The sequence below is a fragment of the Vidua macroura genome, chromosome 2 (genome assembly GCF_024509145.1).
Source record: "Vidua macroura isolate BioBank_ID:100142 chromosome 2, ASM2450914v1, whole genome shotgun sequence".
NCBI lineage: Eukaryota > Metazoa > Chordata > Aves > Passeriformes > Viduidae > Vidua > Vidua macroura.
In genome coordinates, this window is record NC_071572.1 from 19759618 (window position 1) to 19881513 (window position 121896).

Sequence of the window (121896 nt, forward strand, 5' to 3'; positions counted from 1 at the left end):
AACTTCGAAGAACTGGGCTATTATTTAGAAGAACGGTGTCCATCCAATTCTGATTTTTAACTGAGTATTTTGGAGATGAGTGGGAGAGAACTTTGATTCAGGAAGGAGATGGTAGTATACTAAGCACTGGAAATGTCATGGCACGCATGGGCATTTGCAAATGTCAACTTTTGGCTATGTGACTGTAGCTTCATTTTTCCTCACTCAAGATGATGGGCAAAAAGAACACCCTTGTATTTTCAAGGTCACTAGAAACATATTAAATGGATCTGGTTTTTAAAGGCTACTGAGAACTTACTTCTCAAAAAAATTGGACACAATCTGGTTATATAAAACACATATATTGTCATATGCCTTTTTTGAAAGTAAAACTATAACAGTAAGAAAGGGAAAAATTAATTTGCCTTCAATTTTCCCATCCATGTTATAAACCAATATCATAACCAAAACCATTCCAAGACACATCCTGTCTACTCAGTCAGAAAAAAACCCTAAAGATCCTGATTTGAGAGCTCTGATAGGTCTATGCATCTATATTTTGTTCCCCAAGATAAACTGTGACTTGTGTCAGGAAATTTATCTACCACTTCCCCCTTGGAAATCCAACCTTATTATTAGTTTAACTGTCAGACATGGTCCCAACTTAAAATACACCAGAGAATACCCACCAATAAGCCTTATGTCAAAATTTCTGTTTGTAGTGGTGCATGCAGCTTGACAGATAGAGAAATATCCTCAAAGAGGGTGAGAGAATAGTGTTGCCAGACAACAGATTGGCAAAAGTGTGATTTTATTGATTATTGGAGCCATTCTCCCCAGCAGCACTCTGGTAACCTATTCACTAACCAGTTGTCCTGGAAGAGTTGGCCTGTTCCAGATGCTGTACCATCACAGAACTCCTTTCCACTCCCCAGGCACCTGAGAAACGCAGATCGGAAACCCAAGGGAGGTTTGATAACACTGACCATAAAAAGACACCCTTTTCCCTATATCTTAACTACATATTTTTACAATGTCATTTTTCTGATATAGACAAATACTTCTGAAATATTTAAGTTGAAAGCAGGCCCTCATTCTTTAATATATGAGGTAGTAGAATAAAAAATATATATGAGAGAATGCTTTAAAAGATTGTGTGTTCAAAATGTTTTGTCCTAAGAACAAGCACCATTCAATGTACTGGGCATCTGTATGAAAAAAGAAACTGATCCTGAGAACTAATTTAATCTGCTACAATAGGGTGATATTTATCTTCAAACTAGACAGAAGGAAACTTCTCAAGCCCTTGTGTACAGGTCTAACTCAAAGTAATGAAAGATATTTATCATAGAATCTCAAGTGGATGGTGAAGTATTATGCTTTGAATTGTTTATATTCTCCTCTCTCTCCTTCATATTATTTAAAAATTTGTTATGCTTGGCATCTGAAATAGGATTTCCATGTTCCTGATGCAACATGGACATATGTGACATGGAGTTTTGCTTGTCTGACAATTTAGGGGAGGGGTGCTAAAAAAATGTAGCTGGAAAATGTACGTCACTCACTGATTGAAGGCTCAGGTTTCACATGTCTGATTTGCACTGTTCAGACCTTTAGTGGTGGTATAGACATGAATAATTATGTTCATAATACTGTCAGAAACTTTTCCCTGTTACTTGTGTATAAGACCTGAATAATATAATTTACTTTATTTGTTTTGGTAAGTGAAAATCATTCTGGGTGTTGTGGTCAGTCACTTATTCTGAAATTTTTCACTATAGCTCACATTTCAAGGCTCTCTCACACAGTAAGTGTTTGGGGATTTTGTTGTTTTTTCCTCGTATGCACAGAATCTGAATTTTTCACAGACGTGAAAGCGATAACATCTAAAGATAGGCTGAAAATACTATGTAGTTATTTATTTGATTCATAATTATAAACCACTTTGATCACATTCTGATTATGTACAAATGGTCCAGGCCACTTTCTGCCTAGAGACTGTTGTGAAGCCCAGTTTGATTTCATAATAAAGCACTCAGGAAGACAAGGACTGTGGTTTTCACAATCACGTTTTTGTGCTTTCATTTCCAGGAAATGCTAATTCTTATTACTTCATCACCCAAATACAAATATAATACAAAGCCATAGATCTGAAAAATATATTGAGTTTTTTGAGTATTAGCCCTTCAAAATAATATACAATAATATAAGTGCTGAAAGGAATAGAGTTTCTTTGCTAAAGATATTCTGTACTTTGGGTGTGTGATAAAATTCCAGCATGAATGCACAGCAAAATGAAATATTAACTTCCTTTACTTCCTAAGGAGTTCAAAATGTTTTGCTCCTGTGGAATTTAATGTAAATGATGCTGGATATTTAGTCTACAGCATTCTATTCTCCTTTGAAAAGCCTAGGTTATAATCTGATTCAGATGACAATTGAAAGAGCTCAGTGGTCTCAGTGTAGTCCCTTTTTATTAAATCACCATTAGACACTTAACACAGTGCTGATCTTGGCAATAAGACTCATTTTGAGGCATACTGGCACTAATGGAGTAAAAGAGGCATGGAGTATAAACTTGGCTTTTAAAATAATTAAATCCAGCAAATTCCTTTGTTTTAAAAAGCACAAACATTTATGGAAATTTTGCAAAGATGAACCATACCTACTGCATGGGATGCCTTTATTCTCAGAGGTGATAGACTATTCTGCATTACAAATGGCAAAGATATTCATACTGCTGGGAAAAAAATCCTCAGTAGGAGGAACTGCATTATGGTAACAGTGATTTGCACTGGCTTATTAAAGATATCAGTGTAGCAGAATCTGGCCAGATGGTATATTGTTAGGTCTGGCCATCAACTCAGAAACTATGCTAAATTAAGAAGGTGCCTTGATCAACATCTTCATCTATTTACATCTGATCCCTTCCAAAGCTGTAATGGAGATGGTAGGGTAGTATAAAGATCTGCAGCAATAAAATAAATAATTACTATCAGTTGATCTAGGAATAAGCCAAAACGTCATCTTAAGTAATAAAGGAAACAGCAAAGGCTTTCTTTATTCAAAGGTAGTTTCTCATTCTGCATTATTGCATTCTGAACAGATGGGTCAGTTGTAGTTTTTAAAAATGATGTGCCAGTTAATTCCATTCCTGTAATAATCTGCAGATCAAAAACTATGCATTGCACCCATCAGTACAGATTTTTGCAAGATACAGGCTAGACATAGCAAAAGAAAAAGTTTTAAGAGTTTAGCACTTCAGGAGGCTAAAGTGTTTTAAAGCTACTAATCAAATGGACCATGGCTGGACCATAATCCCTGTGCTGCCACTCAAGATAGTGATTAAAAATCACCCATTCAGGCAATTGCTTCTGTGTATTGATGTGGCAGGTTGTGGGCGGGGAGTTAAGCAAGTGGAGAAGAGGAGGGTTTGTGAATGCATGGCTGATGTTTGACAAGCTGAATTTCAAAAAGAAGGAGGGGAAAGCAGGGGAGAAGAGGGAAAAACTCAGCTTGCCCCAGGAGGAAGGAAAAGGAGAGAACAAAGCTTCCTTCAGTAAGCTCAGCCAGTCTTACAATCACAATTTCTGAGTTCCTCACAAGAGAGCTCCCCCCTATCACTACTCTAAAGAGAAAACAAGATTGTGAAATCAAAAGTCAGCCCTGGGGGAGGAGAAGGGGAAGGAAGTTTGTAAATGAGACAGGATTTATCCTGAAATAATAACCTTAGCAGTGATAGCAGGGCTCCTGGTGAACCACTTGGTAGACTTTAATCTGTCTCCTTAGATGCTGAGTGTCATTTTTAAAGCAGGTTCTTTATGTCAAAGGAGATTAGCACTAGTGACAAAATAACTTATTCTTGAATATGAATATGGAGAAAAAAAGTACTTTTTCCCATCTTCTCTGCTGGTAATTCTGATATATTTTGGTAATTCTGATATATATTGCTATATTATTTCCTTGTTAATTGTGTAGATTTGTTACTATACAATTACTCCTAAATTACTTAAAAAAAATAAATGTGGAGAAAAAACACTTGTTCTCTTGTTACCTAAAAAAAGTCACTGAGGATAGCATTAAAATTTCTTTCAACATAAAACATTTAAGTAACTGATGGCTGTGCTGCTACCTTTTGAATCCATGCATGATTGCTAAAATATTTAATCTCTCAGGGTTTCTTACACATCTCATCCATGTTAATGTGAGGAAAATATTTTGGTTTCTCATCTTTTACAGAAAGTATCTCATTGAATGTCTAGTACACTAGGCTTCCTGAGCAAAGAGGGCAATGCCAGTGTGACCTTGGTGCCAGTGAAGCACCAAGTGGAGCAGATCATCTCGAGTGCCATCATGTGGCATGTACAGGACAGCTGGGGGATCTGGCCCAGCCAGCGTGGGTTTAGGAAAGGCAGGTCCTGCTTGACCAACCTGATCTCCTTCTATGACAAGGTGACCTGCCTTGTGGGTGAGGGAAAGGCTGTGGATGTTGTTTACCTAGACTTCAGTGCCAAAGCTTTGACACTGTTTCCCACAGTATCCTCCTGGAGAACTTGGCTGCCCATGGCATGGACAGGTACACTCTCCTCTGGGTGAAAAAAATGTCTACATGACCGACCCAGAGAGTGGTGGTGAATGGAGTTCATCCAGCTGGGGGACAATCACCAGTGACATTTCCTATGGCTCAGTATTGGGGACAGTTTTGATAGATGTACCAGTGACCTGGATGAGGGGATTGAGGCTACCCTCAGTCAATTTGCAGATGACACCTTGTTGGGCAAAGTGTTGATCTGCTGGAGGATGGAAAAGCTCTACAGAGAGATCTGGACAGGCTCCTGGATTGGTGGGCTGAGGCCAATGGTATGAGGTTCCACAAGACGAAGAGCTGGGTCCTGCACTTGAGTCACAACAGTCTTTAGCCACACTAGGAGAGGTTTAGGTGGGACATTAGGAAGAAAGTTTTCACAGAAAGGGTAATTGGGCATTGGAATAGGCTGCCCAGGGAGGGGTGGAGTCATTCTCCCAGGAGATGTGTAAGGAAACCCTCAGGGCCTGGGTCTACTGGACAAGGTGGTCTTGGGTCATGGGTTGGACTCAATGATCTCAGAGGTCTTTTCCAACCAATTCTGTGATTCTGTATCCTACATATCTAGGACTGCAAAAGTTGCTTTTTACACAGTCTTCCTCAGAATAATACTTCTGAATCTGGCCTTCCCCCTGCTTTAGAAATCATGTTGTTTCACTGAATTATAGACACACCAATATGAGCTGGAAGATTGACAGGCTCTGTTGCTACCACCTCATTTTCCACATCTTGTTTATGTCTTTTATACAGGAGCTCTGCCATGCTTCTTGTCAGGGATTTATGCTCATCTTTATTTTCTAGAGGTGTATATAGTTTAGGGAAAGAAAACAGTCCAGAAAATACTATAAATGAGGTGCACATATATGACCCTTTCACATATGCAATGTTGCTGACTTGAGTTGAAAGACTAGCAAAAAAAATAGTAGTGGTTTCTATAAGGGTTTTTCTAAAGCTTGGTTCTGATGAGCTGGAAATGAGAGCAGCTTTAACTGGTATTTTAGATGTTGTTGAAAATTGGGTAAAGAAAGACAGTGAAAACAGACTTAATTTCTTGCTCTGGCTTGTGGGGGTATTTTTATGTCATTGAGATGGAATTTCCCATCACCACTGCACTGGAAGTCTTCCAAGTGCATTTGCAAGAGTAGCAGAAAGAGGAAATGTATGTTGAAACAAGTTCTGTGCTTTTCTGCTTGGCTTCAGTAGGTCTGGCCTTTGTGAAAGTCTTGAAGAAATGCTGGATTATCCTTTCCTGATGGTAATCCAGGAACCCGGAGCAGGGTTTGAAGGAAGTGATATAAACTGGATATGAGCTATATGTTCACTGCCTTTACATATTCCCAGCTCTTCCAGAGAGGGCTGGTTTAGCTGTCTGATGGTCAAGAACCCAGAGCATCCTGGCTGTACTGCTTTTCTCTGAGTTATTAGTGGAGGAGATGGTTACCAATAAAGACACCAATCAAGACACATTCATGCTACCTATTTTGGCGACCTATCCCCCAAGGAAGATTTGTCCCATCCCAGACTGTAGTGCCTGTTTCGCTCAATTTTCTAGACAGAACCTTAAAGAGGTGGCTAAAATTTTGTCTACTTTTTTAATGGCTAAAAATAAGATTTTGTTCTGTCATGTCTAGAGGAACTTAGCCATCTGTTCTTTGACACAGGCCACCAGCCTGCCCCATTTAGCCAGCCCCTTGTCCCATTTGGCCTTTCTCTGACTGCTTTCTTGACAATATAGTCATCCCATGCTAATCTGGCTCATCCTGTCCGTGGCATTAGAGATGACTGAAGTTGTATTTTCCTAACTGAAAGTAGAAAAAGAATCTTCAAGAAATCTAATCATGGAGTGAATGGATCAAATAATGGATTTCTATTCCAGGTGTGACTCCCTGGCAGATGATGATTCTGACACCACTTTGGGTGTGGATCTCTGTGCTGACAAAGAAATTGGAAGGGGTAGAAAACAACTGCAAAACTCAGTGCAGGAGAAGAGCCCTTAATACATCAGTCTCATAGGATATAACTGATCTACTTTAACTCCCAGTGGCAGCAAACGGTTCTTTCTGGCGTATTGTAGCTACTTCTTTTCTCCAGCATCTCAAGTAATACAACACCTTTATCATTTCCTGTTGCTGAAAGGGAGGTGATGAGTGTTCATGTTCTGTTAAGGAATTTTTTCATCTAGGACAAATGCAGATAGAAGATACCATTAGACTGATCCAGCAGGAGACAAAGGTAGTTAGAAAATGTAACGTTTATGTCCTTACATCCACCTACAAGAGTATGTGGTTTTAAGACTAATACAGTGTGTCTCCTGTCAGGGAGAGTTAGCTGCCAGCCAGATTGGTTTCCTAGAAAAGAAGTCTCTGTAGGCTGGCTGCTGTTTAATAAGTGCACTGTGTCCATTATTTAAGCTTTTGAGTAGATTCCTTTTGCTTTTTTATAGAAAAAAATCTGAATTACTTTTTGTTAAACAAAAATCATCATATTCTTGAATTTGTAACAGATTCATAGACATTAGTGCAAAGTAATCCAAAGGTGAGTTGTTTTGCCTACCTTGTCTGTCTTTTTTCCCCCTCCTCTCTTTCCCCCCAAGTCATGCTCAGATGTCAGATGTTGCTGAACCTGTTTTGTTGCTTTGTAAAATCTGGAGGGGCACAAACTGCCACCTGGAGCTGCTACCCAGAACAGCCACTACTACATCTGACCAGTTCACAAAGACACATTTATTCTGGTTGGCATTAATTAGATGAAGAAGGTAGGAAAGGAAAAGAGAAGAAAAGAAGTTATTGCATTCCTGAGCTGATAATATATACAGGATTGACAACTGGAGAGGAAAATTGCAGAGCATAGCAGCCGTCTCTACTGGTAACTGAAAACAGCCCAGTAACTTTGTTTTCAAGGGACTTGTGCTTTGTCCACTTGCTCTAAAAAGAACTAGGTAGGATAAATTGATGATAGTTGTGGCAAATAAATGTTACTTGGAACAGAAAATAGAATTTGCAATAAATATGAAAAGCATAGAATCAAGATCCCAATTCTTTGAATCTTCACTATGTAAAGCACTAATAACAATGGGGTTTTTGGGGGCAAGGTTTTTGGGTAGTTTTTGTTTGGTGGGGGGGGTGAAATTATTGCGCAGCAAGTCTAAAACTTAAAATTGACGGTGGCTCTCACTGCAATGGCATGTTATAAAGGGCTAAAGTGTAAAAAGGTTTTCAAAGGAGTAACTAAGGGAAGATGGGCACGTGGATGGCTGTTCCACTGCATCAGAGTGGGTATTCCTGGAAGAGGATCAGTCTTGTTCCTCAGTTTTCTTTTACCTCACCCATCTTCTAGGGACATAGCCTTTCCACGGCAACTGTGGAGAGAACATTTTGTTAATCTGGTGCGACTGCTCCCTATGAAATTATGTATCTGTATTAAAAATATCAGGTTGAAGGAGATTAAAATTAATGCCTACAGTATGTATTATTCTCAACTGGTATCCTGTGGTATGTTAATACCAGTCCTGTAGGAACTTTAGCATCTAAAACATATTGCCTGTGTGATGACCTGTTCATTAACAGCAACTTGAAGTATAACACCCCTACCAGTTAAAGGACTTTGCCATTCCTTGTAGGCTGAAAAATGTCATGCTCAAGACCTGGAAGTTTCATAAAAATTCCTCCCTCAAGATATTGCTACTGCTTAATAGCCATCTGGTTTGGGTTTTTTCTTGAGTCAATACGGGGGCCTTTGTTCTTTGGTTTACCTGCTAGACTTTGTTTTTATTTAAGCTTTTTCCTTTCCTCTTGCTTGAGTACAAAAGCACAGTTTCTTATCGTGCTTTTAGTTGTAATTTACATTGTACTTTATGATAGGTTACGGTAGCACAAGATTCTTTTGAAGAACAGAAAGATATCAAATAGTATATTAAAAAATATATCCTAACAAAAAATATATCCTTTCTTCATCTACTTGTCAGCATTACTTTTGGGGGAAACTCCGTGACATGGACTATAGTGATAGTGGTACTGAGAACTGCAGGAGCTCTGGAGAGCCCACAGCTTGAGTGACAGACTCTTCTTTCAGGGTGATGGGAAAGAATACTTGCATGAGTCCTTAATCTGAAATTCAACAGTCAGTTGTGCTTATTTTTTGCTAGATGTAGGTGCACCACCCTGAAGAAGACACTGACAAGAAAATGAGTAGAGTATGATGCAAAAGGAAAGGTGACAGATAATTAGAGATTTAATAATAAACAGGAACAAAGTGATTGCTGTGTTGTCCAGGACTTGGTGCTTATTTAATTTCTTGCAGATCATGAGTACTTAGAGGGAGAGTAATTGATGGTATTAATTAGAGATATTTGTTTAACAAGTGTTCCTGGCTCTTGTGGCTCATTAATTAAAACTTGAACTTTGTAAGAACGCTCTTTGCAATCCATATTGGTTTACAAATTCAGACCATTTTGGTTTGAATGGAAGAGAAATCAGATGAACAGGTAATTAGTGCAACAAAAATAGTACGTAATGAGTTACAGTGATTTATATTTCGTTGGAGAATCAAAAAAAAACTGAATCAACCCATAAATCAAGCATAATTGGCAAGGCCTTTGTGGAGATGTTTTCTTTAGCAGTCTCTGACGGTCTGCATTTAAATTCATCTTATGTGATGTTGCAAGAATTAGTCTTTGAACTATCTGTAGACTAAGTATATAATTTTTATGCTTTAAGCAATTTGTTTTCCATTGAGAACATTGAATATCCAGAATATTTTTCTTTTGCACACTTACATTTCTAAATAGTTATATCTCTTCACTTAACAAACTATTAGAAAAATAACAAAAGGGTCTATATGTTTCTCTGCATATCAAGGGTCTCTATCCTGAGGTTTTTGAAAATCTAAGAGGCAATTAATTCACTTAACAGGCCCTGTGCTGGTAAGTAAGGATTTGAGTTCTCAATGCTTTGCTTTGTTTTTCATAAGTTAGTGTTCTTTATTAAAAGGCACAGCTTTCTTTTACTAAGACTTTTCAAGGCTATTCATTTTAATTTGTTAATGATCCTCATTTCTTTTAAAATATCCTGGTAGATTAATATATGAATATCGCTAGAAGACAATAGGCAATACCCTCAGGACCAGAGATTATTTCATTAGCATCAATTTTTTTGGTTCTAATCCTCTAAGTATTTGTCTATGTACTTAACTTTATTTAGCATTCCCAAGGAATTCTTGTATCTGATGCTATCTCTTAGTGTCTGCAGAGCAATTGCCACTACTGTTTGCAGTAAGATGTCCCCTTCAGAAGAAAGCTGTTGAACTATGGTTCTGGTTGGAAACAGAACTGAAGTTTCAGCAGAAGTGGGAGCTGAATGTGAGGCTAAAATACACATGTAATTACTGAAACTGTGGATTCATACTACTACTCATGAATACCACATAATCTTCCCATAATACTAAGGGCTATATTTCAATGCTTAAGAAAACAAATTTAAATTTCTTCTCTAATGCAGTTTCCTGTGGCCATGGTATAAAAACATGAACAGATTCAGGCAGTGTTTGTCAAGTTGATTAAAGTGAAGTCCTTATCCCAATTTTCAGAATCGGATCACATAGAGGGAAATCATAATCAGACATCCTCTTTGTAAAGCATCTCCACCAAAGACACTAATCTACCTGTTATGCTAAAAACACCATAATTTTTAAAGTATAAAATAGTGGAGGATTTAGATGTAGCCAAGAGCCTTAAAATTAAAACTGATCTCTAAACCTTCCAAAGTTTTAAGGCTGTCTAGATTTTAGATCCCAATATCCTCTCCACAATTTAGGGTTAATTGCCTTTTCAAATACTGTAGAAAAGACTTAGACTTCAGAAGATGTGTTTAAAAACTTTAGGCTTCACATTTAGTAAGTGTCAGCTCAAGTTTGTTTTGCCATCATACTGCTAAAAAACAGTTAACAACAAAGGAAAATAAAACCATTTTCTTATTTTTTCGATACAAAACCTTTTCCATGTGATGAGATCGAAAGGGTAAACAATCCTTTTGGATATGCTGCAGGAGAAAACATAAAAATAATCAAGTTCTTGTGTTTTCGACTGGGTTAGTTCCCCCCCCCCCCCACTCTGTTTTTAAACATGTCCTTGCTCACTGATATTCTTCAAATCTTATTTTGATAGTCAGATTCAATTGATGTGTTCATACTCCTGCTCTGATCATTCTCTCAGTGATTCAGGGGTTCAGACTAGAATTCAAATGCACAAATTAGATGCTGCGTTGTTAATCTAACAATTTAGAACAGAGCAGTTCCAAAATCCAAAATGCAGCACTGAGTAAAAGGCTTCATTGATCATAAGGAATTGCTAAAAGCAAGTTCTGTGTAGCAGTGGGAGTAACTTTTCTTTTTTCCTTTCTCTGCCTCACCTACCCCCAGATTTACAAGCAGCTGCTGTACATTCTAAGCAAGGGGATTTTTTGTTTGTGGCTTACTTTGAAGTTTTGAAAGATAGGCTTTTGTTTAAATTGGGGAAATATGATATTTGATAGAGCAATTTATAATCTATTCAAATATGAATCAAATACTAAATATTTTGCCTTCAGCAAGGCATAAAGTATTTTAGAATCCCATGGTGCTGTTGAAATTATAGTTTTGCCTTTCTCTAAAGAGCTTTAATGGTGGGTCATTTATAGTATGGCTTATTGGTTCAAATTGAAATGATATTTAGATACAAATGAAGCACTAGGGGAAAATGGCATACCTGCATACAGTGACCCATCAATGTCTTAAGAGTTCCATCAATGAGACCAGAGGAGATTTAAAGCTCAAAGAGCAATTAATATTAAACAACTATTGGAGGGAGAATTAGCACTTAGCATTCATATGAAACAATTTCATACTAAGAAATTGCTCAAATTGTATCACATGAATCACTCTTGGTGATATAATATTTCTTAATTTTTTCCAAAAAGCCAGACTGCCTTTTTTTCCCTTTTACATTCTTAGTGTGCAAAGAGAATTGCAAGGTGCAGATACAGACTTGAAGGGAGGGGCATCTGCATTTTCTTCACTTCCTTCACTTGGGTTGAGCAGAGGATGTGCTAGTCAGAAATGTACTGATGATATTTGCCTGGAGCGGGAAAACCCTGCATCTCAGATATGCTGTTAAGAACAGCAATGAGGCTGCTCTTCCTCTGGCCCTGTTTAGAAAAACATGAGTTTCTAATGTCATTTGAATCAGCACCTCTGTGCTGACTGACCATATGGCAAGGGAGGAAAGACAGGGGAGACACTATTTTTAACCAATCCACTGTTGTTGATTTTCTTCATCATAGAATGATTAACTGTATAGAACAAGTAATTTATGTGATTGTTCTTGCCTGTGGAAAAGTTACAAACTGCAGACATTAGTATATTTTTTCCATTTGTTAATATTATAGTTTCAATATGATCCATTATATTACACTATGGTATCTGCTTTATGAAGACAGTGGACTGATTGTTTGGAATAAGTGCCCAGCATCAGCATCTACCAATCTAAAAATTTATGTTCCCTGTCCATCAAAATAAAATAAAATTGTACAGAAAATGACCTATAAAAGAAAGATTGTATTTCTGTTCTGCACATTGAAGGAGTGGCATAGAGAATTCTCTTTTGAGGGCAGAAGGCAAGGCAGTAAAATGATGTTTGGTAACTGCAAACTAGCAAGAGAAAAATTTTACTTTTTAGCTTTCTTAAGAACCACATGGACCAGTTTTCAAGTCAAACTGTTTTTATGAAAATATCTATGCCTGACTTACAAGTGACACAAAGGAGCCCAGCAAAAAGCTGTCCTGGATGCTTGTGGGTTGGTGAATTTCAGGATTAATGTTGGATTATAATTTTGTGCCCCATCTAAATTGCTTCTCCCAGTCAGTCCTGGTATTGTCTTTTTCTAGCACTTTGAATATTTTCTGGAAATAGGATTTCTTGTAACCTAACTGGGTACTTGCTTGTTTCTATCCTATTGTTGATCTGCTTCAGCTCCTAAGGTGCTCTGTCTCTTGATTGCCAGGAGCATTGTAACCAGAATACCACTGTAACTGTAAAGCTGTGAGGCGTGCAGAATGCAAAGTATGATACTCGATGCTTCCCTAAACAACAGGATCGCACCAATCAAACTTCTGCCATGAAGAGCTGACTGAATTTGGCAGAAACAGTGGCTGCAAAACAAACAGACACAGTTTGGAGACTCTGGCATCAGAAATACATGTTTTTAGAACCCATACATGATGAAAGAATAATTTTACAGAGGGTCAGTAGACAGATTTTCATTAACTCTCTGAGCCTTAAGCTATATTTAATTTAGATACAGTAACTTATCTCTCTAATAATGTAGCAGCTCAGTCTTAGACTGAATTTCTTCACATCCCGTTTGAGCTAGGGACATTGCCAGTTGATATCTAGTGAATATTTTGACATAGTGTAAGAAATTACTCTCACAAGCTACCCACTTCTTTTCACTGCTGTAACTTACTGCAACCATACACACCTTAAGCAATCATTTTTTGTAGTTTATACCATGCAAAGAAACACACGAGCTGTGGTTCAGCACTTAATCTGATTTTGTGGTGAAGGTGGTAAGTTTCAGCAGAAAGCAGCTATTGGTACTGAAATAAGTTTTGTTTCCAAAGCTCTTGGTGGATATCATAAGAATGCAAGTGCACAGCTGTGCTGGGTCTGAGAACTAGAGATGTTATCTTGTTAAACTGTGGTAATTTGATTATATTCAGTCATGTATCTCAGCCATTCTGCTATATGAGAATCCAGCTCCATGTCTAAAGGCACTTCTACTGAGGTTTTTGTGAATTTCAATAGGTATTGAAGAGGAGAAAGGCTAGAAGACATCTATTTTATTGCTCACACTTGAGTTCAAAAGTGGAAGAAGGGAGATTAGTGTGGCAGAGGATATTTGTTAGATGACTTCCTTATTATTAAGGTAAGGTTTTTGAACTCAAACAAGCTGGCATCACGAGTGACACAAGTACAACTTTGACCCCATGGTTTGAACTCAAAATTATTCACTTGTATACATGTGTATATGTGCATACAAATGCATAAGCAGTGAAAGTATTCTGTAGCCTTTGCTAACAAACCATCACACAGAGATACTCAGCTGTAATTATGAAATATCTCTCAGTGTTGTCTATTGTAACAGATGCAGTGTTACCCTCAAAATGAAGTAAAACTCATGCACTGTATCAGCAAGATACAACAAGGCAGATGTATCAGCAAAATTGAGATTATTTGAATTGCTATCACTTTTATGATTGGTGTCACTTTTATGACTGATTAAGAAGATTTAAATATAAAAAAAAGTTTGTTCATTGAAACTTCTTCAGACTGTGGCTGGTTGTTTGCAAGCAAAGGGCATGAAAAGGCAGACTAACTATAATGTGGACAAAGAGAGCAGCAGGACAGCATCTGATAATCACAGAATCAAGAATCATTTGAGCTAGTTGATCACAAATGCATCTGGATGAGTATAAACCAGCATGGCTGGGCAGACAGTCCAAAGAAACTACGTGATGCTGTTTAATGAAAGATCAATGACAAGATATGTGTTGAGGAATCTAAAATTCTTCTGTCTAGGACTTGTGCTGTGGCTCCTACTGGGCTGCTTATGACTTGACTGTAGGTTATCCATGGACATTTAATATCATGGAAAAGGGTTCTAATAATCGTAATCCCTCTGTACATCTGTCTTGCTTTCTGCATGCTCAGTTTGCCTGTTAGAAGCTGCTATTCCACACACAAGTTAACAGATGTTGCCAGCAAAAAGCTTTAAAAACCTTATGAAGAACGTGGATTTGTATGAGGTCTCTGGTCCATTGTTTCAAGGAAATGAAATGAATAGGAAATTAAATAATCATAACAGTTGTTTATTGCTTCAAAAGAACAAAGTGCAGGCTCTTCCATGGAAGAAAACCTAAGACAAGTGTGGGTTTGCAACCTTATGCTCAGATGTCTGAGGTATGTTTTGTTTCACTTTGTTGTGTTACCATTGTATAAAAGAGGGCATTGCAACATGAAAAACGGAGAACACAAGGAAGCAATTCTTTCCTGCTGTTTCCACTTTGTGTGATTTTTTAACACCTTTGTTGGAGACCAAATGTCTGGTGTGACTCAGTGAGGATTCCTCCCGGGCACATTGGTAAAGCATTTCCAGTTTCCTGTTGCAGTTTGTTACTTACATACAAGTTAAGGTAAAATTTAAAAAAATAAAATGAGGCAACTGCTATCATCTTGTGTTTCACCTGGTGAATCTCAAAACAGTAGGGTCTCTGTGGTGTTTGTAGGAAAAGAAGACTTTCACACGGGTGCTGTAGTCTCTCAAATTGTCCCCACTTTTAGCAAACTCCTGCTAGATTTTGCACTGTTATAATTTTGAATAATATTTGGAGAAAGCAGTATAAAAGAAGTTATTATTTGCCACAAGTCTGTCATGCAGAGTTCTGCCATTCTGGAGAAGAGCAAATGTGGAAGTGTTCCTTTTGAGTGTGGCAGGTTTGGCCAGTCCAAGGCAGCCTCCCATTACAGGGCTGGGTGCTGCCAGCCCCCAAGCCATGGGTCAACACTGTCCCACCACAGCCCTTAGTGGCTTGCTGGGATGCTCTGCAAGAAGATCCATTTTTTCCTGCCTTCACCCCACCAGGGCTTGGGAGGGAGAGAAGGTGTTTTGCTGTGGGCGCAGCACGAAGGGCTGGCCTCAGGAGCACGGATCCTGGCGGAGGCAGTTAGGTGGAGCGGGTTTTCCTGCAATTGTAGGGGAGATTTTCCTGTTGTGTTTCAGCCACAACTGTCTTGCAGTTGCAGACGCAGTCAGTGCTGCCACAGGATTGCTGGGACAGTGGTGGGGTCTACTGCCTGTCCCAGCTGCGCTGCTGGTGGTTTCTGAAGGGTCAGCGTGGTCCCTGTCTCGGCAGCAATGTTTCCCACAGAAGATGTAGGGCGGGATCCAGCGGTGGGTATGCGGCTGGGTGGCTTTGTGGGAGTGGAGCAGATGCATATGTGTACGCTTGCCATTGCAAGTAATTTAGGAAGTATTTTATAATGTGTTTAGCAGTCTAGGGAGGAGTTGAGGTTTGCTCTGTTGCTGTGATTAATTATGTTTTTGGTACTGGAAAGTCTGGAAAAAATGGAACATTTTTCATCTTGTGTTTTCAAACAAGGACTTATTGTCTTGTTAGTTGTCATAAAACCAGTTAGAGAGATAAAGGGGCATTAGCATCTGCATAGTATTAACAACATCTGGAACATTATAATTCTGCTTTTCAAATAACAGATGAAGGCTGAGATACATGTTTACATCAGAAAAAAATTAAAAATACAATTATTCCCTGATGCCTTCTTCATCCTTGCTCAAAGTCTTTAAAATTCCATTTATTCATTTGTAAATGATGAAGTTGCATAACCTAAAGCAGTGACATGTTTCAAGTATGATGGCTGAGAGGTGATGTTTTTTTCAAAGAATGTGCGTTTGGTACCAGTATTTTCAGACTGATGGTCTGGTCACTACGGTTATTTGTATGCAAATTCTATATCCACAAAAGCCCACAAAATGCAGCATACATTTGGGAGAATCAGCAGCATGTATAGCATGTACAGAATCATAGTGCGATTTTCCCAGTAAAGTATTTCAAGAAAAGCAGTTGTCCGAGGATAAGATGACATTCAGCGATGTTTGAAAGAAGGTATTTATGAAGCTGCTGGAAGAAAAAGCTGGAAGCTGTGCAGATGCATATCAGTAACCCTTTCTGAGGTGCTACTCTAGTTATTACAGTAACATTGACCTGCTTGCCAGCTGACAGGAAATGTATAATTTTGTTCTATTTTTTTTTTTGAGATAAACTGTGAGGCTTTTTTTATGAAGAACATCTAAAAGGATATAATTATTAAGTTACTGTTTTCTCTTTCCATTCTCTCTTAAAAGCTACTAGGCTATTTTGTGAGTGATATTAAGAGCCTTTTATTTGAGAGGCTTATTGGTATCAATACACTAATTCAGAAGAACTATCCAAATCCAGAAAAATCCCTGCTCAGTGGTGTCAGATGGAAAGACACTCTGGGATCATTCTTCTGCAACTCATCTCAGTTTTCTGTGTTTCCTCTTGGATTTTTAACTAGAGATCGATAGAAATTAAGCATATTTGAAGATATTTATTGGAAGCAAATTTGGCGAAACAAGTGATCGTTGAGCACACACATCTTGCAGGTAGTTTAAGTTCAGGGCCCTATGTGGTGGGTTGAGGCCACATCTTTATATCTGGGAATCATTGCTGTTGTTTTATATGCTCTCTCTGATAAGAAAGCAGACCCAGATAAGAAAGATATGTCTCAGATAAGAAAGCATAAGAATAGCAGGCTATCCTTCTGTGAGAAATTAAAATGTGATTATCTAGGTGAAGACAGTGATTGTGAACTTTAGTACCCATGATTCCCTTTACTCATCTGTGGGGAAGGAATTCATAGAACAACTTGGTGGGAAGAGAATACAATCATTTCTTTCTGCCACCTCTGAAAATTCGGAGTAGCTTAACAGCTACAGAGTTTCCAGGCTGCACTAACATCTGTGTGTGACCCATCGTGACTAGAAGCAATGTGTTGGAACACATAATTTCTGAGTATTTCTGTTGCTATATAGTCTATGCTAAAAATCAGGGTGTACTGTGCCACCTAAGGCATTACACATGCTGGGGAAATGTAGGAGATTTCCAGCTCTACCCTGCAACCAAAGCCTTATGAAAACTGGTGGGTTTGGGTGGGTAAAATTATTTTACCTTCCTTTTGTTGTGGAGTGGCATTTATATTGAGGGAGCTGTTAGCTTGAAATGAGTGAAGAAAAAAGAATGGTGTGGTACATAGCAATTTGTCCCCTTTGGTAAGTTTTTGAGGTTGCTCCAGTTGTTGTTTTCCATGTTGCCAGTATCAGATCAAGACATGAACTTGGTATTTATTTCTATACAGCAATGATATACCCCTGAATAAATACAATTTTCTCAAATGAAGAGTGTGAATTTAGTTAAGGAGATTTTTCGAACAGACCCTCAACCATAAATTTAATTGGAGGTCAGTGCTGATTCACATGTGCTAAAGATTAAACAATTCATTGCTTTCCTTCCCCTGAAGAAATTTGAGGAAATATTAAATCTTGTTTCTAAAGAATGTAAAGATACAGGAGTCGCAAGAAAATAAAAAATGAAGACCAAAAAGCATTCCAAGTGTATAGCAGTATAGGTTTATGTGCACATATAATATTGTATCTAATATATTTCTATATATAATATTAAATCAGCAGTTTATTGATTGCTCTGGGATTTACAGGACAAGACTTTTTTTTGTAGTCTGTTAGTTTTTGAGCCTTAGTTATTGTTTTATCTCACATGAGCAGGAACATATGATCTCATGCCAAAAACCTTAATTCTGTGAGATGTTCTTGTCTCACTGAATAACATAACAGGATTCATCTTTTCAAAAATATAATCTCCTACTAGCATATGCTTCAACCAGAAAGGGATGTTGTCAAAGCTTTATAACACTGCAAACAGCATAGCAGGTGTGCTTTTCCTGTATTGATATAATTTAAATGTTGCAAACAACTATCTCAACATTAAGGAAACACTGCATGTAACTTCTAGACAAGGCATGATGATCATTCTTCTGTCAATGAAAATATATTAATAGGATGAACTAGTAATTTTCTTTCATGCTGATCATTTGTTTTTGCATATCAGGAGCTGTTGAACAGATGCTATCCTTTGAATATTTATTAATTCTCACTGCTTTGATAAAAGCCAGTGGGGAAAACAAGTATTTGCTTGCTTCAGGGTGTGTGCTTTCTTTACTGCTACAGAGGTTTCCATTAAACATTTCTAAAAAAAAAATCTGATGTTGGATTATTAGTTCTTTTTGCACTACTGACACAAAGCACTATTTACATGAATATCTCACCAGTTGTGCTGTTGGCAATTGCTAACATCATGGGTACCCACAAGCTTCAGTATCTGTGCTGCAGAAGGTAAAAATCTGTAATGGACTAGGGACTACCTAGGCTATGCAGGAGTTCATTGGTTTGATTGCATTTGAAATGTTGATTGAATGGGCTGTGGAGCAATCACATTCACTTGTTGGAACAAAAAGTTGTTCCCCAGACTATTTTGTGTATATACTAGAAAATGATAGAAAATGGAATTTTTTTTCCACTGTTAACAGAAGAAGTTGAAAGCTGGGGTTTTTTTTAATAGCCTGTAGCAGGTTTATCACAAGAACAAAAGATAATAATTTTACTTGTTGTGACTTTGAAAACTACAGCTCTGTATTATGGTAGTAACCTGCTTAAGCATTCCATAGATTACTCAGGAATAGTGTGGGTGCTGACTGCAATTCCCCTTGTACTATAACCCTAGGATACATACATGTATGGACATACACATGTAAGCATAACTCATTGCATTTCATACTTACATAATTATATTTTGTATTACGTTTCTTTTCATATTCGTATAATGACATTTTAATAAATTTCATTTTCTATCTGAAAAAGTTGCCAAGTGTTTTCAACAAAAATACTTAGTCTTCAGGTGTTCAATCTTTAAATTAGCCAGTGGTCTTGTGTCCATCATGTATATGAGTTTGAAGGACCAGGACTGAAATGGCCTTACTGTAGCAGCCATTCTATAGTAGTCTTAACACAGTAAATTGTTAGAAATCATGACTAGGAAAAATGCTATTCAAGCCTGCTTAGGCATATTTTGGCTATAATTCACCAAAACACTGCAAACTGTGATTCTACCAGAGAGAATTTTCAAGGAATTTTGGAACAGGTCACAATTTCAAGTCTTTTGCCCAGTGCTACTTGTTAGTAAGATGCTTAAAATTTCTAGAATGTCCTATAGCTTCTTCCTTCTACAACAGGACTGAATTTACTACAACTGAAACAAAACAGCTTTATTCATGCCATGAGCTCCACCTTTACAAAAGTAGATAGTGAAGTTTTGTAGGACATGGTTTCCTCTGCTTTTCCACTCCTGGTAGATTCTGTTCTCACCTGTCCTGAAGGTTGTAGGACCAACTGGAATAGAAGAAAAGCAGGAGACACTGCATGGCATGCTAAAACATTGCCTGCTAACTTTATTGTAGTTTCTAGGGATTTATTCAGTGTGGGGAGAATTTTGTAGTGTTTTACTGACCAAAAGTGATCTCAATATACTAGAATTTTTGACACGTTCATTTATAAGTGTAGTTTAACACTTGTGGTGAGTTGACCCTGGCTGGATGCCAAGTGCTGACCAAAGCTGCTCTGTTACTCCCCTCCTCAGCTGAGCAAGGGAGAATAAATACAATGAAAGGCAGATGGGTCAAGGCAAGGACATGGAGAGATCACTCACCAGTTACTGTCATAGGCAAAACCGAATCAACTTGGGAAAATTAATTTAACTTTTTACCAATGAAATCAGAATCAGATAATGAGAAATAAAATACCTTCTCCTCCACCCCTTCTTCCCAGGCTTAATTTCACTTCTGGCTTTTCTGCCTTGTTCTCCCTAGCAGCAGTGGAAGATGGGGAATGGGGGTTGCAGTCAGTACATCACACATTGGTTTTGCCGCTCCTTCCTCCTCGGATGGAGGACTCTTCACACTCTTCACCTGCTCTGGTGTGAAGTCCATCCCATAGGAGACAGCAGTTCCTACAAGAACTTTTGCAACAAGAGTCTTTTCCACAGAGTGCAGTTCTTCATAAACTCTCCTGTGTGGGTCCCTTCCACAATGTGCAGTCCTTCAGGAACAGGCTTTTCCAACACGAGTCCCTCACAGGGTCACAAATCCTGCCAGGAATCTACTCCAGCATAGGTTTCCCACAGGGTCACAGATTCCTTCTGGCATTCACCTGTTCTGGTGTGAAGTCCTGCAAGGGCTGCAGGTGGATCCCAGCTCCACCATGAATGATTGCAGAAGGACAGCTTACCTCGTCATGGTTTTCACCATGGGTTTGTGTGGAAAAATTCACGTTGCCAGAGATTTAAGTCCAGAAACGAGAGAGACGTGTCCTGTAACTTTATTCATGAACAAAGGGAATTTCTCCATGGGGTCTCTCAAATTGTTGGAGGACACAGCCTCCTTTTCAGCCCAGTTTTCCTGGCCACATCACCTTTCCTCATTGGCTAAGGCACTTGGAAGGTTCCCAATTCCCCTATTATATGTTCCCCTTAACGTGCATACACAAACACTCACACCCCCTTTGAATAACGTAGCTCTATTGAATCTTTGTTCTTCTTCTCAAAGTTCAGAAATTTAGCACGACCTTGGCTGAGCAGCTTTCCGTATCAATTAGTAGCATTTTCTGAAACTCATGATTTCTCCTGTTACTTCCCTACCTACAAGTCCCTGGGCCCTATCTACAAGCAGATTCACAACATCTGTTTGTAAAGACACATTCATCTTATTCCTTTCTGGTTGCAGGGATATCTGCACCTGGAGCACCTCCTCCCTCTCCTTATTCACTCTCTCTGTTGTCTGCAGAGCTGTTTCTCTCACATACTCTCTTCTTCTCTGGTTGCTATTGCTTCTCTGCAGTAACTTTTTTTCCCTTCCGAAATCTGTTATCCCAGTTGCTGCTGGGCTATGTCTTGGCAAATGAAGGTGTTAATGCCACCTACAAAATATGTCATGTTTGTAAGCAGAGGTTCAGAGATGCTAATTCCACTAATGTCAGTAGAATCTTGCAATGAACTAGATTGATGTTGGGATTTTATTTAGTGCATGTTTACAATATACTGCCTATCTAATCATTATGTGCCTGGGGAGATATCAAAAATTCAAAGTTACTTAAGTATATTTTTGTTGTTTAAATGACATTTGTTCTGACAATCTCTTTTATTTTGATATCTGCTCTTAAAATTACCTCCTGTGGGTAGAAAAATAACTCTTGTCATTTCAATGATATTTTGGTAATATAATTTTCTGCCAGTAATTCCATATTTTTGCAAATAGGAAATTGTGTACTTGAAATTCCTTTATTCCTTTCTGCATCTGGAGGCTATGTGCATCTCAGTAGTTGAGCTAGATTGAATATGGAATACAACTATATGCATCCATAAATAATGCATATTGTGTTTCTGCCTAATCTTCCAGTTTTCTGTAGCTATGGGTTCTCTACGATTCTCAAGGAAGAAAGAAAAACCCAAACTCAATATGAAACCTTAAGGCAAGGGCCAGTGAGTTTGAAAGATTTTGTAGGTGGATCATCAGCACACTGATCTGTACTTTAGGCACCTACTTAAAAGTGAAAGCAGAAATTCAATGGAATAGAGTAATCATTTGATTGTCCAGAAAATGCAGCCTGTCTTTGGTGAAAGGCTGTCAAAGGACTCATTATTCAGTCCTAGATGTGCTGTGTTTTGACTTATTTGCAACTGCAAAAGAAAATGGGGAAATGTAATTTTTTTTGGTTTCTATCAGTGTGCTCAGCTTTGTTTACCTTGGAAGATCAGTTCTTATTCCAAGACGTTTACAGTCTGAGATCAGATTTTGGCACCCTTGCTCATACTGAATAGCATTAGTTAGGGCTCAGCTGCTGCTCATTCAGGTCAGATAGATTAGAGTTAGTCATCAGTTGAGATGGTGGTATTTGTGTAGAGCCCTGATGGTGATTCAAGCATCTTTCTATGAGGCAATGATGCAAATGTTTTTCTGCTGCTTCTAGCTGTTTATCTATACATCTCATTTATATGAGTACCATAAAAAAGCCTTTGCTTATAAAAAAGATGCTTTAGGAAGGAAACTGAATGAATGAAAGTGTTTGGCACGTGGAGGAGGAGAAGGAATTTTGTACAGAAAGATTAGAGAAGAAAGCCCTGTATTCTGAATGTGGTCCTGAGAAGCAAACCTTAAAGGCTGACAGGTTTTCACAGGGCTGCCAATAGATGAGAAATGATTAGTTCGTCTTTTTAAACATAGTCTCCTGCCAAACCCAAATCCCCTTCTCCCTTTTCCAGTGCAGTATTCAGCCTGCAGGATAAGAGGATGATGAGGTAGACAGTTGTGGTGTGGAAGGGATTCAAACAATGTGAATGAGATTTTGATCTTCTGGGATTTCTGTAAGACAGAGAGTGAAGAGGAGGAAAGACAAACTGGTCTTCATTTGCAGAAAAGGCTTTAATCTCTTCTGTGCTGTATGGCTATGGCTGAGAGGGGAGTTGTCTTCCTGCTTATATTAAATTTCCAGACATTTAATTTTGACCAGATGCACCGTGCAATTATGGCAGCTGATGGATAACTATAAACGAATTAGTCTTTGGCAAACTGAACTTTATTTCAAAAAAGATCAGCATCAGGGAAGATACAGGAAAGCAAATTTTGTGATGGGGTCAGTGCATTTTTTAAATGCTCAGATTTCTTGGCAGAATAAAAGGACGTATTAGTGCAAAGAGGCAAAGTATCCTCATTTCTAGGTATACCTCTGGAAAAGACGCCTTGCTGCTCTTCCCACACAGCAAGGAGGACTAAATACCGATGGTGAAGTCTGAACCTTGCCTCTGTTAGCTGAACTTTCCTTTTTGCTTTGGTTCATGTTGGGGTTATAGGTACCATTCCTGTCACGGCCACCATGCTCCCAACACTAATTGTCAGAAGATTCAAGTCTGCTTGGTTCCCAAGGCTGCTAATGAGCCCTAAGCTTTTCTCACCCTTAATGAATCAAGGTTTGTTTGTAGGGGATTCTTGTCCTTCTGTCTTTTTCCCTGGTCATGGGAGGAGTCAAGAGTTCACACAACTGAACAATGACTTTACAGTGTAAAGATGATGCAGCTGTGCCATCTGAAGCCATCCTCAGTTATGAGCAACAAAGCTTAAATAGATTGTACTGTGAGGAGGTACAGCTCTGTGAGTGTGAAGCATAGCTTTTGCTTCTGCTTCACTGACCTGTCTGCTTGCAGTAGTGACGGGCCCTTGACGGGAGCTTAAGCAGGGAGAGTCGCGTAGGGCGACTCTTTCAAAACCATTCTCTGTAACACTGAGCACAGGAAAAGAAGCAAAATTAAGTTTCAGTTGATCTCTGATGGGGGTGTACCGCTGCCTTCTCCAGAAAATCCCATGCCCTCCATTCAAAAAATGTTGATTCTAGTCCAAATCCACTTCAGGGGTTTAATAAGGTCACTAAAGCAAGCCATAGCTTGTATGTTTTAGTGGTAGAGAGTACTCATACAAAAGTGGATACTTAACACGAACTCCTCCTAAACAAATTACACATTTCACTATCATACTGTCTAGAAGCTTTTCTTGTATTAGAGGTTGGGATTATCACTAATTTGGGCTAAGCTACTGTTTGGCATGTACCTAATTAATCTTCATTTAGGCATTTCAGTTACAATACTGTGTGCTCCTGTGGCTATATTAATCTTACTACAAACATGTATAGGATATACTTTTTGGCATATGTATACAGATATATATGCCTAAAATAAAAAATATAGGTGCACATAAATACAGCTGCATGTGTTACTGAAATACATGGGAGTATATATGATATATATCATACATATATGTCAGATATCACGTGCTAGAAACACTATTCCATGCGTTTAAGTCCATATATATATATATATTTGCATAGTTGCACAAATAAACACAGACATGTAGTCTAAATGCTGTGCTATTACTATAGTAGAAGGTGAAAATTTCAATCTGATAAAATAACTCAATGCTAATAGAGGTTTTAAATTTATCAGTTATAATACTCTGGACTAATCCTTGCACAATGCCATACAAAACTGAAGGATTTTTTTTTAAGTTTTACTATTAGATGAGTGAAGCCAAAATCAGCATCTGCAAAAGAAATCTAATTTTGCTGTAATAGACTTTTGAAGTTCATAATTTTGGGTTTTAATAATGCACAGAAGCATCTGCTGTTTTCCTTGGTTGCATGAAAGAGAAAGGGAAAGAGAAAATAATGAAGAACATTTGGGTTTTTTCATTCTTAAGTGAACGGAAGGTGGGGGAGGGGGGGAAATAAAACAGTTTAAATACCTTGATATGTGTATGTGCAGGTTCAAAACTTTTGATTGCTCTCCCACCCGGCATGGTGGGTTGATAGACCAGGGAGCAGTGGCGAAAGTTGACAACCCCCCATGGCTGACCCCTCATGTTTTCTCTTGCCTAATCGAATTTTACATGTGTTTCCAGATAGCTGATCAGCTTCCCTGGATTTCGCTGACGCCACAGGAAAGCTTTGCCTGAAGATGGAAACACTGGAGTCAGAACTGACCTGCCCTATCTGTCTGGAGCTGTTTGAAGACCCGCTGCTGCTGCCTTGCGCTCACAGCCTCTGCTTCAACTGCGCACACCGCATCCTGGTCTCCCACTGCGCCACCAACGAGCCGGTGGAGTCTATCACCGCCTTCCAGTGCCCGACCTGCCGCTATGTCATCACCCTCAGCCAGCGCGGTCTAGACGGGCTCAAGCGCAACGTCACCCTGCAGAACATCATCGACAGGTTTCAGAAAGCCTCGGTCAGTGGGCCCAATTCCCCCAGCGAGACCCGCCGGGAGCGGGCGTTTGATAACAACAGCATGTCATCCTGCGAGAAGGTCCTCTGCCAGTTCTGCGACCAGGACCCTGCCCAGGAGGCAGTGAAAACCTGCGTTACCTGCGAAGTGTCCTACTGCGAGGAGTGCCTGAAAGCCACTCACCCCAATAAGAAGCCATTCACCGGCCACCGTCTCATCGAGCCTATCCCAGACTCTCACATCAGGGGATTAATGTGCTTGGAGCATGAGGACGAGAAAGTTAACATGTACTGTGTGACTGATGACCAGTTAATTTGTGCCTTGTGTAAACTGGTCGGGCGACACCGTGACCATCAGGTGGCAGCTTTAAGCGACCGCTATGACAAGCTAAAGGTCAGTGTTACCTATCAGATTTTTTAGCCAAGCAGTGTGTGATGGGGAAGGAAAATACCCTTTGGTTGCATGCTAAAGTCCTCATTCCGGCAGTGGTTGGGAAAGGCAGGTGTGCGATCTCTAATCATATGAGATACACATACAGATCTGTATGTGCATTTGCTTACCATGTAAAAGGTGACAGATTTTACTTAAGAAAAAGTTTTGTCACTTGTGTTTGGGTTTCTTTAAAGCTATCATAAGGAATATGCAGTGTAAAGTACTGTTCAGGTGAATTTTCTTACCTACCTGCAGCTGGCAAGGTTTCGCGCTGACTACACATCCGCAGACTGAAATGTCATGCATTCTTTGCACACGCTTTGCTGTTGATCATTTTTCATTAGGTTGCTTTCATTGTGAAAAGCCCTTCACATTACCACGAACAGGAGATGCATTTATCTGTGCTGGCTTCAGGGATGCCAGCTGCCCATCCAGCCAGGGAAGCCGAACGCCGGCTCTGCTCCTCCCACGCTGCCTCCCACCAGGCTCGCAGGCAGCGCAATCCTAGAAACAAAGCCAAAATTGTTTCTGATCTTGCAGCATTCCCACGGTTCTGCAAGCTTCTTGAACATCTCCTACGAGGTAGATGGGAGGCTTCCACAGCCTGACCCTCTGCAGGACACTCTGGGCAAGGTGGCAGTGAGCAGCCAGGTCTCAGGGTGCTCTGGAGGCTCTCCAGGCTGCCAGCAGAGGTAGAGCTCCTGCTGAACATTGAGGCCAAGGCAGATGACCTCACACCCACCTGGGTGTACACATCTCTCGTGCTGATTCCTGTGCTGCTGTAAAGCCAAGGCAGGAATTAGGTATCCCCCACTTTCCTCCACCCACTCCCTCTGGATGGTCTGCATGTGCCTGTGTGCAGCTGTGGGTGAAATTTTGAAACATGGACTGCAATCCAGAAACCACAAGCATGGAGAGCAAGGTTTATATGCCAGCCTTCCCAAACAGAATTTTGAACATGGAAAAGACACTGAATTATAAGTTTACCTACCTTAAATACTTTCAGATTAAAGTATGTGGCTGCACTCATGTCTATGATAACTTTAGGTGCTCGCTGGTGAAATCTGCACACACATTCTGTGCAGGTTTTGCTCTATGCTATGCAAACATGCACATCATATTCATATTAACATAATGAAAGACACTTTACCTGGACCTGGTAACTTCCTTTCATCTCTTAAAGACTTTTTTATTTACCAAATAGTTGTCATTTTTGCTTTCTTTTTTTCTGAACTAATTTGTTATTTTAATAGTTTTGTTGTTGATAACATTAGCATGGGCCATGAAGGTGAATAGCAGCCTGGATTTACTGTGCTTTTTTATTAATCCAGAGAGTTTACATCCTTAACAGGTGCTACTATTTAGTGGCATAACAATGTATTGATTACCAACTTTATACCAGAAGGAATACACAACTTAACATGAAAGACCTTCAAAATTGCATACTGGATAAGCATACTTTTGATGATGTGAAAAAAAAAAGGAGTAAACTTTTCTTTGTCTTGTTGTACATAGATAATGCAACTCTTGAAAGAAGACTTTAAAAGGCCTGTCTTCTCCCTTGTGATCTTTGACTCAATACTGTCAATAGGAAGAAAATTAATGTATTTTTTGCATGATCTGTGTCTTTTCTGTGCAAAGATGACTAAGCAAGCTCTGAAGCACAAAGACAAATAACATTCACATTGTCACCCAGCTTAGCTAACCTAAAAGTAAGGCAACTGAAGTTCTAAGCACACTAAAGTTGTTTACATCAGCCACCTTGAAGACTAATTAAAATACTAATTTAATGGTTAGTGTAGACTTGAACCAAATAACTCTTGTCTCAGAATGACAACTCCTAGCATTATTTATATTATTTGTATGATTTTTTTGAGATGAAGAATTTCTTTGTATCCAAACTGTTTAAAAGACCTTTATACACACAATTGTTAGTCCATGTGAAATCCTGTTCCTATCATCTTAGTCATGAAGCAGCCTATTTCATGTTGCTAACACCAGTGATGACATCGGTCATGCCAATTACGCCACATATACGACACATTTACGCTCTGGCCCAGGAACATTAGTCCAAGTGGTTTCCATGCAGATCCAGCACCCATTCTCTGTTCTCAAGGAGGTAATCTGAAAGTAATGTCTTTCTTTTTCTTGTTACCTCTCCGATCACAGGAATTAGTTCTGGTTTACAAAGCAATCTTAAAAAATGATATTTTCAGTTCTGTAGATTGGCATTTATCCTTCAGAAGTAGGAGCGATACCAGTTCCACCAGCATTTGGTAGCTGATGGTCAAAAATTTCATGTCCATTTTCACATTCAGGCCTCTTCCTCCTCTTCCTTAAGCGTGATATGACCTCCTGAATCACTGGTCTTTCTGTAACATAATATTAGGCATGAAATTGCAGATGATCTTTATTAACTTACAGGTAATGTGCACCTACCCCGTGCAAATTAAATATTAAAATGGATTAAAAAATCCCCACTTAAGAAAATGGGTTGTTGCTTGCTATTTTGCTGCTGTGATTTTTTAGTATATGTGGGGTTTGATATACAGGCTACACCAATCTTAAAAAAAAAACCTGAAAGAATGAGATAGCCAATAGTATAGTGGATCAGTTAAAAAATGTGTGGTTAATTTTACCTTTCAAAAAGAAAAGCTAATTCACTTAAGGTGACTCTTTCTTTTGATTTTTCTTTTTAAATAGACACACTTTTTAAATAGACACACTACTGGTACTAACAACAGCAACTAACAACAACAACTGGTGCTGTTCTGGGTGTTGAGCTATGCTAATTACTTACATTTTCTTGCAGTGGTGTTGCTAGTGGTTTATACATTATCTCACCCCTCATCAAGCATAGGACAAAAGATTCCATTACAATCTAGCTCCTTTTGTGGCAAAAATGAAACTCCTTAATTAGGAGTCCTGTCCAGCAGAGGTGTCTACACTGAAGTGTGTTTAACAGCGAGTGTAAGAATAGTGGACATCTCAAAATGAGAAATTGCTTTCCTTTGGCAACTATGTCTCCAGCCCTGAGAGGTGCTTCTATTTCTCAACCTGTACTGGGGCAGGGGGAATTGAGGGCATTTTTGTTCCTTCAGGAGCAATCCTTTCTTGCCTAGCTGCACAGCGACAATACCACCTTCATGCTCACTGTTGGTCTAGTGCTTATGGATGTGCTTTGGTTTTTCTTTTTCTTTTTAAAGTTGATAATGAACAGATGCATATTAGTAATGGGAAAAGCAATAAACCATGACCAAAACTGAGAACAGGAAATATACTGGTAATACACAAGATTTATGATGTGGTGATCAAAATTGTGATCAAAATAATTTTGAGCAGCAAAAACAACCAAGGTTTTAAATATAGAAAGAATAAATGCCTGTGCTTACCATACTATATTATCTCAAAGAAAATATTTATGGCTAATTTGGATATTGATTCTTCACTTTTTTGTCTTGTTGCAATAAAAAGAAAATGACAATTTAAACATACATACATACTTTTTTTTTTTCAGAAAAAAAAGTAGGAGACTCTGTCATGTCCACAGCTACTACAAATAGAATCCCAAAATATATCTGCTTCCCTACTATATGCACAATATAGATTGAAAGACTTCTCATATTTAAGTAACTTTGCAAAGATTCTGGAAAAATATGTGTTGAAAGTTTCCAACTATTTTTATATGGCATTATTTTGTCTCAGCTTGATAATTAATTGATATATTGTGATATTATAAGAATCCAGAATTTTAAAATATGTATTCCTACAACAGTGGGCTTGACAATCCAGGAACATTGTTTTCTGGACTTTCATATAAATATATTATGCACATATATATGTAAATATATATCTATATATGTCCTATGCCTGTATTTGCAGTGCTTGTGTCAGTATATAAAACCAATACTAATATTTCATAATACAATATGTTGGCATTTATGTCCATGTAGAATTGTCTAGCATAGAAATATGGATAATTTTCAGTATTGTTTAACTTAAGGAATATCCAGAATCTTGAATTTAAAGAAACACACATATGCCTATGTTTTAAATAAAAATGTAGTTTCATATATATGTGTAGGTCAGTAAAAGTATCATCAAAGTCAAAAGTCATATATATATATAAAAATTATATATCAATAGATTAACTTGTTTTCTATTTTTACAATTCTATGCATATATCCTTTTTAGTAGTTGAATATTTTCATGTCTAAATTTATAGTTTCTCTGCATACTCTTAATTTTAATAACTTTCTATTTACTGCAAGCTATTTTCATAAAATCCAACTGATACTGATGCCTTTTTCCTTGTCCTAAAAGTACAAGCCAGACCCAGTTAGGTGATAAAAAAGGAGTTACCTTTTTAAGGCTCTGTAGATCTATAGGTGCACAACTCGCCAGACTGAAAGCATTAAAGATACACATGTAACATAGAATGCATACAATTTTTATGTGTTTAGCAAATCAGCATAACTGACAAGAATCCCCAGTTAGAGACATAAGTGATGAGGTAATTCTTCCCTGGTTCTACCCTTTTCTGAATTCCTCCCCACCTTAGATAGGAACTAAACTTTCTTTATAAAAATGAGTCTCAGAGAGCCGTTTTCAGCGGTGGCTTCCCAGAGAATCTTAACTTAGACCCCCAGGGCTTGGAACCATTGGGGAATTTATTCTGTCTTTCTCTCTAATAGAGTACCTAAAGTGCTAGCTATGAATACGATAATTGGCTACAGAGCTACAAAAATATATGTAAAGAATATAGAGAGTATATAAAAGCAAAAAGACAAAAATCAATTCAGCATCAATATATAAAGACGTAGTATGTCAGTGCAATGGTGACACGTGTTATTAAACATTTAGATAAATGGCACCTTCCTTTACATTGTTCGTAACAGATTGAGAGTAGTGCCAGTTCTGTAAGTTTAATATAGAATTAGAACATCATATCCAACCTGGCAAAGTGTAGAGCTCATGGACTTTCATTATTATTAGATTAGATGGAGCTTCATATTATTATTGTATTATTATTATTAGATTAGATACTGCTTGATAGATATTTCAGTGTACAAATTTTTTATGAAATTAAAATGATGAATGGTCACAGTGATTATTATGGAATATTATTTGATATTACTTAATTATTTAACCCAGAAATAGATGCAAAAATATAACTAACTGGCTATGCTTCAATATTTGCAAAGATCCAAAAATATGAAGATTTTGCATGGAAGAGTATTAATGTAGGAATAAGCTCTTTTACCACAACAGTTTTCCATCCACACTTATTTTATTACATTGAAATATAATTACTAAGGCAGACTTTAGAAAATTCTCTCTTTAGCTCGGTGTTATCTGCTTTGTCTTTTTCCTCCATTTGGTATTTCTTTTCAGAGTTTAGAAGGATAACCAAAAATATTAATACAGAATACCAAAATTAGTCTTTTATTAGGGGAGAGTGTGTGTATGTGTTTATTTTAGACACATTTTGAAGTTCTTCATGTATATGACTCTGGATAATGAACTCTGATTTTACAATAGTTCTAAGTACTATGAGATTAGGGGGCTTTATCTTCCCATGTTCCTTAAATAAGTCATTTTTTAAAAGCTTAATTTCAAAAATTTAATAGTTGGCAAGTCTTTCACATACTACTTATTTCCTTCAATTTTGGTGGAAATGATGGTGTTGAAGGTTTAATCTGTTCAGGAAAAATGAAAGAATTAAACAAAATTGTGAATAGTACAGCATTATTATCTTTGTTCTCGTGACCCTGGTTTCCAGGGAAGCCAGACTAGAAGTTAAATAAAATATACTGTCACACTTTTCCATGGTTTGGGTCCAAACTGTTCAGATAACATGTTCAAGCTCTAAACTGGTGTATTGTAATGACCTTTCATTTCTTATGTGTTTTTAGATAGTACAATGCTTGAATGCTGTTGGTGGTCTATAACTCATGACAGATACTCCCTTGGAATGAGGATTTGTGTAGAAACAGTAAATAATAAAGTGATAAATGTGGATATTGAACAAGTAGATGAGTATAAAGGCAAACCAAAAAACTGTTTTAGAACATTGGGCATGGGTTTAGGAAATGCAGTCTGCATACAAGAGTAACAAAGATAGTGTTGGTAACAGGAAAAGTAACAAACAAGTTGTCTTCAAAAGCAGAATATTTAAGGGTTTTAGGTTAACAGTGCATTTTGTTATAACTGATAAATAGAACGAGTCAGTAAATTGTTTTAGTGCTTTACCAGGGAATGATAACAGCTGTTGGGGGCTAAAGGCTAAAAACCACTCAGCATGGACAGTAGGCTAAAGCACACAGTCTTCTGGCATTGGGAGGTGTGTATGTCTCTGGGTATGTATATTCTGAACTTACTATAAAGCATAAGCTCATTTGAATGAAAATATTTTTAAAAATAATATGGCAGCAAATATATTTTCAGACAAATATGAAGGTTGTTAATAATAGACTTTAAACAGGAAAAAACCCCACCCCAAAATCTGGATGTAAATATCTCCCAAAGAAACACTGCAGAACACTCATCATTCAGGTTTTTTTCAAGATTTAATTTATATCATTAAATTGCTCCATGAAGAGAAACCCAAATTATTTTAACTCTGACCAGTAATGACACACAATTATAGGAGTATGAGATGGATATGGAGAATTAAAGCATTTTAGTTTTCCATCTTATGTTCAATAATTTTCATTGTCTCTTTTTTTTTTTTAACTTTTTCTGATCTTTAAACACACACAAATTTAACAATGATACCAGTATATTCCTCCCTATTTTGGGCTGTTATGTTTTATTTTCACCCTCTTTCTTGAGTAAAATGTACACTTCCTATCAAAACAACAATACTTGTATGTGTCATTAGCACTGGGAACCTTACATAGGGTTTATAACAAACAGAAATGGTGCCTAATATGAAAAGCCTGAATAGTCTTTGGCAAGGGAAACTCCTGCAGGTCATGGACTGGAAAGCCATGTTAGGTTGCTAAAGCACACTTTGGACTCAAAGCCTGATATGGGTGATAAGACTGTGCTCCCTTTTTCTCCCATCTGTATTTACTTCTTCCCCAAACCAGTCATCCACACTTCCATCTCTGTGGGCGTCCCTTGACTGTCCAAGCAAGAAGTGTTTTCTTTTGCTGGGAGGATATTTTTGCCCGTGAGAGAAAACGCCCACACCAGGAACCTGAGGCAAGGGGATTCCTGTCCTTCACAGCTTTCACATCTCATTTATAATGTTCCCAGTTGCCAAGATGTGATTCTTTGTAGTAGCTAGGACTGCACTTTCAAAATTTAGAAAATTCTGTGCCCTCTACTAGCACCTGTGTTTTGCACATGCACTGTGACTTCTCTGTAAGAGCTCCCTGAGATTTGGACCACTGAAAATCAGAGAGGGTCAGAAAAAGTCAAAAGCAATGAGTCCGTAGGCAGTCATATGGTTATGTAGAAATGTTTTCCTCTGTGCATCTCAATTATTACTATCACACTTCCAGAATTTTTGGGCTATTTATATTTTTATGTTTATTACATGAACAAAGTTCTGTCAGTTCAACTGAAACCAAGAGGGTGTAGTGGTTTGGGATTTTTTCCATGCTCACAAACTCAAAATTTCCTGTCTAAATGTAGTCTCAGTCTTATTTTTTGAAAATTTGCAATTTTAGACTCCTTAAAGTATGTTGACCATATTGACTTAAAGTAGCAGTATGATCCTATAATTATATTTTACATTGTGAGAGAAATCAAATTCAGCACAGATGAGAAAAGTAGCTAAAGTGCATATGGCTAACTTTTTCCTTTGTTGTTTATCTGTTCAATTAGTTGTGATGTTCAGACTGGTCTTCTAAATTACCCCAGACCCCTTCTTCATAGCCTTTTAGTGGCCCAGAGAAGAGTGGCTGCAGAAATTAAATGCTGAAAGTTTGAGAGTCAAGGATAATTTGATGGAATAATATACTATATAGAGTTTCAGATTTACATGACAGTTGAGGGTTTTTTACTCTGTGGGTATTTGTGACTTTTAGACAGCTCCCCTATACTATCATCTCTGCCAACTACATCTATCAAATATAGAAATTAATTCTCTTATTTTTACTACAGTAATCTCCAAAGGCTCAATTAAAACAGAAAGTCCTATAATATAAGGTCTTGTACAAGTACTTGAGATGTAATCACAGCTGCAAGAAATATTCATTCAGCCATCCTCAGAATAAAAAACAACAGCAAACATGACAGGTACATAGACATTTTTTATGGTCACAGTAATATTCAAGTGAGCTGTTTGCATCATTTAATGGCCAAGATTAAAAGAATGTTTGAAATTAATATTGGCTAGTTTCACTAGTCAGTGGAAGCACTACTATTTGATTTCATATAATTATTTTGTTTTGAAATACAATAGCCCCACCTCCCCTTGTCCTTATGTTGAAAAGCCTGGATTCTTCTGCTCTTCATCCAAGAGAAGAGGTGCCACTTTAGTTTCTGGCTCTATATGTGTCCTTCCTTATATGCCAGTCTAATAAATTACTTCTGATGTTGAAACTGATGTTAGTTACTGCTATAACAGTACTCTCAATGGACTGAAATCTACACACCCTAAATTTGAAAAAAAAAAAAATCCAAAATATGAGAGAATCTCTTATATCCTCTGAGATAAAGATTCTCTTCTGTCTTATAAGTGTTTCAGCTTTAATTTATTAATTAAATTTTGGTTTTACTATCAAATTATTTTTGAAGGTTTCTTCAAAATGAAAGGAAAATAAAATCATGGTACAATGAGAAGAGATCTTTAATGTAAATTATGTATCAGCTTCTTACAATAAATAGCAAAATGTGTAGCCTTTTTGATGCAATTACTTCCTAGTGCCATACTGCATTAATCATTTCTTTCACCATTGTTTACTTGTAGGCTCACCAGTTATGGGTGATAAATCATTGCTAATACCAGGACAGATGAAGATGGGAGCATCAATCTGCTCTTAGGCTGAGTGAAGGGATGGGAATGAGGGGCTGGGGGGGTAGAGCTCTTGCAGCCCAAGACTTATATCAGGATGGGATTGTTCAGATACCTCTTGTTCAGGGGTATGCCTAAAACACTAAGCACTACAGCATTTTTAAAAATGTTGTTTACTGTAATTCTACCAGTAATTCATGCATATTTTGAAGTACTTAATTTATAGGTATTAAACTTCTATTTCTGCCTTAGAAAATAAACACAAACGTGTTTGACTATAAGTTAGCTGGAACATCTCTGATAGCAGATATACTGAAAAATTTCTTAACGTACTCAGAGTATCAGAGTTGGGTAAGACAATGGCTAATTTGAAGCAGATGAACAAAAAATAAGTGCTTCCCCAGTTAAAACAATCCAGCTTTTCTCTTTTCTTTTGAACTATCCACACAGATACAGCACAAGGTCTTTCTAACTCCCCTGTTTACCCCATGCAGGTCATGCTGATTGAGATGTCATGCTGTTCATGAATAATAGTGTCCATTCAAGCTTATAATGTGTTTTAATGTCAGAGAAATTTTCTAAATGTAGATCTGGTTGATAGTTAAAATTAGCAAAAGTAAAATAGAAAACACATTATCTTTTATTTACTACCGGATAAACAAAAATTTCCTGTGAGGAAGTAAAAAAGAAGAAGCTGTGTTGCTGTATTGGACCTGTATTATACAGGTTAATATTGCCTTGGTAAACGCCCAGTGCTTTGCTCTGAGACCAGTTGGAACTTCCATAGGTTCCCATGCTTCAGTAGCCTTCCCCCGAAATGCATCTACATTTTTGGAGATGTCCTGACTATTCTGCAATGAGAGACTATAAACCCGGGTTTTGTTATTTGTTAGGATACTGTCAAACTTTGAAAGAAATTAAAGATGAGCAACTGTTCAAACATGTGTGTCTTGTGGCAGAAACATTAAGCAGATTCATTAAGCTATAGCTAATGACAGCATGTGCAAAACTTATTTCCAAATTAAGCCAACAGCATATGGAGATTATAACTCATTCAAACTGAATTTGAGCAATATCTATCCTAATAATAAGTTACTAAAGAGAAGAGAAAATTCTGATCACTGTATGAATGAAGGTTCATCTGAATAGGTATTTAAAATATTTTATTTCTTGTCCAAAGACTTGGAACACATGCATGCAAGAAATCCCTTCACAGTAATAATTCAAGTAACTGTTAAAGTACTGCAAATAATATCTGAATGTAGTTAAAAAAAAAAAAAAAACAAAAAAACCTTTAAAATTCTTAATCCAAAATAGATTTTTTCAATACCTTTCCCAATGTAACAAACTGGGCTATAGTCTGGAAACTATAAAAGGGGGGAAATATATGTACAGATAAGGAAGAGAAGGATAGAAGTGAATGCTTGGTAGTGAAAGCTCCTGTGTTTTTGCAGCAGCCATGGATCTCCTGGTGACCATGTGATCATAAAGCCCAAGGGTCAATAAGGTGCCCACTTACCAAAAGGACCCATGAGATGCCTGCTGAGGTCATGCAAAATGTGGGTGAATTTATATGATTATTCAGTCTTTTCTTGCCTGTGCCCCTTAAGTATGGGCAAACATTGTTCTTTTCCCTGCCTTTGATTACAGCCTTCAACTTCAAAAATATGCTGAAGCTTGTGGGGGAAAGGGTAATAGCCATACAAAAATGTTTTCACCTCCTTTTGAGCATTGCTTATGATCATTCTTGGGGAAAAACTGACCTTTCCAGTCAAATCCACCAAATAGAGCAGCACCATGAAGCCTTTTTGTGGTTTTTGAACTTTTTTTTTTGCTTCTGCTGAATTAGCTTTCTTTTCAGACTTGGTAGACACACACCTCTGAAATTTTGATGCACTGAAATTCTTATGCAGGCAGAATGCAATTAATTTCTGCAGTTCTTTTGGGGTAAGAATATTATCAGAGGAACGTTTTTTTACCCCGTTAATTTCCTTGATTACTTCCAGCTTTGTTCATATTTATACTAGTTGAAAACCTTTATTATAAACATATAGTGAATTACTCTGAGTAAAACTACCTTTTTAGGTTAATAATTTTCTGGTAATGTCTTTTGCTAGAAGAGGTTTGGTACAGAGAATGAAAAGCTACTGAAATATTTTTCTGAAAAAATGAAAAGCATTTAAATGAATTCTGAATTTTGAGTAGTTTTAAATGGGTTCTTCCTCTGCCTAAATAATTTAGTATACTCTCACTTGAAGCAATGTAATTTTTCTATCAAATAAGTCATTACTACACTTTAGAAAAAATTAAAAAAAAATAAAACCCAGCAAATAAAATTAATTTGGAGTTCTACTATTAAATCTCATAATACTTCATTTCAACAGTGAAGGCTTCAGATTTTAATGTGCACAATATTAAAATAATTTTGAATAAATTAGGAATTTATTTTAGTCTAGTTTTTGCATCTATTGTGTGCAGAGTTGAGTGTTTACAGTATAGGGGTACAAGTAAATTGTTGTGTTACGGGTAAATGATTGTCACAAGTTACAAATTCAGATGTTGGAGAGCTTATTTTGTAATGACTCTGATTATATTTTGCAATGAAACTGTCATGTTAAGGAAGAAAGCAACAGAAGGTAAAGAGGGGAATTTGTTTGTTTATGTACTTTGGTTTGGGTTTTTTTTCTGACATGTTGTAGACATGGTAGGAACCCTGGTTCACCCTGAGGTTCCAGTCATTGAATGACTCCTGCTTGCAGAACAGGCTGAATCTGCTGTCACGTGTTTTCCTTGGAGGAACCCATTTCCTTCCCGAGGAGGTCTGCAAGGTCAGGCAAATAAATATCCGATCTTGGAAGCTGTGTGTCTCAGAGGGCTGCTCCCTCTGAGTCACTATTTCTACAGAAAAATTCATAGGGAAAGTCTGTCATAAACCCCAAAGAAGCAAACTAACTGCTTCCATAACAGGAAGCTGTTTTAAACTGGGCATGCCAGTTACAAGAGAAGAGTTTTGAAGCTTTAGTGTTTTGTTTTCTAATACTTTACATACCTAATTTCATTATTCTTGTTTAAGATTCAGAAGTCAGGTAATTATTTTCTAGTCCTGTGAAGCAGTATCACCTTGGTAGTGGAAGTAAAAGGTGTCCTGTTCAGTCTTAAAAATTTGGCTCTATTACTATTTTTGCTTTATATTATGTTTATAGTATGTATCAAATTCTGGCCTCAGGCAGACCATCAAAATCCCACATTGCTTCAACAAATGTTATGGGATTTTTAAATTATTATTTCTTTTTTGTTTGTTTATTACTTGTAATTGGCAATTTAGGATTTTTTTTAATTATATTCTTAGCACTGAAGGTATATTATGGGATAACTGAACTAATTTAACAAGCCTGCTTCAACCAAAAATTATTCTTTCTGATTATGTTGTTCTCCCTGTCTTCTGTGCATGCTGCTGTCGTCCCACTGGAGCAGCTTCAGTGGCTGTGCAACCCTTTGGTGAACTGATTCCCTGCATTTTCTGCTGGCCATGAGCAGCCCCAACAGTGCAGGGGAGCTGGCACACCTGAGGTGGGAGCACTGAGGCTGGTCCATTTTCTCCCTCTTCAGGCACCCAGTAGTCTCCATGGAATGCACAAGTGTACTCCAGGGAGACTGCTGCCCTAGATGCTGATAGTAGATGCATAAATTAGTTGCCTTAAATACAATTTCCCAGCAGCTATAACAATTTAATGGCTGGTTTCTGTGCATCCACCATTTTCCCCTTCCTGTAGCAGTTCATCCCTACTTCCTTCCATGTCCTGCCTGCTCAATCCCACCCTGGCTATGCCAGCTCTCAAGAGAAAAAAAAAAAAAAAAAAAAAACCCACAACTCTGCATAAGTGAATAATTTCCTGGGTGTCTAGCAAGTTGAAATTATGCAATGATGGGTCAGATTTAGTCTGATTGTGGTACAAAGTAAAGACAAGGATATGACAGATTAGGACAGGAAGGAAAGTGATTGAATGAACTTTAAATATTATCCTAATAAAGGAGAAGCAATTCCACCTACAGCCCTTAACAGAGTATAACAAGAGGGGATACAGCAACTTTTCTATGTCCAGCTCTGTTAAGGGTTGTTCCCTTTATCAGCACAGACTGGTTAAGATTTACAAATGTGACAGAATTTTAAGAAAGCTGAAAAGGCAGAATTTCTTTTTCCTTGTGTTCTTAAATGGCCAAAAATTATTTTTACCATTAAAATTATCAGTATCGATAAATCAAAATAAACCGGAGGTACAAAAGTGGTACTGTAACTATATCTATAGAAAGACTTCTTTCAGTACAAAAATTTCCTGCAGAAGTTATACTCCTCACATGAGGTTGGCATTCTGGCAAAAGCTTCTAGTGTGAAGCTGTGGCTTTCATTTAGAATAGTGGTAGGAGAACAAATTTGATCTTAGGAGGTTTTTACACCGTAGCTGTGTATTTTGCCCTATGATTAGGCTTCATGTCACTCCCTAACTTATAAATCCTCCAGAGAGTTTAAAAAAACGTTAAACAAATACTTCACAAAAATGGCTTAAGTCTGAGCTTGGAAGTAGTTGTAGAAGTCATTTGGTTTCTATTTCCTTGAGAACCCATACTAGACTTCTGGTAGGGATATAATACTTTTCTGCAGAACAGATTCATCAATGAAAAATATGGGCAAAACTGAAGATTTTTTTATTTATGTATTTATTTTGATTTATACACATGACTGGAAATAGTCCTGTAATATTCTTTGAAACATAGTCGAATGGATCTGTCTGGTAATTCCCTTTTAACCACAAACCAGAAGGAGTTCAAGAGCTGAGCTGCAACAGGTGTAGATATATCTGATTTTTAAAATCTTTTGTCAGAGCTTTACCACTTTCTCACAGACTGCAGGATCAAATGGGCTTGGGAATCATGCTCACTAAAACAGGGTTATTCTAAACTAAATAAAGAGCAAATTCCAAAACACACCAGAGCTAATTTGCCATTGTTTTCACCATAAACCATAATGAATTCTCATCAAATGAATGCAGCTGCTATGGTGCTGTATCCAAAATAATGTAATTAAATTGCTGCTTGGGGAATTTTAGAGTATAAATTTGGCAGAGACTCATTACTGGCAATTTGACAGCGAAGCATTTATAATCTTATCCAAAGAGGTGATCCTGTGCTCTGTCATTCTAAGAACAGAGAGAGGAGAAACAGAACCAGGGTGACAAATGGCCAGACCAAAATCTGAAACAAGAAACCACAAGAACTTAAGGCTAATCCAAGCCATGCTGGAAAGCCTGTTGGGATGACAAGGGGAGGACAGGATGAGAAAACTTGAATATATTACATCAGAAAAAATTCCCCACCACTCTCTACAGTGACAAGGTCAACAAGGAAAGCAGGCCCACCACAGGGAGCCTGCAGGAGCCACAGCTTTGCTACCATCAGGGTCAGGAGAGTCACAACCCCTGAGCAGGCAGGGGTAGCTCTGGGGCCTCATGCCCAGAGCTGATTCGTCCTCCCTGCCTGCTCCCTTACGAAAACATTGGAACATTGCCCCTCCTCTTCTGTCAGGGGTGTGTGGATGCTTGACTGTAACTGCAGCCACCTCCTCCATCTGGGGGAAAGCAGCAATGTTGGCCTCTTGCATGATGAGTTTCCCAGAGCTGTCAGGACCTGGGCTGGCACAGGGCGATTCAACACAACTCAAACGACTGTAAAAACTTCTGTGATGAGCACACCATTGTCCTTGCTAAGGCTGTTCAAGATCAAAGAAACTGCCATTCAAGTGCTGAGAGTTGCAATGAAGTGACTACTACAACCATTTTTTGTGATTACAAAATGAAAACTAAAACCGGGGTCACCCAGTCTCATAAAAAAGATTATGTTTCTAATTTGTTTTAAAAGTGAAAGTAAATTATATTCTAATTTCAGGAGAAAGAAATTTGCATTTTGGCCAAATCTGAGCCTTTAAAACTTTATGCTTAATAAGCCTTAGTATGCCTATTCTAATCAAGCTTACATAAAATATTGCAGCTTAGAGCATACTTTAGTTTAACAACAATGTTTCTGCTCCTTTATAGGCTAAGCAAATCTCATGGGATTGTGTTTCCAATTCAGTATTATGGCTTCATAATTGGATATCCATCAATATTTAACATTACATGTCCCTAAAGGAGTTAGCTAACACTTCAGCTCAGGGATGGCTGATCAGATGAAGCCAACAGAGTCCTTCACATTAACTTCTTTTTCTTTTTTTTTTCTTTGTTCTTTTTCTTCTTTTTTGGTTGTTTTTTTTTTTTTTTTTTTTTTTTTTGAGGGGGGGGGTGTTTTATTTTTTCTTTTTTTTTCTTCTTTTATGTTCCTTAGTGCATAGCAGTCACTGGCAAATTTGCAGAAGCAACAGCTGCCAGAAGAACTAATTGGAAAAGGGGCTTGGGGAAAGGGACAAACAGAGACATTTCAGAGTTTTGATGAAAACCAAAATAAATAATTCGCTAAAGATAGAAATGTTGAGATTAAAGATCAACATGTTCAATAGTAAAGTTCCCAGAACAACTTAACAACTTTGATGTGGAAACAACATTAAAAATACAAGAGGAAATAGTTCAAAGTTAGGTGGGAATTCTTATTATATGTATCTACTTAGAGAAGAGCTGTGGTTTTGGACTTGAAGAAAAAATGAGCCTGCTGTATCCTTCTATTGCTCAGTATTGATCAGTAAACATTCTTTTGTATGGAAATAGAAAATAGTTATTAGAGGTAACATTTGACCTCAGGTCAGTGTTCCAGAAACATAAATCTACTTTAGCAACAGACTGATGTTTCCTGAGTTTGAGCTGCTACAAAAGGAGGTTAAAGAGAAATAGGCAAGGTAGGATTTTGTAGATTTGTCGTAGATTTCATGAGTTTCATTTGTTTATGAAGCTTTGCAAACCCAAAGCTATATCAGATCTAAAAAAACAAATATACAAGTCTTCTTAGAGGTTTGTCAAATGACAGAGTGCTGGCAATCTCAGTGAGGGGCTGAAATAATTTGTTGCCAAGTTTTCTCAGCTCACAATAAGCTTTACAGTTATTCTGGATTTCATACGCAATACCTTCATCATTGCTGGAGACAATTAAGTGCCTCTATCCTGTGCCATACCCCCCAAAAATGTTGTAGCAGTTGCTTAACAACTTCACCGTGATTTTTTTCAAATTACTTGTTGATGACTTCAGCTTTGGTCAGATTATTTGGCTGGTGTAAAGCTTAATGGAAGGATCAGACTGGCCTTATCCTGCAATTTAGTCAATAGAGTTGGGTAACATTTTTTGTGACTGCAAATTCATCACAAATGGAGTTTTGATCCTAAAGCTGTTTCCACTTTTTAGTAAAATGGCAGAATTTGTTTGAGGTAAGGAAAAAGTAGCCTGGAGATAAACTCTAATCACATTATCCCTCTTTTACCCAGTAACTCAGGGATTATGGAATTTGGTTTTTAATCTCATCATGAGGGTCTTGGAAACAACACCTCCCTGTACAAAAGGACAATGTCTATGAGGAGAAAGTTGGAGGAAATTTGAAGCGAGCTCTTCTTGTTTCTGGCCTCATCTCTTGAGCCCAGCCAGCCAGAGGTGGTGGGCTCTGGGGTTCTCAGCTGCTGTCCGAGTTGCTTTGGCTCATGAAGTCCCTGGCAGCACACGGCCTTGGCGCTCACACTGCTGCTGACACAGCTTTGACAGGAGGTGCATCATTGTCCATCTTTCCCTCCTGGCTTGGTTGTCCATAGAGCCTGGATTTTCTCCCAGAGAAATGGGAACCCCAGGTCAAGTTTGCTCTTTTCTAAGTCTAGAGCAGGAACCAAAGAAACAGCCATGTTTTGTTTCTAGTATTTCATTTTGGCTGCTGACCCAGAAAATCAATTATAGTCACAGCCTTACGTAGTGCAGAATCAGGTAATATCCAGTATGACAGTGACTGTGTTTGGCCCATGTGGAGCTTAGATGCCTGCAGAGGCTGCTTTCTCTGTACTGCCTTATTTAGCTCTTTATAGTCCTTTATATTCTCCAAATAAATCTCATTTTCTGTCCAGGCTTATTTAAAACAGAGATGTAGTGAATTAAGAGAATACAGTTGGTTTTTTTTTTTTTTTTTCCTTTTTGGCACAGTAGTTCTACAGACTGGTCTTAGATGAAGTTCAACTAATTTATATAGTAACAATAGTGAGCTGATATTTCCTCTGATACTGAGATTTGGCAGAGAGGACCAGAAGGAAGTGTTTCAATCCAATATATAAGACAACAGTAAAAGGGAAAAAAGACATTTCCTCTTTATTATGTGAGGAGAATAATATATTACAAATTTCCACCCATTAAAATGCTCTTTTGTTCTTGCAACCTGGTTAGGGATTTGCAGTCAGTCCAGTTTTGATCACTGTAATATCTTTGCAACATTCCATCTTTGTCTCCTCATATCCATAGCTTGCTTTTGCTTGTGTTCCATCTGATCCCAGCTGTTGACATTCAAAGATCATTAATCAGGACACTTATTACTAAAGAGCAATGGTCAAAGTTTGGCCCATTCAGGCCCAGCTGCTGTGGCTGGATTTTTGTGGTCCCCAAATCTAGTCTTTTCTGGATAACTCTGTCTTTAATCAACTGACCAACTGTAATTTAGTCACAACACTAGTGGGTCAACTTCCTTAAACAGAGCTATTTAAATCATTTTTGTATAATTTTGCAAATCCTAAGGTTAAATCTCAGGTTTAGAAGCTTCCCACAGAGTGCAGAAAATAACTTTGTGCTGTTATCTCAGCTTTTTTAGTGTTTGCTTGAGTTATCACTCTGATCTTTGTATTCTACATTTTGGCACTACAAATTAATAGTAACTGGAGGAAGAAGAAGGAAATATTTCATTGCTATTTTTTTGAGCACTACCAGCAACACAGCAATGTTACATAAGTTCACATAAGGCAGGTTTTCTTTACAGAAGCGCACGGCTGCTCTTGCCTGCTTTGTAATACAGGCATTAGGAAACTCTATTAGCAACTCATCCCTGTGAGCATTATTTCAGCCTCAGAGCTCTGAAGGGCTTCTGTTGTTTGTGAACCACACACTAAAGAAGATCTGAATTGCTCAAAGGCTTCTCCACTGGAAGTATGCCATGAAGTCTGATGTGTGTCTGATTCAGACACCACAGGGCAGCATGCAGTTAAACAGCAGAAGGGACAAGGAGAGATGCTGCCAAGTCCTGTGGAACACAATACCAGGTCCCTCAACATGGTAGAGGAGAGAGAGATTTTTGGATGCCAAGGTTTTCAGAACAATCAAGAAATGGCAGTAAGTATAGTGATGCCTCGGGAAAGGGCTGGTTCCCAACCACTGATTTTTGATAGCTTAAGAACATGCCAAACGCCTAAAGAGTGCTCCTCTCCTCTGTGTTTTCATATTTGTTGTAGCTAAAATCAAGAAGCCTAGAGGTCTGAACACCAGACCATAAAGTCCTGGAAATTAAAATTATCCAAATAATAAGCAGTATGAAAAAAGTTGTGTTTCTAATTAGTTCAAAGTTTTGGTCAATTTATCTTCATTTAAACTAACTGCTTTCATAATAAGCATCTCTTTCTGAGAAGAAATGAAGTCAAATTTCTACAAGGACTCCTGTCTAAAATGTTATTTGCTGGGTATTTTTCTTATTTAAGTAGAAATTTATAGTGGCAAAATTTCAATTTTGAAATAAAGAATAAAGTTAGAATGGGCAATATGAAATCTTGTATTCAATAGTTATTGCATGTGAGTCAAAGGGCCATTCCCAATGAGGGATTTCTGTTGTAAGTTAACACTTTTCATGAGATACTGGTATTCTAGTAGATAGTGGATGGCATTTACCCATTTCTGCAAAACATCACCTTACTAGTGTAAATAGAATTTCTTACTGCTGAGCAAGCTACAGTATTAATTTTTACTCAGCTTTTCATCTGAATCTAGCTTGTATACTACCAATGCACTTTTTCTGCGTCAACTCTGCATCAGATCATAAGAATGTTTTCTATTAGCTTTGTCCATTTGGCTCAAGTGCATTTCGTGGGTGAGAAGGGCTCAGGGAACCTACTGTGGTTCTCTGATTCTGGCTAACTGAAGTTCATCAGATGTCATGATTATGACATCTTTTTCACATTCTAAGCCCTGACAAACTTATAATAAACTTGTATACTCAGATTTTCTGAGGTGAATCCTCTCCTAGATTGTGCAAATTTTTAAAGCCAGAATTTCCAGATGGTAACTCTAATGGCTCAAGTGCTTTATGTAGACACTAGCTATATTATGTCTCTTATAACTCAGTGACCAGATATAATAAGTCATTCTAGAAATTCAAGTTCCTACTGAAATAGTATTACATGAACTGGAAAATCTGAGCATTGCATGAATTTGGCTGTTCTTCATCTGGAACCCTGAACATCTTTGGGATTTCCAACAATAACTACCCAGGCATGTGCATGCTGCTCTTCACCTGTGCATGGGAATTCTGATGCTGTCAGGACATCTTAGCCTTCCTGAGCATGAACTGTATTATATATTCCATTTCAACTGTGTAATAAGCCTTCAGAAGGTCCCTGGCAAGGGTCACACAGTGCCCCACATGGCCTTTGCAGCCCCAGAAATTCTCTGTACCTTCAATTTTTCAGATTTATTGAATATACAGCCAGTGTTCAGAGCTTTTACACCAGGAAATTTTGCCTAGCAACAACTCTTCTACTTAACCCAAACTCCTGACCCCCCTGGATTGTCCACATTAGATAGACATAGGTGAAAACAAAACCACCAGCAACTTTGTAACTGCACTGAGGTTTTTTGCATAGTAAAAATGGTCCATTTTACTTCTGCTAACCGACTTAACACTGTGTTCTTGCAGGGCTAGAAACACTAGTCCTGTTGAGGAAATAATTCTAGTAGGAAATAATTTATAGTAGGAAATAATTTAATAAAGGCCCTGCAAGCATATCAGTGTGTGGTGCAAGGAATTCTGTCACTAGCATAATGTGCATTTGATCTTTATTTCATTCGCTATTTCTCCATTTCATTATTTTTGTTTTATTCATAAACTAGTAGCCTACCAAGCTATATGAAAAGAGTTGGAAAATATATCCTGTCTTCCTGCGAATGTATCCAATTCATGCAACACTATTTCAGTAGGAATTTGAATTTCTGGAATGACTTATTATATCTGGTCACTGAGTTATAAGAGACACAATACAGTTAGTGTCTACTTTAAAGAACAAGGATTGATGTCTCTTTAAAACTATTTTTTTTCCTTCTGAGACAGTATTCTTTCCTCCTGAGTTAAGATAAAGATACTCAAGTACTTCAACTCTTACAGTATATGTTTATACATTTCTTTTGAGCATCCTAATGCATTTTTTTACTTTCATTTTCATGTGAAAGGACAGTAATTGCTTCAGAAATTCCTGGTTCTAATATAGATGCTTAATAATAAGATATAATAAAGTATAATAATAAGATGCTTCTGAGGCAGATATTTGGTGGGCGTATTAGTTATTGGCCTTTTATCTGGAAAACACCAGGTTTCATGGTCCTGCTGATCTCTCTGAGCATTGTAACTTGCTATTTGTCTGAAGTGAAGGATTGTTTATTTTTAAGACCTATATATTAGTTAGTGAAAGGTCTTTTTTACTGTAATTTAAAAGTATTTCCGGACTTATGTTTTGCTCAGTTAATTTGTAAAAAAACATAGAAGAGAGAAAGAGAGGAGAGAATGAAAATCAGACTACAAAAGTCATATGAAAAGAAAAGGTAAATAAAAGCTGTGTAAAGGCCCCAGTCTTGCTCATGGAAATTGTGCTGTTCACTTAAATGGGAGTAGGAACTTGCCCTTTAGCAGAATGCCCTTTTGCTTACAAGATATGGAACTGTCATTATGTAAAATGGTTTTGTGTATTTGCAATATTTTTTTCGTGGCACTCAAGAGCTAAAGATCCCCAGGCTAGCATTAATGTCTAATAGAAGTTTTGTAAACCTTTTACTTTCAGTAACAATCTGCAGTCTGTCCTGCTGTCAAAAAAAGGGTCTTTAGTGAAGTTAAACATGAGCTGTTCATGTCTGGGAACTTGGCAGAGGATGAAAACTGGAGTCTCAGTTCGGTGTCTGATGTACAATAGGTTATTTCACAAAGCACCTTTGCAATTTGACAGTTTTGTTTGCAAGAGACCTCAGGATTCAATGAGCCTATAGTGAATTGCTTAACATTACCCCATAGAAACCTGCCTCTGTAGGTCAAATCTAAAGTTAATTCACTGACAGTACCACATTTTCTGCGCTGTTTTGGCCCTAAGAGAACAGCAGGAGACATCTAGCTCAACTCAGTACACATTTCAGTCTGTAAGGTACCTCTGGGTGTAAAACGTGTTTAGATCTCTGAAATCCATTGAAGAACTCAGGGTATATAGGCACGAAATGTAATGAGAAACTTTCAAATTACTTTTGTTAACCTAAAAAAAAATATCCAAAATCACCAAATTAAATCTTACTGTAAATGCTGTGGGTTATGTTTAGGGAATCAGAGCTAATACCACCCTGGATTTTTGTACTTTGGCCATAACCTCCATCCAGTACCATTCAGTACCATCCAGTTTTTATCATCAATTTTTAGTGGAGATTACAGTATCTGTACCCTATGCTTTTGAGGTTGGTGAGTGAGCTGCAGAAAATGGAGAAGAAATTAGGCAGCTGGTTCCAAGCGCAGTCTGCAGGGGACCCACAGCCAAACTCCCCTACCAGCACACAGGGAGAGGAGGGTAGTAATGAAGAAGAATGGAAGTTTGGACAGGCAAGGTCCTGCAGGAGGATGGCACTTCCCCTGAAGGCTGAGGTGCCATCACAGAACCACTTCACTACTCTGGAGAATGAAGAGGAAAGACTTGTCAGATCAGGATTGCTGCTGGAACTGAGTAAGGCAGCTCCATCTGCTCCCTGTGTAACAACCTGTGCAGCTGAGAAAAGGGGACTGGTGAGAGCAGTGGGTGACTCTTCTGCCAGGTACACAGGGAGGCACCCATGTGCTCAAGAGAGAGGTGCTGCTCACCAGGATTTGTCTCACAGGTGTCACTGACAGACTGCCAGCCCTCATACAGCCTACTGACTAATACCTGTTGCTGTTGTTTCACATTGGTACCAGCCAGGAGCAGCTGGAGTGGGTCCAGAGGGGATCACAAAAATGATCAGAGGGCTGGAGCACCTCAACTATGCAGACAGGCTGAGAGAACTGGGGCTGTTCAGCCTGGAGAAGAGAAAGCTCTGGGTAGACCTTACAGCAGCCTTCCAGTACCTAATGGAGAGGGACTTTTTACCAGGGTGTGTAGTGAGAAGACAAAGGGAAATGGCTTTAAACTAAGAGTAGGTTTAGCTTAGATATTAGCAAAAAGTTCTTCTGTATGAGGTTGATGAGACACTGGAAGTTGTTGCCCACAGAAATCATGGATGCTGCATTGCTGGAAGTGTTCAAAGTCAGGCTGGGCTTTGAGCAGCATAGTCTAGTGGAAGACATCCATGCCCATGGCAGGGAGGATGGAACAAGGTCCCTTCAAACCACTCTGTGATTCTGTGAACATCATTCTGTAATGTAGAAGATATCTGCTTTGAGACTCCTAAAGATGTTGTTGCAGTATTTATTTGATAAGTTCATAATTAATTCACATATAATTTTATTTTGCACTTGTACAGTGTGAAAACTATCAGGATTAAAGTTAATTCAAAAAAAATGAAAAAAAAGTATATGTTAGGAAAATAAACTTCTTTCATACATGCATTGGATAATTTGTGATATTTATCTGTTTGTTGCCCTGGGATAGGGATAATGGGAAGCTGTTTTTTCAGCACTTTTTTCAACGTGACCCTTCAGTATGATTAGGTTCCATGAGGTGGGATAACTGTGATGGGAGCCCTACCTGGGAGAGATCACTGCAGCTCAATGCATGTTGCTTGCAAATAAAAGTTATCTTGTGTTTTGTGGTACCATTTAGAAAGGAACTTTTAAAGACTGAACATGTTATGTCAAAGCTTTTAAGAAGGAAGAGGCATGAATTGTTAAAAACAATATAGTTTATCAGCACCATGTAATGGAAATATATGGTAAATAGTGGTCTGTTTCTCTGTCCAGCTGTACTACTTGCAGGAGTAAGGATCACTCATATGAAGATTTATGGGTTAAAGTCCAGGGCTACCATTGCAAAGCAATAAACAGAAGCGTTAAAAAATAATATTTTCCAGGAACGTCTCCAACCAGCACTTTTTACCACTGTAAAAGAAACAATAAAGTGAAAGCATGTCTTTCTCTTTGGCATATTTTCTTCCACATGACAAACCTACTTATGCATGTTAGGAAGAAAAGAACATGCACTTTTAAGTGGAGGGCTGCTTTAAGGAGGACAGATTTATGTGAAAAATCAAAAAGACAAGAGTCTATTTTTTCATTGTTTAAATTTCTTGGTATACTTAGTTTAAATAAGAAAAAAAAATTAAGACTCACCTAGTGAGTCTTAATAATTGTCTGGACCAGGTTCCCTTTACAGTATTACAGGTAGCACTTTCGTGTCTTGTAAGTCAACCTTGCAAAGTAGGAGTGTAGCATGTGTCAAATTTATAAACAACCTGAAAAACAGAGATGCAGCCTGTTACTTCTAGCTGTGACTATTTATTCCTGTAAGTCACCATCAAAACTTTCAGCAGAGATCACAGGGATGATACAGGATTTGTACTGCTTCCTGGATTGTAGTTGAAAATGAGCACTTTCACTCACTGGGTTAGCATTACTCTTGGAGAATTTTGGAGAGTGAAAATTACTTTGAACATTATGATAGCTACAGCCATGATTTCTTGACTTTTTTTTCTGAACTTTTTAAGCTAGATTCTCTCTAAACTTTTGAATTAAGGTGCTGGCAGAACTTAGGCAGCATGAGAGAAGAGCTTTGTTGGAACTTGAAAGAAAACCAGTGTGAAGCGAAAGCAATGTGACACTGCAGAACCACCACAAATGTTCTTTCATTGCTTCTATTGTGCTCTCTTCTTGAAGCACTTCAAAACCATATCTACTCCCACAGTTTTTGTGATTGTATCCTTAGTTTAAAGCAAGAACAGAAAGCATTGTGTTTGTCTCATCCACAGTGGTTGCCAAATCTTGAGATGGAACCCAGGGTTTTTTCTTCTGATAAGTACAAGTATTGTGCTGATATTCTAGCTAGTAAACAATGCTGCCTCAAGTAAATGAAAAAAGATTTCTGGATTCCTGTCTAGGTTTCAGATTTGGATCACTGTTTTATTCTAAAGAGTTCACTGTTTATTTCAAACAGAGAAGCTGAACAAATGCTTTATTTTTCATTATGTTAGATAGAAATATCTTAGAAGTTTGACAAAGCATTATGCCTTACTAGAACAAAAAGAGCAACCTGAAACTTTACAAACGATGAATACTGCACTGCAACTCCCAGTAGAAAATCTCAGGATAGGGCACAGGCAGATCAGATTAGGTTCATCTTTGATCAAGAGCCAAAAACATCAGGAGATAATGATAGTAATTTTGTATTCTTTTATTTTCACAAAGAACATGAGATAAGCATTGGAAACAATTATTATTTATATTATATTGGGAATTCATAATTAAATTACTTTATTTAAAACAAAGCTAAGACTGAGTGAAATAAAATTGGATATCCAAAATGCCATCCTTACTGTTAATATTCAATTAATTATCTTCTACTATTCCATTTTTCAACCTAAAAAAAACTCCAGAAAAACCCTTAAAAACAAAAAAAAACCTGCCCAAAACCTTTAAATGAAATATAGTCTGATGCCTGGGCACAGATCCACTTTTAATTCTGCAATTCACTTCAGCAGGTTTTTTTTTTTTTTTTAATTATTATTTCAGACCCTGTAACTGAGTCTCCTGTCACTTAAACACAGTATTAGGTCACAAAGATTCAATTTCCACTCCAGTGTAAACTTTCAAATAGAGACAACTTGTGTTTTTTTGGCTGACTTATTTATTCTTAATTAATGCATTCCAATCTGTGCTGCAAAGAAAAGAGTCCAAAGGTGAACCTTACCTATCTTTACAGAACTGTTATTACAGACATCTGTAGATGTCAAGGTGACAGGATCCTGTATGAGACTGGAAGCGGGGACAACTAGAAATTTGAACATGAACTTTCTATTGCAGGTTTTTTCTATTGCTGGTAGTTACATTTTTTTTTTTCTCCAAGTATGGTCCCTTTTTAATAAAATTTCTGCAGAAAGCCAGAAATTTTTTGAACGAAATAGAAAAGGGGATCCAGATTAACCTTTGTATTCTTCAGTAATGATAAGGGAGAACTCTTTGTTGGAAGTTCACAACTGTTTCTGTAAGTGAACATATATATAAGGGCGCATTTTGTGAAGGACTATGGAACTGCAGGCTCCTGTTATAGATAGACTCTTAATGGACATTGAAGGAAACTTGGTCCAATCAGTAAAATGGGATGTCAAAGTTCAAGTATATGTTTTGTACACTATGTGCTCAATCTATAACTATTTATAAACAATTAAATCACAGGTGGAACATGGATCTCTCACACTACTATATTCATACATGATAAAAAAGTTGCTCTGCAATTCAGGAAAGAAAGCATAGTTCCTTGTACATATAGCTACATGTACAAAAGAGTCATCTTGGGACCAATAGAAAATGTAAAAGCTAAAGCCTACTTTTTGCTTATCTTATGAAGTTTCTGACCAGTGCATTCAGTTAATTCAGTTACCTTTCTACCATCATTCTTATGAAGCTCTACAGTCTTCATCATTTTTTGCTAGAATACATTCAGCCAGCTGTGGTTTCTGCCATACGCATTTGCCTCCCTGTGCTCCCACACTTTCTTTTGTCTTTAAACCACATGGGCTTCCTTCTTCAGTAATGACAACTATTTCCTTGCCCCATCTGTCTCCTTAAGACTTCCCCTCAAAGAATGTGCATCTAAGAAACTAATTTTTTTAATTTTTGACATTATGACCTTTACTGACATTTGGGAGGCTTGACATCTCTTTTTGAGAGCCATATCTCAGCATCCTATACATTCAGGCTGTACTTCTCATCAGCATGCTTGGCTTTAGCTTATTGCAGTTGAGAACAATCAGGAACAAGGTCTGAAGGCAAAGAGCTGGGGAGAAAAAAACACAGCTTGGAACGAAAATAAAAATTACTGCAATCTGCAGGAAAACATGCAGTCACATGGGCTGAACAATCTGCATTCGTGGAATCACAAGAGGGCTTGAGTTTGAAAGGACCTAACCCTCTGACCCCAGCATGGGCAGGGATGCCTTCCAATTAGATCAGGTTCCTCAGTACCCTGTCCAACCTAGCCTTGAACACTTGAAAGGATGGGCCATCCATAGAACGGGACATTCACAGAGTTTTTTTCATTTTGTCAAGATATTTCTGATCTGACACTGACAAAAGTGTGTATGTGTCTGTATATATATATAAACAGACATGCACAGGTGGATATATTTTTATATACCTGCGTATGAATATGTTTGTGTTTATCTACAACAATATTTTCAGACAGGATGACTTTTTTATATCTTTAGCCTTTCATTTTCTCATACAGGTGCTCACATGCTCAAGTTCTTCTTGTCTCTAAGCTGATCATTCCCCATATAGGCTCCTACTCTTGCCTCCCAATGAATTTGATTCTCAGCTCATTTTGTTCCTTATTGTCCAAGGTACTACTGTCAAAATTGCATGTCCCAGGTATTGGTTCAGCCATGTTAATTTGCCATCACTTTAGTATCTTTCTGTTTTGATGTTCCCTGAGTTTCAGCTTCCCAGGATTCCTTTCAGCAGCCTATATGGTGATACCTTACTGCTGCTTCTCCCTTGTCATTGTCTCAGCACTGCCATTTTCCAAATAAATATCCATTTTTCATATTTCATTCTCTTACCTAGAAAAAAGCTCAGTGTTTCAGGGCAAGGTCAATTCAGGCTCAAAGACAGCACTTCTAAAGCAGCAAAGTCTGAATTTTTGCTTTTTTAGAATGTCATATGTCAAGGAATTTAAAAATAATTATAATAAAAGATGGCATCCATTTTTGATCTTTTAATGTTAGGCTCTTTGCTTGAAATGTTTAGCTACTTTTGGGGTGAGACTACATTTTTGTCTTGTATTCATACAGTATCTAGCAGAGCAGACTTCTGATTTAGGATACCACTCTGTAGCAGGAGACAGAGGAAAGAATGCAGTATGTAAGTTAATTTTCTTATAAATCAGTTGCTTTATCATAGGTATTTCAAAACTAAATGACTAATTTTAGCTTTGGATCCACCATATAACAGTATAGTAAGTATTAAAAGCTTCAGGGAAAAAATTCTAAATGTTAGTTTTGTGTTTTTTTGGCTTATAAATATTTGGGACAGTTCTCTAATAATGAATTATTAGTTTAAAAGCATGCTCTATAATATTTATATATAAAGTTGATAAATTAGTTTAATTTTAACCAACTATCACTCATCAGTAATCAATTAATCATCTGTGAGCTATGGATAATTATCACTATTTATGTTTTAACCTAAATTCTCTAACATTTAAAAATGGCAGTATATGAATAAGTGTCCCTGGAGGAAATATTTCAGTGCTCAGCTCTGCTTTTAATTACCATAAATTTCTTTTAATTTCACAGTTATTCACCAGCGACATTTTATTTACAGATAAATGTCTCATACACTGAAGAAGGAAAGGGGCATTAGCAGGCTCAAAATTTAGTGTTTGCTCCTTTCTTATGTGTTGATAATTAGCATATTAATTGATTACCTGACTACTTATTTGCTTTCTGCACTTATTTTTTGGATTTTGTATGTTGTAGAGTGGTGTACTTCAGATGGATTCCTGGTGTTGAGTAACAGTATAATTATGAAGGAATTTAAGAGTGAGCACATGCTTATCCAGCTTGATGAATTCCAGCCTAAGTCCTCTGACCCATTCCAAGAGGCAACAAAAAGACTCTTTCCCACCTGCAATGTAAAAACGGGGCACAAGCATCATTAATGGCAAAGTCTCCCTACCAAGTTTTGATGAATTTGCAGAGTGCTTGGCATTATAGTTTGAAAGGAATTAGATAAAGAACAGCTTCCTAGGATAGAACAGTTCTGTGAACCTTCTTTAAAGTGCTTAGAGGAAATCTGCTGGTCCATAGATCTAAATGCATTGTTTTGATAATTCAGAACTTTGTCATTAATTTAGACTCGTTTCCCAAATTTGACAGGCACACAAATATTGCAAATATGAGTGTGAAACTGTGCTAAGACAAAAATGTGCTAAAAATGTAAAGTTGCATTCACTGTAATTTTCTATAATCTGTCATAAACTGTGCTTTTACTTATCCTGTTGCAGCTAGTGATACTGCAGTAAGATATTGCAATATTGCCATGCAGTATGCCTTGTAATCATGCATAGCATAAAGTATCATATCTATTTTGGTGTACTATCTATTTTATTATTTATAGCTATTTATATTGGCTTTTTAAAAAATTTATTAATAGTGGCACCTGCAGTATTTTTGGGATACAACCAGTATTTACTGCAGCACTTTCCAGCTGGGCTCAATGCCACTTTCTTCCTTGAGAGCAGTTTGATGCTCAGGAATTTAGACAAGAATTTATTCATTTCTTTTACTTCTCCTGTGGCCAGAGGTTAACTCCTTTGCTGGTGTTCATAACTCAGCCCCAGTCCAGGCTGGAGTCTCTGGAAAAGTGGCAGGTGCATTACAAAGTAAGCTGTATGGGCATCAGGGCCAACAAAGCTACAAACAGAGCAGCTTTTTCCTCCATTGCCTCTCTGAATAAATCCAGTTTCTTCTCATGCTCCGTGGCTTCAGTTTTCTTTCCTTGCTATGCTTTCTTGAAAACCTGTGGATGTCCTCAATCCCTCTTCTTTGCACAGGCTACCAGCTGGGCAAGCAGCTGGGCAGCACAGGGCAGGTGGCCAGGGTACATGGATGCTTCAGCAGGCCCTGAGTCAGCTCAATTTCACACCATGGTTTTCCTCCTCAACAGGATCAGTAACAGAGCTCTCACTCCTCCATTCAGCAAGAAATTTGAATGAAATTTGTAGGACATCAGCATATATAAGACTTCTGTTTCTTTAAAGTTAGACATTCAGTTTCCAACTATTGTAGATGTGGAAGATAGCTGCATAGAGGTGTTATAGGCAGTCAGGTCAAAGTTAGAAGAAGGTTGAATTTAAATGAAACCCTGTTGGAAACAATGGTTTTCTCCACTATCTGCAGTATATTATCTCCCTCTAGAATGCTAAAAAAACCTACTTTTTCACTCCCTCCTCTTCCCTCTTTCACCAGTACAATTCTACACAGTTAGTTGGAACCATTTTTTTCCCAGGGAGCAAATTTAAAATATTTCTGTAGTTTCAGATTTTTTTCCAATTACTTACTACTTTAAGAGCCAGGTGTTCTGAGGATACATCATTCTACAGCTGTAGTTTGCTTATCTAGAAATAATACCATGCAAATAAAATAGTACCTGAAATTTAACTTACCCTTTACTTCTTCCAATGGGCTTTTAGTTTATGTTTTTGTTTTGTTTGGGTTTCTTGGTTGTTTAATCCATGCCTTGGAAATGTGTCCTTCAAATCCAAGGCATCCAGAAAAACTAAACATTAACATTTCAGAGTAAGGGCTGCTTAGTTTTCAGAGGCAAGACTTTCAACAGTCATAAGCCTAAAGAAAATAGTGTGGGCTCTAGAAACTTCTGAGGAAATTGTCACTTAGAGAAGTTTTGTGAGTAATCTCAGGTAATTTGAGACCTCATTAATAGGAAAGATGGTTCTATTTCACTACTTGCTTCATGATAGCTTGTTATCCACCTCCTCACTGGTGCTGGCTGCTACAATCATGCACCTTGGAGAAGGATTTGCTTTCAGTAAGATTAATATTTTGATGTACTTGGCTATATGCCTCACATACTGTAGTGCTGATGAAAGGCTGAGAGCAAGAATGACCCTTTTAACAATAGCATGTTCTGAAGTTATTTTAATAACTTTTGAAATTAAGTCACTAGCTGCCAAAAAAGAAGGAAAAAAAAAGTAAGGCAGATAAAGCTAAGAGTTTTTCTCTGTCTGGAGAAATGAGCTTAAACAAAGTCCTTCCTATACTCTGAAAAACTGTGGATTTTTAAATTTAGGGAGTCTTTTCTGGAATTTCAGATCCAGTCTCTGAGTCACATACCACACACTGATTTAGCTATCTAATTCTTCTCTTTAAAATTGCATCTACCGTAAATAAAAGATGCAAGGAGGCCATAAACTCTCTCTGTATCAATTCATTTCTTTCTCACCAAGGAACTAACCCCACCCTGGAGTCCAGAACTTGCTGAGAATTCAGGAGCTGTGGCAGTATCACTCTGTAGTGCCATGGCAGGCCAGGTAAGGAAACCTGCATTTATAATTCAGTTTCCTGAACACAAGTATATACTCATTCCATAATGAATACACTCCCAGCGGTCATGTGAAATAAGTGGTTTCCATAAATGAGAGTATTTTTTTGTAATTTGAAGTAGAGTGAACCTTTTGGCCACATACGTAACTTTAAAATAGAAGGGAAGAAAGAGATTCATAGCAGAAATCATCATGCCAGTTCAAAATAAATAAATAGAACATCACTAAATTATCAGATGTGATGAGTAAGAAACATTAATTTGAATCTGGAGTTGACTGGCTGTTTTGCACAATGAATAATGTTTGACCAAAGAGATATGATCACACGCCTTGGCATGAGATTTCCTGAAAACTGGCAGCAGTTCTACAGTTGCTCTCTTCCCTCCCTTTCTTTTATTTTTTTTGTTTGTTTTTGTTTTTGTTTTTGTTTTATCATCACATGTAGTATCAAGGGCTGAGTTTTCATTTTTTGTTAGTAAATTTCTCTCCTTTTAATATCACAACATCAGCGAAAATAGTGATCTATATAAGTGTATTTTAAAGTGCTAAAGGGACTTAGTGAGTCAGGATTACCTTGTAGTAAATCCAGGAGAGGTTGCCCTGGGCCTGGAGACCCCCTGGCAACTTCTGACCCTTCAGCACCTCGCTTTTCCCACTCTGCCACAGCTCATCAACTCCTCAGTTTTTCTACTACAAGTGTCTGTGGAGATGTTGCAAACTAGATCTCTTATACATGTTTAAAGGATAATTCTTGTTCCCTACTTTATTCCAGAGGTTTAACCCACACCTGGCTTGCAGTGTAGCTGCACAGAGTAGTGCCAGTAGGATTAGAGTAGTGGGAGGGAAAACCCATATTTCTTAAACTGGCCTTGTCACTACAGCCAGAAAGTGACAGTGTCATATTAGAGACTACAGGACTCCTAATATTCAGTGTTGTTTATATTATTTGTATATAACCAGTCCCATTCAATGGGAAGAATTAACAAGTAAAGGCTGCCAGGACATTTGTAGCGCCTGTTCCCACCCCAGGAAAACCAGCAAGTCCCAGTGCATGAAGAGTGGCTGTGGAAGGCTTCTGGGTACTGCCCTGAGGCCGGTTTTGTACTGTCTTATGAAAAAGAGTTAAGCCAATATTTATTTTCTTTTTCTTTTATAGATGAAATATCTGAAATACTCAGTGATGTGAAGTGGCAAAGGCCATAGAATAAACATCACTCCTAAGAATAAAAGTCAAGAAATAACTTACATGAAAAACTTGCTCTGCAGGACCAGTCTATGCTCAAAATAATGCAGTTCTCATAATGATTTCTTTATTTTTTCTGTTCCGGATATTACCAGTCAGGAATGTTTCTTCCTTAAGACTAATAAGAAAGTAACATAGTAAACCTGTTGCTTTCAAAAGCATGCTCACTACGCCATGTGCACTATGCCATTTTCAGAATCTTTTAAAGAAGTGTGATAAATTTTGCTATGTGTAAGTATTTTTTTCACAAGAGATTTGGGATTTGCTGGGATTTCTCTGTGTGGGTTAAGTCAGGCATATGAATTTTGTTTTCAAAAACAGTTTTTCTTCCAGACAATGACTTATTCCTTTAACTGGAAGAGAAATGGCTAGCACTGAATAAAAGTATTGGAGGAGAACATTTCACCTTTTACATATGACAAGTGTTAAATACTAAAATATCTCTAAAGCCAGCTGGCAGAGTCAGGCTGGTACAGTGCTACATTTTGGATTTAGTGTGAGATTGATGTTGATAACACGCTGATGACTTGTTGTTGCTAAGTAGTGCTTAGTCTAAAACAAGGAGTTTCTTTACTCTTTCTCCAACTTTTTAGTCTTTTTTAAAATTGATTTTCTATTGGATGTGCTAATTAGGAGACCCATACTGTATATCCTCAAAAGAATTAAGGATTTCACACCAGCTAGTGGGTTTGCTTAACCTTGTGAAAAGAAGGCTTAGGGCAGACCTTATCATCATGTTTCAGTATTTAAAAGGTGACTACAAAGAGGATAGAGACTTCTTTTTACAAGCAGTCCAATGGAAAAATGAGGGGTAATGGGTACAAGTTACTACTGGGGAGATTCTGATTAGACATGAAAGGAAAATTTTTCACAATCAGCAATTGGAATAATCTCCTCAGGAAGTGGTGTTGGACTCCCCAGGGTTGGACAGTTTTAAGATTCTGCAGGTCAGGGTGCTGGACCATCTTGTCTAGACTGTGCTTTTGCCAGGAAAGTTTGGTCCACATGATCCTTGAGCTCCTGTCCAACCTGGCTGCTGGTACTTAGACAACAGCTGGGGTTAAACAATAAAAGTGAGAAAACACATTTATTAAATGATTGTATATGGGAAAAGAAACCACTTTAACTTCTTCTTTGATTGATAATGTCAGAAAAGAAAAGGAAAAAAAAAACTACAGAGGAGATCAAAGTCTTGATGCTTACACTGAGGTATCCTTAGCAAATGAAAACCCAAACAATCACATTAACTTTGCAGTCTTTTGTTAATTAAAAGCTGGACTGGGAGAACAAGTGCTTTATTTCAGTTTCCTTTACAAACAATGAAGGGGTGAAATCCTACCTAAATCAAATCAACAGCAAAATTCATAGAAATCACAAGTTGATAATTTAGAAGAGTAAAGGATCTTTTGATGTTTGCCTTTTTAAGTGCCTACAAAAGAGCAGCAATTCCAAAGACAACCATTGGACCATTTCTGGTTTTTACTTCTCACATTTTGCACATAAGAAATATTCCCAAGGCCGCAAAAAAGATTTGTGAGAAACCATAAAACCAGACTCTCTGGTGAGGGACCAGTTGTCTCTGCTGGTCTCATTTATGTGATTCTGTTTTAATATATGATTACACATTTGCTGGCAGATGGAAATGTTTTACTAAATGGGAAAATATAGCTGATATCATAAGGATCATTTGAGATTTATTAGAAAGTTATCTGGTGCAGGCATTTTCCCTGTAAAATAAACCCACACAAAGTCCTGCTAAATTATTCACCTAGAGGCCTTTTCCTCTGACAAAGTCTAATTTCTAACTTCCATCTTCCTTCCTTAGACTTGGTCTTCCTCTTTCCTGACACCCAGTCTCAGTCTCCTTGCCTGCTCAGATCCTTTTCCAGTTTTCCAGTATATGCTCAGCATCCATGTCCCCAAATTAGTATTTTCCTGCTTCTACAGCTGTATTTATTCTGAACCTTTTCCTTTGGTTCCCAGACTGCTCGGACCTCCATGGATGCTCAACTATATTCGGTAAGCCCCTGCCATCCCACAGACCACTGTTCTCCTCAGGACTCTGCCCTCTCTGGTCTCTTGCCCTAGTGGTTCTACCCTGCAAGGCTTTATTTTCCCAGCTGTTTACCCAACACAGTAATTCCCGTTTGTATATTCTCATCTCACTATGCTGACTTTTCCTTGGTCCTTCTTCTGCTGTTTCTTCTTCCCATCACCTTATCTTTCCACCATCTCCGCCCCTTTTTTGTTGCTGGGGTTATTTGCAGTATCTACCTTGTTATTTTACTCTCTCATTTGAGGATCTCATCTGGTTGTACTTCCAGAGAGGCTTCCAGCTCACCCATCTCCCAGTCTCAGCACCCTTTATCATAGTGACTTTTTGCTCACTCTGCTTTTCCAGTTTTCTATCCCCATTTCTTCCCATCACCTCCTCGAGCCTCACCAGGAACATTTTTTATCCATTGCTAGTCTACCTAATTCCATCTATTTGCCATACTCCTTTCTCTGTTTCTAACTTACAGTGCTTGTTCCATTTTAAATTTCAGTTTAATTTCTCTGCATTAACAAGTGTGTTCTCAAGGGACAGGAACAGGGGGCAAGGAGACAAACTCTGCTTTTAGATCTGGAATATAACCCTGCTTTAGCTCATCAGGTGGGAGAAGTCATTACAAGGATATTGTAGGCAAGTTTGAGTAGCCCTGATCTGTACCATGATAGCACACATCCCGTCTGGTCAGCTGGGAGTCTGGAGCTCAGCTAGTGTTGTCAGTCTTCAGAATTTTCAGTTGCAAAATTGTGATGTACAGTTTTTTTTCAGATCTTGTTTGAATTTGGAAGGACTGGCAGCTAAAGGCAAAAAGGCATACACCTGGCACAAAAACCTCTCCTGCCAAATTTAAGTCCAGATTTCAAAGCACTGAAGCAGCAGAACATGACTTTTTATCACTGATGGCAGCGTATTTTCTGTAACTTGTTTTGTGACAAGCTGGTGGTTTTATCTGACATTTCTATAAAAATGAAAATTAAATAAAATCAGACCAAGAAAATACTGCAACTGGAAAATTTAATCTGATATAACTGAAGTTTGACATTGCAGTACATGAAATAAGGAGCTAATAATGGGAAACGTCAAATATGTATGATCATAGATGTAAATACAATCCCTGCTGATATTGGCAACAGCTTTAAAAAGTCTGAATGTTCTAAATAGTTGAGGATAAGTTATGAGCTGAGCTACATCTCTCAAAATTATCTGATTCTTAACATTCAACAGTTGTCTGGATTTAGCCCTTTGTGCATAGCAAAACTACTTTTAAAAACTTGCTGCAGGCAGACATTATAAATTCTCTGCTTTCTAAGGCCAGGTATGACCACAGTAATTGCAGAATCTGACCTTGTGCAAGAGAGACTACAACATTTTGCATACTAATTCTTTTATTTCACCTACAGCTCATAGAGGAATATCTCAGTCGCTGTTAGTGTATCTGAATCCAGCTATCCACATGCATGGATCCCAGATGGCTGTTTTCTGGGCTGGATTCAAGGGAAGAGGTCAAGCCTAATGGCCATAATGACAAGACTGTATCTTAATGAACACACCACTAGCAAAACATTCCAATTAACAGGGGATGTCCTCAGCTGAAATAAATGGTTTCAAGTGATGATCAGCCTGGTGTGAAATTATAAACTCCATTATTATTATCAAAATGACTAATTATAGCTCTGATGCATAATAGCACACATTTTTTTTAAATCTGGGGGACTAAACTGAACATGCTTTTAGCCTTATGCCAAACCTCTAGGGAAAAATGAAGACCATGTAATTTTTATCATGTATTTTTATTTAATTGGGGCATTATTTCAGTGCAAACTATGATGTAGTATTTCTTTCCCCTTTCTCCAGTCTTTTTTAAAATTCTACTGTTTCTACTGGATGTCCTAATCAGGAGACCCATACTGTATACCCTCAAAAGATTTAAGGATTTCACTTCAGCTAAGTACCATTTTTGACTGTGAAAAAAAAAAAAAACAAACCACAATTTAACAGGGAAGAGAAAACCAGGGCAGCCAGGCTATTCAAGGAAAACTGAGAAGTAGGAATAAGTTTTACATAAGCATTGTAATTCATGTAGGTGGTTCTGTCTTTGCAGTTTTCTAACACTGTATAGGACTAAATTATGTTAATTTCTTTTGTACTTCTGTGTAAAGCAATCCACATACTTTTTAAGGCTTTATCTTCCTTTTGCCCTACAGCTTTCATATCAAGCAAGTAAATGTTAAAAGCAGTTAAAAGCAAGTCTGAATCTGTCTTCTCCATTAATGGGTTTTTAATTTGAAGGTCTTTGAAACTCACCCCCGTTAGCTCAGGCCAGGAGCACTGAACCACAACTGTCTGATGCCATGCGCTGGCAGACTAAATCCCAAAAAAAGAGTGGCAGTTCTTCCACCCCTGGTTAAACTCCTCAACCAATACTGAATGACGGAAAATAAATCAGATTTTTCTGTTTAGCAGAGTACATGAAATAGGTAAGGCTGAAGATGCCTTGCAATTCCTGTTCTGTTTTTTTATCTCTCACAAGTGCACTGAAAACTGAATGCACCCCTTAATAAATTACAGTCTTGTTCTTTGTCGAAGATTCCAGGTGAAGCAAAATAAGTGTAATGTTTCTGTAACTGTACACTACCCAAAAATAATTTTATTCACTGGAGCTTGACATCATTCAGAAGATAAAAACTCAAAGAATAGATTAAGCGAAGGTAATAGGAAAGCTAGGTATCCATATTATTCACTCATGGTTTACAACATACTTTAAATAGTGCAGTCAAATGTACAAAACTTTGTCACGTGTGCTATAAGTCATATATGATAAACTCAGCTTCTAAAAATATATTTCATTGAATTCTTTATATAAAAATTATTTATGGCTCAACTAATTATCTATAGAATTTCAGAATGTCAGTAATATTTATGATTTATAAAAATAAGTGTCTTAATTACAGAATTAGAGAGTAATTTAGCTTGAAAGAGACCTCTGGAAGTTATCTAGTCAGCAGCCCCTTTCACAGTGAGGGCAGGTTGCCTAGTGACTATTTTGACTGTCTTGAAGTATAGAAACTCACAGCCCCTTTGTGCAACTTCTTCATCATGTAAACACCTTCAAGGCATCAACAGCCACCTTTGCTGTGAGAGCACATGGTCAGTTCCTTGTCCACAGGATCTGTGGGGCCTTTCCTGCAGTTGTTAGGGTTAACAGCTGTTTTTCCAAAATACAGAATTTGCTTAAAGAAAATTACCAAGTTGTGAAATCCACTGCTTTTACTGTGATTCCCTTTTCTTTCATTTCCCTTTTCTTTCTTTCATTCACATTTGATTTTCGTGCTAGTTGTTTGACCCTGAGTCTCAAAAGCATTTTTGATGTACAAATTTCATTTGTACCTAAGACATTTCTGAGGTTACCTTTAGGGAGCTCTGCAAGATGAAACAAAGCAGATTTCTATTTACTTTGAAAAGCACCCAGCAGCTAGTGTCATACAGTGGAGACATACTGCAGCACATATTTAATAATGAGAATGGACAACCTTAAAGGCCTGGACAAACTCATCAAGAAATATTGAAAACTTCTTTTTTTAGACACACAGTTTCAAAATTACATTCAGAAGCAAAGCAGGTTTTTTGGGGGGGTTTGGTTCGTTGTGGTTTTTTTTGGTTTGGTTTGTTTTTTTTGGTTTTTTTTTGTTTTTTAACATTTCTAAGGGGCTAGTTTTAGAAGTTTGAATTCAGAATGTTCATCCAGTAAGTTTTCATTTTGAGCACATGTCAACAGACTGTGGTAAGGGCAACATACCTGTAATGTCAAACCTAGGAATCTTTGCTTTTGCTGTCTTCAGTAACCATGTATAGATTGTTTGAGAAGTAGCTGATGCCACTCTAACATACAAGTAATAATCATTATCTTGAGCACCCAGATTACTTTACTGAACAAAAATTTTACCAGCATTTAGTAACCATAGTGGAAGGGGCCTTCTTAATTTTACTGGTTTCTGACGGCTCTCATTCAAAGCCCATTGACTCAGTAGGAAAACTAGCATAGCCTTTCGCGCATCTTTGATTAAAGGAATTTGATCTTAGGGAAATTGAATAATCTATAAAATAAGGATCAGGATGTTTTTCTCTTGTAAAAGTAATTGAAATTCATATAAGGTAAGAACAAAGTAAGCAATATTACTCTTTTATCTCTATTAAGAAATTTTGTTTTATCAGTTTTTTTTTTAATTAGTTTAATGAGTAATTTAAAGCATTTTAGGGCTTCATGTATTTGGTATGTGATTTGGTTTTCTCTTGAAGTAAGGTGGTTACTATGGAAACAAAGACTTCGGAAGATTTGCATCACTGTTAACTTCAGGAACAAATACATTATTATGAAAACAAAGGAAAAAGAGATATTGACTTATAAAGTAAAATAAGTTCCTTATTAATTACAAAAATTATGGGTAAAAGCTAGTTTTATATATTCAATAGAAACCACTCTGGCAGAAACAAATGAAATATATGGAAGTTAATGGAACTGTCATTTCAATATTCAGTAATATTATCTAGAATTTGTAATTTCCAAAATGTATGTCCCATCTTCTGCATAAATAGTTACAACAAGGTGAAAGGTTACCAAAACCAACTTGTTCTTCCTATCAGAGTGTAACAGCAATTTAGAGAGTAGAGCCTCTCTTGACATAGTTACAAATGCAGTACAGGGCATAGTTCTTCTGACCCCTCCTCAGCTATTTGCACAATTATTTCTTGGCCATCTCACAGACTTGTGTGTTTATGCTTGGGGTGAACCAGCTCATGTGCAGAACTAAGGAGTCAAAAGCCCTCACTCTGGGAAAGCCTGACATCCTGAGGGTTTGCATGTCTTGCCAGGCTTTGTTTTCCAAGCATCTGGAGATGCAGGAAAGTGTGGGCCAGGCCAGTAGGAATTAGAGAGATGTCAGTTCTCCTCTCCTGTATGTAACTCACTTTGTTAATGGCACTGTAGTGTCAAAATTAGGGAACAGTTGAATAATTAAAATAGTTCCAGACTGGGCAAATCAGCTCAAAATACAGGCATGAAGCTCAGCAAGCTAGAATGAGAGGCCAAGCTAACCCGTAGGTTGATTTCACTGGAGGGTTTGCTAAAACACATCCATATGTACACACAAGTCCACGTACATGCACAGAGGACCATACTTAAAAGAATGAATCAGTTATAGATACAGCTCTTTAACTAATAAGAGTGGCAAATAAATCTTTAATTGTAGAGCACCACATTTTGGAAGGGACCTCCCAAGATGATCTGTTTCAACCTTTCATGTAAAAGGGAGCCTAGATGACAATGCAGACTATCTGTCCAATTGCATCTTGAAGACTTCCAGTGATGAGGACTCTCCCTTGTCCCTGGGGAGGCTATTTTAGTAAATGACTGTTACCACTGTAAAACATGTCTTTTTTACATTGAGGTGAAATGTCTCCCAGTGCAACTTATACCAATTGCTGTGTGGCTGCTTGTGAAGAGACTGTTTGTAGGTACCCTTTAAAGTATGGGGATATTCTTATGAGCCCCTTGAGCCTTTATTTATCCAGGGAGAAGAAATCTTACTTCAGTCAATGAAAAAAGGAGGAAATTAAAAAGTTGTTGTACATGAAATCAGGCTCAACACTCAATCAGTATTGTGTGACCTCAAAACACTACTGATGAGCAGAAACACCAGAGAATACTTTGTTCTCTCTCTACACCCCTTGCACATTGCATTACTCATTCATTTGACTTTACAGAGCATGTATGAGCTACTGTATAGATGTATGCTTTTTATGTATGTTTTATATGGCTAAAGAGAAGGTATTCTCACAAAGTCTGTAGGCTCATCTCTCTACAATGGATGTAGAAAATACAGATGTGAAATAATATACTGGGTAAATAAAGTTCATATCTTTTCTCCAAAGAAAATTTTGTCTGAGATCAAACTCAAACTGAATTAATTGAAGGCCTCAAGTTGAGACTTCCATGTGCTTTTCAGTTTTAATATCTTCCCAAAGTGCCATGAAAAGCATACTTATATAATCAGCATTGACTCATGTTTTCAGCAGAAAAAGTTTGGTACCTTGATAGTAGCCAAAACTTCAAAGGCTGTCATAAATTAAATGAATAATTTGTCTGGAGGAAGTCGTTATAAATTGGTCACATTATGTAAATGTGTCAAATGAAATGTTAAGATCTCCCTCTCTCTCTAGGAATAATTGGATTTGCACTTTTCTCTAAACTGCTAGTCTTTTCAACAAAATGTAAAGTAATTTATTTTTCATTACCCGAATGCCTGTCATATTATGGTTACAATGTTTACAGAGAAATAAGCAAAGCTGTATGAGAGGGTTCAGGCAAGCTGTTTCTACATTTTACTGCTTTTATCCTGCCTGATGTAAAGATGATCAGCAGGCCATGGAAGACTAGCTCAGGTCTGCATCCTTAGTTTAGGTATGCTAGAATAGATAAGATGAAACATTCTAAGATTCTTTGTAAATCATTCAAAGGTCATAAAATCATAGAATATGCTGAGTTGGAAGGGACCCAAAATTATCCTTGAGTCTTACTCTGGCCCTGCACAGGACACCTCAACAATCCCACCATGTATGTGCCTGAGAGCATTGTTAAAACAGTTTTTGATCTCTGTCAAACTTGGTGCCGTGACCACTTCCCTGGAGAGCCTGTTCCATGGTCCAATCACCCTCTGGGTGAAAAATCTTTTACTGACATCCAAACTAAACCTCTCCTGACCCAGCTTCATGCTGCTTCCTTGAGGGTTGTCACTGGCCATGAGAGTGAAGAGATTGGTACCTGCCCCTCTGCTTCCCCTTGTGAGGACGTTGATGACCACAATGATGTCCCTCCTCAGCCTCCTCTTCTCCAGGCTGAACAGACCAGCCTGCTGCTGGTCCTCAGCTGCTCTTCATGTAGCTTCCCCTCAAGGCCCTTCATTATCCTCATGGTCCTCCTTCAACAGCCTCCAATAGCTTGAGGATTTTGGTATTGTGGCACCCAAAACTGCCCCCAGCACTTGAGGTGAGGCTGCCCCAGCTCAGAGCAGAGCAGGGCAATCCCCTCCCTTGCCCAGCTGGCCATGCTGTGCCTGATGCCTCCCTGGACAGGGCTGGCCCTCCTGGCTGCCAGGGCACTGCTGACTCAAGTTCAACTCGCCATCAACCAGAACCCCCAGGTCCCTTTTCATGGCTCTGATCTCCAGCTTCTCATTCTGCAGTCTGTGCACACAACCTGGGTTGCCCTGTCCTAGGTGCAGAATCTGGCATTTGCTTCATTACTCACACTTCTAGAGGACCATCATTTTTGCATTTGGAATTTTGGAGGAAGAAGAGGTACCAGGAAAGTGGTCTGTGAAAATTATGATTATTCATCTGAAGTTTTTAAGATGTTAAAGAAAGGTTGGGCAATACCTGTCACTTGCTGTTCTTATAGAAAACAGACTGTGGATTCAGGTGTTTTATCCTCTATTATTCATAAGTATTTTGTTCTTAATTGAGCATTTATTGAAATCTACTATATATATGCCCTTATAAATTTATTTCGCTTTCTGAGGATTAAATGCTCTCTTTTCTGACGGCAGATTTACTAAATTTACTAGTGCAAATTTGTATGTTTAATATTAAGGCCATAAGCAAAGAATCTCATCCTTATTTCATCAGTAAAATGTTCAAAGTCTTTTCCTGTTAGAAGATTTAGAGTTGTTATTGATTGTTCAGTTCTCTTGGAGAACACACAGTCCTTTCCTTTGTGTTTTACCTTTTAGGTGAAAATCTGAAATGCCAAAAAAGCAAAGTTCTAACTCAGAAGAGTACAAAATAATGTTTTATAAATTGAAACAGACCTGTGTTTGTGAGTTTGAAATCTTACAGGTGCATATATCTGGGCTTGTACTTGCACTTTTTTCCCTAAAAATATCCTTTGATTTCATATGATATGACCTATCACCTTGCAAATTACAGCAGAAGATTTATTTTTAATGTATTTTTTAAATGTTTTGTGGAACCATAGTTCTGTGGTGATATCACAAATATTCTGACACAATCCACTAATTCTTAACTCACAGAAGTTTTATTTCAGTTTTACTTTTCAAACTGTGTGTAATCAGAAATAAAAAATAGAAAAAAAATGTTCAGTATATAGTCATGGGATCTCAATTATCAATGAAGTAGAACTGGCTTGAGTTATGTTTTATGGTCGGGCATGCTGCAAGTGATTATAGGAGCACAGTAAAAAAATACTACAAGAGTACTTGCAAACATACCTGCTTGAGCCAAAATTCACTACTTTGAAGTATCCTCATGCAATTGTTCATCCTAGCATGAACAACTCATTAGTTGATACAAATTGATTAATTCACATTAGTAAAGCGAAACACATCTGTGGTCGTCTGCAAAGCTGAGGTAAGTGAACAGGCAAGTCTGCTGTGGCTTCCACATGGAAAGTTTGCTTCTGGCTGGTTTGATTTTTTAATCGTTGCATATACATTAGTAAGGACTGCTAAAAAATAATACATCCCTCCTTTACTGGCCTCTCAAATGATAGTTGGATTATCACTGAATTGATTATTTCATTTCTTTGTGAAAGTGTACTCCATTATGAAGTGAAAAACAGTATCTTAGCAGGGGAATGAGTTATTTCTTTGGCTGTTCTGCTGTCTGCAGCATGCATCCCTCACCCCCTGAGGATTTTCTTGAGCATCCACATTACTTTCATCTCAGGGTCTGCCTTGTTGGAATGACCCCAAGATTGTAAAAGTCCTTGTTTTCTAGCCCATGCAGCCAAAGACGGAGTCTGAAATGCGTAGGATTGAGTTCTCAAGGTTTATTTTTCCTTTTCTATAACATTCTGTCTCTGACCTGCCGAGGTCCATCTAGCAAAGAAACCATGGCAATCTGCATGCCCTCTCAGGCAGTATTTACATTTTATATCAAAAAGTTACGTGTACTCTGTTTACAATAACATGCCAATACCTATAATCTATGTTAGACAGTGTGTCTCTACCTTAAACCAATAGAAAAGTGTCACCATCACACCAAGACATGGAGAACAAGAAGAAGGAGAAGGTAGCTAGGACACACCCAAATTCCTCTATCTTGTACCCCTGAATCACATTCTAAAAACCCCAAAATTCTATTTTTTCACCCTGTGTCAACTCACCTAACACACTAGTCAAACCCTTGTGGCTTGTAATTCCTCATACAGAGTTGGCAACCTTTCCCATGGGCTAAAATCGAAGCCACAGGTGTTTTTGGCTTTGTGCCAAGGTCTCTGAGCCCCCTGCCAGGGTCTCGAGACAGCCAGGGCAGCCAGAGGGATGTCCTGGACTCCGGCACTTTCACACCTTCCTCCCAGAAACTCTTGGCACCATACACTGCCAGCAAAGCAATAGCCAGAATTTGAGTTCAACTAAGCTTCATAAAGTCTAGCAGGAGGTGAGGGACATGTTGTAGCAGCAGCTGGACATGTCACAGCATGACCACAAAAAATGGAGCAAAATTATGAGCATGTTTTGGAAGTAGGAGTAGTGATGGAGATCAGGATATCTGGGAATGGAGTTGGATGCACTGATGAGGAAAGGGAAGGGAAAGCCTTTAGCATTGTACATTAATCAGAGAGGATGATCCTTCTGCCTGCTGAGTGTCTTCTTGGTATGTTTTCCTTTCATTTATCAGTTGCAAAATGCAAGGAAAATTAAGTGCTGGAATTGCCATGGTTATTTTTCTAATGCATCAGTATTTAAAATATACTCAGAATTTTAGGTTTCCAGCTAAAACTCATGAGGAGTTTGTTGCAGTTTTGGTTTAATTTTTGTCTTTTTTAGTTTTGGGGTGGGTTGGATTTTTTGGTGGTAATAGTGGTGTTTAGTGAATTTGAAATCTTGAGTTGATCTCTGAGGAAGTATTGGCAATAAAGACTGTGCAGGTCAGAACAGAAATTTAACCTGACTATGACGGAAATATGAAACAAAATCTGCTTCCAAGTCATGATCTGTACTTTGCAATTTATACTCCCTATTTAGTTTAAGCTCAGCTCACCACCATCATATTCTTTTAAGTCCCTAAGTATGTAATTCTATTAAGAGTATTTAATGTTGCTATCTGGTTTTATCCATAGCAAATTATAAAGTCAAAGACTTAAATATAATAACATCTCTGTACCTGAAATTTGAGCCAAAGATTGATGCCTTGGACTGGCTACCTAGAATAGAGTCTAGTCAGAGTTAGAGTATAAAGTAATGGCAAATTCTGAACAAACAATATTGTCCCCTGTAAATGTGGCATTTCCATTTTAGACAGCGTATTTTTTTCTAAATGTGTATGTACTGCAGACAACCCAATGCACATCATATTCCTTACAGGGAACTACATTTAAAATAATAGTAAAGGAGGCAGTTTTACAATATTTATTATGAAACAAATGTTTTGCACATTATAAATGCTCCAGGTGCATGAATAATATAAACAGGTGCTGTCAAGGAATCTGATCTGGTTGCTTTTATTCTTTCTAGATATTTTCTATAATTTAAATAATAATAGAAAAAGTCTTTTAATATATTGTTAGATCCTTTTTATTCTTCTTAATCTCTTGTGTCTCTTTACAAAGATACAGCAGAACTGCTGTTAAAAAAAAAAAAAAAAAAAAGAAAAACTCATGACCATTGTTCATCTTGGGTGTAGCCTCTGTGAGGCTTTTGCACTGCCCAAGGTGTATCTATTGAAGGCCTTTAATAAATACCCACTTTATTCTCTAACTCTGTCTAGCCTCTGTTCTAGGTAACCAGTCCAAGACATCAAGTATTTTAGTAACTCCTAAATGTGAGGCCTGGTGCTTGGTCAAAAGCTTTGCATAGAAAAATACTGAAAAATTATATTATCTGGTCAGGTTGACAGGTATTTTAGATGAATGTTTAAGCCTTCTATTCAAAAAAGTTGAACTTAAATCTAAACTTGAAAACTGTGGGAAACTCAAGTTCCCCACACCAAACTTCCTTCAGGACATTTACTCAATCTAGTAGATTATTTTAGTTTGCTGAATAGGAAATAGAGCAAATGAGGAGAAGAAAATTGAGAGGTTTACACTTCTGTCTAGAGCAAGCTCTAACCATGGGCAGCAAGGCATTGAGCATGTGAAAGAATGAGCACCAAAATGGACAGATGCCAACTTTTTTATGGTATGTAGTCTGCAAGGTATGGTATATGGTATATTCACTGCAAGGAAAAGGCAGAGCCATCAATGACTTCAGTGAGGAACAAGCAGAGTGCTCCAGAGGGTCGTAATTAGCTGATGGTGTACTTCTTGGCAAAATTTCAGAGGGTTCATAAACACAAGACTCAAACCCCCATAAAATACAATTGTAAGTGGTGCTTTGATTAGTATACTTCACCCTATGCCAGAACTAGGGCTTAGCCGGTTTGGTGACATTAGCCTCATGCACCATGACACTGGACAGTGGGATCAGCATTTTCCGAAAGAGGTGCAGTTCTCTGGCTTCCCTTGGGTTTACCAGTGGAGCCTCTATGGCTCCTAATGTGCTGCTGGGGCAACAGCTGGGAGTATGTCGGGTTCACTGATGCACTGCTTCTTCCTGGGCAGTGGAACTGCCCACACAGCCCCTCCCATTTCTTGAATAGGAGCTGCTGTTGTTCTCTGTTAGCCTAAATACTACATGCTGGCTGCCTAGTGGCAGACAAGGCCAGTGTGAATCCTGGGTCTGCCAGACCTTCTAGCCATGCCAGGAGATGGACTCACAGCTTCATTCTCTGGATGGACAATTAATATCCTCAGGAGGGCAGTCAATAAATATCCCTCAGTGTGCTGTTTGCTATACTGAGAAACAAATGCAGAAGAGTGCAGCTGCCTCAAGTGTCAGCTTTATTACAGGCCAGCAGAAAGAGCTGAATTAGGCTTGTGACAGCTCCACCATTGTTACCTAATGCAGACCAAATCACCACATTGACCTTCTCCATTTCTTGCCTATCCAGCTGCCTTTTCTAACCTGCTAGCTTTGCATAATACTGAATTGTTTCTACACATACCTGCTTAGATAAGATGGAATTTTTCAACCACAAAATGCAGTAATATGTATTGACTGATTAAACCCAGATTTTTTTCCACAATAAAACCTCTTAAATAAATATAACTTTCAGAAATGTTTAGGCAGACATCTGTAGAAACCCAGACTTTAATAACACTGAATAAATTTTGGTTCTTTAGATAATATTTTTGGTTTGTTTTTGTATAGATGCCTGTCATTAGTTAGGTGGAAAACTTAGAATTTCAGGTTTTGGAATGAATACTTCCCAGATCTTTCTTGAGCAGGATTACATTATGAATGTCGTGGGCAGGAGCTTGTGTTGAACTCTTGGTTTTAAATACATTCTATGTCCTAGGAGGCTGGAAGTACATTTAGCTAGGGTGCTGCAGGACAGCTGTGCAATAGTTCAAGTTGTCCTTCATTGCACTGGATTAGCCCATGGGGAAAAGAATGAGTTTATAAGCCCTCTAGCTCGACACAATAAGTCTTTAATGACATGCATTAAATTCAGAGAGTCTGGTATTTGTTTTGCTCTTTTAACACTTCAGCTTCCAGTTTGACTCCTGCATTGAGGCAGGAAGAAAAAGGTCTAATATATTGTGGCCTCAAATATAGTTTTACACTTTTGCAAACCTATATCAACTCACATATCAGTCCAAAATGTGTTTTAGTTTTTAATGTGGTAAGATGCTAACTCTGTTCCTTCTTGATCCTTGATTCCTGATTATTATTCTGATCCTTCTTTGATTAATGACTCCTTAAAAAAGAACCAAAACCCCCAGATCCCAACCAAGTTAACATTTAGATATCTTCTAATAGCTTAATTGAAAAAAAAAAAAATCCCAACTTGTCTTATATAGTCAGTCAGTCAGCTTTGTCACTATCTAAACTGGAACAGAAGTCTTCTAACAAGTTTGAATGCCTCTGTTTAAGAGAAAATGCTATTTTCACTTCATTTTTATATGTCCTTCTGTTACAATAACAAAATAACTATGAAAATAAGTATGCAATGAAAGTTTCATTGACCTGTATTCTGGATAAACATGGTCCCTGCTATGGGCAAATAGTTTTTAAGTACATGAATTGTTTCCTTTCCAAACTTATAGTACACATCAATGGATAACTTTTGCGATAGGGTGCTACATATATAGCTCTTGTCCTGTTCTTTTTCCTCAGAGGTCCCAGGTATGAAATTTCTCTTTCTCCAAAAGAGAAGAAGCAGTAGAGGAAGTCTGAAGAGCAACTCACAAGACAGATTAGTGTAGTTAAACAAAAGGGCAGAACTGCACTTACAAATGGCAGGAACTCCTGGTATATTTGAGGGTGTAATTGGAGGCTCTCCCTAGAATGCTTCTTCCTCAGTTAATAAAGATTTTATGTGGTCAAGAATTTGAAGTGCTTGGATTTCCTTCAATTTCCACAATGTCCCATGTTAAATAGAGATTAATGAAAAATTGTGGCATTCCTATGAAATATGGAAATATTCAATACTCAACTTAGTTAACATCACTGGAGTCATAATGGCTTCCCATGCAGATATTTTCATTGCACTTTTAATAAAAATATTCCTGGACAATTAATTAACAGTGCAGTATCTCATGGGTCTTTCCTTGTGATATACTATAATCACATGAGGTAAAAATCCTAGTTCCCAGGAGTCTATCAACATCATAGCTCTTATTTCTTTACACATAGGAATGTGGAGTGCAGTTGTCAGGCTCTGCACATTTGAGACTTGAGGTCAATCATTCCTATTAAAGTGTTACTATTCCCTGGCTGGAGAATTACACAGTTGATCACATGAATGCTACGGAAGAGTAGTCATCTGTTTCAGAACAAGTACGTAGAATAAAAATCAGCTTAAGTTTTTCCATGTACACCTGGCATGTCCATTTAAATAAAGAATACCAAATGAATCTCACATATACCCCAAACCTGGCTCAAATACACCCTTGATAGTCTGGCATTTATTCTGGGTTGATTGGCAAGTTTTTTAATAGGTTAGACACAAGTCCTGGAGGCAACAGGACTAGTTCATGGGGTATGTCACTATGAGGTGAAAATATAACTGGAGCACATGCAGCATAATGCCTTTGAATTTGGAGGAAAACATTTCAATGAAGACATGTTCGCATGGACTGTGTTAGTGACAGGGAGTATATTTATGATCTCTAACCAGCCTGCAAGTACTAAAGATTGATCTGCCATGTCAACACCACCCTGCTTTCCCTCCCTGCTGGCTTGAGTAAGTCAGAACTGTGATCACACTTCTGCTTTGTGATGTTCTATTCCTCATCTATAGCTGTGTGGCTTTAAGTTACACACTTTGACTAACTCAGTCTGGAAATGTATAAACTGTTTCATTTTGACTGTTTGCAAAGAGGTGATGGAAGGGGGGCAGTGGTTTTCAAGAAACCTATGTAATTACTAAAGTTCCACTGTGCAAAATTGTGTTCTTTAAACCAGGAGATAGCCACAAAATGTGCTTTACTCTGGTCAGTTCTACACTAGAATCAAAGGAAATGCAAACTGCTGTCAATGCTTGCTGAGGCTTTGGTCATGGTGGGTTTGATATAAATGGTGATCAGGACTATTGTTCAATATTCTATCCCACAGTGAATGTCTTAGCACATGCAGCAGTTTCAGTGTATTCATTCTCAAAACTTTCCAGTAAGCAGTGAGTGGGAAATTCAAATGATTGCTTATATTTGCCAGTGGGAGAAAGAATAGAATTTTTAATAAGAAAAATACAGTTGCTTTACTTCAAAAGGACTTGAAAATTTCATTGTATCTGATAGCTATCTGTTTTATTTTTTGGCTTTTTAAATAAACATTTTTTATGGAAAATGTCTCTGAGAAGATGGTCTTGGGAATGCTTTTATTTTTTCTGCTGTGATGTAAGGCAGGAGCACACAACTCAGCATTTCTCTTCTTTAGAAGCTTACATTAATTTATTTTGACAGCATTTCCAACTCGTATAGTAGTTTAGGATTATCTGTTTATGCTACCTTCTTATTTTAGACAAGCAATGCTTTGCGTGAGACTGGTAATTTGGCAAAGGGCATGGGTTCACATTTGGTTTTCATAGACTGATAGATTTAAAGACTAGAAGAGACCATTATGATCATCTAGTCTGACCTCCCACTTCAATCAGGGCACAAGCCTCACGCAATCGTTGCTGCAACATGATCATGACTTCAGCAGCAATATGTTCATGAGCTAGACAGCAGCTTAAAAAATGTGATCAATACTGAGTTGCCTTCGCCTAGATTTTGGCATTAATTTTTCCAACTTAGACTCCTGTTCCTGGATCATATCATTTTATAGGCATGCAGAGTCAAAATGAAACATCATCCTTAACTGTCCTTTTCAATTACATGTCTGTGGTTTCATCTACTTGGATTTATCCCAAGATTATAGGAATATTTATGCTGTATAATTGTCAGACCGTGCTAAATGGACAGTAAGCATTCTTTTCACTTTATACTGTCGTAAAAACAGTTTCAAAGCATGCATGGAATGTCAAGATCTTGGGCTGGATCTACATTGGTAAGTTAGGAAGCATTCAGCCTTGCTTTTGCTTTTGGAGAGCAGTTTGCATCTACTGAGTTAACATACGTGAAGCCTGTCCACAGAGCAAATGCACAGCAACTATTTTGCTTCTTTAAAAAAAAAATACCGCCAGAGTTTCTAAGATCTGTTTTTAATAGATAACAACGAAAATTAGCAACTGACAAAAAAAAAAAAGATAGGAAAAGGAAGGTGCCAATGTTTAAGAAATTGTGATTTAACTAGAGCATTACCAAAAATACAATTGTAATCTGGTTTGCCCAACAGAACATCAGTAGAAGATTAGGTGGGAAGAAGGAAAGTACTTGGGAATCAGGTTACTCTGCTACTCATTTTCACATGTACTCATCATAATGTGAGAGCACACTTTCTTCAGACTTCAAACCTGGCTAAAATTCACTCTCCCAGGAATTCTGGTCTACAATAACTAAATTAATTTTCCAAGTTGGCTGGAGCTCCAAATCTGGCAGTGTTGTCTTATGCAAGTGGGGAAGTTCCTGGTGTGGATGAGAAATGAGGTTGCAACACTTTGGAAAGTCTCTGAGCAAACATCTGTTTCTGAAATTTAAATGTTCAGGCCTTTCCTGCATCCCCCTACATGGAGTAAAGAAAGAGGGCAGAGCTCAAACTCTGCAACTTTACTATCACATAGTAGCTAAAGTGGCTCCATGGTCTGTCTGAAAAAATAATAGGGGAAAGTACTAGAGGAAGATACTGCCAAGAGAAAATCTGGGTAAACATGCTGCAGGAATTGATCAAGTTTTATCAGCTTTAAAACTTTCAAATCAAGCCACTTTTAAGAGCTGCAATTGAGTACTGCCCTAGTGAAACTGGAAAGATTGACATTAATTTCAGACAGCAGCCACCAGGTTCTTGTCATCTAGTAAAGCATTAATAGAAACTTATGTTCTTCAACAAAAAATTAACAAAATTCTGATTATTCTTGACTTAAAAAAAAAAAAAAAACAAAAAAAAAAACAAAAAAAAAAAAAAAAAAAAAAAAAAAAAAACCAAAAAAAAAAAAAAAATTCTTGCATACCAAACTGCATGGAAACAAAATTCCAGACTTCCCATATTGGAAATTACACAGATCAAGGAGACAGAGCATGGGAATGGATTAACTCCAGTTTTTCTAAGCAACTCACTTGTTTCATAATTTTCTTCCATTTTCATAGTCAGGAAATGCAGAAGATATCATGAGACCTGTGTGAAGCCATACTAATATATATGGGTTTATATTTATAGCCACTGGATAGGAAACTTATTCTAAGATTTTGTTCTTCATCCGATATATATATATATATATATGTATATATATATATATAGGAATATAGATTATTATATCCAGATTTTGGAAATATCCTGCATATAACAATCTATAAAAAATCTATGGGTCAATACATTTATGTTTCAGAGAAAAATGCTGACTCTTCAGGTATTAATGGAAGTTGAAGAGAAATAACCTTCAGTTATTTGAAATCATTGCAGTGTTCCACAACTGTTTTGAATATATTTTTTCTTCATTGTATATATAGGTACGAACTGCTAGTATTTTTTATGTTCAATAATACATTTTAAATTAGATAACCTCAATCAAGAATACATTATTTTCACTGAAACATTTTAGTGTAAAATATTAAAACATGTAAAACATTAATGTATAAGATTAGGAACTTTTGTAAATACAATTTCAAGCATATTTACTCATTTGAATCATCTTAAGGAACTGTTTATTGAAGGCAAAAGTTATCTGATACTGTAACTATATATGATATTTTGACTTTGCATGTGAGTCTCAGTCCTACAAAGGGACATCTGACAGCACAGCCAACATGCCTTTGCAATTAAGATTTTTCACAGTATGGCTTATGGAAATGTAAGATCCAGCACAAAGAGTTTGGTAAAAATGTCTGTTCTTGTTACTCTTTGTTTTAATGGGCTATGAAATAAATGTAGTGTAGAAGGTATTTTTACAGCCAGAGCTTGTCATACACAATATCCATAGCTCTGCTGGGAAGAAAATGCCAAAATTATGTTCTTCAAGCACTCATCACGCTTCTTGGAAGGGTCATATACATAAAAGCCACCAAAATGTTGTGTTTTCCTGGTGAAACAGAACTGACTGCCTCTCCAGTGCTTACAGCATCAACCCTGGTACATGCCAAAGGGTGCAGCATTCAGCAATTAAATACTGCCATCTTCATTTGTTTGTAGCCACATGCAAAAATGGGAAGGAAACTGCATGACTGCAGAAAGGGAGAGCAAAGAACAAAGTGTTTTAAACAGCATGAAATAGGCAGGGAATAACAACACCAGAAAACACACACGCAGTCTAAATGTGGGTATGGAGGTGGGAGTTGGGAAGTCAGGTAAGTTAATGGTAGCTGCAGGGGCTGAACTGATAGAATAGATACACCAGAGGAAAAGTAGTAGTGTGAAGAAAAGAAGGTCATTAATAAAAGATGAGGAGGGTTGAAATTAATGAAAGTTGTGCAGAGACACTTGCAGCCCTTGTCAGGAGAAAAGCACAGGACTGACTTCTGGTATTCCTGCTCAGTAACTGCAGGGAGTGGGTCAGAGCTGTCACAGCCCTGCTCCTCATGTGCTTGGGTCCCTCTCCTGTGGATGTAGGGAGGAGAAGGGAGGCTGAAAAATTTGTTGCTAGATCTCAATCTCCCATGCAATTGCAGGGAGCCAGGATGCAGCCTCAGATCTGTGAGCTCTACCACAGTTGCAGATATTTATGGCAGCCATAATCAGTTGATAAACACAGAAACATGCCACAAGTTCTCTTTTAAGAACAGTTAGTGAAGGCAGAGTTTGTGAGCAGGCATTATATTCTTATCCATAGAAAGGATGTTTTTTTCTTTTGAATTATTTATTAAAAAATATAACTCTGCTGAACTAGGGAATAAAATCAAATCAATCAAAACCTCCCCAGTACTTCAAATCCTAAGAAGAAAGTACTGACCAGTTCTGATACCTCAGTTAGCAGCAGGGTTTTAAATTCAGATGTTAGATTGAAAGCAGGAAATAAGGAGTCAAAAATAAAATAAATATTTTTATTTAAAATATTAAAACAGTTAAAATAAATATTTATTTTGGGGAAATGTTCTTGCCTTTCATGGTCTTCTCCTTACTCAATTTTTTCTCCTGAATAAAACTAATTGCTTAATCTAATTATTATTAGGTCCTTAGAAAACCTATTTTCCAGAATTCACTCTTTTCTTGAACTTCTTTGCTCTCTTGTCTTGCAAAGACAAAACATCTAATCTAATCAAACATGTAATGTAACATATCAATATGAAAGACTCATGTTCATACCTGTGTAATTCGATTTTTCAAATATTTACCAAAGTATTAAATTCTTTGAAATGTTTTTTTTTCTTTTTTTTTCTTTTTTTTTTTTTTCAGCAAAATTTGGAAAGTAACCTCACCAACCTTATTAAGAGGAACACTGAACTGGAAACTCTTCTGGCAAAACTCATTCAGACCTGTCAACATGTGGAAGTGAGTATGGCCTCCATTAGAAATTCTTATAAACTTAATTACATTCATTTCTAGCATCCAGGAGCAAACATTTGACAGAAAAACAAACAAAACCCTAACAAAAATAAATAAAACTAAAGAAACAAGTGAAGAAATTAATTTAAATAATGGTAAACTGATTTAAAGCTTCTTCACAGATAAGTGGTATTCTCAATATAGATAACCTCCTTTACATTCCTTTCTGTCCTGTTCTAATTATGGTGTGTTGCTATGGCCTCCACTGCTACGATCCTTGAACACATCACTTACTACCTGTAGCATTTGTCTTCCTGGGTCCTCTGTGAGATTGAGGAATGTTTACAGGTGGAAAATGAAGGCAAAAAAATAGGAACACCCAGATTCCCAGCCTCGTTTAGGTTTCTGTTTACCACTGGTTTTGTTTTCCTTTTCTTTTTTTTTAGTCATAAGTAACTATCTAAATACATATCTGTACTCAAATGTCATACATGAAATATATTTATCTTCCAAAGAAGACAGGTCCTTAAAGGCCTTTTAGTTGCTTCGCTTACATATTCTTCTCTCAGTGTCAAAAAAAATCTTTAGCAGGGTGAGATCTGAACCTACACTTTCCCCCCAGAAAAGGTGAAAAACAGTTCACCCAAAAAAGGCAAAGCAAACAAAACCAAGACAAACAAACAAAAAAAGAAACAAACCCAACCCAACAACCAACCAAAGCCAAACAACCCCCTATTCTTCCAAAGAGATCATCTTATCTATGTTTATATCTGTTCCACTTCTCTAAAGCCTCACCCACTTCACAGAGCTCAATAAAACCATAAAAGTCTACCCACAGTATAAGACATTAGGTGAATGGTTTAATTCCTTTATAACCAATAACACCAGGCAGTACAGCTGAATGGCATTGGTGGGTATTGAGAGACAGAGATAAGGCACAGTTTCTTCCTCTGCATCTAAAACTCTGAGCAAACCCCATGAAGCAGATGGGCTCAGGACAGCATAAGGCCTCTTCTTCACTGGTGGCCTGTGTCCAAGGTGTGCTAGATCTGAAAAATTAAAAATTGCTCCTCCATCTTCTCTGCAGTTCTGCAATATATTACCAGCTCTAAGTTCAGTGTTACAAAGAATCCAACTTGCTCAACTGGTAACAGATGCACTACTGTCCCTGGAGTCCTGTTTTAGAAAATTTCTCTGCAGACATAAAGCAATCGCAACATAGTTGTTAACGAATTCCTAACATGTTTTATTCAGCAAATTAGTCTAATTAGCATTTAAATTAGCTAAATATTAAGAAATGAGCTTCAGTCAAAACCTTGGACCTCGGCTGTGCTGGAAATTATACAAGTGGGGATGGGGAAGTAAACTTTAAGTTATCTCTGTTTCTCAGAGCCCTGTGAAAATTTCAGATATGATGTGCATATCTCCAGCATTGGAGAAACTGTGGCTTAGATAGATTTCTGAAAAGTCAGTACACTCTTTTTCTTCTTGCTTGTTCAGGAGAGAAATTCAACCCAAGACAGAAACCCAAATTAAAAATTAAATTAAACAATATATTGGCTAGAACATTAACAATGCAAATTTAAAATTACAAAATATAAGGAAAAGTTTCCAATAACTATATTCGTTTTGACATATGAACTCACTGAAATGCTGAAACTGAGCAGGAAGTTAGTTTTACAGTGAATGCTTTCTTTTTCATTATTAGATATATTATATTACAGATAATGATGTAAAATACATTGTACATAATTTGTAAACCTATAAAAACATGGGTAGTAAACTTAAAGACTTTTGTTACCTACTTTGATTTTCCTTACCTAATTTGAAATAATTTTGATTTAGATTTTGGGGGCTTTAACACTGGTTTAAAAAAAAAAGGAAATAAGGAAATAAGCTTTCAGTTTCAGATACAGTTTGAACTTTGAGAAACAAAGAAGGAAAGAAAATTATTATTATTCCTTGTATTAAAGTTACCAAGACTTTACTCTGATATAGATAAACTTTTAAAAGACATGCTCACTAACATTTGTTTGTAGCTATAAACAGTAACATTTTTTAAGCCTTTATCATGTCATAAGCCAAAAAATTCAATGTTACATGAAAAATGTACATTGTCTTTTTTGGTTTGATATGGAGCAGAAGCTGATGTTTCCAAAACTGAACAAACAGGCTCTGTGTGTTTTGAATAAATTAATCCTTGCTAGCCAAACCAAATGTTGTCACAAAGCCACTGTTTCTCATCTCAAGTGAGCAGTCAATGGCTTCCCAGGAACCAGCTTTATGGCAGATTCGTGATCCAGCCATGCATCCTTCCCAACTGTACTTTCATCCAGAGCAAAGGCCAAATCCCAATCTCTCTGTTTTAAAGCAAATGCTTATTCCTTTGTGAGACACTTCTTTTCATTTTTTCTCCCACGAGCCCACAAGGACTGATCGTCGATGTTGATAATCTGGAGGCCTTCCAGCCACTGGGGAGGGGTATCTGGTTTGGCCTCTCATCACAGCAAAGGAGACATAAATCTTGCCTATTTTTAGATGGAGTTTATCAATTTATGACAGGATTTATCCTGATGGAGAACCTGATCTTGGGAGCCTCAAGAAGTTCACTTCCAGTCTTGCATTCCTATGGATGATTCTGGTCATAACAGCAAGAAAATCTTTGTGAATAAATCAAGCCAAACCTTTATTCTTTACTGCTTTAAGTAAGATATAATATTAAACTAATATTATATATTAGTTTAATATTATACTTATTATATTATTATACAATATTATACTAGTATTCTGTAATATTAAAATTTATAATAATAACAACAATTTTAGTATCTGAATGTCTGCTTTCATGCCTAACATGGATTAGCTTATTTGCTTATGGCAACAATTTTTAAAAATTCCATTTTCTCAAAGGGAACCACACCCTGAAATGTGATTGCTTGAGACTATAACACTCTTTTCTGTCCCAAATCTTTCCGTTTGTTTAGGAGCACACTGTCACACTTGTTCTACTCATCTTTCAGACACATCTCTAACATGTTTTTCATTTTATTTTTCTTCTTTCCACTCTCCCTCCCTTCCTCCTGTAATCCTGTCTGTCATTACTTGGTTTTGCAGAAACCCAGGAGGCTGTTAATCAGGAAAGCTTTGTTTTCCTTCCTTACAGACCATGGCAAGTCTACAACCTCATACTTCTGGCCTGGCTGCTTTGTGCAGAGCACCCCCTCGCCCAGGGCAGCTGGCAGGGCTGGCCCTGCTGAGGCAGCTCTGCTGCTCACGCCGTGCAGGGAAGGCACCTATGGCTGCCTCCCCTGGGACAGCAGGGTGGGCTGCATAAAATGATAAAACTGATTCATAGGAGAAAACAGAGCTTTCTCCACAAACTGAGAGAATGGAATAGAAATTACTACTACTTGGATATGTGTTTCTTTTAGTCCTAGTTCACAGCATTCACACTTCTGATAGGATCTGTAGAAAACTTTTTTTAAGAGCATTAAAAACTGTCTTGGGTAATTTTATCTTTAAATTTTCTGCAGGGGCCTTGTACAAGTCTTCCAAAAACAGTGTTGTAAAATTGGGATTGACAGGCCCTGTAGGTGAATCCCTGGGTGACAGCACCCCTGTGGCCACACCAACCCACCTGCAGGTCCGCTGTGTGCTGGGGGGGCCCCAGCGTGGCCTCCAGCACTGTGTGGCCCTGCCTGTGGGCCCTGCAGCACTGCCACCCTCCCAGCACGCCTGCCACATGCCAGGTGATGGCGGCTGCATCCCGCTCCGCTGGCTGGGCCTCTCCCAGCTGTATGCAGCTCGGGATTTAGCCCCTTCTTAGCTGAATCAGGGCAGGATATAATGCTGTCAGTGTTTAGGTTCTCCCCCCTGCTTTTAGTGTTACAGGTTTCTCTGACTGACAAGGTGCTGTGACACAGAAAATTTGCTTCTTTGTCATAATTTCCATTCTATGACTGTGTGAGGTTTCTGTAGAAGCCTTTTAGATTATGGCCTTCATTGACATAAGGCGCAAATTTGAGTATAAGCCTCTTGTGCCAGTTCCTTTGTTTCTAAGCAATTTTAGTTTTGTTTTTGGAATTTTTTTTCTCATCTCTTCTAGGAAATGCATGATTAAATGTCTATTATATCATCAATACTTTAAAGCTTCTCATCTGTTAGACAGAAACATAATCTGAACTCAGCTGGAAGAGAAATTGGAGCAATTATCTAGAGGGGAGGAGAAAGGAAATAGGTTTTGCTTGCAGACAGCTTTATAGCATCTGTATCTCAGTGTTTCTGTTTGTTTTGTTTTGTTTTGAATTCATCAAACGTCATAGGAAGCAGATTCTGGACAACACTGTAAAATAATTTTGGGTTGCATAAAGAGGAGGCGTTTTCCTCTAGTTGTGTAACCCTCAAAGTGCTGCATCCTTTGCTCTTTGTACATAATAGAAATGCTCAGTTTCTAGCTCACTTCTAAAGATCTGCTGCGGGCAAAATCTCAGTGTAAAGTTCTCAGTCAAAAATTGGCTTTGTGAGTGTCAAATGCTGTTTTTTATAGTCATGTTATATAATCACCTGAATAAAAAGTAGTTCATTGAAAGAACCTTTATATCACTGGCACAGATATTCAGCACTCACACTTATCAGATCCATTTCATATTTCAGTGCAAAGCAGTAGTGCAAAACCAATGAAGAGAAGATGGCAGCACCTAAAATATCCTGCTGTTGCTATTGTTTTGCATGGTTGATAAAAAGGAAATGAGCCAAACAGGAAAATTTAATAATAATGGAATGTTGAGTTTCTAGTAAGACTTCAGTGACAAGATAGCTCCTTCAAATTTTGCAACAAAATGTCTCCATCAATTTTTGTATGGCATTTCTGTTACTTGAGAGACAGCAAAATCAAAACTCAGCTGTCAATACAATTCTCAAAGGACCTTTGAAAAATAAAGAGGCTTTGTCTGTCTCTATAAAAAACAGTGACTACTCTGTTTTCACAATTTTTCATGGTACTCACTCCTTTAGATTTGGGATTATTTTTTGTCAAAACTCAAGTAAACTGAGACGTTCTCAACAGAAAAAATTAGTTAGAAAGCCTGTATGTAAATCCTGGTGTCTGAACTGCAGTAAATGGCCTTCAGAGTATATACTAAGTCTTTGGAATAAGGAATCTACTTTGCTGGGGATTTTTTTTCTAGGAAAGGAGCAATGGGTTAGACAAGTGTTTACCATCACTGTGGAATATGTGTGATAACTTGGCAAATAACTTGGAAAGGAACTCCACAGAAATTTGCTTTTTCCTCTGCCCTGCTATCTTCCATTTTTGTGAAGATGCTTCTTCAGCAGTTACATTTATTTACCGTATTTAAGTGCTAAAAGTAAATGGTATTTTTTTATTTTTGAAATAGACAGAAAAATATGAGTTGAAGGAAATTAGGAGTTCTCACTTTCAGTAAGATACTAATAGCAAACCTGAACACATACATAAAACCTTAAGATGGAGTTTACAGCATTTGTTTTTTCTAAGGCAGTTTCTAATGAGAGAAGGTACAAGAGACTCTTTGTCTATTAACATTATTTTGACTAAATATGTGGCATGATCTATTTTGACTTCTAATTACTGTCATTCTTCTTTTAATTCTACTCTCATAAAAGTTGATTTCATTCAATGGAAATCTCGGGTAAGCTTTACTCAGAGTCTTAAATTTATGTAGCATCTGAAAAGAGAAACATCAGAAATGAAAACTGTTAAAACAGGCTGCATAGCATATGGTGATACAGAATATTCATTCAAGGATGTCCTAAGTTGCATGCCTAGTAAGCTGTAGCTTAGTAGTAAAATACTATTTCCCTAAAGAATTATTAAATTTATTTCAAAAATTACTAATTAAATGTATAATTGGTCCTATACAAATATGGAACTGCAGCATTTATGCATACATTTTATGTACAGATTAAGCATGTGCTGAATATCTTGTTGCACCTACAACTGTTTTGTACCTTCTGTAAATTGGAGTTGTAGTTATGGTAAGAGGTCACACAGATTGTATATAAACTAATAGCAGTGCTATTCACTGCCTGCTAAGGTGGCCAGTCCTGATTTGCTCCACCTTTCCCTTTCTCTCATATCCAGATGTTCAGATTTTTAATAGACTGATATTCTTGCAAGACTTTGACCTTAGACTAGTAAATGGAGCTTATTTCATTATTAACTATTAACTGGTTAATTAATGCAGCAGGTAATATTTTGTGTCTGCTATCAGAGACTGTAACTTTTCAGTCAAAATGTTGTCAATTTATGAAACCTTCTGTCTCTGAGTTGTTTATCATTATGGGAACAAAATACTCTTGAATTCCTCCTTTTTCTGCCTAACATAAACAGTTAAAGAGCAACTAGAGCAGCAGGGAGAACAAAGACACTGGCCCTCTTGTGAGCATGTTAAACACTAGACTAAAGACCCTGGATCTTGGATGACAGTTTTAAGTATTGAGCTATTGTTTACAAGTGCACTGGTTTCAACATCATGAAAGGATGGGCAGTCCTTTGAACTTCAGTTATTATTTGATAGTTTTTGTTTTCCTATCCTACATGAAACACATGATGTGGAATATTTTGCTCAATATGGAACAAAGGCTTAATGTCAGCAGGAAAAACAAAGTAAAAACAATAAATAATTAAATATTGTTCAATTAAAAAGTATTTTAATTATTTACATTTAAAGAAAGGTCTAACATAAAGTGTAAAAAAAAGAGAGAGAAAATAATGAGATTCCTATAATTTTTTTTTCCCATGAAATTCTGGGGTTTTTTTTGTTTTAGGATGAGATTGTAAATGTCACTAGAGGACTTCTAGGTGTCTTGCTGGTTAGTTTCTCAACAATGTCCTTCAAAGCACAGTGGGACAAAAAACTTTAAAACAATATTTTAGTAAGTAAAATCTTCTAAGAAAGGTTTACTTTTAGTCAGAATTGGGGCAGATAATCTTATCTGCCAGACCCAAAGTGGTTTAGCTATCCTGGTCTAATTGATCCTTCATTCACAAAATTCCTACGTAGCCAGAGTAAGATGGCATATTTTTGCACTGACCTTTGTTTAACCTGCTCTGAGACTGCCTCTAAACACAGGTCTCCTGGTTAGAGATAGATGTGGAATGCAAACAAAAACAAAGCTTCTGGCACACTTGAAATGGAAGATGACCTTTTTTTTTTTTTTTTTATTTGCACTATTTCAAACTAAAAATTTTATATTCAGGTGGCAAGCTGATTAATATCACGTATTTCCAAAGGCACAGTTTGTCATCACAGATAAAATCAGATTTACTCTTAGACTAGGGAAAAACTGAAAAAGTTATTTTCCAAGAGTTCTGCTTTTGCTCTGTAGAAGACTAAATTGAACAACCCATAGCATCAAAGAGGGATATGAAATAAAGGAAGCTTGAATCCATGACTCCCATGGCAGTAAAAAGATAGGGAAGAATTTTTTTCATAAATGTTCATTAATGATTATCCTTTGCATTTCCATTAAATAAATAAATTACATATGGATGATGTTAAAATAATACTTCAATGTACTCTGGCTCTATGAAGAAAAGTTACTCACTTCACAACATGGAGTAAAATAAACAGGCCTCTCTTTTTAGAAGAGTATAATCCTTTAATTCATCTAGGGACTCTAATCCAAGAAAATGCGTTCCACATCTACATAACAATGAAGAAAGTTTTCCTAGAGCAAACACGTATTGGCCATTATATGTAAAAATGTTAGGGTTTTTTAATCTCAGTTTGTGGGTTTGGTGCAAGAAGAAATTCAGTCTCAAATCTAAAGTGAAGTATGTGGCAATGATGCAACAGGTTTTGAGCAGAATCATTCAATTTACTTTTCTGATATTTTTTTTTGTCTTCTTTTGAGTATACAGTAATTGTTGTGAGTATATTGTCATTCTATAGCGAAAGTATATAGTCATTCAATAACTATCAACTCAATCACATAAAGAAAAATTCATACATCTTTTTTACCCGTACAGCCACAGCTGCAAAGAATTTCTTTTTTTAAGAAATTTAAACCATTTTTAAATCATGAAGCTGAAACTCAAATCCATACCTCAATTTCCAAAGATCAGACTCTTTCTACAACCTACTTTCTTCCATTTTGCATAATCAACTAATGACTAGGAAGTAAAAATTGCTCTGGTTTTGATGAATTTATCACAGTGAGCATAGCCTTAAAAAAGCAGATCCCTTCTAATTTAAGTCTTAATTCCTTGTCATTTAGAGATTGTTTGCCAAAAAAACACATGAAGATTTCCACTTGTAGAGAGAATTGACTCACCTATAAGGAATCTCAGAGGAAGAGTTTTGCTATTGCAAGGGAAAGACTTCTGAGGCACTAAAACCATCCTTTCCTTCAGTATATTAGTTGAGGAAGTTTTCATGGGTATGAATCCATCCCTCTGATTCTGTTTGCCTTTAAATTAACCATAGAAGCTCTACTGTAACCTCAAATCTCTAGCTATTCTGTAGTTTTGTGATTTCCCAAACATCTGCTGGGGACTTCGAAACCACCACATTAATTTTCTTATGAGCTAAGCTGCAATTTAACTCAGGTCTCTGAAGATGAAAGCCTAGGAAGCCTCCACAGAGAGCAGACCACTTTCCAAATCAGTTCTCAGCTTGTGGAGCTGGAAACAGCTGGCCTGCTCTCCCCTTTGGGCTGAGAGGGCTTGTTGTTTCCAGCTCCCTGACAGACATCTGAGGAACTGCTGTTTCTCTTCTTTTTTTAACTACACCTACTTCCTGAGGCAAAGGGCAATGGTCCCTATCCATACATCTGGAAAACCTGAAAAGAAACCTGGAATTTGTAAGGTTGTTGGGTTTTTTCAGTAAATTATTTGAGGTCTGTGTGTGTTACATAAATGGGAATAAATTCCCCACAAAAGCAGGAGAACTAGAATCTGTCCTTCTTCTTCTTTGTAGATGTCATAGTTCTTGCTAAATCATAAAGCCTCCTAGTCAATTTTAACTCTGGCTTGGAAAAAAATTTATAAAAATGATACCAATAAAACAGAAAGCTTTAGGTTCAAAGTATTTCTGGACATGGATGTTTAAGGAACTGGTTGATGCCAAAACTAATTGTATCAACAGTTAAATTTTCCATAGAAATATGTCACCAAGTCAAGCATAAACTCTCAGAAAATAGATACCTCAGATTAAAGAATCAACCTTCATCTTGGGTGGAGGGAGCCCAGACTGAAGTCAGCTCTCTCTATGATTTAGAGACTTTTACAAAGTGTGTGACACAGTCACCAGACTTTATAAGGCAACTATCAGTCTCTTTTAACAAACTCCTTGGAAATAGGGCTTGTTTTTTAATGTGGAAAAAATGTAGAATGTAAAACCTCAAATATTTTCACCAGACAGAGCTCACATTCCTTGGCCAGCGCAGCTGGAAGTTATTGTCAAGGTCGCTGTTCATCAAAGGACACAAGCAAAAGGAAAAGCCTTATTCTGTTATTTTTGTAGCACCTGTATACAGTGGAGCCCTGATCCGTGCCTGTGGCTCTTTGGACTGATATATGACTCCTCGGGAACATACAAGTAAATAATATTTAATGGTAATCTCACAAATTGTCCCTTTAGGGCCACAGCTAATGTAGTGCACTTAAAATTAGGCATGTGCTCAATTATAAAGTTATTATTGAATCAGAGGCTTTGGGGGCTGAAAATATGATTAAGGAGTATTTCAGCTTGAGAAAAGCCCCTAGATTAAATGTTGAGGGATTTTTTTCATATAAAGCTCAGACGTATCATATAATCTTAGAATATTATTTTAATTTTTACTAAGCTTGTCCAAGCTATAAAGTTGGAAATGTCTTCAAATGGTGTTTAAAAAAGAGTATACTTTTCAGATTTCAAAGAGAAAGAGAAGTCTGCAGTCAGTGCGTTAAGAAAACCAGAGATTTTTTTCCAAGCATTTTGCTTTTTCTTAGTCTAGAGCTTTTTAGGTTAAGATCCAATTAATACATTATTATTCAAATCAACCAGAGTATTAAATGAAACAATGTTGACTTAACCTTCCTTTAACTTTATGTTTCATGACAGTTATCCCAAAAATTAATTAGGTTTCTTGACAAAGCAAATTGGTGATGTAAGTGGTGCTAGAAGTAACACTTTGAGTGGAAGCTGCTCAAGAATCCCGTCAAGTGTTATCATAATTAAGTGCCAAAAGTGTTACTGTAATTAAGTGCTGAAGTTGGCTGTGGCGTGAGCCGACCTTAGTATTGACACAGGAGCTGTGCCCACGTGCAGTGGATGTGATCACTGCCCCGGGCTGAGCCTGTGTAGGCTTCCCTGCTCCTCGGTGGAATTTCAATCCAGTAGTGAAACTGAAATCAGGGCTGTGAAACCAGTGCATGGTACAGCTTGTTGAAAGCAGCTCTGCAGAGTTTCATGCCAAAGTAAGATCTATGATGCAGCTGAGGTACTGGGACAACAGGAACAAAGGGAATAGGAGGGACAGTGCAGATTGACTAACTTTTCTAGGTTACCTGAGCTCTCAGTGGAGAGACAGTGGCACTGCTAGAGGCGTTGGGTGGGCTGTTTCGTGCTGTCTCTCCTCATTGACTGTGGTGAGAAGCAGGGCAGAGCAAACAGCAAATGTAAGGAGAACCATGGGCACCTAAACCAGCATAATAGGAATACCTTCTACCTCTTCACCAGCACTTCAGGTCACATCTGACCCCTTCTAGAAACAAATGTATTCTCTCTTTATAATCTTGATTGATGTCTTAATTAATAAATAAGCCTCTAAAATGTGCAAACAAACTTTAATTTCATGAAGATTTGAGAAAGATAATCCAAAACCTTGATGAAAGCAGGTCTTTATAAACAAGTCCTCTCTTTGCCTGGAGGATACTGTGTATTTCACATAAGAAGGTTATTTGTAAAATTGGTTCTGGTCCAAATTGAGATACATAAGTATTTGCTTAAGCTTAATGAGCACCATAATGTGCTTACAGGTAAATGCATGTTTAAACACATTGTTGGAAGGAAAGAAAAGAATAGTGATGCAGAATCATGAGGCTCATCAAACTGCAATATAGTTACTTCTCACCTGAAAGTAATCCCTGTTGTTGTTCCCCATTGACTCTTATTATCCCAGTGGAAAAGGTGACATGGCTGTGGAGGCAATTAGCCAGGGCTGAAAGCTGCTTTACCTTCTTACCCTCTTTTAGCAAAGTGCAAATGGAAACATAGCTCTGAAATAAGTTCTTTCTTTTTTTTTATCTATTCTAGACATTATTAGAACTTTTTATCTTTTTTTCTGACTCTTTACACATATATGTAAGCTAAACATGCAACTGCTGGAGGGGAAGTACTTTCTTCTGGTTGTATATAGAATGTTGACTTTGCACTGAAAAAATCAGTCTCCTTTGGAAACAGAACATATTCATCTGAAAACCCAAACTTTCCTATTACAAGTTTTCTTTTTTTTTTTTTAACAAACAATTAGCTTTCTACAGAAAGCTAATATCTGTGAGGGTTTTTACACTAAAAAAAAATCATTTCCTCATATATTTATACTCTAGAAAACTACATGAGCACACTATTTTCTATCTGATTCGTTGCTGAGGCAAAGCAGGAATAATTAAGACAGTCAACACATGTCTCAGTATTGTCACGTGGATCTTTGATTACTTCAGTCTCTCAGGAACCAATATGTGGATATATGGTATCAGTAGTTCACTGCCCTTTCCAGTAAAAGGACTTTGGATCATTAAATGCAGCTGGAAGGAGATAGTTTCAAATTTTCCTAAAAGGATCCAGTTGTTCACTTCACTGTGAGTTAAGCTTTGGTGCTTATTTCCGTAGAATGATGCAGTTTCCTAAGGTTTCCAGGATTTGAAGGAGAGACTAAATAAATCCATGTTATTTAATTCTTCTGAATATTAGTAATTACGTATAAATTATGTCTGGTTCAAGAAGACCGAGCTACAAATGGTTGGAGGATGAGAAAGCACTTGTGGGAGTCATCATACATGTTGGGACTGCTTTCCTCCTGGCATTCTTTGCTATCAGATGCTGGCACTAGCAGCAGTAGAGGGGATGCTGCACCAGATGGACTCTCTGATCCAGTACTTGTGCCCTTAAGCACACTGGTGTTCACTGCAGAGCTTTGTATGGCTGCAAGCTGTGAAGTGTGAAGCACCTCCTGAAGAGACCTCGCTTCTCACTGGTGTGTGTTAGAGCTGACACCACTCAATACTCACCAAAGCTGAATTTCTCACTTGAGGTAGAAAAACCTGATTATCTATTTGCAAGTCCTGCCTCCTGCAAACAATACATTGAGACTCAATTTAGTACTTCACAAAATCCAAAAGAGGGGACTGAAAATAACATAGATTATGCACAGAAAGGAGGAAAAAATTGCCAAACCAAATATTTTAGAAAATGCAGTTTTAAAATTTGAATATGGAAAAAGAAAATGTAAAAAAAAGGTTTTGCTAATCATAAGGTTTTGCTTCATAGGTAAATGCATCCCGTCAAGAAACCAAGCTGATGGAAGAATGTGACCAACTCATTGAAATAATCCAGCAAAGACGGCAAATAATTGGAACCAAAATCAAAGAAGGAAAGGTAAAAGCTTTTCTTCTTTAGATCACAAGTAGGTCAACACTGTTTCCTTTTGATTACAGCTTTTTTGACTGCAGATATTATTGGTAGTAATTCATAAAAGTCCTTATGTAGTTCTTGGCTACTGACTGATACTTTCATGTAAAGAAGAATTAAATCCTTGAAGACTAGTACTCTAGACTTCAACTGTTTATTTGGTATTTCTCTTACTACAGGTGATTGTGGATTTTAAGGATAAAACCAGAAATTTTGTCATGATCGGTAAATGACAAATTATGTCCCTTAACGTTTCTTTCACTCTGTTATGTGCCTGACAGTATTTCCCTCAAAGTGGAATGGGGGAATACTTTCACAAAATGTCGCAGTATATAGAATCATGTCTCACAATTATCTTCTTTTTCTTTTCTAGGTACTTTAAATTTTTATTCAAATACTATCACATAAAAATTTTCTTCCAGTCATTGTCATTCCTGAGAATATGAAGTCTTAACTTATTTACAAAAAAAAGATATTCAAAAGTGTGAAAGAAATTAAATTAGGTGTGCATTTCTATTCCCAAAGTTCCATGATTATTAGTAGCAAACACATTGAGCAGGAAAAATCTTTGATACTCAAGTTTCAGCATATTTTGCTAGCTAACTGTTAACTCAGAAATGCATTAGAGTTGAATTAATGTTTTTATTTTCTAGGTACAAGGTGTTTACTGTTTAATTTCTAAGCTAACTAAGTCAAATATTCATTCTTCTTATGTGGGAAAAGATACAGAAAGGAATAAAGTCAAGAGCAGGTTAAATGGTTCATGTGGATGTCAAGATATTCCAATTAACTTGAAATGAAAAGTCTGTGGGCAAGGGCTAACTTAAACACGTTTGAAATGTGTTTCACTGTGTGAAAAAACCTGAATTTCCTCGTGCTGTTAACAAAATATAATTCTCTTCAAATGAAATAAATGGCCTTCATTTTTGTTTCAACTCCTTTCCTCTATGCAGAGAGACCAGGTATGCTACCAATGAAGTAGAAAACCTACCATTCATCTGGATTTGTCCAATATACACATTCATTTTAAAAACTCTGTTGCTTGCAAAAATGTCTTCTAATTTCCATTAGCATGGAAGATTTGTAATACAATTTATTCCAAATTTATTTGAATACAACTATTATCAGAATCTGTCCCCATTCTTTGTTATATTTTGTTGAGCTGAAAGTTGTATGACTGGAGGTCCAGTCAAGGTCTGGAATGCTTTGACTCTAATGTGATATATGTTGAAAGATTTCAAGGTCTCAAGAGACCCATGTGAAAAGCCATAGGAAGTTCTGCCCAGTGTATTTTCCTTTAAGAGGGCTTATGGAAGAGTCTTTCTGGAAGGTAGAGCATGACAAATTTCTCTATAGGACTGTAGATGTGGCTACAGAGCTGGAAACACATACTAAGCTCTAGCAGTGCCTGCAAGACTGCAGCTTCAGTTACACACAAGTCTGAACACCCTGTGCAGCTCCACACTTAATCTCACCTATCACCCAAACCCAATAAAATCCCACAGAACATGTAACAGGAAAGAAGCAAATATCAACTAGGTAAAATAATCCTAAGGCAGATGTCATTCCTACCATTGCAGAAGTCGGTGGGGACTGAGATGAGACTCTTCCTTTTTCAATTTATCATCTTCTTCTTGAAGATAAAAGAAAGAATCAATCAAGTGAAAAATATAGTTCATATATAGACATCACAAGTCATGACATGCCATCTACTGCAAAAAACTCCTAAGTTAACATTTACTTCAGTTCACTGTTTGCTTGTTAATTAATTATTAAATAAAGAGATGAACTTCTTAACACTGCAGTGAACCTTTCCCTGGTTAGGCTGGTGTAGACTGAATTGTAATATCTGCAAATGCACAGTTACAGGAAACATTGTGGCATTAGTTCATGATAGAAGCTGATCAAATCATTAGCATTACCAAAATGAATGCATTCCCAGCATTTTCTTCTCTTTGCTGTTTCTGTCTTTAAAGAGTTACAAATATCACGTGACACAAATCATTTGGCCAGTATATTTTTTGGAAAAGTTTTTCAAAAATGTTTATTTTCCTACTTGTTTCTGTTGTCAGATAGCTGCACTAAGATAGCCTCATCACTGCTTAGGATGCAAATATATCTGAAAGTCAAATCAGCAGCTTCATAGCCTGTGCCCTAATTCCTGAGATTGGGAATGCTATCTTGATTATAAATTTGGACATTTCTGCCAGCCTACTTGGTTGTTAACTCCCTCATTTTGCATGTAACTGGGTCTTAATGTGCCTTTCTAAACTCCAGAGTTATTTAATTTCCTTCCTATTTCTTACTGCTGTTCAAACTGTGATCCTGATGTGATAACAAAGGGAAGGACTCCCAGACCTTTCAGGAACTATTGCAGTTCCTGAAAGTTTTGTTAGCCAACATTGTCTTTAAATGGAGGACTGTGCCCTTCTCTAACCTTTTTGCTAATGATTACAGTCACATCTACTGTGTTTATCTCCAGCACATATGTTTGCAGTAATAATAATCAGCTCTCCAGCACTACTGTGCTTTTGTCCAGTTAAAAATATCCAAAAAGAAAACACCCTATTTTACTTAAAGCACATAATGAGGTCAGGCATGTATTGTTAACAGAATTGAAGAGTCTTTTTCTGTTAACTTTTATTTTCAGTTTTTTTCTTTTTATGAAACTCAATACAAAAAAAGTAGTTAGTCTATAAGTAGCCTTTAACACAGATCTCATAATTTCAGGGAAATGGTTATCTAAATAGACCTTAGTTATCATGTAAGCAGAAATTACCAGGAAATGACGTTCCTTCTGCTGTAAAATAGGCCAGCTGTGCTTGTTTTGGCTCTCCCCTGTTGTTTTCCATGTGGAAAATATTCAGGCAGAAAGGCTCTGCCTGTCGTTTATTAAAATGTTACATGGCTAGATGGAGCTCACCACAAAACTTGTCACCAAAGCCATTTATCTTAACTCCTCCTTTGTCCAGCTTTACTTCTGAATTGCAAACCCAACCATGATTTGTGACCTTAGAGACATGACTGCTTTCCTGTGTTTCCACTCAAGGTGGTGAGGTTGAGAAAACTGGCTCAGCAGATTGCGAACTGCAAACAGTGCATTGAGCGCTCGACATCCCTTATCTCTCAGGCTGAGCAGTCGCTGAAGGAGAACGATCACGCTCGCTTCCTGCAAACAGCTAAAAATATCACTGAAAGGTAAAGGAGATGTTCCTCTCAATAAAAAGAAAAAACTAATTTTAAGGCAGATGGGTTGCCATAGTTGCTGTACTGTCTTGTCACATCAGAGATGTGGTCAAAGACAGGGGGGTAGTTGACATATTCCCCCAAAATGCTACTTCATGCTATACCAGATTGGGAAGAACCTTACTGTGATGCCAAATAAAAACACTCCTTTGAGAAGAGGAGCAGTCAAAAAAAGGTGCAAATTAAGAGTTTCAACAATAACAACATGCACAAGTGAAAGAGTTAGAATGGTTGCCAAGCAGATGTCTGATGTTAAGCACACTTTAAAAATGGGTTTATGGCTGAAATCCTACTTCATTAAAAATTTTGAGACTGAGAAAGAAATCAGGCAGTCAGTATATTCCTTAGAAGAAACTGGGAATTATCTTAATGGATTCATATTCTTCACAAAATAGAAAGCTACAAGATAATGAAATTCATAACTTCATGAACTTGCACCATGAATCTTGAAAGGATGGAGATTGAACAGTCCAGGAGGTTAGGAAGTTACATCAGTTGTTGTGTTGGGCCCCTGGGTGCAGGGAATTTCTACTCCTTTCAGGATTCTGGCTCCTCTTCAGCATGCTAGATATATCAAGGATCTCAAAGGCAAGGACCATGCTATCAGAAAATTTGGTCTGGTTTTCAGCGCAATGCTATGAATGCTGAAACATACCCATTGAATTTCAGCAGGATTTTCTGGTGAAAAAATATTCTGCTGGAATATCAGCTGTTTAGCAATCAGAATGTTTTTAAAAATTTTAAAAGTTTTAAGAAACGAGAATATGGACACCAAAGACATCAAAAGTATGCTACTTTTTATTTTTTTTAAAAGCTTTTTTTTAATTGTTTTTTTTTTTTCTGGGTTCACATTATATCTTCACATTTTCCGGCCAATTTTCACAAATCCAAAACATGAAATTCCCTGCTCCTATGACTCATTATTTTGTGTCTTTCCTTTACTCTGGTGTACTGCATCAGGCTTCATCAGAGCTAATTATGTTTTATAAATAAGCCAGCAACACTGGGTTGCCCATTACAGATTCAGAGAAATGAAAATCAGTTGAAAAAGACAAGGCCAGGTAAGACAGTGGGTTATATGTTGTCTCTCAGACTGTGGTTTATATTCTGTCACCAAGAAACATTGTGGCATCCCAGTTGAAGACAGTAGTAAAACTACAACGAGTATCAAAAGCTGAAAGTGAGGGGTCTGCCTTTTTCTTCAGTACTCAGCAGACGCAGCAGTAGGGCAGAAACTTGTGGAGACACAGGGCTTTCTAACGGCCTACCACAGGATATTCAGAGAAGCTCCATTTTGAACTTGTAAGCATGAACAATTGCATAAATACAATCACAGGAGAGACACTGGGAGAGCAGAAATGAGAGAAGCTGACATATGTGCCCAATCAAACTTAATTCTTGGCTATCACAGATTGCTGTCTGTAATGAGATGGCTGTAACATCCTGAAAATCAGAAAATCATTCGAAGCAATGAATAAAACCAAGGATAAAAAAGATACCAAGTGCTTGCAGACAAATTGCAAATGGAAAAACAGGCTAAATAGAACTATTAAATTATTCCTCACAAGTAACTCTCTTAGTTCTCCTGTGGTGAGCAACATTTTGTTTGCTTTTAGACTGCTCATGTAACAGTCTCACCAGGGCTCTGAGCTCCAGCAGCTAAAGAAGTCTCCTGAAAGCATGCTCATTGCATTTCTTTATCCACACATTTCAAAGTAATTGCAGTAAAATATTTTCTGTGGTAAGTACAACAGGTAACTGCACAAGCAAAGTCATTACATTCACTCTGATGATTAAGTTGTGCATTATTTACAGTGGGTGAAATGCATTTATCCTAGAAAAACCCTTTCCAATCAAGTACAGTGTCAGTGTTTACAGTGTCAACAGTAGGCAGAATTACAAGACAAAATTCAGTCCTGTGAAACTAATATGGTGACATGGTGTGTGAAATTTTGAATTGTTGATTTCACCAAAAACTGACCGTAACACATTAAATCCAGAGCATCTTTTGCATATCCCTTAAAACAGCCCAAAAAGAACGCCTGCTGATATAAAATAAAAAAATAAAACTGTCCTAGGATCTACTTTAAAGATCTACACCCACAGCTGCAAGAGAAACAATGCTGATAACTGTATAACAAGAATATTGACCAGGAAACCTCCTCAGCTCAGCTTTTGAAAACTATGCTGAAGACAATGAGATGTATAGCTCTGGTTTTTACTTTGCTTATTGTATTTTCCTAAAATACTGCACAAAAAATATATGAAAAAATAGTCCTTAGCAAGCATTCATCCTGGAGTCATTTCAGCCCAGTCTACAGAAAAGAATAGTATGGGAAAATTTTAAATTAAAGCAATCAAATATTTTGATCAGACGTGTCATAAATGACAGATTACAGACATAGATTTCATGTATAGTTGTCTGTTTATCTCCAAACTGAAACATTTGCCCAATTTCTGTTGTATAGCATAAGGTTTAGCGATCTCTCTCCTTAAGCCAGTCAAACTTTCTGTAAACACATCCAGTATCCAGCTCTCCAAAAATATGCATTTGGAGGAACCAAGCTGAATGGTCTGGAAAATGCTTCCTGATGGCATTTTTCTTGTGAAAGTTCATCTCTTTATATTAGTACATCTGGACAGAGCAAATGTGAATGTAGGTGAGGAAACTTTTCCATTTTGGAGGAAATTTAAGTATGCACACAGGCTTTGTAGGGAAAAGCTTTTTAAAATAGACCATGCTGACATCTATTTGTTTCATCTCCCTCCTGTGCCTTTTGAAGTTAACAGCAGCGTGCTGTGGTGAACAGCCGAGGAGCTGTGGGGACTGCACCAAGCCCTTGGGACAGCAGTGCCAAGGTGTGCCTGGAGCAAGAAATGGCTTGGGAAAACAAGGGTTGGGAGAGATGCAGCATCTGTCAAGATTGCTTAAACACAGTTTATTATAGAGCTCTTTCTTCTTTGGTTCAATGGGTGATTAAAAAAAAGAATTCAAGGGATATTGTTGCTTGGCCAATATTTTGTTAAAATCCTATCTGACACTGCATGATAGGCCTAAGCTCAGTAAAAAAGATTATTGGAGATCTTGCTGTCAAAAATAAAAGTGGCAGGAGAAGTTCGTAACTTAAACTGTATAAATAAAATACGTATATAAGCTTTTATCAAGCTTTTTGAGAAGTTATAACAACCATATTGATCAAATCCACTTTGATATAAAAGTCATTGTGTCTTGAGTGCTAAAAGACATGTTTCTTTTCATTACAGGGTTTCCATGGCAACTGCATCCTCCCAGGTTCTAATTCCTGAAATTAATCTCAATGATACTTTTGATACCTTCGCACTTGATTTTACCAGGGAGAAGAAATTGTTGGAATGCCTTGATTACCTTACAGGTACTTTTTTTTTTCTTGAGGTGCTACTATTACATATTCCTCATAAAATAGCAATGATAGGATTTTCCTCACTCGTCCCTGTGGTTGTAACTTTGGCTGATTGCCAGGTGCTCACCAAGACACTCTCACTCCATCTCCTCAGTAAGGGGAGAAAATGAAAAACTCATGGGTTGAGATAAGGACAAGGAGATCACTCAAGAATTAATGCTACAGGCAAAACAGACTCAGCTTGGGGAAGATTAATGTAATTTATTGCAAATTAATTGTAAAAGTAGGACACTGAGAAATAAAAATAAATCTAACAAAAATCTTTTCCCCACTCCATCCTTCTTGGGCTCAACTTCACTCCCAGCTCTTCTACCTGCTCCCCACCAAGTGGCTCATGGGAAAGAGGAATGGAGGCTGTGGTCAGTTCATCACACATCTTCTCTGCCACTCCTTCCTGGTGCCCTTCCCCTACAGAAACCATGGGCTTTCTCCCACAGAATGCAGCTCTTCATGAACTTCTCCAACATGGGCCCTTCCAACAGGGTGCCATTCTCCAACAACTGCTCCACAGTGGGTCCTTTCTGTCAGATGAGTTCTTCAGGAGTGGACTACTGCAGTGTGAGTCCTCCATGGGCCACAATTCCTGTAAGAAACCTTTCTCCTGTGTGGTACTCTCTGCAGGCTGCAGCTTCCTCCAGGGCATATCAACCTGCTCCAGCATGAGTCCTCCACGGAGGAGTTGTCCTCCAGGAGATGTCCTGCAGGTGGACATCTCCTTCACCGTAGTCTTCTGTGGGCTACAGGGAAACAGCTGCATCACCATAGCCTTCACCACAGGCTGCAGGGGAATTTCTGCTCCAGCACCTGGGGCACCTCTTCATCACTTCTTCACCAGTCTTGACATCTGCAGGGCTGTTTCTATCACATTTTCTCACTCCTCTCTGCCCCCACGGCTGCAAAGCCATTCTTCCCCTCTCTTTAAAGTGCTACCACAGAGGCACTATCAGCACCAGTGATGGGCTCAGCTTTGGACAGTGGCAGGTGTATCTTAGAGCTGTCTGTATCTGATACTGAGTCAACTCCTGATCTTTTCTGACAGAGATAACCCTTGCAGCCCAGCCACTTCCAAAACATTGCTACATAAACCAAATACACTCTCCCTCTTAATCCTGAATATATTACCTCCAACAGCCCCAGAACACCCCAGGAAGCATTGGGTGCTTCAAACAACTGGGATGCATTTCCCACCTCCTCTCCTTGCATTCTTTACCACCAGAGTGTGAGGAAGAAATTATTAAAAGCCATTGCAGCAGAGTGAAGTGAAAGAACAGCTGGAGCTCAGCCTGAAGCAGCCAGAGGGGGGAGAGCAGGGAGCAAACCCTATTTCCCAGGAGATGGATGCTCCAGGTGTTACCCTCTCCCTTGGGGCTGCCTCCTTGCTGCAGCAGATTGCTGCCTGGCAGAGTTCACATGAGCAATCAGAAGCTGTTCAAGCAATCAACATCACAGGCTCAGCAGTGAAAGATGTTTTCTCATGTCAGTGACGCTGTGAATTTCCCCCACCACAGAACTGGAGGATCTGGCTGTGTCTGGAGCTAGAGAGCCTGTGGTGTGCTCTGAGCCAGGCTGTGGGGTGGGTTCTCCACACAGCAGAGCCACACCTCACCTAACAGATCTTTGGCCTGAGGAAGCCCACAGGATTAGACCCTTACTGAAAGCCTGAGTAATGTGTAGCCTCAGAGTGTACAATGACTCACAAAGAGAAACAAATTACTGTAATTTAGGGTGTTTTGATTTCAATGCCAGAATTAGAACAATTCATTCCATCTCAATTGAAAACAGAAGAGATGTGGTAGGTTTTGATTTTGCAGGGTCTTTAGGCATCTGCTGTTAGCAGCAAGGATTTGCAATAAAAGGCACAAAACACTGTTAGAAAAGCATTGGAAAACACTTCCTGGGTCCATTCGCTTGTCCCAGTTTTCAGAGGATATGCTTGTGTGAGTTCAGGAGAATGTGAGGGTGCTGTCTCCTCATTGCCAACCACTATCTTTTCCAAGCAGAGAACTGGCTTCTGGGTTTTCTTCACAGGAAAGGCTGAGAGAGTTAGGGTTGTTCAGCCTGCAGATGAGAGGGATCCAAGGAGACCTCAATGTGGTCTTTCAGCACTTAAAGCATTTTAATAGTGTCTGTTGAGAAAGGACATGGAGTAATGGATCTAAACCAAAGGAGGGTAAGTTCAGACTACATATAAGGAAAAATCTTTAAAATGAAGGTGGTGAGACATTGGAACAAGTTGCCAGAGGGGCTGTATAAGTCCCATCCTTGGAAACATTCAAGATCAACCGAGCAACCTGTCCCTGTTCACTGCCTGGAGATTGGGCCAGATGAACTTTAAAAGTTCGTCCCAGTCCAAGTATTCTCTGATTCTGCAATTCTATGAATAGCAGAGCCCAAGACTGGGTGCATGCACGGGGCAGCAGCACTCTTGCCTGCTGGAGCTGTGGGATTCTTACCTTATCTAAAAGAGAAATTATATCTGCAAGGAATTTCTTTATCACTGTGTGACAGATTAATACAGTGTCTAACACATATTCAAGTAAATAAAACACAACAATAATGTGATAAGAGTAATTTCAGCTTCTTATACAGTACCAGTGAAATGTTATGTTGTCTGCCTCTCTCTAAATCGGCACGAATTTTGGCATGATGTTCAGCCTTCACCGCAAATTTATAAAAATCCAAGGAAATGAAGGATTAAAGCAAAAACCAGACTCATTCACCCTAATCTAGCAATTGACCTCTAAAATAATCAGTCTCATTTTCCTTTATGGTCAAAGAAGAGAAATAACCTTCTCATTTTGAGGCACATATATTGAGGCACTTGACTCCATTCTGGAGTTGCCTATTTCTCCCAGTTGTCTCCAAACAGGGGATAGATGTACTTATTCAAATGCAGATAGCTGTGGTTTAGATCTGTGAAGTTATATGAGGTTAATTCTGTCTAGCAGTCTGTTCCTGCATCCCTCAGGTCTTCTCCCCTTTGTACATCATATGTCAATATTATCAACTTAATTGCTGTAAACTGCAGAAAACGAAGGTTATATTGGTACCAAAATGAAGGGTTGTCTTGCTACAAAGATATCTTCTGTGATCCATCATGATGACTGTGTCATTTACACAGCTCCTTCTCTGCCTTTCTCATAACTCATCCACAGTCTTAAAAAATTGCTCACAATGCAGTCTGAGGAAACTTGCATACATTACTTGCAAGCATTTTAGCAGGTTTTTTCCTAACAAACCATTTTTATCCTTGCCCCTGATGCCCAGTGAAAAACAGTTCTAACTGGCTTTTCTTCATGTTAATAAATAGCATATGGCTGCAGTGGCAAAATGCAAAGCACATGTCCAAATTATCTGAGCATAAAATGCAACCTATGCAGACAGTTAAAATACATTTATGTAAATATACATAAATAGGTATACATGAGATATAGGTATACATATATATACACATATATATATATAATCCCAAGAGTAAAATGCATTTGATTATTATCTACTGTTGTCCAGAAACTCCAGAGAAAGCTTTATATTACTCCTTTCAGATTGGTGCTTGGAATTTTCATAGATCATAAACTGAACACTGTGTGACAGAGTGAATTAGGATTCACTTTTATCACATTTCACAGTTAAGTAAAACGAAGACCATTTGTACATCCCAGCCATAGATCTATGCTGTGAATTAAGTGAAGAAGCCTGCCTTGTGACTGTCATATGTACTGCTTCTGAACAAAATGTCAAAACCTAAATTCCAGCTTCATCATCTCTGCTGTCAATTGTTTCTGAAACAATTACCTTGGCTGTCTCCTGGAGATTTTTTCTCCTTTGGTTCTTGCCAGTATGATATTTGTCAGATCTTCTTCATCCTCCGTATCCCCAACCCTATCTTTCTTTCTTCCTAGGCTTCTTTACTGAAGAAATAAATTTAACTAGTTTGTGCTTATCATTTACGTAGATGTCTGTCCAAAGCTTCTGCTATCCAAATAAAATCTCTGATATCTTTTTGAAAGTTGCCAGCCAGACATTGAGATATCAAGCTCAGTATATTAAAACAATACTTTTAATCTTCATCTGACTGTTCTATTCTCTGTATATATAGCCATGATGTCTTTTGAAAGCATTCTTATATTAACAGTTGCTCAAGCTCTTCATCTGGAAACCATCTTTCTCTAGACATGTATCTAGCTAGATCTAGGCAATACATATGACTTGCAAACTCTCTGCAAAATATTACTGTCATAAGGATTTTTTTGTCCATTGTGAATCAAAAATGCTTGGTTTGTGTCCTAATACTTTGAAATCAATTGCAGGAGCATCCATTCTTTGACCTTGCAATTTGCCCTACCTCAGAATCCTATCTGAAACAATGATAAGTTTTTTTCATCCATCATTTCACCTATGACTGCACAAAGAAATATGTATTGCCTAGCATATGCCAGCAATTTTTTTACACAGAAACAACTTTGTTCTGGAAACTCTTGACAACTTGTGTTACTGCTTAACTCTTTCAGCACTGAAAGATCAAAGACCAATTCCAGACAAAGCTCCTGTAATCTCTTCTCATTCTGTAGGTTTTGAGCAGTCCTGGTCTGCCCAAAGACTAGGTTGAGATGGTTTGTATGTATGACCAAGCCCTTGGTACTTACTCACACATGACAAGTTAATAATACATAAAATTTGTATCTACATCCGAAGTAACTGTGCCTTTCAAATTCCTCCATGCTGATTCAGCTCAGTGTCACGATACAAGATGGACTCAGTAATGAATATCTAAAAGAGAGGTTCAGAGTAGCTTGTGCAGCTCCCTCACAGTCACACCAGTAATAAGGATATTTCTAGCACCATTAATTCAAGCAGATTGCTTAGATCTTCTTTTAGGTCTTGATAGTCAGTATCAAAATCAATAAGGAATCTTTACAAAGTCCGTCACTGCGTGACATCAGGGAGAGAGAAACTGAGCAAACAAAATTAATTTGAGCTTGTTTTAGTCGATCTCTGTGAGCTTGTGCTGAGAGGATTTAGATGATATCTCAACAGACACCCAGGAGGCACTGCATTAATGCTGGAATTCAACAGGGAGAGGTGGCAGTGTCCCTAAAGTGTCCTTCAGGTGTGCAGACCTTGTAAGCCATCAGTTCTGCTTCAGAGCAATAGCCAAGCAGATGGCACGGAAAGGAAGGTGCCTGAAACTAAATGGGTTGAAAGGGAGTAGTTATGCTCATGAGAGCAAATTTAAGAAACTGCATTTCTAATATTAGTGCCTTTCAGGCATTTTAGGTGTGGTTAATGACTTTTCAAGTGTGTTTACTCAGTTTTGAGTTAAAATGAAGTAAAACAGCCTTCAGCAATGATTTTTCTGTCTTGTGATTGATTCACAAAAGCTGGTAAATGAAAGTCTGAGTGTCTGAAGCAGTTACCATGCCCAGATATGTGCTCTGATCCTCTATGGAGAAGTGCACTGTGCCTTCCACTGCTGTGCTGGAAGCATGCTGGGCTTCCCCTCTGGAGCAGTGATGAAGTACTCCCGAGTCAGGAAGGGAAACCTGCTAGTGCAGCCTTGAGATCACTGGAGTCTTTGAGGAAGTTTCCCACGGCACAAAGCTCTGTAACAGGACTGGTGAACTCAATAATTCACCAAATCACACACTACCAAATGCAATACTGAATGAAGCTAACTGGTTGAGGTCAATCTCTTTAATTGCATTACAAATTTACACTCTTGAAAGGAGAATGTGCCATGGAATGATGAATTTGGCAGTCAGACAGCTACATTATTTTGTCATAACAAAGCATCTGAATGTAGAGTTGCCAGCCTTTCTGTAGGAGAAGCAGGTGTATTTGTTTTATTCTGAGTGGTTTATGAAATGAATGCTGCCAAAAAGCTGAATTCATGCAGTATAGTCTCAGGTGAGTGTGGGTTAATCACAAGAGCCAGGGAAAATATGCCTTTCTTAGGTAAAATCTCTTTCAGACATTTTCATTACATGAAGACCTGTAGATTTCCAGCTATAAGGCCAGGTGTGCACACGAAGAGCAAACTTAGTATGCCAATTTCAAAGAAGTTGAAGATGCTTAGGTGTTATTGAACTGCAGTTTGCAATTAATTAAACCTTCAGTAATTTTTGTTTTCCATAAATTAATATTTGTTTTCTGTGTTGAAATAATAAGAAGTACATTTCTCAAGTAAAATGTTTTGCTGTTAGGTGTGGGAGATGACAGAAGAAAACTTTAGTTGAACACCATCAGACAAATAAAAATTGATCTACTTGTGTATTTGTACTTAACACTTGTTCCAGTTTTTGTTTGGCCTTTGAAGAACAGGCAAAATATTGAAATGAAGCCCCAGCTAGGAATAAAAAAAAAAAAAAATTAAAACCTCCAGTGATTGTTCCACAGGTTACATTTTTGGAACATAGCTGATATTACCATTAATCTTTTCAGAAAACTGTGGATCCTTTTTTCCCCCACATTTTGATTATATTCTTCTCACAGGTATCTGTTCTTACTTGAGTTTATTTGTATTTCTTTTCATTAATACCCTTCTGTCCCAAGGGTTTCTCTGACAAGTTAAAAAAAAAACAAAAAAACATTGGTAGGCTTCTGTGATTCAATATTTAGAGCATCACAAATCATGGTCATATCATGAAACACATTTGAACTTTTCCTTAAGCCCCTTGGTTAGAAGAGGCTTCTTAAGAACCTGTCTGAACTCTAATCCTTGAAAACATACATCAGTAAGCCATCAGTTTTATGATCTATAAAAATTCTTGATGGAAAAAAAATAGATGTTTCATAAAAATAAGATCTTGCAAAAGTGAAGGTAGAATTCCTTCAGTGGGACTTTTTTGAGGCTATTATTTGTGGCTCTCAGAGGTTAAAGAGCTGATGGAAAAAAACCCCAAAACAAAACCACAAACATTCATAGTTGCCTTCCTTTTCCTTTAATTCAGACATAATTTGGTTGTTTCAGCTTGAGTGCCCTCCTTCTTCACTCTGTGACAGCTGGGAGAAACACTATTAAAGCACAAAGATTTGTGATTTTTCTTTTCATGATGTGGCTTGTAGGGAAGATGATTTGGAATGAAGCTCCCACTAAGACAAGCATGCAGTAAGATCCCGCGGGAAGATCCCTCAGAGAGACTTGTTTCTTTGTCATTTAGGTGTTTGGCTTTTTAAAGATTGCAAACAGGAAAATTTAGACCCCAGTAATTTGCTTCAAGTTTCACTTCTTTAAATAAGTCTTTAAAACAAGCTCATGTGTTCATATGGGATAAGATTGTTTATCTTGCTACACAAAGATTTTGCCTGTTGATTAGAAAAATAGAGAGACAAAGGGTTCCTGGGTGACCATTTGCTTGTAATATTCATACAGTCATTATGTTATGATAAGAACTCTTTTTTTAATGCTGAAAAATGTGAATTTTATAACCAGCAGAAATTATATGTATCTATGTTAGAAAGGATAGCTAGGAGATCAATAAAAATGGAGAGAGGAGAATATTGAGCATGAAAGTATGAGTGTTGGGGGCTTCCTCAAAATTATATTTTTAAAATACTTGTTGCTAATGAATGACAGATCATAGTGCAACCTAGAGCAGGGCCAGGAAGGATGCACCACCACAATACCACTTATGGCAATCTCTGGTAAGATAGGCTGGGCAAACACTGCTTTCAAGTCAACAGTGAAGAGTGTTGACCCTCCCTCTTGATATGCTTCAATGGAGTTTTGATAAGTTTGGTGAAATTATCAAAACAATCTCAGAAAAAGTAACTTGTCATTATATCCGTCTAATGTGACCACAGATACGTCATTTGTTCTATGGCATCTAGAACTAAAGCTACTTTAATACAAAATATTTTCAAAATCTGGAGTTCCTAGGTGGTTGTGTTGTTATTAAGAATTCCTTCCTAACAGTTAATTGATAATCAAAGTTAGTGCTGGAATTAGCAGTTGTTGAAAAGTCTGTTGGATGATGTCTCTACAATCTCGTACATCAACTACATCCCCTAATCTCAGGGGAGAGGGGAAATACTTCACTGATTGTGCCTCCTGTGTTGTATCTCACAGCTCCCAACCCACCCACCATTCGAGAAGAGCTCTGTACAGCCTCCTATGATACCATTACTGTGCACTGGACATCAGATGATGAGTTCAGTGTGGTTTCTTATGAGCTGCAGTACACCATCTTCACTGGACAAGCCAATGTTGTTAGTGAGTATAAACCTTGTCTTTTCTTGTTCCCTTATGGTTTCTATGAAAACCAAGTATCTTTAAAGATAAATACACTCCTATGTCAAGAACAAAAGGAAAAATTATTTTCTAGAATGATTTAAAGTCAAAATTTTCAATCCAAACCAATAATGATTTTAAAAGGCATCCCAAGTCCCTTTTTGCAGATGTAGCAAGTTCAAAGACCTCAGTTCCACTCTCTGCACTAGACAGGCAGTGTGCACATGGGAGCCTGTATTGAACTGGTCATTAGTTAGGACCGCAGCCCCATTGTCATTTATATAAACTTGATATCTGGACCATTGTCTGAAATACAGATTAAGTCCTTCCCTCTGATTTTTATTGTCTTCAAGGCTACAAAGGTCTCAGTGAACTACAGGCTAAGTCAGAAAACACCAGTCAGAACAACAATTTATAAGTTAACTTGGTTTTACTTAAAATGAGATTAACAAACATTATATATTTTGTATTATAGCATATTTTTTATGAGTACACTCCATGTTTTGAGTCTGTGACTTTCTTTAATGGCTGAATTTACTTAATTAGATTTTGGAGTGCTTTATTGTTAAATAACTACTTCTCACAGAAAAAAAAAATTATAGTGTCTAATCTTTGGTCAGGAAGTCAACATTTCTGGATTCAGTGTTCTGCAATCATTGTGGTCATTGACTGTGAATTTGGAGAAGTCATTCAACTTCTTCCTGGTCACTGTATATTTAATGGGAATGCCACTAGCTGACACATACTTGTTTTATTAAACAAGGATTCTGAAATGAGCCAAATCAATCAGAATGTGGAGTTTGTTCAAGTCAACACATATTTAGATAGGGAACTCATCGCCACGGGGGTTTGGTGTGGTTTTGAGTTCAAGAGATGCCTGGACAGATCATGCAAGAAAAATACACTGAGGGCAATGAAGTGCAATGAAGTTGCTCTGGAAGTCCCAGAGCTGTTGATGCCTGGGAAAGCAAGGTGAGAAATGATCAGTGTATGCTTTCCCTGTTCCTTGAAACCTTTGTACACCCCCATCTTTCCCCATCATCAAATACCCCGGCCATGCACTGAGCTAGATAGGCTTAGTTGTGAGACAGGGCAGAAATGTTTTTCTTCTTGCAAAAATATTTTATAAAAAGAAAATTTGTTGCAATACTTTGATGAAAGTCAGTGCTGTGGGCATGCTTACATGCTTTATGTTAGTGGAAAAATGGTATGGTCTATACCAAGTTTGAGTACTGAGCCAAACTCTCCCACTGACTTCTCTTTTACTGTGTGCACCTCTTCTCCATCACTGAGCAGAAGTTTATTTTCCAAGCCATCTGAAAGGACATCTGAAGATTCATGTGCTGGCAACTTAATACATTTTTCTTAGCAGCATACTGTGAATGTATTTTAGTATTCAGGACTGACTGAAAAAAGAAGACAGATTATTGAAAATTTGATGAATGTTTTGTCAAAACCTCCATTTAGTATTTCCCTTAAGAGTCTGATTTTGAAGAACACACTACAAAATTTAGGGCTGTTGGAAAGACCAAATAAACTTCAACATATGCTTCTACATCTGAGCAAACTAGATAATAAAAAAGTCTAATAGTAATTTTTCAAAAATTGAAGCAAGGTAGATAAGGAAGGAAAACCTTCCCTGATTAATCACTACCAAGCAGAGACTACAATGATAAGCCAGTGTTGCTTGTTTTCCAGTCCATTTTTATCTATGGCTTTATGCTGTGCAAGTCGATTATTTGCTTTATGTATGAACATGGTAGCAACAAAAGGTGTGCCATTTCCACAGCCTTGGGATGTGGGATTTTACTCCTTGCTTACTAGTGAATAAATAATAAGGTATTTCTATTTTAGGCTGTAGTGTAGGTTTCCCATGTGGAGGTGAAAGCTTTGATCTGAAAAACATATCAATAAGTCTGCTTTCAGAGATGCAATGTAATTTTCAAGCATAGCATGAAGTGCTCAGTATGCAGTCTGAACTTCCATATTATCATCTTGCAAAAATAGGTAATTAAAAATTTGAAGAGAAAACAAATTAACACTGTAAGAAACTTTGTTTACAAAATGCTCTGAAGACCTTAAATGAAAGTAGAAAGAAATGAAAGAACGGCTCTGTGGTGTTTTTTGGGGTTTTTTTGGTTTTTTTTGGTTTGTTTTTTTTTTTTTTTTTGTTTGTTTTGGTTTTGTTTTTTGGTGTTTTTTTTGGTTTTTGTTTTATTTTGTTTTCTTTGGAATTTTGTTGTGGGGTTTTTTTAACAGAGCCAGTTCTTATGCAAATATCCTGCTTTAATTGAAAGCTGCAATGTTAACCCAAATTAAACATGTGCATGTGTAAGTATACGTGAAAGGCCTTTCTAAATATTGTAAAGCCTTTTTTAAAATACCATTATTTAATATAAACTTGAACCCCTCCAATGGTGATCTTCCTGTCAACACGTTACAAATCTGCCTGGGTTTCTAAAATATGAGACTCTCCTGGGTCATTCCAAATTACACTGGTATTGGAGATTTACCCACTTACATCATAGAATCATAGGACCACTTAGGTTGGAAAAGACCTCTAAAATCATTGAGTCCATCCATTAACTTAACACTGCCACGTCCACCACTAAAACATGGCCCGAAATGTCACGTCCACATGACTTTTGAATTCCTCCAGGAATGGTGACACCACCACTTCCCTGGACAGTCTGTTCCAATACTTGACGAGCCTTTCCAGGATATTTCCTAATATCCAATCTAAACCTCCCCTGGTACAACTTGAGACCTTGTCTTCTTGCCCTGTCAATCCCATCCTCAGAACACTGCCTAGATGTTTATTCATTTTGTTACGTTCTATTCTTGATCCTGCAGAAGGATTTAAGATCACACCTGTTACAAATGACCTTCCAAGGCTGTTCTTAGAATATCACAGTGTACCTTGATAGTGCTGTTGAACACAGAGAGCTGCTCTCACTGTAAGTGGCATTAACAGGTGCTGCACTGCAGCCTTCAAGTTTTGATGAAGATAGCTTTGTGTTTTAGTTGTTTTTAAATCCTGTTTTAGACTTTGGGTTAGCAAAATTTTCCTTGCATTTATGGCATATGCATGTTGCACACAACTGTATTTTTTATTTCTTTGTCACATCCCAAAAATTTTCATTGGTATTGTGTGTTGAATGTAGCAGATAATGTAAACAGGCTCATAGATTGACTTCAGTTCCATGGTTTTTTAGCTATGAATTCGTCACCAGGGAGTAGCTCAAGTACTGCATTAAACCAACAAGCTTTTTCCCTCGAGACAATAGGAATCACTTTGCATACATACCCACCTCCCGTGCTAATGGAGGCTGTTATTTTGGAATCTGTTTCTTAAACCACATAGCCAGCCTGACTGCACTTTCCACTCACAGTACATTTCCCCCACTAGAGGCATATATCATCCAGAGATTGCTAAGAATTCAGTAACAAAAATAAGCAATACTATGTTTTTTTAGTATATTTTCTATCCAACATAATCAACTATATTCTTTTTTATTAACTGAAAAATTGGAAAGTTAACATTTGATGGCCAAGGTCCAAATAGAGTATTTCATTTGAATTCTATTTCATACAGGAAAGATTATTTCCAAATGTGGCCAAACTTCTTGGCAGACCTGCTCTGTGCATAAGAGCAATTCAGAACTTTAGATTAAGTAGGCTTTAACTAAAGCAGTTGTTCTCAGAGTTATACCATTTGCACATTTGCATTTCTGAGAGGCAGCTAATCACCGGCAATCTGAATACGGTAAAAGCTTTTAAAATTACTTTGTCACAAGCTAACTAACATGCATTATAATTTCATTACCCCATTTCAATAGATTTTGAAGTATTCTTTGAGTATGCCCTTTTTTAACATCATGGATTAGTTACAGTGTGTTTCAGGATGGTTCAAATTTTTCTCTAGCTCTGATAGAAGTTTCTTCAGGAAAAATAAATCTCTCCCTTCTTGATAAAAAACAGCAAATCATTCTCTTACCTGGTAAAAGAAATCAGGGATAATTAGTTATACAGGCTAATTTCTAAAAAATCACTATGTGAAGTATAGTGTACTACTGTCAGAACCCTTTCATTGTTATAGGACTTATCTTCCTTTGAGAGGGGTTAAAAGTTTTTGGAAGGACCTAAGACAATTAGGAGCCCAAGCTTCCATGAAAAATAGTGAATTTATGATTCACCAAATAATTTTTTAATATTTTAGACTTGTGGAAGTTTTATTTTTATAAAAACAAATTCCTTACAGTCTTCAGATTTCTACTAGAGATTTTAGTGAGAATTTTTAAAAGCACAAAAGCAAATTTGGGAAAAAACCAGAAAACTTCTGCATCTTTAAAAGTATAAAAAGACTGTATTTCTTAAAAAAATTCAATGTGTTTTTCAGAAACCCTGCATATATTTTTTTCTGATGGGAATGAAGAGTGGGGGTGGAGAACTGTTACTTTCACCTACCTTATTTGCTCTACCAATTTGAATTGGTAATAATTTATTTAAATAAAACATTTTACAATAATTAAAATACTCAAGAGATTAAATGACCTTACCATGACTTTTGTTCTCCTTTTCCAGTTTTCAAGAAAATATATTTTATTAAAATCTATCAGTGTAAATTTTAGGAGGATTTACACCTTGGGATTTTTCCCATCTGTTTTTTAAAGTGCATCAACAGCCAACACCAGGGAAATAGCTTTACAAATTATTACCTCCAGACTCTGAGAAACTTGTTTTGAAAACTCACACATCCTGTATGGACATCACTGTGCTCACTGCACCATTCCAGGATGTAATTTAAATTCTCTACATTTTTGTAGGCTACAGTTTTAAAATACATTGTTTTACCATCTGCATAACCCTGTAAAAAGCCCTGGGTTTTTGAAACAAGAAACCTGAATGCAGCCTGGATTAGGAGTGGGTACAATAGGAGACCCTTGGCTCCTGCTGTTTCACCAGTGAGGAGATGTGTACTTTTCCACTTCACCTGCTGCCACCGGCAGGGAACTGAGAGGGCAAACACTTCCCCTGGATGCCAGTGTGATCAGGCTGCTTGTTCATTTCCCTGAACTTCCTTAATCATATTCTTTTGTATTCAGAAAAGAAAGGCTGTCCTGACAGGGCACGACTGGAGACAAATTCCTTTGATGCAGTGACAAATTATTCTTTCATACGTAAATGCTTAACTTGGCTGCCGCAAGTAACTATTCTCCCTTTTGAAGAAGTTTGGACTTGTAGCTTGGCATCATCAATACTTCATTCCCAGGATTTTTGAATCAAAGTACAGTTTAAAGCCTGTTATCAAAGAGCTTACAGTCAGAAAGCACAAGAACATATCATTGAGCCCTTTGGTGCATAGGCAAGAGCTGAACTTTTTAAGACAACAAGGTTTCTTGAGCAAAGTAACCAAGTCAGTCACTGCACATCCAGCATTTATTGCACATCAGTAGTCTGGGATGCCTAAGAGTGGAAGGACAAAGAAAAAGAAACCTAAGATGTATTCTGTCATCAAAGAGGATAGAGCTTTCGTCTACAACAGGAGTCGGGTCAAACAGGAGGTTTCTGGCTCTCTCTATTGACTGTGCAGAGTGTTTAGGGTAGGTAAGGCCTTCAGTGATTATTGGGTAGGTATAAATCCACATGCCCAATGAAGAGACCCATAGCAATGCAACAATACCTTTACTGGCCTTTATATACTTATTTGGATCAAAATTTTATACTTTGATAAGGAGCAATCAGCTTCTGGAGGATATTGCAAAAAGTGTAATGAAAATCTTAAAAATGTGCCCATTAGAGAGTTGTAGTGAATAATACAAAACCAGTTTCTAGATGAGTTAGCAAAACTCTGGGCATTTCTGTGTCTGCATAATGGTCAGTTTATATATGGCTTATACATACCACAGAACTTGCTTTCAAAGTGTGGTTGTGGTCGGAGAAGACACTTCTAGGACCACTGTCTGTATCCATCCCTCTTATTGTCATATGTTATTTGGTATCCCATCAGAGGCATCTTAGTTAAACACTCCTTGATCATATTGAAATCCTTTTAAATCCAGTGCTTCATTTTTTTCTTATTTATGAAAGATAATAATATTTAATTTAATTAATAATTTAATTTCTTTTGCAATAGCACCTATGAGTCCAGTAAGGGATAGTCTCAGTACAAAATCAATGTGGCAGTTCAGGTACAGAAGTGTGCAATTAATATCTGTGGCAAATTGGGAAAAGATGTGATTTCCTCTGAGCAGTCAATTAAATATTTTATGTCAGGGAGCTGCTTCCTTTATTTTCTTTCTTCCTCATAGGAAACCCATTCACACACAAAAATATAAATAAATATAATTTGGTGTGTATGGCTCAGTGAGAGAAGACATGGACAGATGTTGCTTTAAGCAGTTCACTACAAGTGCTGGGCCCAGTTGGGGTTACCATGGGGTATAAAGTAGAGTTCTTTTTCTTTGTGAGAAAGGCAGATAATTGTTCTATACAATCATATATATATATATATATATATATATATATATATATATATATATATATAAAAAACGTCCAGATAGGTGATTCATCTCATATCATTTTAGATACCTGAAATTTGAAATCTCACCTATGCTGATCACCTAGGCTTCCTCTGTGGACAAGGAAAGAGAGGCATTTGTGGTTGGTAGGATGTTCACAATTGGGGAAGGGAAAGAAACTACTTACTGATTTCTGCCTTTCCTTGGAGTACAGAAAAATAGGTTAGGCATTGTAGCTCTTCATTACAAGATAGCATGAATCCAACCTGAAACTGTCCCACAGTTACCCATTTGCACAGCAGGATGAATCTCTCTTCTGCCTGCTCTCAAAAATGCTTTGTAATGTAAGAGAATTTTGAGACACAAACTTCATAATACTTAGATTTAAATTTGAATTTTTTTTCTAATGATCTTTTGTTATGAAAAGCACATATCACATTAGGAAGGAATCTCAATATGGCCATGAATTGTCTGTGAGTCTGCAAACATATATCACAGATCTGTTTCTTTCAGGTTTTGTAACCAGTAGCCTTTAACTTTTATTTTACATAAAGTTTTCATACTGTCTGATATGCAGAGCTGAATTACTACTGAGTTCCGAAAGATTGTCTTCATGAGTGATTTGCTGGTAGAACATTAAGTAAAAGCTGAAAGCTGTCTGTAAATAACAACAGCTTCCATAACGTGTTCTATGCCCAGTAAAGATAGAGGCCAAGAAATTATCTGTTAGCCTTTCTCTGTTACATTTTCCAACCTTACATATGTGCACACATGCATACACTTCCACTTGCATCTATCTATTTCTGGCTGTAAAACCATATAAAATGTTGTGAATAGATATACTCTTCAGAAATGTTACATTTTTCCTTTATGTAAACATCTACAATAAGAGGCTGGGGAATCCATTAGACAAGGATCTGTTCCAAATATGCAGTGATGGAACTGTATGTATGGGTGATTGACTGCCATTGTGTTTATATCACAGGAGGAAAAACTTATGAAGATTAAAAAGTTCATTTTAATGGAGTATTTTCCTGGCTTGTTTATGATATTGGTACTGTCTTATTTTACTTGCTTCCTGTGTGCTATACTTCTGTGGTAGGCATCAAATGTAAACCAAATATAAACCAAAAAGGTTTATAAATGGAAAATTTTCCAGCTCTTTCCCAGCTGGCATCTCAGTATGAGGACATAAATCAAAAAGTTGCATCCATTAAATTTACTGGCTTAGACTACTTTCTGGCAAAGTCTGAAGTGCAAGAGCCAAAGGTTTCTCTGAAGCCCATGCTCTACCCTGTTTGGCCTCCCATGATTTGCTTCAGGTTCTGAAGAATGCATACCTGGGGACTGTCAGCAAAGGTGCCTCCCCAGCCCTCCTGGCCTTACTGCTCACGTTCATTTTCTGAGGTTTAAACTGAGTTCATTAATCCAAACAGTAGATTGATGGGATCTCCATAATCCTCCAGTTCTTAAGCAATAAAGAATGCCTTGTGCTGGGATGTGAAAAATCTCAGACTGCTAGTGTCTCCACTGAGCTATTTCTTAAATACCCACTTTTTATGGTTCACTTCACACAGCAAGAATTTAAAAGGTACCTTGGCTGCGGGTTGAGCAAATGAATTAGTGGCTTTAAGTAGTGGCTCAGTAAATGTAACAACGCTTTAAAAGGTACAGAAGCAAAGTTCATATTGGTCGTTGGGTGCCTGGGAATGCTCTAAATGTCCCTCTGTTTCAAAGTGTTTCATGCGCTATGACTGATGTGCTCTGTTCAAAATTGCAGGTTTATGCAACTCAGCCGACAGCTGGATGATTGTTCCTAATATCAAACAAAACCACTACACGGTGCACGGGTTACAGAGTGGCACGAAGTACATCTTCATTGTCAAGGCCATTAATCAGGCTGGCAGCCGCAGCAGTGAGCCTGGCAAGCTCAAGACAAACAGTGAGTAACACCAGATCAGGATGCACAGAGTCTTCTCCTTTCTGGCTTTCCTTTTTAAGGCTGATCTTTGGAAAATAGAAGAGGACAGAGAAGTTCAACTCTTTTAAAGTGCTTTCCAAAATGAGGCCCACCTATTTAACATAATTCAAGATTGCCTTAGTCTTCTGTAGTGCAGAAAATATGTTGGGTTGTTTTTTTTTTTGAGAGATATATCTGTAGTTTGGTCACTGGAAATATCACATAGGAGCGAAGCCATCATATGTGAAATGGTTGAAAATACTCTTTTGTGGTTTTTTTAATATCCTCTCTATTATTTTTCCTCTACAAAGCAAAAACTTTTCTTATGTTTGCAGTAAAACATTTTATTTTTGTGTAGCATTCATAAGATAATTGCTAGTCTAATTTTATCCTCCAAAATTATCTCTTTTTTAGGACATTGGAAAACTTCTTAGCTTCAACCTCCTCATTTTTTATGGAGTTCAGCAAGGTGATAGACTAGTTAGAGATCCCACTTCAAAAAAAACAATGGTTACTCAAATTATTATCAGATGTAGAATAGCAATTTTAAGTCTAGTTTTCAGCTATTTTTTCCTCTTGCCCAAACTAATCCTTCAGTCATGTAGTCATCATGGGCAGTTCTGAGGGGTGGAAAGAAAACATTGGGATTTGTGCATCTTCTGAAACCTGCTTATTGTAGGGGAGGGTGCTTGAAGAGGAATAGTGAGTGGTGCAAGAAGGAGTCTGAAGAGAATGGCATGTGCACCTTTCTGATTTCCTCCTGTTTGCTATTAACCTGTGTGATGTGACTAGACAAAATTTAGTACAAAGAGACATCCTTCAGATACTGCTCCAGCACACAAAGGCTACTAAGCAGTCAGAAAGGCAGGCAGGAGGTTATGTTACTGCCGTCAGGTAGTAAGAAATAGTCCCCAAACAATTTGCAATGGGTTTATTCTATTTTTGGTCATAATATGTAGCTAAATGCACATTGCAAAAGTAGATAACCCTGAACAGCCTGCATCTTAATTTTAAGTACATCTGCCAGTGCCTCACACAGGCTTCATGAGAGATCTAATTTAATTTTCTGTGCATGCCGTCGAATCTTCTGATTACATGTTTTTCCCCTTGGTATGAAAGACAGTAAGAAGAGGAGGGTACTTTGCTGGACCACTTGTGGAGTTGTACTTTTCTAGCTGTCTCTTGTTGGAGGTAATTGACACAATGAGCAAGCCTGTCAGAATTGTGGTGGGCTTTATATATCTACAAGGTTTGGTTTACCAAAAAGCTTCCTGTTATTGTCTACAAACCTTGTGCTACAGCCAAAGATACTTGCCAAGAGCAACAGCCTGAGTAATGTTACTGCACCATATTATTTAGACCAAGTTACAGTTCACTTCCTTTTTTTTAATGCACAGTATCCAGCACCACACGGGCATCCTTCCAAAGCAATCCTGAATTGTTGACTGTGCTTGTTACAAATAAAGCTGTCAGTGAACAAAGAGACAAGTCTAATTCTTCTTATTTTAAAACTCATTTTCTGGGATTTGAAAACATACTTTTTGTAGGAATGGTGAAGATGTTATTATGGAGCTTTACCCCTAGAGAATTAATAGAACACAAGTACTAAATCTAATATGCTGTGAAAAAAGCAACCCTCAGACCTTTATTAGCATGTATATTGGTTTCAGTTACATGCAAGAATTAGAGTATTCTGGTTACCTCTAGGTCAGAGATAATGGACATGATGATTATGCAGGGCTCTTTTCAGGGATTATCGACACGGGGAAGTTAGTGCACAATGAAGTTGACAGTAAACTGACAATGCAATAGAAACTAGCTGTTGCAGGGAGCAGAATAGGTTAGTCTGTCTCAAGAATGCTTGAGAGGAGGAAATTAATATGGTTATGTAATCTTGTGGGCTTCTTAGAGGCTTGCTAATTCACTCTCCTTTTAAAAATCAAAGCCAAACCATTCTTCTGTTGTTTTTGTCTCTGCATCTCTAGGTCAGCCATTTAAACTGGACCCCAAATCTGCTCATAGAAAATTGAAAGTGTCTCATGATAACTTGACAGTGGAACGAGATGAAACATCATCCAAAAAGAGTCACACACCAGAGCGATTCACGAGCCAAGGGAGCTACGGAGTAGCTGGCAACGTGTTCATCGACAGCGGGCGGCATTATTGGGAGGTGATGATAAGCGGGAGCACATGGTATGTAGATAAAAATAGATGTGAAAAGAATCACTGGTTCCCACCACCCAGGTGCTGGCACAGTTTCTCTGACAGAAACTGGTAGCAGAGACATCAGGAACAGTAAAAGAGCAGGCCAAGCATGTATTTTCAAATAGTTTGTCAGATGAGTTTCCCTATCTCCAGCACTTTTGGACTCCAGAAATATATCTGTCAGATTATGCATCTTTTTATTTAGCAGCCTTCACAGGACTTTTACTCCACAGCTGTGGTTGGTCGTCTTTTTTGAACCCACATACAGTATGTATTAAGATTTTTTTTTAATTGGAGGGATCGAAAACTTTAATCTTGTTTACACAGAGATAATTTTGCAAATGTGATCACTTCTCTACTAAACATAGAAGATTTTCTGTCCTTCACTATGAAAAAAAATAAATAAAACTGAGGACAACTTGATGATCCAGTTTAACAGGGACAGAGGTCAGATTTGTTTTTGGGAAGGGGACATGAAGCAGCAGAGCTGTAGGTCTGTGCCCCAGGGAATGAAGCAAGGGGCAGGAAACAGAAGACTGCTTTCCTTCACTTCTGAATGATCCTCTGTGTCACACAGGGGTGTATTTCAGAGGGCCTTTAGTCAGTGGAAGAGATGTTATCCTTTGGTATTCAAAGACATCATGATGAAAGTTAATGGAGTGGAAAAATCAGTGGGGTCTTCAGGTATTTCCCACTGTCTCAAAGAAGAAAAATGCTGTTTGTCTGTGCCAGTGCTAAGGAATGGGGGAAAAAACCTTATGGCACATTAATCTCTGTAGGCTGAATGTCCAACAAATACTGCAGTGTCTCTAGAACGTGAGGAACTTTTACATTTCTGTTATATATGACAAATAAGGTATTTTTCCTCAGTATCCTTTAATGAGAATATTTTCACAGTCCTTCTGCCCTGCACATCTTGCCATAAATTATGGTTTGCAGAGCAAATGTCTTCACCTACAGTTGCTTAACTTGGCTTGAAACCCAGTCTCAAAAATGTTCATTTGAATCTGAAAACCACACCAACATCTGGCAAAATATATTTGAAAATGGCAAAAGAGGGGGGTGGGGGGAAGATGTTTAATGTGTCCTTTGATGTTTACTCTTGCATTCCTTCTTCAGGGCCATGTATTAAAGGAGCAAGGAGAGATCAGATTAGCTGACAGATAGCAGTGTATTTTAAAATCAATGAATTCCTCTGTATTCATCTGTTGGAAATGGAAATTTGAGGTCCAGTGATTTAAATTCTGAGTTGCTGAGTACTCAACAATCTTCCTTTTCAATACCAGAGGCAAGACCTCAAAAAAATTGCCATAGCTTCCAAACTAGAAATAATACTATGAGTTTCCCTGACCGCTGAACCCAAAAGAGAGACAGAGAAAAGCATTAATTAAGCCTGTGCAGATGTTGTGGTGAAACGTCATTTAATTAGAGCTTAACTCACAGCAGTAAGAGGCAGGGGTGTTCCAGTGAGTCCTCTGGGCTAACATTTGACTTCACTGAGAGACAAAATGGCAGGAAGCATTTGTTTCCTTGAGATGTTCTTTTGTTTTGCAGGTATGCTATTGGTATTTCCTACAAATCAGCACCGAAGCATGAGTGGATTGGAAAGAATTCTGCCTCCTGGGTGCTTTGCCGCTGCAATAACACATGGGTGGTGCGGCACAACAGCAAAGAAATCCCCATTGAGCCCGCACCTCACCTCCGGCGGGTCGGGATTTTGCTGGACTACGACAACGGTTCCCTTGCCTTTTATGATGCTTTGAACTCCCTACACCTTTACACTTTTGACATTTCATTTGGCCAGCCAGTGTGCCCCACATTCACGGTGTGGAATAAATGTTTGACCATTATAACTGGCTTGCCTATCCCTGACCACCTAGACTCCTCTGAGCAGCTCGCGTGACTGCTAAAAGCCAAAAGGTAGGACACCACATCTTCCCAGGGCGGCCAGGCAGGGCCACCAGGAGCTTACTCAGAGCTGGCGGATCCATGTGGCATCCCAGACAATGCTGCCAAATTTGGGCAAAACTGACAAGGAGAGAAAATCTCTTCCTGTGTATTTTGTACTGAAGGACAAGAAGTGGCTTTAATAATATCTTAGAACTTTTTTTTCAGTTGGTTTTGTTTGGTTGGTTTTGTATTTCATCTCTTACAGGAAGATTTATAAATTATTTATAAAAATGGAAAAAAAAAAAAGAAAAGTGAAAGCCTAGTATGGACATCTGGGAAATGACTTCTTGTTTTTTTGGGGGGAGGGTTTTTTTTGCACATTGGTGGTCTTGTTAATTAAAGTTTCATCAGCCTTTTGAATAATTTTATTTTACAGTGGATAACAGAAGAAAATTGGAAAGATGACAACTGTGTAGTGGACAAGCCAGTATACTGCAGGTTTTACTTGTATCAACATTACTGGTCTCATTACCAGCCTTGTTGAGTGCAAGAGCTCTCAATTTCTACTTTGCACATGGGAGTGTGCAGACCAAAAGAACAAAAATAAGCAAGCGAGGAAGTGCAGCTCGCCAACACAGCAAAAGAATAAAGTTTAATTTACTTCTGTTCACAGGGAAATGCTCTCTCAGTTCATAAAAACATGCGGAGTATCTCCTAGAAATGTGAGTGGATAAATCATCTGGTGATTTATTTTATTTATGGCAATATTCCCATCTACCAGTGCTTCATTTTCATCTTTGGGAAACATTATAGAATCACTGAGGATGTGGAAGACCGATACCATCTCTGAGAATCAGCAGCACTGGAGGAGAACAGCTAATCCAAGGTCTGACTGTAGACTAATTTGATAAAGCACGGCATCATTTAAGGATTGATTGTAATAGAAGATGTCACAGTTCTGATGGTAGACATGTGAATGCTTATTGCTGATTTTACAAGGTTCAACATAGCCAAGCCCAGCCAACAACTCGGAAGTGAGACATGCGCCACTTTACCATTGGTTTTAAATTAAATACAAATGTTTCATTGTCATACACTGTGTAGTGTCTATAACAAAGCAAGGAAATCTGTTTTGCATGTGCTGTATGGAGAAACACTGCAGCTGGAATTTGCTCATAGTAATCATTCTCCCAGGTTGTTTGGGAAAGCACAGCTCACTTTGCAAATGAAAAATAAAGAGTAAGCTTTCAGCAGCAATAGAAATCTGCATAGGGAGACCCTATGTTCATCCTGGTGTTGGTAGAACAGCTTCATCGAAGGCAATAGAAGTTCTATGTACTTTATCTCAGAGCTGAATCAGGTGCATTTTTTTTCTCTTTCCCTTTACAGATAAAAGCTTTTTGTAATTATTGCAATGCTTACATATAAATGGTCATTTTGGGAGATGATTGAGGCATATGGCAACTTTAAAAGAATGGTTTTCCTACAGTGTTTTGTTTTTACTATGCAAGTGGTGAATATCTGCCTGTGTAGAAAGAAGATAAATTGAATATCAGCTTTAAAGATTTGCTCAGTAATTTATAACGATGCTTTAGGTGTCTTTTGAAAAAGATGCCTTAATGCACTTTGTTCAGTAATGGGTCCAAAATAAAATGGTCCCAAGCTCAGCTTCAGATTTTTTAAATACTGATTCTCCAGGTATAAAGCTCTACTACAGTTTGCCTTATGATTATATCAAAAATTTATGAACAAGATGAGGAGAATACATACATGCCTGTTTGTTTGGTTTTTTAATAGAAAATAAATCCCTTTCCATGTTTCTTTGATTTCCCTTTACATGCCTGGCTAACTGCTGAAATAAATGGAGAAAAATCTGGCAGTACATTGCTGATACCGTGGCTTTCAGCTGGGCAACATCCCGTAGTTCACAGGTAGGAGCCACTGATCTTTCCCAAGTAGACATAAAAAGGCAAAGTGTGTACATATAGTGAACCTCACTGTTTATCATAGTGTCATTAATAATCAAGAAATGTATACCTTCAAAAATGAAAAAGTAAATCAGTCCCCAAGCATTACACTTTAAAACTGAGTACAATGCTACTTGTACAATCTGATATACAATGCCCAGATGATCTGGCCTAGGATGTTTGGGATGCTGAGATGGTATGAAAATTTTGAAAATGAGTTGACAGAAGATGTCTGATGCAAAGCAGTGATAAAAGGATGCATGAAAAAAGGACTTTTATTCTAGGGTCATTGCCAAGTTTCTGCCTACAAGTAAACAGTGAATTACCAAAGTACATGTAGCAAGGTTTTGTATCTTCTCTGTTGCAAGAAATATTAGGTCTAGAAGCTGATTTCAGTAGTGGATAAACTGAAAACACTGCTCAGTGTTTGGTTATACAATGTTGGCAGAGATTGAGCTGGATGGAAATAGTACCATGAATTTGGAGAGGTCCCAAATGATTTCACATATTTTCATTGTGAAGATAGAGCATGAGTCTAAAGACAGATTGTGGTTTTGGCCAATGGAAAAAGGATGGTATTTTATCTACAGACCTTGCTGTATCATCTTTATTTTAACACAGAATACTTCATCTGGAGCTAAGCCACATTTCTCCAATGTCCTATTAACTCAGTCAGTACTCTATGTGCATATGTGTTTGTGTATATATGTACACATATGTATGGGTATACACACACCAGTATATGCACAAATATAGTGTGTAATTTGTGTATACACACTCATATGTATATACACATACAAAGTGACAGCAGGTAGTCAGGTGTTCCTTTTTTGCTTGTTTCTTGGACAATTTTGTATTCTGTATGACAATGAGGAAACAAGTTTGCTATGAACAGTATTCTTCTGGACATTTTTTAACAAACAAAATCTGTTTATTTTACAATACTTGATTCAATGCCTGATTAATGAATAAAAACTTCCATTTGAAAATGTAGCTTCTGTGGTCTGTGGCATTTTGCATGGTCCATAGTAATGAATTGAAATCTGGGGGAGCAAGTAATCATTGTATAAAAATAAAATATGGTACTTTAATGTAGCATGCAGTCTTAGATAAGGACTTTTCCCTTTTTTTTGGAAAGTTTTGTGACTAGGAATGAGGTAGCATTTTATAATGGTGTGTTTAACAAATGCAGATTTTTGAGGAATAATCTGCTGAGATGCAAACAATGAAAGTGGTAGATAAAGCCTGTGTTGGTATAATGAATGTTTCAAAAGTGTGCTTAAAACCCAATTTAGGGTTCAGCAGAATTAGAGCAAACAATAACACAATCTCTTTAGAAGATAGTAGCAGCTCAGAGTAGTGCTGAGCTTGAGGAAATGGAAGGGTGGGGGACTATTTTTC

At 37.6% G+C, this 121896-nt stretch overlaps 1 protein-coding gene across 2 annotated transcripts; it reads left to right on the plus strand.

The window, feature by feature from the left end:
• The first annotated feature begins 24817 nt into the window (after window positions 1-24817).
• On the plus strand, window positions 24818-121469 carry MID1 (midline 1). 2 transcript variants are annotated; one of them, XM_053971819.1, is made up of 10 exons: window positions 24818-25477; window positions 78294-78389; window positions 90896-91003; window positions 94086-94234; window positions 97547-97674; window positions 105791-105934; window positions 114254-114415; window positions 116419-116626; window positions 118193-118558; window positions 118965-121469. In XM_053971819.1, the coding sequence occupies exons 1-9, from the start codon at window positions 24818-24820 to the stop codon at window positions 118539-118541; spliced, it is 2004 nt and encodes a 667-aa protein (XP_053827794.1). In that variant the 3' UTR covers window positions 118542-118558; window positions 118965-121469. The 2 variants fall into 2 exon arrangements, with proteins under 2 accessions (XP_053827794.1, XP_053827793.1); XM_053971818.1 differs by having other exon boundaries at window positions 118193-118986.
• The last annotated feature ends 427 nt before the right edge of the window (window positions 121470-121896 follow it).

Excerpts from the sequence above, each read along its gene's own strand:
- MID1 (XM_053971819.1), top strand. The coding sequence starts at position 24,818 with ATGGAAACACTGGAGTCAGAACTGACCTGCCCTATCTGTCTGGAGCTG. Across the intron at positions 78,390-90,895 it reads AGACCTGTCAACATGTGGAA|GTAAATGCATCCCGTCAAGA; the intron begins GTGAGTATGGCC and ends TTTGCTTCATAG. Across the intron at positions 97,675-105,790 it reads ATGCCTTGATTACCTTACAG|CTCCCAACCCACCCACCATT; the intron begins GTACTTTTTTTT and ends TGTATCTCACAG.